The sequence below is a fragment of the Ranitomeya imitator genome, chromosome 1 (assembly GCF_032444005.1).
Source record: "Ranitomeya imitator isolate aRanImi1 chromosome 1, aRanImi1.pri, whole genome shotgun sequence".
Classification (NCBI taxonomy): domain Eukaryota; kingdom Metazoa; phylum Chordata; class Amphibia; order Anura; family Dendrobatidae; genus Ranitomeya; species Ranitomeya imitator.
The window spans coordinates 52,989,552-53,111,447 of record NC_091282.1 but is presented as its reverse complement, the minus strand read 5'-3'; the positions used below and the strand labels follow the sequence as shown (position 1 = coordinate 53,111,447).

Sequence of the window (121,896 nt, the reverse complement as noted above, 5' to 3'; positions counted from 1 at the left end):
TGTATTTTTTATACATTTTTCAATCTACCTGCATTAAAGTCAGAGAGTCGGCATGTGAGATAGCTCTATGTCATACCAAGAAGGGGTTAAATTGCTCCAATGGCAGAAAAATAAATACGCCACATAAGAAAAAATTGGAATTGTTTTTTTTTTCTACACCATTTCATTCCACTCCAACAAAAGGTAAAAATTAAGGTGCCAAAACTGGATAAACAGGAAAATGCAAAGAAACACAGCCTAAATAGAAAGGAAATACTTCCCTAACAGCAGCTAAACCCGTGTGGTTCATTGCACATGCGCAGAAAACTCAATCTCTGCCTCTCACTCAAAAGCGCATCAGGAAGGCACGCACGGCTCACGTCAACACGTCATAGGAAGTAGGCGGGGACTCGTCGTGATCGACATCCAAGTGGAACGTCACTTTTATTGTCTCCTATTTATTAGACCACGCCCCTCGATGGGCGGGTATTTTCTAAACCCTCCAGCATGAAAAAAAGCTCTGACGTAAGACATGGACACGACAGAAGGCGGGGAGAAAATGATTGACAGTCTAGGCAACTAATAAAATAGCTTGATGCCTGTCTCTCAGCCAATGAATGACTGCAGTTGAAATAAAGGGGCGGGGTAAGATAGATTGACAGTAGCGCTGGCCAATGGTGTATCCAGATTCTTTTCCGTGAACCAATGGCGTTTAGCGGTAGAGGCGGCGGGGCGGTGCTGCGGGCCGTGGCGAGGTTGAGGTTGGCCGGTTGCGTGCGCGGTTTTGAGGAGATTTTTTTTTTTTTTTTGCTGGGGAATAATAACAATATTACTGTTATCATAACGATATCGCGGAGGTCTGGGAGCGGGGGTCGGACGACGCCGGGGCGGCCGCGCGGGCTCTGCCCCACACTCCATTTTGAACAGGGGTCGTCGTTGCGCATTCCACCCCCTCCTCCTCCACCTTCCCCGGCCGCCTGGGCCTACTGCCGGGCTGAGGATCCCGCCGAGACCGCGGCCTGCGGGGGGTGAACGGAGTACCAGCCGCACCTCGCAGCGGAGCCCCGGCCTGAGAGACTGCGCGACCTCCGGCTCCAGGTAACTGCCGCCGTCCAGAGCAGCGAGGCTCCTCATGGTTACCCTCCACTGCCCGCCGCAACCCTGAGCGTGAGCCCGGGCCTCCTGCCGCACCACTACCGCACCGTCTGCTCAGCTGTTATACCATAGGGATGGATTGTAAGCTCTTCAGGCCAGCCCTGATCTCCCCCTGTAACTGCGTTACCTCCTGTATTATACCCCAGAGCTGCACTCACTATTCTGCTGGTGCAGTCACTGTGTACATACATTACTGATCCTGAGTTACATCCTGTATTATCCTCCAGAGCTGCACTCACTATTCTGCTGGTGCAGTCACTGTGTACATACATTACATTACTGATCCTGAGTTACATCCTGTATTATCCTCCAGAGCTGCACTTACTATTCTGCTGGTGCAGTCACTGTGTACATACATTACATTACTGATCCTGAGTTACATCCTGTATTATACCCCAGAGCTGCACTCACTATTCTGCTGGTGCAGTCACTGTGTACATACATTACATTACTGATCCTGAGTTACATCCTGTATTATCCTCCAGAGCTGCACTCACTATTCTGCTGGTGCAGTCACTGTGTACATACATTACATTACTGATCCTGAGTTACATCCTGTATTATACCCCAGAGCTGCACTCACTATTCTGCTGGTGCAGTCACTGTGTACATACATTACATTACTGATCCTGAGTTACATCCTGTATTATACTCCAGAGCTGCACTCACTATTCTGCTGGTGCAGTCACTGTGTACATACATTACATTACTGATCCTGTACTGATCCTGAGTTACATCCTGTATTATACCCCAGAGCTGCACTCACTATTCTGCTGGTGCAGTCACTGTGTACATACATTACATTACTGATCCTGAGTTACATCCTGTATTATACCCCAGAGCTGCACTCACTATTCTGCTGGTGCAGTCACTGTGTACATACATTACATTACTGATCCTGAGTTACATCCTGTATTATACTCCAGAGCTGCACTCACTATTCTGCTGCTGCAGTCACTGTGTACATACATTACATTACTGATCCTGAGTTATATCCTGTATTATACTCCAGAGCCGCACTCACTATTCTGCTGGTGCAGTCACTGTGTACATACATTACATTACTGATCCTGAGTTACATCCTGTATTATACCCCAGAGCCGCACTCACTATTCTGCTGGTGCAGTCACTGTGTACATACATTACATTACTGATCCTGAGTTACATCCTGTATTATACTCCAGAGCTGCACTCACTATTCTGCTGCTGCAGTCACTGTGTACATACATTACATTACTGATCCTGAGTTACATCCTGTATTATACTCCAGAGCTGCACTCACTATTCTGCTGGTGCAGTCACTGTGTACATACATTACATTACTTATCCTAAGTTACATCCTGTATTATACTCCAGAGCTGCACTCACTATTCTGCTGCTGCAGTCGCTGTGTACATACATTACATTACTGATCCTGAGTTACATCCTGTATTATACCCCAGAGCTGCACTCACTATTCTGCTGGTGCAGTCACTGTGTACATACATTACATTACTGATCCTGAGTTACATCCTGTATTATACACCAGAGCTGCACTCACTATTCTGCTGGTGCAGTCACTGTGTACATATATTACATTACTGATCCTGAGTTACATCCTGTATTATACTCCAGAGCTGCACTCACTATTCTGCTGGTGCAGTCACTGTGTACATACATTACATTACTGATCCTGCACTGATCCTGAGTTACATCCTGTATTATACCCCAGAGCTGCACTCACTATTCTGCTGGTGCAGTCACTGTGTACACACATTACATTACTGATCCTGAGTTACATCCTGTATTATACCCCAGAGCTGCACTCACTATTCTGCTGGTGCAGTCATTGTGTACATACATTACATTACTGATCCTGAGTTACATCCTGTATTATACCCCAGAGCTGCACTCACTATTCTGCTGGTGCAGTCACTGTGTACATACATTACATTACTGATCCTGCACTGAGCCTGAGTTACATCCTGTATTATACCCCAGAGCTGCACTCACTATTCTGCTGGTGCAGTCACTGTGTACATACATTACATTACTGATCCTGTACTGATCCTGAGTTACATCCTGTATTATTTTCCAGAGCTGCACTCACTATTCTGCTGGTGCAGTCACTGTGTACATACATTACTGATCCTGAGTTACATCCTGTATTATACTCCAGAGCTGCACTCACTATTCTGCTGGTGCAGTCACTGTGTACATACATTACTGATCCTGAGTTGCATCCTGTATTATACCCCAGAGCTGCACTCACTATTCTGCTGGTGCAGTCACTGTGTACATACATTACATTACTGATCCTGAGTTACATCCTGTATTATACCCCAGAGCTGCACTCACTATTCTGCTGGTGCAGTCACTGTGTACATACATTACATTACGGATCCTGAGTTACATCCTGTATTATACTCCAGAGCTGCACTCACTATTCTGCTGGTGCAGTCACTGTGTACATACATTACATTACTGATCCTGTACTGATCCTGAGTTACATCCTGTATTATACCCCAGAGCTGCACTCACTATTCTGCTGGTGCAGTCACTGTGTACATACATTACATTACTGATCCTGAGTTACATCCTGTATTATACCCCAGAGCTGCACTCACTATTCTGCTGGTGCAGTCACTGTGTACATACATTACATTACTGATCCTGAGTTACATCCTGTATTATACTCCAGAGCTGCACTCACTATTCTGCTGGTGCAGTCACTGTGTACATACATTACATTACTGATCCTGTACTGATCCTGAGTTACATCCTGTATTATACCCCAGAGCTGCACTCACTATTCTGCTGGTGCAGTCACTGTGTACATACATTACATTACTGATCCTGAGTTACATCCTGTATTATACCCCAGAGCTGCACTCACTATTCTGCTGGTGCAGTCACTGTGTACATACATTACATTACTGATCCTGAGTTACATCCTGTATCATACTCCAGAGCTGCACTCACTATTCTGCTGCTGCAGTCACTGTGCACATACATTACTGATCCTGAGTTACATCCTGTATTATACCCCAGAGCTGCACTCACTATTCTGCTGGTGCAGTCACTGTGTACATACATTACATTACTGATCCTGAGTTACATCCTGTATTATACTCCAGAGCTGCACTCACTATTCTGCTGCTGCAGTCACTGTGTACATACATTACTGATCCTGAGTTACATCCTGTATTATACCCCAGAGCTGCACTCACTATTCTGCTGGTGCAGTCACTGTGTACATACATTACATTACTGATCCTGAGTTACATCCTGTATTATACACCAGAGCTGCACTCACTATTCTGCTGGTGCAGTCACTGTGTACATACATTACATTACTGATCCTGCACTGAGCCTGAGTTACATCCTGTATTATACCCCAGAGCTGCACTCACTATTCTGCTGGTGCAGTCAGTGTACATACATTACATTACTGATCCTGAGTTACATCCTGTATTATACCCCAGAGCTGCACTCACTATTCTGCTGGTGCAGTCACTGTGTACATACATTACATTACTGATCCTGCACTGAGCCTGAGTTACATCCTGTATTATACCCCAGAGCTGCACTCACTATTCTGCTGGTGCAGTCACTGTGTACATACATTACATTACTGATCCTGTACTGATCCTGAGTTACATCCTGTATTATTTTCCAGAGCTGCACTCACTATTCTGCTGGTGCAGTCACTGTGTACATACATTACTGATCCTGAGTTACATCCTGTATTATACTCCAGAGCTGCACTCACTATTCTGCTGGTGCAGTCACTGTGTACATACATTACTGATCCTGAGTTACATCCTGTATTATACCCCAGAGCTGCACTCACTATTCTGCTGGTGCAGTCACTGTGTACATACATTACATTACTGATCCTGAGTTACATCCTGTATTATACCCCAGAGCTGCACTCACTATTCTGCTGGTGCAGTCACTGTGTACATACATTACATTACTGATCCTGAGTTACATCCTGTATTATACAACAGAGCTGCACTCACTATTCTGCTGGTGCAGTCACTGTGTACATACATTACATTACTGATCCTGCACTGAGCCTGAGTTACATCCTGTATTATACCCCAGAGCTGCACTCACTATTCTGCTGGTGCAGTCACTGTGTACATACATTACATTACTGATCCTGTACTGATCCTGAGTTACATCCTGTATTATACCCCAGAGCTGCACTCACTATTCTGCTGGTGCAGTCACTGTGTACATACATTACATTACTGATCCTGAGTTACATCCTGTATTATACCCCAGAGCTGCACTCACTATTCTGCTGGTGCAGTCACTGTGTACATACATTACATTACTGATCCTGAGTTACATCCTGTATTATACTCCAGAGCTGCACTCACTATTCTGCTGGTGCAGTCACTGTGTACATACATTACATTACTGATCCTGTACTGATCCTGAGTTACATCCTGTATTATACCCCAGAGCTGCACTCACTATTCTGCTGGTGCAGTCACTGTGTACATACATTACATTACTGATCCTGCACTGAGCCTGAGTTACATCCTGTATTATACCCCAGAGCTGCACTCACTATTCTGCTGGTGCAGTCACTGTGTACATACATTACATTGCTGATCCTGCACTGATCCTGAGTTACATCCTGTATTATACTCCAGAGCTGCACTCACTATTCTGCTGGTGCAGTCACTGTGTACACACATTACATTACTGATCCTGAGTTACATCCTGTATTATACCCCAGAGCTGCACTCACTATTCTGCTGGTGCAGTCATTGTGTACATACATTACATTACTGATCCTGAGTTACATCCTGTATTATACCCCAGAGCTGCACTCACTATTCTGCTGGTGCAGTCACTGTGTACATACATTACATTACTGATCCTGCACTGAGCCTGAGTTACATCCTGTATTATACCCCAGAGCTGCACTCACTATTCTGCTGGTGCAGTCACTGTGTACATACATTACATTACTGATCCTGTACTGATCCTGAGTTACATCCTGTATTATTTTCCAGAGCTGCACTCACTATTCTGCTGGTGCAGTCACTGTGTACATACATTACTGATCCTGAGTTACATCCTGTATTATACTCCAGAGCTGCACTCACTATTCTGCTGGTGCAGTCACTGTGTACATACATTACGGATCCTGAGTTACATCCTGTATTATACTCCAGAGCTGCACTCACTATTCTGCTGGTGTAGTCACTCTGTACATACATTACATTACTGATCCTGAGTTACATCCTGTATTATACCCCAGAGCTGTACTCACTATTCTGCTGGTGTAGTCACTGTGTACATACATTACATTACTGATCCTGCACTGAGCCTGAGTTACATCCTGTATTATACCCCAGAGCTGTACTCACTATTCTGCTGGTGCAGTCACTGTGTACATACATTACATTACTGATCCTGAGTTACATCCTGTATTACACCCCAGAGCTGCACTCACTATTCTGCTGGTACAGTCACTGTGTATATACATTTCGTTACTGATCCTGAGTTACATCCAGTATTATACCCCAGAGCTGCACTCACTATTCTGCTGGTGCAGTCACTGTGTACATACATTACATTACTGATCCTGAGTTACATCCTGTATTATACCCCAGAGCTGCACTCACTATTCTGCTGGTGCAGTCACTGTGTACATACATTACATTACTGATCCTGTACTGATCCTGAGTTACATCCTGTATTATACCCCAGAGCTGCACTCACTGTTCTGCTTTTGTAGGTGGGATCACTAACTCTGTGAACTTGACCTCTTTCTTTACCATATGATGCATTTCTGGCTGTGCAGTCAGCACTTTAGTTGACAGTACAATCCCTCATACACATTTTGATTATTGTTCATTTTTTATAGCTCCATTTATTCCATGGCGCTTTACATGTGAAAAGGGGTCAAATATAGTCAATTACAATAAACATGAGCAAAAAACAAGGCACTAACAGGTACATAAGGAGGGAGGACCCTGCCCGCGAGGGCTCACAGTCTGCTGGGGATGGGTGAGGATACAGTAGGAGAGGGTAGAGCTGGTTGTGTGGCAGTTCAGTAGGTTGAGGATCACTGCAGGTTGTAGGCTTGTCAGAAGATGTGATTCTTCAGGTTCTTTTTGAAGGTTTCTATTGTAGGCGAGAGTCTGATGTGTTGGGGTAGAGAGTTCCAGAGTACGGGGGAAGCTCGGGAGAAGTCTTGGATGTGGTTGTGGGAAGAAGAGATGAGAGGGGAGTAGAGAAGGAGATCTTGTGATGATCGGAGGTTGCGTGTAGGTAAGTATCGGGAGACGAGGTCACAGATGTATGGAGGAGACAGGTTGTGGATGGCTTTGTATGTCATAGAAAGGATTTTGAATTGGAGTCTCTGGACAATAGGAAGCCAGTGAATGGCTTGGCAGAGAGGGGAAAGGCTGGGGAATAGTAGCGAGATGGGTAGATTAGTCGGGCAGCAGAGTGTAGGATGGATTGGAATGGTGCCAGAGTGCTAGAGGGGAGGCCATGGAGTAGGAGGTTGCAGTAGTCAAGGTGGGAGATGAGGGCGTGCACTAGTGGTTTTGTGGTAAAGGAATGCGCAGATACAGGAAATATTTTTGAGTTTGAGATGGCAGGAAGAGGCAAGGGCTTGGATATGTGGCTTGAAAGAGAGGGCCGAGTCGAGGATCACCCCGAGGCACTGAGCGCGCGAGACTGGGGAAAATCAGCAGCCATTGACATTGATGGACTGGTTGGGTGGAGGGGTAGAGTGAGATGGGGCAAAGATGATGATTTCTGTTTTGTCCATGTTCTGTTTTAGACAGAGTGGGATTTTGGTAAGGAGGTGAGGTCAGGTCCGGATAGGTAGATCTGCGTGTCATCGGCGTAGAGATGATTCTGTAAACCGTGGGATTCTATGAGCTGTCCTAGGCCGAAGATGTAGATGGAGAAGAGTAGGGGTCTTAGAACTGAGCCTTGAGGGACACCTACAGACAAGGGGCTAGGTGAGGAGGTGGTCTGCGAGTGGGAGACACTGAATGTCCGTTCTGTTAAGTATGACGTTATCCAGGATAGGGCCAAATCTGTGATGCCAAGAGCTGAGAGAATCTGTAGAAGGAGGGAGTAGTCCACAGTGTCAAAGGCAGAAGACAGGTCCAGGAGGAGGAGGACAGAGTAGTGTTGCTTGCTCTTGGTAGGTCATTGGTGACTTTAGTTAGGGCAGTTTCAGTTGAGTGATGGGGTCTGAAGCCAGATTGTAACCGGTCAAAGAGGGAGTAGGAGGAGAGGTGGGAGAACAGTTCAAGATGGACATGCTGTTCCAGTAGTTTTGAGGCATAAGGGAGAAGGGATATCGGGTGATCGCTAGATACAGAGGATGGGTCCAGGGAGGGCTTTTTGAGGATGGGTGTGATGGAGGCATGTTTGAAGGATGAGGGGAAGACACCAGTTGTGAGTGAGAGGTTGAAGAGGTGTGTTAGGGTTGGGATGAAGACCGTGGAAAGGTTAGGGATGAGGTGGGACTGGATCGGGTCGAGTGCACAGATGGTGAGGTGTGATCTTGACAGGAGGGTGGAGAGATGACCTTCTGTCATGGTGGAGAAGCTGGTTTTGGAGGAGCGGGGTTAAGCAGGTAAGAGGGGTATTGGGCGCCATGGGCCAAAGCTTGCTCTGATCGTATCGATCTTCTGTTTAACCCCCTTAAGCCCCAAGGGTGGTTTACACGTTTATGACCGGGCCAATTTTTACAATTCTGACCACTGTCCCATTATGAGGTTATAACTCTGGAACGCTTCATCGGAACCTGATGATTCTGACATTGTTTTCTCGGGACATATTGTACTTCATGATAGTGCTAAAATTTCTTTTGATATTACCTGCGTTTATTTGTGAAAAAAACGGAAATTTGGCGACAATTTTGTAAGGTTTGCAATTTTTCAACTTTGAATTTTTATGCCCTTAAATCACAGAACATCTTAATAAGTAACATTTCCCACATGTCTACTTTACATCAGCACAATTTTGGAACAAATTTTTTTTTCTTGTTAGGGAGTTATAAGCGTTAAAAGTTGACCAGCAATTTCTCATTTTTACAACACCATTTTTTTTTAGGGACCACATCACATTTGAAGTCACTTTGAGGGGTCTATATGATAGAAAATAACCAAGTGTGACACCATTCTAAAAACTGCATCCCTCAAGGTGCTCAAAACCACATTCAAGAAGTTTATTAACCCTTCAGGTGTTTCACAGGAATTTTTGGAATGTTTAAATAAAAATGAACATTTAACTTTTTTTCACAAAATATTTACTTCAGCTCCAATTTGTTTTATTTTACCAAGGGTAACAGGAGAAAATGGACCCCAAAAGTTGTTGTACAATTTGTCCTGAGTACGCCGATACCCCATATGTGGGGATAAACCACTGTTTGGGCGCACGGGAGAGCTCGGAAGGGAAGGAGCGCCGTTTGACTTTTCAATGCAAAATTGACTGGAATTGAGATGGAACGCCATGTTGCGTTTGGAGAACCCCTGATGTGCCTAAACATTGAAACCCCCCCAAAAGTGACACAATTTTGGAAAGTAGACCCTCTAAGGAACTATTTAGATGTGTGGTGAGAGCTTTGAACCTCCAAGTGTTTCACTACAGTTTATAACGCAGAGCCTTGAAAATAAAAATCATTTTTTTTTCCCACAAAAATAATTTTTTAGCCCCCAGTTTTGTATTTTCCCAAGGGTAACAGGAGAAATAGGACAAATTGGGCAACAACTTTTGGGCTCTGCGTTATAAACTGTAGTGAAACACTTGGGGGTTCAAAGTTCTCACAACACATCTAGATAAGTTCCTTGGGGGGTCTAGTTTCTAATATGGGGTCACTAGTGGGGGGTTTCTACTGTTTAGGTACATTAGGGGCTCTGCAAACGCAATGTGACGCCTGCAGACCACTCCATCTAAGTCTGCATTCCAAATGGCGCTCCTTCCCTTCCAAGCCCTCCCATGCGCCCAAACAGTGGTTCCCCCCCACATACTGGGTATCAGCGTACTCAGGACAAATTGGACAACAACTTTTGAGGTCCAGAGTACGCTGATACCCAGTATGTGGGGGGAACCACTGTTTGGGCGCATGGGAGGGCTCGGAAGGGAAGGAGCGCCATTTGGAATGCAGACTTAGATGGAATGGTCTGCAGGCGTCATATTGCGTTTGCAGAGCCCCTAATGTACCTAAACAGTAGAAACCCCCACTAGTGACCCCATATTAGAAACTAGACCCCCCAAGGAACTTATCTAGATGTGTTGTGAGAACTTTGAACCCCCCAAGTGTTTCACTACAGTTTATAACGCAGAGCCCAAAAGTTGTTGTCCAATTTGTCCTGAGTACGCCGATACCCCATATGTGGGGGTAAACCCCTGTTTGGGCGCACGGGAGAGCTCGGAAGGGAAGGAGCACTCTTTTACTTTTTCCACGCAGAATTGGCTGGAATTGAGATCGGATGTCATGTCGCGTTTGGAGAGCCCCTGATGTGCCTAAACAGTTGAAACCCCCCCAATTCGAACTGAAACCCTAGCCTCAACCCTAGCCAAAACCATAGCCGTAATCCTAACCCTAATGGGAAAATGAAAATAAATACATTTTTTTAACTTTATTATTTTTCTCTAACTAAGGGGGTCATGAAGGGGGGTTTGATTTACTATTTATAGCGGGTTTTTTTTAGCGGATTTTTATGATTGACAGCCATTACAGACTAAAAGAAGCTTTTTATTGCAAAAAATAGATTTTGCGTCTCCACATTTTGAGAATAATTGCAAAAAATGAGAGCAGCACAGAAAAACAAATTCAGAGTGCAAAGCCCCTCAGGCATGTACCAAAGCTTATAATAAGAGTCCAAAAAGTCTTGAGGCTTGAGAAAGGTTCTCCATGAGCTGAAACGTCGCCATAATGGGCTATTAAAACCTGAACACTTTTTGAAACTTATTTGCAATGGTGTGCTGCCTCTGACTTTTTGGACTCCATTTTTTGAGAGCTATAATTTTTCCATATTTTGTTCCACAGAGTCATGTGAGGTCTTGTTTTTTGCAGGACGAGTTGACGTTTTTATTGGTAACATTGTCGGGCACGTGACATTTTTTGATCTTTTTTTTTTTATTCCAATTTTTGTGAGACAGAATGACCAAAAATCAGCTATTCATGAATTTCTTTTTTTTTTGGAGGGGGGGTGTTTATACCGTTCCACGTTTGGTAAAATAGGTAAAGCAGTTTCATTCTTCGGTTCAGTACGATTACAGCGATACTTCATTTATGTCATTTTTTTATGTTTTTGGCACTTTTATACGATAAAAACTATTTTATAGAAAAAATAATTTTTGTATCGCTTTATTCTGAGGACTATAAGTTTTTTAATTTTTTGCTGCTGATGCTGTATGGCGGCTCGTTTTTGCGGGACAAGATGATGTTTTCATTGGTACCATGGTTATTTATATCCGTCTCTTTGATCGCGTGTTATTCCACTTTTTGTTCGGCGGTATGATAATAAAGTGTTGTTTTTTGCTTCCCTTTTTTTTGGGGGGGGGGAGGGGGGACAGCACAGTATAGTGACATATCGCTGATCTGACTCTTTGCACAGCACTGTGTCAGATCAGCTATCAGCTGACGTGCACTGCTGGAGGCTTCCCAGCGCTTGTTCTGACCAGGCGCTGGTAAACCACCTCCCTGCAGGACCCGGATGCAGCCCCGCGGCCATTTTGGATCAGGAGCCTGCAGGGAGGAGACGCTCAGTACAAGGTGAGCACATCGCCTTGTACCGAGGGTCTCAGGGAAGCAGGCAGGGAGCCCCCTCCCTGCGCTATGTTTCCCTGTACCGCCGGAACGCTGCAATCATGTTTGATCGCAGTGTTCCGGGGCTTAATGTGCCGGGAGCGGTCCGCTCCTGGCACATAGTGCCGGATGTCAGCTGCGATAGTCAGCTGACACCCGGTCCCCTGTGAGCGCGGCCGATCGCATATGACGTACTATCCCGTCACTGGGAATTAAGTCCCAGGTCACCTCGACTGGATAGTACGTCATATGGGAATAAGGGGTTAAAGAAAGGCAGAAATGAGAGGGGAGGGACGAGGTGCTGGGGGACGGAGTAGTGAATTGAAAGTGTTGAAAAGCTGTTTAGGGTTGTGAGACAGAGGATATGAGAGACGAGAAGTTAGTTTGTTTTGCAGATCAGACTAATGTTGGCTGTTATTGACTTGTTGGGTTGATAGTGTGAAGTATTTGGGGTCCCTGACAGTTGATATTGGGGGGGAAATAAGGATCCATCATCTCTGATTTCAGCTTGGCCACACTTTTGCTCTCGGAGAGATAATTTACTGCTGCCAAATGAGTATGGCAGTGACTCTCATTGAGAACACAGGAGCACTTGGGTGAGCAGCGTTAGATTTGAGTACCTTTGTGTGCAGGACAGGACGACGCAGTTTCTGGAACGGACCTATCAATCAGCTTACACCCTTATCTACCAAGGTTTGCCTTAAGGTACCGTTACATTAAACGACTTACCAACGATCACGACCAGCGATACGACCTGGCCGTGATCGTTGGTAAGTCGTTGTGTGGTCGCTGGGGAGCTGTCACACAGACAGCTCTCTCCAGCGACCAACGATCAGGGGAATGACTTCGGCATCGTTGAAACTGTCTTCAACGATGCCGAAGTCCCCGGGTAACCAGGGTAAACATCGGGTTACTAAGCGCAGGGCCGTGCTTAGTAACCCGATATTTACCCTGGCTACCATTGTAAAAGTAAAAAAAAAAAAACAGTACATACTCACATTCCGATGTCTGTCACGTCCCCCGCCGTCAGCTTCCCTGCACTGACTGTGTCATCGCCGGCCGTAAAGCAGAGCACAACGGTGACGTCACCTCTGTGCTTTACGGCCGGCGCTCACAGTCAGTGCAGGGAAGCTGACGGCGGGGGACGTGACAGACATCGGAATGTGAGTATGTACTGTTTTTTTTTTTACTTTTACAATGGTAGGCAGGGTAAATATTGGGTTACTAAGTGCGGCCCTACGCTTAGTAACCCGATGTTTACCCTGGTTACAAGTGAACACATCGCTGGATCAGCGTCACACACACCGATCCAGCGATGACAGCGGGTGATCAGCGACCAAAAAAAGGTCCTGATCATTCACCCAGCGACCAACGATCTCCCAGCAGGGGCCTGATTGTTGGTCGCTGTCACACATAACGAGATCGTTAGCGGGATCGTTGCTATGTCACAAAAAGCGTGACGTTGCAACGATATCGTTAACGAAATCGTTGTGTGAAGGTACCTTTAGGCTGGACTCAGACCAGCGAACTTTACAGATGTCGTAGAATCATAGAATGTATGCTGTCCATGTTAGAATCTGGAATCTCAAAGGCCGCACATGGACCAATGTTATTGAATGGTGTTCAGATGAGTGTCCGTGTAATGAAATCACAAGATTCACAAGTCTCTTCCATTTATTTATTTATTTATTTATTTATTTATTTATTTATTTAAATTTGTGACTTGACCGTTCCGTTCTATGGGTGCACAAAACAAAAGTCTGATCCCATGTGGGGCAGCACGGTGGCCCAGTGGTTAGCAGTGTTGCCTTTCAGCGCTGGGGCTCCAATCCCACCAAGGACAACATCTGCAAGGAGATTGTGTGTTTTCCCCGTGTTTGCGTGGGTTTCCTCCGGGTTCTCCAGTTTCCTCCCACACTCCATAGACATACTGATAGGGAATGTAGATTGTGATCTATAATGGGGACAGTGATGATAATGTTTGTAAAGCGCTGCAGAATTAATGGTGTTATATAAATGAATAAATAAATGTTCTGAACTGCATCTGTTTTTACGGATACACTGAAATTATTAGCATAGGAAACTGTATTTTGTCATGATTTTTTAACTTTTGGCTTGCTTCAATAGTCTCCATTGGAGACTAGAAGCTGCCATAACCCGATCGTCTCTGCTACATACAGGCAATGATCAGATGTAGCAGAATTACTCACTTGCTATGAGTGCTGACCACTGGGCGGCGCTCATTGCAATCCGGCAGTGACAACCATAGAGGTCTGCAGAAGACCTCTAGTTGTCATGCCAACCCATTGGTGTCCCGCGATCACCTGACGGGGGTCACCGATGGGCGGATTTCAGGCACGCTTGCCGGGACCGCGTGTTAAATGCTGCTGTCAGTTTGACAGCGGCATTTAACATGTTAACAGCCACGGGTAGATCGCCATTCCACCCGCGGCTGTTAGGGGCTAATGACTGCTGATCAGATCAGCTGTCATGTGCCGGAAAAGGTGCAGGCTCATCGCCAATAATGCCCGTCATTGGACGTTAAGGGGTTAAACACAGGCTGCTTTTCGACCAACAGCCCATTCATCTGGATGTCCGGTGTCTTCACATCCATGGATTGCTATTTTGCAGAGACCTGGCTTGCAGGCTGATGTCTGATCTTCAGAGTCCTGTATGCATTGTGATCAGCACGGTAGGCCATGGCAATTATAGGTGAGGTCCTGTGAATAGACAACAATCTTTCTATGCAGCAATTGCCATGGGCAAACGTTTTTAGACAAATTATATTTTTTGCAAAGTTTGCTGTTTTATTGTTGTTAGATTTTTTAGTTGGATGTTTCTGTGGTTACTCAAGTACAGTTATCGCGTACGTTTTTACGCTTTCATCGACAAATACATTGTTTATATATGGACTCAATATTTCCTGTGTTGACTCTTGATTTTTCAAGACTTGTGCCCTTCACTCCTGGCACTTGGATGTCAGCTCCTAGGCCAAATCCTGACTGATGCCCAGTGCTTGGAGTTTATCGTAATCTGTGAGATTTTGCGTGTTCTTCTGCTTTTTGACGCTTCACCACAGTTTCCCAGTGGAAATGCAGGAGTCTTGAGAAATAAGGGTCAACTCTGTAAATATTGAGTTTTTGCATAAGCTTTATATATTTGTCAATAGCAAAGTGCGTGAAAATCTTTTTTATCAAAACCCTCCCTGACTCAGATTACACGAATGGATTGCTAGCTCTTGGATCTTGATTTTCATTTATTATTACATATTACTGCGGTTACATTACCTCTCGTCCCCTTATGTGCATCCTCAGTGTTTCTAAAGTTAGGGAGCCTGAATCCTGTGATTTCAAGCTCTGAGGTCCAGATTTCCTTTTTAGTCTGCTTTTGTTTTCAAGTAATAGGGGTCTTAATCCACTTAAGTCATCATCTGAGACTTCCTAAAACGTAATGACAGGTCCTATCCGTGCCCTCGCTTGCATACAACTGTGTTGAGCGTTTTTGAATCTTTATTCTGGTAGTTTTCGGGGGTTCCACAGCTGTCGCCCTCGTCTTATAAACTTATGGAACCTGTCAGAGGATTGTTCTCGCCTTCCTTGCACAACACACAGGACAGGACGTGCATTACAGGATCTATAGCTGAGATTGCTGCTCTCCCATCCCCCATTGTTTACATTCCTGGATCTGCCCTCCCCCCAGACTCTAGGCCAAGGGGGACTTATTGGCAGAAAATGATCTAGTCTCAATCAATGCGTCTGCACTCGATGTTCCCCGAGTAAACCCAGAGATGTTCGTCTGGAGAAAGCGTCCACACGAGCCATGCTGCGTCCGTCCTCGCAGGCTAGGTACGTAGCTTCTTTTCCAGGCTATTGCATTTATCACTGAATAAGGGTAATTAATGGAGGCAGGTTGGTACATTATGGCATTAGGGGGGAGCAGTCGCTGCTCAGTGCAGATTTTGCTTGTGGTTTTCTGCTCTGTAGGAGAAAGCAGCCGTATCTGAAGCATCTGTGGTGCACACCTGTGTGAGACCTCGTGTGACCCAGCACGTCCCTTATGTTTTTTTGCTGGCATGTGCCCTAGTCCCTCCAGGCATTAATAATGTAGTAATTAGTCATTTCTACTTTACGTATGGTTGTTCTACTGGTAATACTTGTCTTTACTTTCTAAGGTGCCCATATTCTCTATGGGGAGAGTGGTGTAAGCCTTTGTTAGACACTGAAGATCCCTGTTTTGAATGGAGCAGAGATGTGCATGCTCGGCCACCTCTCCATCCATCAGACATGGGACATCAATCATATTCTCCATTTTCCGGTTATTTTCTTATGACTCCACTAGCAGAATAGTGAGTGCAGCTCTGGAGTATAATACAGGATGCAACTCAGGATCAGTAATGTAATGTTATGTACACAGTGACTGCACCAGCAGAATAGTGAGTGCAGCTCTGGAGTATAATGTAGGATGTAACTCCGGATCAGTAATGTATGTACACAGTGACTGCACCAGCAGAATATTGAGTGCAGCTCTGGAGGTTTAACCCCTTTACCCCCAAGGGTGGTTTGCACGTTAATGACCGGGCCAATTTTTACAATTCTGACCACTGTCCCTTTATGAGGTTATAACTCTGGAACGCTTCAATGGATCCTGGTGATTCTGACATTGTTTTCTCGTGACATATTGTACTTCATGACAATGGTAAAAATTCTTTGATAATACCTGCGTTTTTGTGAAAAAAACGGAAATTTGGCGAAAATTATGAAAATTTTGCAATTTTCCAACTTTGAATTTTTATGCAATTAAATCACAGAGATATGTCACACAAAAAACTTAATAAGTAACATTTCCCACATGTCTACTTTACATCAGCACAATTTTGGAACCAAAATTTTTTTTTTGTTAGGGAGTTATAAGGGTTAAAAGTTGACCAGCAATTTCTCATTTCTACAACACCATTTTATTTTAGGGACCACATCTCATTTGAAGTCATTTTGAGGGGTCTATATGATAGAAAATACCCAAGTGTGACACCATTCTAAAAACTACACCCCTCAAGGTGCTCAAAACCATATTCAAGAAGTTTATTAACCCTTCTGGTGCTTCACAGGAATTTTTTGAATGTTTAAATAAAAATGAACATTTAACTTTTTTTCACAAAAAATTTAATTCAGCTCCAATTTGTTTTATTTTACCAAGGGTAACAGGAGAAAATGGACCCCAAACATTGTTGTACAATTTGTCCTGAGTATGCCAATACCCCACATGTGGGGGTAAACCACTGTTTGGGCGCATGGCAGAGCTCGGAAGCGAAGGAGTGCCATTTGATTTTTCAATGCAAAATTGACTGGAATTGAGATGGGACGCCATGTTTCGTTTGGAGAGCCCCTGATGTGGCTAAACATTGAAACCCCCCACAAGTGACACCATTTTGGAAAGTAGACCCCCTAAGGAACTTATCTAGAGGTGTGGTGAGCACTTTGACCCACCAAGTGCTTCACAGAAGTTTATAATGTAGAACCGTAAAAATAAAAAATCATATTTTTTCACAAAAATTATCTTTTCGCCCCCAATTTTTTATTTTCCCAAGGGTAAGAGAAGAAATTGGACCCCAAAAGTTGTTGTACAATTTGTCCTGAGTACGCTGATAGCCCATATGTGGGGGTAAACCACTGTTTGGGCGGATGGGAGAGCTCGGAAGGGAAGGAGCGCCGTTTGACTTTTCAAAGCAAAATTGACAGGAATTGAGATGGGACGCCATGTTGCGTTTGAAGAGCCACTGATGTGCCTAAACATTGAAACCCCCCACAAATGACACCATTTTGGAAAGTATACCCCCTAAGGAACTTATCTAGAGGTGTGGTGAGCACTTTGACCCACCAAGTGCTTCACAGAAGTTTATAATGCAGAGCCGTAAAAATAAAACAAAATTTTTTTCCCACAAAAATTATTTTTTTAGCCCCCAGTTTTGTATTTTCCTGAGGGTAACAGGAGAAATTGGACCCCAAAATTTGTTGCCCAATTTGTCCTGAGTGCGATGATACACCATATGTGGGGGGAACCACTGTTTGGGCACATGGGAGGGCTCAGAAGGGAAGGAGCGCCATTTGAATGCAGACTTAGATGGAATGGTCTGCAGGTGTCACATTGCGTTTGCAGAGCCCCTAATGTACCTAAACAGTAGGAACCCCCCACAAGTGACACCATTTTGGAAAGTAGACCCCCTTAGGAACTTATCTAGATGTGTGCTGAGCGCTTTGACCCACCAAGGGCTTCACAGAAGTTTATAATGGAGAGCCGTAAAAATAAAACAAAAATTTTTTCCCACAAAAATTATTTTTTAGCCCCCAGTTTTGTATTTTCCCAAGGGTAACAGGAGAAATTGGACCCCAAAAGTTGTTGTCCAATTTGTCCTGAGTACGCTGATACCCCGTATGTTGGGGGAAACCACCGTTTGAGCGCATGGCAGAGCTCGGAAGGGAAGGAGCGCCATTTGGAATGCAGACTTAGATGGAATGGTCTGCAGACGTCACATTGCGTTTGCAGAACCCCTAATGTACCTAAACAGTAGAAACCCCCCACAAGTGACCCCATATTGGAAGCTAGACCCCCCAGGGAACTAATCTAGATGTGTTGTGAGAACTTTGAACCCCCAAGTGTTTCACTACAGTTTATAACGCAGAGCCGTGAAAATAAAAAATCTTTTTTTTCCCACAAAAAATATGTTTTAGCCCCGAGTTTTGTATTTTCCCAAGGGTAACAGGAGAAATTGGACGCCAAAAGTTGTTGTCCTATTTGTCCTGAGTACGCTGATACCCCATATGTTGGGGTAAACCCCTGTTTGGGCACACGGGAGAGCTCGGAAGGGAAGAAGCACTGTTTTACTTTTTCAACGCAGAATTGGCTGGAATTGAGATCAGACGCCATGTCGCGTTTGGAGAGCCCCTGATGTGCCTAAACAGTGGAGACCCCACAATTATAACTGAAACCCTAATCCAAACACATCCCTAACCCTAATCCCAACAGTAACCCTAACCACACCTCTAACCCTGACACACCCCTAACCCTAATCCCAACCCTATTCCCAACCGTAAATGTAATATAAACTCTAACTGTAACTTTAGCCCCAACCCAAACTGTAGCCCTAGCCCTAACCCTAGCCCTAGCCCTAGCCCTAACCCTAGCCCTAACCCTAGCCCTAACTAACCCTAGCCCTAATGGGAAAATGGAAATAAATACATTTTTTTAATTTTTCCCTAACTAAGGGGGTGATGAAGGGGGGTTTGATTTACTTTTATAGCGGGTTTTTTAGCGGATTTTTATGATTGGCAGCCGTCACACACTGAAAGACGCTTTTTATTGCAAAAAATATTTTTTGCGTTACCACATTTTGAGAGCTATAATTTTTCCATATTTTGGTCCACAGAGTCATGTGAGGTCTTGTTTTTTGCGGGACGAGTTGACGTTTTTATTGGTAACATTTTCGGGCACTTGACATTTTTTTGATCGCTTTTTATTCCGATTTTTGTGAGGCAGAATGACCAAAAATCAGCTATTCATGAATTTCTTTTGGGGGAGGCGTTTATACCGTTCCGCGTTTGGTAAAATTGATAAAGCAGTTTTATTCTTCAGGTCAGTACGATTACAGCGACACCTCATTTATATCATTTTTTTATGTTTTGGCGCTTTTATACGATAAAAACTATTTTATAGAAAAAATAATTATTTTTGCATCGCTTTATTCTCAGGACTATAACTTTTAAAATTTTTTGCTGATGATGCTGTATGGCGGCTCGTTTTTTGCGGGACAAGATGACGTTTTCAGCGGTACCATGGTTATTTATATCCGTCTTTTTGATCGCGTGTTATTCCACTTTTTGTTCGGCGGTATGATAATAAAGCGTTGTTTTTTGCCTCGTTTTTTTTTTTTTCTTACGGTGTTTACTGAAGGGGTTAACTAGTGGGCCAGTTTTATAGGTCGGGCCGTTACGGACGCGGCGATACTAAATATGTGTACTTTTATTGTTTTTTTTTTTTATTTAGATAAAGAAATGTATTTATGGGAATAATATTTTTTTTTTTTTTCTTCATTATTTTGGAATATTTTTTTTTATTTTTTTTTACACATTTGAAATTTTTTTTTTTTTACTTTGTCCCAGGGGGGGACATCACAGATCAGTGATCTGACAGTTTGCACAGCACTCTGTCAGATCACTGATCTGACATGCAGCGCTGCAGGCTTCACAGTGCCTGCTCTAAGCAGGCTCTGTGAAGCCACCTCCCTCCCTGCAGGACCCGGATCCGCGGCCATCTTGGATCCGGGGCTGGAGGGAGCAGGGAGGGAGGTGAGACCCTCGCAGCAACGCGATCACATCGCGTTGCTGCGGGGGGCTCAGGGAAGCCCGCAGGGAGCCCCCTCCCTGCGGGAAGCTTCCCTGTACCGCCGGCACATCGCGATCATCTTTGATCGCGGTGTGCCGGGGGTTAATGTGCCGGGGGCGGTCCGTGACCGCTCCTGGCACATAGTGCCGGATGTCAGCTGCGATAGGCAGCTGACACCCGGCCGCGATCGGCGGCGCTCCCCCCGTGAGCGCCGCCGATCGCGCTGGACGTACTATCCCGTCCATGGTCATAGGGGCCCACCCCACATGGACGGGATAGTACGTCCGATGTCAGAAAGGGGTTAAGGCATGTGCACACGTTGCAATTTTCTCTTGTTTTTGTTGCATTTTTTTCTGCACATACTTGTCACAAAACCTGAACGGTTTCCTAGTACATAGTTCATACTGATGATTGGGAAGAATGAGTGCATTTTAACCCCTTTCTGCCATTAGACGTACTATTGCGTCCATGTGGGGTGGGCTTTACTTCCCAAGGACGCAATAGTACGTCATATGCGATCGGCAGCGCTCACGGGGGGAGCGCCGCCGATCGCGGCCGGGTGTCAGCTGTTTATCGCAGCTGACATCCGGCACTATGTGCCAGGAGCGGTCACGGACCGCCCCCGGCACATTAACCCCCGGCACACCGCGATCAAAGATGATCGCGATGTGCCGGCGGTGCAGGGAAGCACCGCGCAGGGAGGGGGCTCCCTGCGGGCTTCCCTGAGCCCCCCGCAGCAACGCGATGTGATCGCGTTGCTGCGAGGGTCTCACCTCCCTCCCTGCTCCCTCCAGCCCCGGATCCAAGATGGCCGCGGATCCGGGTCCTGCAGGGAGGGAGGTGGCTTCACAGAGCCTGCTCAGAGCAGGCACTGTGAAGCAGCCTGCACTCCTATCAGATCAGTGATCTGACAGAGTGCTGTGCAAACTGTCAGATCACTGATCTGTGATGTCCCCCCCTGGGACAAAGTAAAAAAGTAAAAAAAAAAAATTTCAAATGTGTAAAAAAAAATAAAAAAAAATATTCCAAAATAATGAAAAAAAAAAAAAAATATTATTCCCATAAATACATTTCTTTATCTAAATAAATAAAAAAAAACAATAAAAGTACACATATTTAGTATCGCCGCGTCCGTAACGGCCCGACCTATAAAACTGGCCCACTAGTTAACCCCTTCAGTAAACACCGTAAGAAAAAAAAAAAAAAAACGAGGCAAAAAACAACGCTTTATTATCATACCGCCGAACAAAAAGTGGAATAACACGCGATCAAAAAGACAAATATAAATAACCATGGTACCGCTGAAAACGTCATCTTGTCCCGCAAAAAACGAGCTGCCATACAGCATCATCAGCAAAAAATTAAAAAAGTTATAGTCCTGAGAATAAAGCGATGCAAAAATAATTATTTTTTCTATAAAATAGTTTTTATCGTATAAAAGCGCCAAAACATAAAAAAATTATATAAATGAGGTGTCGCTGTAATCGTACTGACCCGAAGAATAAAACTGCTTCATCAATTTTACCAAACGCGGAACGGTATAAACGCCTCCCCCAAAAGAAATTCATGAATAGCTGGTTTTTGGTCATTCTGCCTCACAAAAATCGGACTAAAAAGCGATCAAAAAATGTCACGTGCCCGAAAATGTTACCAATAAAAACATCAACTCGTCCCGCAAAAAACAAGACCTCACATGACTCTGTGGACCAAAATATAGAAAAATTATAGCTCTCAAAATGTGGTAACGCAAAAAATATTTTTTGCAATAAAAAGCGTCTTTCAGTGTGTGACGGCTGCCAATCATAAAAATCCGCTAAAAAACCCGCTATAAAAGTAAATCAAACCCCCCTTCATCACCCCCTTAGTTAGGGAAAAATTAAAAAAATGTATTTATTTCCATTTTCCCATTAGGGCTAGGGTTAGAGTTAGGGTTAGGGCTAGGGTTAGGGCTAGGGTTAGGGCTAGGGCTAGGGTTAGGGTTAGGGCTAGGGTTAGGGCTAGGGTTAGGGCTAGGGTTAGGGTTAGGGCTAGGGTTAGGGCTAGGGTTAGGGCTAGGGTTAGGGCTAGGGTTAGGGTTAGGGCTAGGGTTAGGGCTAGGGTTAGGGCTAGGGTTAGGGCTAGGGCTAGGGTTAGGGCTAGGGTTAGGGCTAGGGTTAGGATTAGGGTTAGGGCTAGGGCTACAGTTTGGGTTGGGGCTAAAGTTACAGTTAGGGTTTAGATTACATTTACGGTTGGGAATAGGGTTGGGATTAGGGTTAGGGGTGTGTCAGGGTTAGAGGTGTGGTTAGGGTTACTGTTGGGATTAGGGTTAGGGATGTGTTTGGATTAGGGTTTCAGTTATAATTGGGGGGTTTCCACTGTTTAGGCACATCAGGGGCTCTCCAAACGCGACATGGCGTCCGATCTCAATTCCAGCCAATTCTGCGTTGAAAAAGTAAAACAGTGCTTCTTCCCTTCCGAGCTCTCCCGTGTGCCCAAACAGGGGTTTACCCCAACATATGGGGTATCAGCGTACTCAGGACAAATAGGACAACAACTTTTGGGGTCCAATTTCTCCTGCTACCCTTGGGAAAATATAAAACTCGGGGCTAAAACATTTTTTGTGGGAAAAAAAAAGATTTTTTATTTTCACGGCTCTGCGTTATAAACTGTAGTGAAACACTTGGGGGTTCAAAGTTCTCACAACACATCTAGATTAGTTCCCTGGGGGGGTCTAGTTTCCAATATGGGGTCACTTGTGGGGGGTTTCTACTGTTTAGGTACATTAGGGGTTCTGCAAACGCAATGTGACGTCTGCAGACCATTCCATCTAAGTCTGCATTCCAAATGGCGCTCCTTCCCTTCCGAGCTCTGCCATGCGCTCAAACGTTGGTTTCCCCCAACATACGGGGTATCAGCGTACTCAGGACAAATTGGACAACAACTTTTGGGGTCGAATTTCTCCTCTTACCCTCGGGAAAATACAAAACTGGGGGCTAAAAAATAATTTTGGGGGGAAAGATTTTTTTTTTTAATTTTCACGGCTCTGCGTTACAAACTGTAGTGAAACACTTGGGGGTTCAAAGCTATCACAACACATCTAGATGAGTTCCTTAGGGGGTCTAGTTTTCAAAATGGTGTCACTTGTGGGAGGTTTCTACTGTTTAGGTACATTAGGGGCTCTGCAAATGCAATGTGACACCTGCAGACCATTCCATCTAAGTCCTCATTCCAAATGGATCTCCTTCCCTTCCGAGCCCTCCCATGCGCCCAAACAGTGGTTCCCCCCCACATATAGGGTATCAGCGCACTCAGGACAAATTGGACAACAAATTGTGGGGTCGAATTTCTCCTGTTACCCTCGGGAAAATACAAAACTGGAGGCTAAAAAATAATTTTTGTGGGAAAAAATTTTTGTTTTATTTTTACGGCTCTCCATTATAAACTTCTGTGAAGCCCTTGGTGGGTCAAAGCGCTCAGCACACATCTAGATAAGTTCCTAAGGGGGTCTACTTTCCAAAATGGTGTCACTTGTGGGGGGTTTCTACTGTTTAGGTACATTAGGGGCTCTGCAAACGCAATGTGACACCTGCAGACCATTCCATCTAAGTCTGCATTCAAATGGCACTCCTTCCCTTCTGAGCCCTCCCATGTGCCCAAACAGTGGTTCCCCCCACATATGGTGTATCATCGCACTCAGGACAAATTGGGCAACAAATTTTGGGGTCCAATTTCTCCTGTTACCCTCAGGAAAATACAAAACTGGGGGCTAAAAAAATAATTTTTGTGGGAAAAATATTTTGTTTTATTTTTACGGCTCTGCATTATAAACTTCTGTGAAGCACTTGGTGGGTCAAAGTGCTCACCACACCTCTAGATAAGTTCCTTAGGGGGTCTACTTTCCAAAATGGTGTCATTTGTGGGGGGTTTCAATGTTTAGGCACATCAGTGGCTCTTCAAACGCAACATGGCGTCCCATCTCAATTCCTGTCAATTTTGCTTTGAAAAGTCAAACGGCGCTCCTTCCCTTCCGAGCTCTCCCATCCACCCAAACAGTGGTTTACCCCCACATATGGGGTATCAGCGTACTCAGGACAAATTGTACAACAACTTTTGGGGTCCAATTTCTTCTCTTACCCTTGGGAAAATAAAAAATTGGGGGCGAAAAGATAATTTTTGTGAAAAAATATGATTTTTTATTTTTACGGTTCTACATTATAAACTTCTGTGAAGCACTTGTTGGGTCAAAGTGCTCACCACACCTCTAGATAAGTTCCTTAGGGGGTCTACTTTCCAAAATGGTGTCACTTGTGGGGGGTTTCAATGTTTAGGCACATCAGTGGCTCTCCAAACGCAACATGGCGTCCCATCTCAATTCCTGTCAATTTTGCTTTGAAAAGTCAAACGGCGCTCCTTCCCTTCCGAGCTCTCCCATCCGCCCAAACAGTGGTTTACCCCCACATATGGGCTATCAGCGTACTCAGGACAAATTGTACAACAACTTTTGGGGTCCAATTTCTTCTCTTACCCTTGGGAAAATAAAACAAATTGGAGCTGAATTAAATTTTTTGTGAAAAAAAGTTAAATGTTCATTTTTATTTAAACATTCAAAAAATTCCTGTGAAGCACCAGAAGGGTTAATAAACTTCTTGAATATGGTTTTGAGCACCTTGAGGGGTGTAGTTTTTAGAATGGTGTCACACTTGGGTATTTTCTATCATATAGACCCCTCAAAATGACTTCAAATGAGATGTGGTCCCTAAAATAAAATGGTGTTGTAGAAATGAGAAATTGCTGGTCAACTTTTAACCCTTATAAATCCCTAACAAAAAAAAATTTTGGTTCCAAAATTGTGCTGATGTAAAGTAGACATGTGGAAAATGTTACTTATTAAGTATTTTGTGTGACATATCTCTGTGATTTAATTGCATAAAAATTCAAAGTTGGAAAATTGCGAAATTTTCATAATTTTCGCCAAATTTCCGTTTTTTTCACAAATAAACGCAGGTACTATCAAATAATTTTTACCATTGTCATGAAGTACAATATGTCACGAGAAAACAATGTCAGAATCACCAGGATCCATTGAAGCGTTCCAGAGTTATAACCTCATAAAGGGACAGTGGTCAGAATTGTAAAAATTGGCCCGGTCATTAACGTGCAAACCACCCTTGGGGGTAAAGGGGTTAATCTGCGTTTTTCCTGCCAACACATCAGTATTTGCAGCATACTTTTTATGTAGTGTGGAAGTGAAGTCTGACCCCCATTATATCACCAAGCCCTTTTATCAAGAGTTTGTTCAATGCGTTGTCCGCAGGCTTGGATATGTGCTGGCATCTTGTAAAGTGGTGATATATTGCTTCCGTATGGGGTCTCTCGGACGCTCGGCTGTGCAGGGGGCCTGAATGGCTGGATGCATTTCCCTGCACAGCGGACGGCCAGTGCGCTGCACGGAAATACAGCGGTGGGGCGCAGCTCTGCAGCACAACGGTGGTTCTTTCTCAGCATTAGTGGGGTCACAGAGTCCAGAACACCACGTATCATAACGTCACGGCTTTTCCTAACAGTTCACATGATGGGAATGCCTCTTTAGTAAGGTAACTACAGAGAATGGTGGGTCTAGTGCAAATGTCATGGCCTGTAGGCTGCTGACAACATCTGTGTAGGTCTAGAAGTGAGGTTTGCTGCTGTCAGAGAATAGCACAAATCTTCCCTCAGATGGCCGAAGCCCTTTTTTGTTTTTCTCTGTGGTTCAGACACCTTAAGTGGAAATGTTACGGTCTTGCATTTCTCCGCAGCGTTGCTCTTCCCCCCACAAGAATGTGTTATGTTCAGTATTTTTATGTCATGGTGTAATAGAAATAACAGATTGACTTTCTTCCTGAGTGGAGGGGAAGTCATGTATGTGACACTTCACTACAATGGGGGAAATGTGGTTTTGTCACGATATTAACCCAGCTTTTTTTGTTTTTCAATTTCTCCTTTGAAGAAGTTCTCTTCTATTTGTGGGATATCTAGCTGCCGGATCTAGAATTCTGTTCATGAAGGTATTGAAGATTTAATTGGGTGAATTGAAGGACCATGAAAATGCAGAAAAAAAAAATATATAAATCCCGTGCAATTATCCCTTCATTTAATTCTATTTTGCCTCGTTTCACAAATAAAGTGACTTTCAGAATGAAGAAATGACGCGCATGTTATTTTTTTGTAAAGGATACTTCGTTATTATGTACGGCTTTGCCCGAGTTCACATGAATAGGATTGAGCTGCCTTTAGCGCAAGTCTATTTTGCCCGTTTTTATTTGGGAGATACTCGTGAAAGGGTTTGTCCACTACGGATCTATATCCATGACTCTTCTTTAGGTTGTAGGGGCCTATTAATGTGAATAGGAGCTGAGCCGCAGTGCTTGAGAATGGCCACTAGGCAGCGAGTGGTGCTGCGTCCGTCCGTACAGTGTTTACATACGGCTGCTGCCGGCTTATGGCTGATGGGGGGGGGGGGGGTGTTGGGTGTTGAAGTCCATTGATCTTGCATTGATAACCTTGTTCTGTGGATAAGTCATTAAAGAGTCGCAGTAATAAAGTCCATGGACTATATGAATAATCCTTAGTGAGACACATTGCAGCAGTCCCTGCAGGGAAGTGTAATGTGCCATGACGGCTATTGGCAGCTTTCCTACGTGGCTCATATTGTGGAGTCACCCCCCACTTCCCCTGCGCGGGTCCACCTCCGGCTGTGATGTCCTTATGCCCTGACAGCATGGGGACTATCCTCTTACGGATGCTCTGCTAAATCGATGACCGTCAGTATCAGGTATTCCTATTTTCTTCTCTTCTCCCTACTCAATAAATGTACAGAGCTATAACCAACGTTCACTAAAGCACCCTCTTCAATCAGTTGATGTCTTGGGAGCCTTTTCAGGGTGATCCCCAGCTGATCTCTCATTTTGCTAAGTATCTATTGGTTTTGTACAGCTGGAGAGCCTTGATGATGATTGCACAGAACAAGAGACTTGTTCACCAGCCAAATGTCAGCGTGCACCTATGCAGGAAAGTAAGAACGCACCATGGAGTGGAAAAGCTTCTAGTCTTAAAGGATCCACATAATCTCCATGTAGCCTAGAGGAGCTGGTGTTGTTGCCTAGAGGAGCTGGCGTGGTTGCCTAGAGGAGCTGGCGTGGTTGCCTGGAGGAGCTGGCGTGGTTGCCTGGAGGAGCTGGCGTGGTTGCCTGGAGGAGCTGGCGTGGTTGCCTGGAGGAGCTGGCGTGGTTGCCTGGAGGAGCTGGCGTGGTTGCCTGGAGGAGCTGGCGTGGTTGCCTGGAGGAGCTGGCGTGGTTGCCTGGAGGGGCTGGCGTGGTTGCCTGGAGGGGCTGGCGTGGTTGCCTGGAGGGGCTGGCGTGGTTGCCTGGAGGGGCTGGCGTGGTTGCCTGGAGGGGCTGGCGTGGTTGCCTGGAGGGGCTGGCGTGGTTGCCTGGAGGGGCTGGCGTGGTTGCCTGGAGGGGCTGGCGTGGTTGCCTGGAGGGGCTGGCGTGGTTGCCTGGAGGGGCTGGCGTGGTTGCCTGGAGGGGCTGGCGTGGTTGCCTGGAGGGGCTGGCGTGGTTGCCTGGAGGGGCTCTCCTGGTTGCCTGGAGGAGCTGGCGTGGTTGCCTGGAGGGGCTGGCGTGGTTGCCTGGAGGGGCTGGCGTGGTTGCCTGGAGGGGCTGGCCTGGTTGCCTGGAGGAGCTGGCGTGGTTGCCTGGAGGGGCTGGCGTGGTTGCCTGGAGGGGCTGGCGTGGTTGCCTGGAGGGGCTGGCGTGGTTGCCTGGAGGGGCTGGCGTGGTTGCCTGGAGGGGCTGGCGTGGTTGCCTGGAGGGGCTGGCGTGGTTGCCTGGAGGGGCTGGCGTGGTTGCCTGGAGGGGCTGGCGTGGTTGCCTGGAGGGGCTGGCGTGGTTGCCTGGAGGGGCTCGCCTGGTTGCCTGGAGGGGCTCGCCTGGTTGCCTGGAGGGGCTCGCCTGGTTGCCTAGAGGGGCTCGCCTGGTTGCCTAGAGGGGCTCATAGGATCTTTCCATCGCCCGTGCATTCATGTTGTCGGTCCTATGTTAATTAGACTGACTTTTTTTTTTTTTTTTTTTTCATAGCCACTTAGTGATTTTCACAATTTAGTTTCCACTACAATTAAGTATTTTGTGGCCCTGACGTCGTTGTCTGAGCAATTCTCACAATATTCGCTCTATCTCTTTTAGGTCAGACGTGAGCTGAACCTGCACCATTATGTCCTCCATATTGCCCTTTACGCCTCCCGTTGTAAAACGTCTCCTCGGATGGAAAAAGTCGGCAAGTGGCACCACAGGAGCCGGCGGCGGGGAGCAGAACGGCCAGGAAGAAAAATGGTGCGAGAAGGCGGTGAAGAGCTTGGTGAAAAAGCTGAAAAAGACCGGACAACTGGATGAACTCGAAAAGGCAATCACAATGCAGAACAGCAGTACCAAATGTATTACAATCCCCAGGTATACGCTCAGATCACCGCGCAGTGTCTTGCTCTCATTATTTGGATGAGCGGGGCGTATGTTGTACCTGTCTAACCCCCCTTTTGGCAGTACGTGTCACCAGTGTTCCTAACTTGTTTTATTTATTTATTTTTTAAAAAGACTAACATTTGAGGGGGCAGATGTGACGGGTCGTGGACTTCCCCCGCACATCTCCGTGAGCCGTGTGTCCTCCATAACTCCGCTCACCAAGGTTTTATGGTTCTCAGGATCTTGCTCTTTGTGTCTTATATAACCAGATGATAATACACGATGTGTTTCGGAGCTGGCTTGTCACTGAATTACTCACTCGGGTGATGTCACTGCTTCCTGGTGGGCTGCATAGCGGGTCTTCTAACATAATGGCTATATTTGTGAAGCTGTCGTGTATGTAGTTACTGTGTCCTCACGTTTCATTTACTTTACAGCACAAATTAAGGAAATGAGTGGTAAAAATGTCATTTTTATTATGCAAATTGCTTCATCGGATAGTGATTACAGATCAGCTTAATGGAAATCTGTCAGTAAGATCATCTGCCCCAAACTGCATATATTATCTTGCAGGTCTGTGAAATACAAATCCATCGTTCGTTAACCTTTGCATTGCTGAGAAAGTACTTTTAATAATTTTAATTTTCATCCATCTGCAAATCAGTCGAGGCGTTAAGTGCTTCGGGTGTGCCGGAGCACTTCCCAAGCCCCTGCCTCCCGAGGTTGCTTTGCCACCCAGCAGTGGCCTCTCTAGATTGATTGATGGCTTACTGTCTCAGGAGGCAGAAGCTCGCTGAAGTGCTCAGACAATCCCAGAGCACTTAGCGTCTCATTGTCATTTAGATTAAAAACTCTATTTTCTCAGGAATGCAACAACCCATAGAAGATATAAAGGTGTCGGTGGATTTCCATTTCAACGACCTGCATATTCATGTACCTTATGTGGTTGGGGGGGTTGATCTTACTGACAGGTTCCCTTTTTTAATATCACATCCTTTAAGCCATAGTCCCACAATTACAAGCTACTAAGTGTCTGATCATAGGGTGTTCCAATTCTAGGATTATAGGGGTCTTTTGTCCCCCTGTTTGAATGGGTGGGGGGTCACTTCCTATTCCTTGTCTAAGGGTCTGACAGGGCCTGTGACCGCCCAATGATCAGACACTTATTACTTACTCTGTACATGGGTGGTAATTTGTGGGACAAGCACCTTCAATGGCTGCCCTTTTAGGGTGCGTGTCCACGTTCATAAAATCCCCTCCGCTATGCTGTAACATCTGGACGCTGTACGCAGCGTTCAATCCGCATGTATTCCTGAACGTGGACACTTACCCTTATTGCTTTTTTTTTTTCTTCTTTTTATGTCTGGCTTATTTCTGTTTTATTTTTAATCTCCATATAATAGTCCACCACTTTTACATTTATCTGATTCTCCCCCCCCCTTCCATTCTATTAAGTCACTATGCACAATGGCTCCAATATCCACGTGACCGCTGTCTTTATAATTGGCTTTGGATGATTACTTGGCTTTGATGTGGAGCACATCCTATAACTTGGGCTGCGGCTGCTGAAATCCGCAGCAACGTGCGTGATCGCTGATTATGAAGCCATGATTTCTGCTGTTTTGTCACTTATATGGGTTTTGCTTTATAACAGGACTAGTCCCCAAATGATTTTATACGTGTAAGTTATCAAAAGACCATATTTGCCCTCCCCAGGTCCAGCGGCAGCGTTCCCCTTAAGTGCAGTGATTGTCACGGTACCTTTCTGGCACCCTTCACCCAAAGCACCCCACGCAATACTATTGTTGAGTGCCGATGGATTACCATGAAAGACACCTAGCCCATCAAAAAGATGTCATAAAGCGGGAAAAAAAAATATTGAAAGCCAGAATTACTGTTTTGTAGTCACTTCAAAAAAACAAGCCTTCCCAGGTGTCACAAGATGGCTCGAATAAGAATGTACACCTGATATTCTGCACAGTTATAGGGTAACAACGTTACTTGAGCCTTTCTTTAAAGGGATTGTCCAGCTCCTGCGACTTCAGACTTGCGAATCCTCACATCGTGCGCACAGTGTGGATTCTCTGGTGCCGGGAACGGCATAGCATATGCATAATTCTGGCCACATTCCAACTAGACTGTATCTTCCCTTGCTCAATACAAGCCCATCTAGTCGGCATGTGACCGCATGTATTCAAATCACATACCGTATATACTCGAGCATAAGCCGAGATTTTCAGCCCAAATTTTTGGGCTGAAAGTGCCCCTCTTGGCTTATACTCGAGTCAAGGTGGGTGGCAGGGTCGGCGGGTGAGGGGGTGAGGGCGCTGAGGCATACTTACCTGCTTCCAGCGATCCTGGCGCTCCCCCTGCCGTCCCACGGTCTTCGGTGCTGCAGCCCCCCTCCCCCCCCAAAAAAAAGAGAGAAACTATCGTTCATTGGATTGCTTAAAAATGATTGTTCTCAGCGGCACATTGTGTCGTAAACTGTATGTGCTGCCTAGAACCACGGTATTCCATGCACACAGATTGGGATCAGCCTGTCTTAAGCTGATCCTGAGATTGATGGGCCAGTAGTCACCGTGTGTCTTTGTACCAACGGGAAAGAAAAAAAAGCCCATAAAGAAGGACGCAGGGCTGAGAACCTGTTTTTCATCCTGTGGATTTACAAAAAAACACCTAAAGTAGGACGCAGGAATGACCAATCATGGTGATGGCGTATTTCCTCCACACGTGTACATTGTACCTGATTTTACACCTTTTTATATGCTACATTTATTGACCTTTTGCATGTATTTAAGAACCAGTGCCCCCCACCCCACAGAAGCTACAGCCATATTTCCATGATATTATGGCTTTGTTAATCAGAAATGACTGCGATTAGGGCTGCAGCCATGGAATCACCTTAGTCTTAGCCGCCCTGATGTGTGCAGTGTTGACCTTTTGCAGTGTGTTTGCATGCGGCGAGTGCCTGGCTGTGTTGCTAATGGCTGTATACTGTATGCGAGGGTACAACCTGTTGTCAGCGGAGTCGGTGTGCTGTCCGCTCTTTGCAATGGCAGGCCGACGGGATGGGACAAGCTCAGGGCAGTGTTCAGGAGCTCCTATAAAACTGCGCTCTGCGGATGGGGGATCGTTAATGTTTGGGAAGTGATTGGTTTCTCTGTGTTCACATGGCATCGGGGGGCTCATTTATGTCCTATAACATGGCGTATTCCAACCAGTGATGCAATGCATGTGCTAGATTATTATTTTTTTTCCCCTAGTAGTGTGAATCATGATCAGTTGAGGGTTCACCAAAAGAGCTGAAGTTTTTGCAAAAATGTATAAAACAAATTCCCGAAACGCGTCTTTCTTAATGTAGAATAATTGATGGACTCCAAATAATTAGTAAATTGGCTGATAACCGTAGCACCAGTTCCTTCTGTAAGCTCATCACCGATGTCTTTCCTCGTCCACATTGTGTCATCGCATGCCGGAGTGAAGACCAGGAAACTGCAAAAACTTCTGCTTTTATGAAAGCAGCTGCACTTGCTGGTAAACATGGCATCTGATCGGCAGCACCCGACTGCTGCCTTAATTCCTACAGAAGCAGGAAGGGTGCACTTACTTTTTTTCCCACATTGCTTCTGCATTTTGGCCCGTTTCTTGTTAAATACCGACACGTGTGGATGTATGTGTATAGTTTGGTAGTGCATGCCATAATCGTCATTGATCAGAATATCTAAGGGGTTAAAGAGCTGGGATTGGAGTTGTCTCTGATCTTGGCGGTGTTATTGTAAGTGTACGGCAGACGGCACGAGATGCTGATTTCAGTCAGTGATTAGCTGCAGCGCTGTCGATGTAACGTCACCACTGCAACCAAACAAAGACTACCATAGCAGTGGAGAAACAGTGCCGGACCCGAGGAGGTTGAGTAAAGCTGTTTTGTTTTTTTAACTATATAGTGTGCTTGTCTCCTAAGCAATGGGAACTTCCCAAGATTTCAGTAGGAAACTGTTGAGCTGATGGCGTGACGTGTGTGCGTGGGATTTGCTTGCGGTCAGCAGGGTCCTTTCTCCTTTAGTGTCGGATTGTCTGACCAGCTGATGAGTGAACGGTTGTGGGTCCAGAGCGAACGTCTGAACGGATCTCTGTGCTCCGGATAATCTGTAAAAATGTAATTACGCGACATTTGAGTCTAATTGCGCTTAGCCGGCCTCCTAAACCTTGCAGTGCGCGCTGACCGTCTCCTCATACGTCCTCCCTTGTGTAATCGCGTGCATTAAATTATCTGTGTTTGCTTTGCGGCCTCTCAAATATTTGATAAAAATACCAGAGGTCAGCTGCGCTCCAGCAAAGAGGAAAACTTGGAAGGTATTCTAAAGTTTCAGGGCTGAGTTACTGTCTCAGCGACTGTTTTGTCTTCGCCCGTTACCCGTCCTCTAAACACGGCCTTTTCATTCATATGGCCCCGGTGAATGAGATGACATTTATGTTCACATAAGCCGGCCACATAAGTGAGATGTAACTGTCCCGCAGATGATAATTAAATATACATTTCAACAGGCTTAAAAAAACAAAACATTTCATACATTTCCATTAAGGTAAAAAAAAAGATCAATCCAATAAATAAAAAAAATCACTTTTTTAGACAATTTATTGGCTCACAATCTAATCTTGTGTCTTCAGGAGCGCGCCGTTCCTCTGCACTTTTTGGAGGAGGTGTGCACCTGAAGATTAACATTTCAGCGGCTTGGCCGTGCCGCCGGGCTGAACTATGTACCCTTCCATGTTAGTTTGAGAGACGACTTTGCCTCCGCAGCATCTGAGGAGCATAAGGTTGGAGTAGCTGACCCACTCTTGATAGAATGCGGAGGTGGCCGGTAACCTAGGCAACAAGCCGTATACAATGTAACTAAAAAATGCTTTCAGGAACTAAAAAGATATTTAATAAGAGATACATTGCAAAGTTGCTTGTATTTAAAAACACATTGCAAGATGAGACCAACCCTATAACTATTATTATTATTATTTATTATAACTAGGTGAGGCTGACTTGTTAGCACATCCTATGCCCCATTTATGGAGACCGATGAAGAAGGCTTTGTTGCCACTCTGGATCCGGCACTTGGTATCTTGTGCTCTTCACATCGGCAGATGTACAGAGTCCGTGTGTCGCTTATATGTAGTCTCTGTAGAACGCCTCCTGCTTCATTCAGGCCACCGGATACTGTCTGCAGCTCGCACAGAGGTTACACGTATACGTCAGCTAGGTGGTAACGACGGAAGACGTGGCTGGTGCAGATAAGACCTCGGAGTTTGTGTCTCCGGATTAAAGGCGCGGACATTGGAAGCGGCAACGTTCGCGTCACAGGCGGACGCAGGACTTACTCATCGCCTCATCTGGTCACTTTCTGCAGGGGTTAACCTCTAGTGAAAGCTGGCATTGCCCATCTCCGGCCTTAGGGGAAGGGGGCGCACTTCCTTTTTTTTAAATGTGAATTTTAAAGCTAAACTTAGATGGTGAAGTTTGTTTTCCTGTAGATGCAGAACATAAGAAGGAGCGCAGTTGGAGGTGACCTTGTTTTCTTCATTTGTGAGTTAATGGAACATAATGTATCTCCCAGTGTATTTCTGATGCTTGTGTCCTAATAGCACATATCCATGAGAGATCCCGCCAGCCTGATGTCCCCAGTGATCACATAAATGATGGCTGACCCAGGCTGTGCGTTGGGATCATGCCCTTTGTGATGAGATTACCATCAGTGCTACCCTGAAGGGATCATTTACAGCTGCAACTTTCCTGCCACTGCAAGCGCCGAACGGCAGTCAATCAGCGGTTATTTACATGGGGGGACGACAATCAATCCTCACTACACATGGTTCGCCCCTTTCCTGTCTACATAAGATGTGTGATCACTGATTTCTTGATGCAAGCGGCACCTGACCGCTGCCATGATTACTGGGGCCCATGATCAGGAACAAGCGCTCAGCAGAAATGCAAACATGATTTTTAGCCAAATATACACGCAAAAAAGAAAAATCGATAATATATATTTTTTGCATGTATTTTGGGCTAAAAATCATTTTTGCATTCAGGTTTTAGTATGAATGTGAGAACCAGGAAAAGGCAAATGGCGCAGGCATTCGTGCTAAAATTAATGCAAAATTTTTTGTAAATTTTTTTTTTTTTTTTTTTTTTTTTTTTTAAGCATGCAAAAAAAAAAAAAAAGGCAAATATATATATTTATTTGCATGTTTTCTTGGCTAAGAATTGTATTTGCATCAGGTTTCGTTACGAAGGTCTGCACTATTTGCCATTTCCAGGTTCTTTCTTTCCCTGGATGATCCATTTTGATATGACCCGCTATCATAAATCAGGTGATAGGAAGTCAGAGAATCCGTCAGCGAGTCTGGTTCTGACCAGGGTCGTTTGTAGCTCGGTTCACTCATTGTGCGAGATGGAAGCCGTAGACGTCAAGCAGTGTAAAAGAAAAACATATAATGAAACTGAATTGCAAAAATGTTTACCACTTACATGAAATGAAAGAAGAAAAAAAAAAGTCCTTAAAGGGGGCCATCCTCTTTAAATCTAACCATTGACATGCAAAATATTGCTGATTGTAAGGCTGTGTTCATTTATGGGGGCCGGGTGTGAGCACTGCTTTGCCCGATTTGGGCGCTGATGACTTGTTTCTTTGAGAATGGAGCTCTCCTCTAAATGCAGGAATATGATATTCACACTTCTGCAGCACAGTTAGGAGACATGTCATATTGGTACTTGTACGGCCTCCCAGATTGGGGGTCTCTGTAACTGATGATTAGTATGGGACCACCCTCCGCTCTGTACTGTTACCATTGTCGTCAGCCATGTTTCACTCACTCTTGAGGGGGCCGACCTGTAAATCCTCCGAGCTGCATTGTGACCTCCATCCCGTCTCCTCTGTGTGTTCAGCTTTTCCACATTTTGTCATAGCTTTACTTCCGATCACTTCTTCCATTTAACCCCTTCCTTTACACTAACGATGCCATTCTTTTTGTATCTTCTATGTGAAGGAAGTGTTCTGTACCTTTTTTTTTTTTTTTCCCTCCATGTTTTGACCTCATGGTATATCAAATAACCATGCTTCCATTGTTCACATCAATTTTTGTTTTTTCGATTTATTGCACAGCACTTGCTCTGAAATTTGGGGACTGAGTACACCAAATACCATAGATCAGTGGGATACCACAGCCCTTTACAGCTTCTCTGAACAAACCAGGTGAATATTCTGCACTCTGTCGCATAGAGCTCTGGGTGGGGGGAGAGGGGCTAGACATGGACCTCAGGAGGGGGCTTCTTCTGAAATCAATTTACAATTACATTTCTGGATGTTTAATTTATTTATTTTTTACGTTTGTGTTTTTTTTAATTTTATTTACTAGCTGACATTTTGACCAATTAAATCTGATTTTAGAGTGTAAGTGTTGGTCAGGCCCAGCGGAAATATCCAATTATCAATGTTGGGGAGCGGCCGACCTGATGAAGGCATACTATACTTCTCCAGTGGCCATTCACCCCCTTCCACTGGGCCAGACAACATGTACATTTTAAAGCCATATACATTCGTTTACATCATGTATTGCACAAACAGATCCCAAGCCTAGTCTGAGAGTGATTCTCCGATCCATCCTTCCACGGTTCTTTTGTCAGCCATTGATTGAGGAGCCAGAGAATTTACATTCAAGTTCCACGCTTAGATATTTTTTGGTTCATGTTATTTCAGTTATTTGTTTTCTGTTTGTCTCATTATTTTGTCCATTTCACAACCATTTACATCTGCATTTGTGTATGTACATATGCAGTTAGTGTTCATGGGCTGTTGTGTGGAAAGGAAACTGGAGGGGGAGTTCATTTAAGGCTATGTTCACTATTGAGCACTATATTACCGTCTAGGATCTACTTAAAAGGTTGAATCATTTAATTATCCTGCACTGATCCTGAGTTACATCCTGTATTATACCCCAGAGCTGCACTCACTATTCTGCTGGTGCAGTCACTGTGTACATACATTACATTACTGATCCTGAGTTACATCCTGTATTATACCCCAGAGCTGCACTCACTATTCTGCTGGTGCAGTCACTGTGTACATACATTACATTACTGATCCTGAGTTACAACCTGTATTATACCCCAGAGCTGCACTCCCTATTCTGCTGGTGCAGTCACTGTGTACATACATTACATTACTGATCCTGTACTGATCCTGTATTATACTCCAGAGCTGCACTCACTATTCTGCTGGTGCAGTCACTGTGTACATACATTACATTACTGATCCTGAGTTACATCCTGTATTCTACCCCAGAGCTGCACTCACTATTCTGCTGGTGCAGTCACTGTGTACATACATTACATTACTGATCCTGAGTTACATCCTGTATTCTACCCCAGAGCTGCACTCACTATTCTGCTGGTGCAGTCACTGTGTACATACATTACATTACTGATCCTGAGTTACATCCTGTATTATACTGCAGAGCTGCACTCACTATTCTGCTGGTGCAGTCACTGTGTACATTCATTACATTACTGATCCTGAGTTATATCCTGTATTATACTCCAAAGCTGCACTCACTATTCTGCTGGTGCAGTCACTGTGTACATACATTACATTACTGATCCTGAGTTACATCCTGTATTATACCCCAGAGCTGCACTCACTATTCTGCTGGTGCAGTCACTGTGTACATACATTATATTACTAATCCTGAGTTACATCCTGTATTATACTCCAGAGCTGCACTCACTATTCTGCTGGTGGAGTCACTGTGTACATACATTACATTACTGATCCTGAGTTACATCCTGTATTATACTCCAGAGCTGCACTCACTATTCTGCTGGTGCAGTCCCTGTGTACATACATTACATTACTGATCCTGAGTTACATCATGTATTATCCTCCAGAGCTGCACTCACTATTCTGCTGGTGCAGTCACTGTGTACATACATTACATTACTGATCCTGAGTTACATCCTGTATTATACTCCAGAGCTGCACTCACTATTCTGCTGGTACAGTCACTGTGTACATACATTATATTACTGATCCTGAGTTACATCATGTATTATACTCCAGAGCTGCACTCACTATTCTGCTGGTACAGTCACTGTGTACATACATTACATTACTGATCCTGAGTTACATCATGTATTATACTCCAGAGCTGCACTCACTATTCTGCTGGTACAGTCACTGTGTACATACATTATATTACTGATCCTGAGTTACATCCTGTATTATACTCCAGAGCTGCGCTCACTATTCTGCTGGTGCATTCACTATGTACATACATTACATTACTGATCCTGAGTTACATCCTGTATTATACGCCAGAGCTGCACTCACTATTCTGAAGATCATGAGTTACATCCTGTATGTAAACAGTGACTCCACCAGCAGAATAGTGAGTGCAGCTCTGGGGCATAATACAGGATGTAACTCAGGATCAGTAATGTAATGTATGTACACAGTGACTCCACCAGCAGAATAGTGAGTGCAGCTCTGGAGTATAATACAGGTTAAGTAATGTAATTTGACTCGACTTTTTCCGTAGATTTCTTGTGTGTGTAAAATGGTGTTCAGCAGTGGGCATGCAGTAGATGGGGCATAATAAATGTATTTATTTTGGCTGCTCGTTATTTTGCTTCTCCCTAATGCATACTGCGGCTGATACTTTCTGCTCTTATACCAGCTGGACTTAGGAGTATAGGTGACGTTAGTGTAGTACAGATAGGGGGCGCTGTAGTCCTGACTTTCTCTTCGGGATGGTTCTGCTGTGCAATATGCCGCCTCCTGTAAACGTTAGGATACATGTCAGTGTCTCGCTTTTTTACGGCTTTGCTCATGTTTTTGCTCTGTTTTTTCCAGTGCTGCTGCCGTCTTTGTGTTTGCATGATGATCTAGCATCCGTTTTGCTGCAGCTTCTCTCTACGCTTGGTTATAACCTCAGCTGCTACAGTCTCGAGTGTATCTTCATTTTTATTTTTCTTCCTCTCAACTAATTGTCTTACTGCCAGGTGTATGTGCTGTGTGTCAGTGGTGGGTACATTCACCCGCACCCTGTGCCTCCTCGTCTCGGTGAATGCTGATCTAGCTCCTGCTTTCTCTGTGCACTCTCTCTGCTGTAATCTTCCATCTTCTCCTCTCGCTTCAGTGTTTGCACATTTTATTTAATGTAATGATATCCTTTAAAGCTTTAATTTTTTTTCTTTTTTTTTTCTCCCTAATATTCATTCTTCCTCTGCCCAGGTCTCTAGATGGCCGCCTTCAAGTGTCCCACCGCAAGGGTTTACCGCACGTTATTTACTGTCGTCTCTGGCGCTGGCCGGACCTCCATAGTCATCATGAACTGAAGGCTATTGAAAATTGTGAATATGCTTTTAATCTTAAGAAAGATGAAGTTTGTGTCAACCCTTATCACTATCAGAGGGTGGAAACTCCAGGTAAGTGCAGTGTTACACTTTTGTGCTTTCTTTTTGGTTCACTGCTACACTCCTTCACTGACAATGGAGCCTCTGGTCTCTTTGCTATACAAGGGGGTAGACAAAGTGGTCCCTGGGTCCAATAACATTCTTCAAAAAATGTAACTTAAATTACTTTCATTCCAACAAGTCTTGCGAAGTCCTAATATATAATACACGCACGCACGTGCGCGCTCGTATATGTGTGTACATATATGTATATATTTATTTGTATACAGTACAGACCAAAATTTTGGACACACCTTCTCATTTAAAGATTTTTCTGCATTTTCATGACTATGAAAATTGTACATTCACACTGAAGGCATCGAAACTATGAATTAACATATGTGGAATTATATACTTAACAAAAAAGTGTGAAACAACTGAAAATATGTCTTATATTCTACGTTCTTCAAAGTAGCCACCTTTTGCTTTGATGGCTGCTTTGCACACTCTTGGCATTTTCTTGATGAGCTTCAAGAGGTAATCACCGGGAATGGTCTTCCAACAATCTTGAAGGAGTTCCTAGAGATGCTTAGCACTTGTTGGCCCTTTTTCCTTCACTCTGCGGTCCAGCTCACCCCAAACCATCTCGAGGGTTCAGGTCTGGTGACTGTGGAGGCCAGGTCATCTGGCGTAGCACCCCATCACTCTCCTTGTTGCTCAAATAGCCCTTACAAAGCCTGGAGGTGTGTTTGGGGTCATTGTCCTGTTGAAAAATAAATGATGGTCCAACTAAACGCAAACCGGATGGAATAGCATGCCGCTGCAAGATGCTGTGGTAGCCATACTGGTTCAGTATGCCTTCAATCTTGAATAAATCCCCAATCTTGAATAAATCCCCAACAGTGTCACCAGCAAAGCCCCCCCACACCATCACACCTCCTCCTCCATGCTTCACGGTGGGAACCAGGCATGCAGAGTCCATCCGTTCACCTTTTCTGCGTTGCACAAAGACATGGTGTTTGGAACCAAAGATCTCAAATTTGGACTCATCAGACCAAAGCACAGATTTTCACTGGTCTAATGTCCATTCCTTGTGTTTTTTAGCACAAACAAGTCTCTTCTGCTTGTTGCCTGTCCTTAGCAGTGGTTTCCTAGCAGCTATTTTACCATGAAGGCCTGCTGCACAAAGTCTCCTCTTAACAGTTGTTGTAGAGATGTGTCTGCTGCTAGAACTCTGTGTGGCATTGACCTGGTCTCTAATCTGAGCTGCTGTTAACCTGCGATTTCTGAGGCTGGTGACTCGGATAAACTTATCCTCAGAAGCAGAGGTGACTCTTGGTCTTCCTTTCCTGGGGCGGTCCTCATGTGAGCCAGTTTCTTTGTAGTGCTTGATGGTTTTTGCCACTACACTTGGGGACACTATCAAGAGTTTTCCCAATTTTTCGGACTGACTGACCTTCATTTCTTAAAGTAATCATGGCCACTCGTTTTTCTTAGCTGCTTTTTTCTTGCCATAATACAAATTCTAACAGTCTATTCAGTAGGACTATCAGCTGTGTATCCACCAGACTTCTGCTCAACACAACTGATGGTCCCAACCCCATTTATAAGGCAAGAAATCCCACTTATTAAACCTGACAGGGCACACCTGTGAAGTGAAAACCATTCCCGGTGACTACCTCTTGAAGCTCATCAAGAGAATGCCACGAGTGTGCAAAGCAGTCATCAAAGCAAAAGGTGGCTACTTTGAAGAACCTAGAATATAAGACATAATTTCAGTTGTTTCACACTTTTTTGTTAAGCATATAATTCCACATGTGTTAATTCATAGTTTTGATGCCTTCAGTGTGAATGTACAATTATCATAGTCATGAAAATACAGAAAAATCTATAAATGAGAAGGTGTCCAAGTATGTATGTGTGTATACACACACACACACACGCACACACGATGGTGGCCCGATTCTAACGTATCATGTATTCTAGAATATGCATGTCCACGTAATATATTGCCCAGCCACATAGTATATTGCCCAGCCACATAGTATATAGCACAGCCCACGTAGTACGGTATATTGCCAAGCCACATAGTATATAGCAGAGCCACGTAGTATATTGCCCAGCCACGTAGTATATTGCCCAGGCACGTAGTATATTGGCCAGCACAGAGCCACGTAGTATAGAGACGTAAAAAAATAAACATATACTCACCTATAGCCCTTTGAAGTCCTGCTATACTTACCCTCCGCCGCCTTTCTCGCTCCTCGGGACGCTCCATTGCAAGCGGCAGCTTCCGGTCCCAGGGCTGGTGTGAGCAGGACCTATGATGACGTTGCGGTCACATAACCGTGACGTCACGGCAGGTCCTTGTCGCACACCAGCCCTGGGACCGGGAGCTGCCGCTTGCAATGGAGCGGTCCCGGGAGTGTGGCGAGGAGCGAGAAAGGCGGCGGATGGTGAGAATAGCAGGTTTTTTGTTTTTTTAAAATTATTTTTAACATGACATATTTTTACTATTGATGCTGCATAGGCAGCATCAATAGTAAATAGTTGGGGACACACAGGGTTAATAGCAGCGGTAACGGAGTGCGTTACACCGCGGGCCGTTACCGCTGCCATTAACCCTGTGTGAGCGGAGGGGATTACGAAGCGGGCGCCGGGCAGTGAGTGCAGGGGAGTAGGGGAGGGACTAATCGGACTGTGCCCGTCGCTGATTGGTCGCGGCAGCCATGACGGGCAGCTGCCGAGACCAATCAGCGAATGAATAACCGTGACAGAAGGACAGACAGACAGACGGAAGTGACCCTTAGACAATTATGTATATAGATAATATATATATTTTATAGAGAGACATATATATAGTTTTTATATAGTGGTGAGAATGAGTATTTGATACACTGCCAGTTTTCCCACCTACAAAGAATGGGGATTTGTCATTATTATCGTAGGTACACTTCAACTGTGAGACAGAATTTAAAAAAAAAAAAAAAAAAACAGAAAATCACATTGTATGATTTTTACATAATTAATTCATTTGCATTTTATTGCATGGAATAAGTATTTGATACAATAGAAAAACAGAACTTAATATTTTGCACAGAAACCTTTGTTTGCAATTACAGAGGTCAGACGTTTCCAGTAGTTCTTGACCTAGTTTGCACAAACTGCAGCAGGGATTTTGGCCCCCTCCTCCATACAGATCTTTCAGGTTTTGAGGCTGTCGCTGGGTAACATTGAGTTTTAGCTCCCTCCATAGATTTTCTATTGGATTCAGGTCTGGAGAACTGGCTACGCCACTCCAGAACCCTGAAATTCTTCTCAAGAAGCAACTGCTTAGATGCCCAGGCTGTGTGTTTCGGGTCATTGTCATGCTGGAAGACCCAGCCACGACCCTCTTCAATGCTTTTCCTGAGGGAAGGAGGTTGTTGGCCAAAGTCTTGCAATACATGACCCCATCCATCCTCCCATCAGTGCGTTGCAGTCGTCCTGTCCCCTTTGCAGAAATGCACCCCCAAAGTATTGTTATCCCCTAGTGCTTCACGGTTGGGATGGGTTTTCAGGGGTTGTTCTCATCATTCTTCTTCCAAACAAGGCAAGTGAAGTTGATACCAAAAGTTCTATTTTGGCCTCATCTGGCCGTATGACCTCCTCCCATGCCTCCTGCATCATCCAGATGGTCAGTGTTGAAAGTCAAACGGACATGTGCTGCGTAAGCAGGGGACCTTACGTGTCCTGCAGGATTTGAATGCATGACGGCATAGTGTGTTACAAACGGTAATATGTGAGACTGTGGTCCCAGGTCTCTTCAGGTCATTACCCATGTCCTCCTGTGTAATTGTGCTGATTCCTGACCTTTTTTAGAATCATCTTTACCCCACAAGGCGAGATTTTGCATGGAGCCCCAGACCCATGAAGATTGACAGTCATCTTGTGTTTCTTCCATTATCAAATAATTGTGCCAGCAGTTGTTGCCTTCTCACCAAGCTGCTTGCCTATTGTCCTGTAGCCATCCCAGCCTTGTGCAGGTCTACAGTTTTGTCCCTGGTGTCCTTAGACAGCTCTTTGGTCTTGGCCATGGTGGAGAGGTTGGAGTGTGATTGTGTGGACAGGTGTCTTTTATTCAAGTAACGAATTCAAACAGGTGCAATTAATACAGGTAATGAATGCAGAGTAGGAGAAAAACTAACAGGTCTGTGAGAGCCAGAATTCTTGCTGGTTGGTTGATCAAATACTTATTTCATGCAATAAAATTCAATTATTTAAAAATCATATGTGATTTTCTGATTTTTTTATTTTTAAATTCTGTCTCTCGCAGGTGTAGTGTACCTACGATAAAAATAACAGACCTCTTCATTCTTCATAGGTGGGAAAACTTACAAAATTAGCTGTATATCAAATTTTTATTTTCCCCACTGTATGTCTATATAATGTATGTGTAATTATAATGTGTGTGTGCGTGTATACATGTATGTAACCAGAAAATTATTGCAATTACACATGTTTATTTCCTTTGTATTGGAACAACACAAAAAACAAGCACAAAACAAAATTTTACACACGGCCCCTCTGGACAAAATCGTTGGCACCTTTCAAAAATTGAGGTTAAACAACTTTGTTTCATGCTTGTAATGCTTGTTCAAACTCACCTGTGGCAAGTAACAGGTGTGAGCAATATGAAAATCACACCCGAAACCAGATAAAAAGGGAAGAAGTTGACTCAATATTTGCATTGTGTGCCTGTGTGTGCCATACTAAACATGGAGAGCAGAAGTAGAAGAGAACTGTCTGAGGACTTGAGAGCCAATAATGTTGAACAATTTCAACAATCTCAAGGTTACAAGTCAGTCTCCAGAGATCTTGATGTTCCTTTGTCCATGGTGCGCAACATAATCAACAAGTTAACAACCCATTGCACTGTAGCTAATCTGCCTGCACATGGATGACACAGAAAAATTGATGAAAAGTTGCAACGCTGGATAGTCCGGCTGATGGATGAGTAGCCCCAATCAAGTTCCAAAGAAATTCAAGTTGTCTTGCAGGCTCAGGATGCTTCGGTGTCAGCGCAAACGATCTGTCGACATTTGAATGAAAAGAAACGCTATGGCAGGACACCCTGGAGGACCCCACTACTGACAGAGGCATAAAAAAGCTGAGTAAGCCAAAATCCTTCTGGGAAAGCGTCTTGTGGACAGATAAGTCTAAGATAGAGCTTATAGGTAAAACACATCATTCACTGTTTACCAAAAACGGAATGAAGCCTACAAAGAAAAGAACACACCACCTACAGTCAAATATGGTGGAGGTTCAAAGCTGTTTTGGGGTTGTTTTGCTGCCTCTGATGCTGAGTGCATTGAATGTGTATGGGGCATCATGAAATCTAAAGGTTATCAAGGGCTTTGGGTCCCCATGTACTGCTTAGTGTCGGAAAGCTGGGTTTGCGTCCTAGGTCATGGGTCTTACAGGAGAACGACGACCCCAAACATACTTGAAGAAGCACCGAGAAACAAAGCGCAGGAGTGTTCTGAAGTGACAACAGTGAGTCCGGATCTACATCCCAATGAACAACTGTGGAGAGATCTTAACACTGCTGTTGGGAGAAGACGCCTTCATATATGAGAGATCTGGAGCAGTTAGCAAAAGAAGAGTCATCCGAAATTCCATTTGAGTGGTTGTTGATGATTATATGAATACACACATAGGAAAAACATGTAATTGCATTAATTTTCTGTGAGAAATACTTCATTTTCTGGAACACTTGCAAGAGTCCCAACACTGCCATCACTGTGTATGTATATGTACGAAACAGGAGAGCTCAGGCACCAGCCAGCTACTTGCCACACATATGAAACGGTTTCCATTTGTTAGAGCTTTTGCAAGCAAGGAAGGAAGATTGTGGTGCTAGCTCACAAGTATAATGCGACTGTCATTTGAAGAAACAGAGCAGCACTCGCCAAACCATTGTAAAAGATGGAAAATCCTTTATTTTTCAATGCATCTGGACATCCATAGGGTACGCAGGAGAAAGCATGGTGCTGGAGAGATTGTGGGAGTCTATTCCTTTTGTTAGTAGTTTGACAAATCCACACCCCATCACAGCTTTAACAAACATTCAATGTTAATTACAAAAAAAATGTCAACAATACATTTAAAATGACAATCATTTTATTAAAAAAACTATTTACAAGAACATTTGTAGGTCAATCCTATTGTTTAACTCCTTGCTGCCCTCGGATGGAGTAGTACATCTGAGGATAGAACCCCCGCTTTGATGCGGGCTTCGGCGGTGAGCCCGCATCAAAGCCGGGACATATCAGCTGTTTTGAACAGCTGACATGTACCCGCAATAGGCGCGGGCAGAATCGCGGTCCACCCTCACCTATTAACTAGTTAAATGCCGCTGTCAAACTCTTGACAGCGGCATTTAACAGGCTCTTCCGGACGGACATGCGCTCACCGTTGACCCCCCGCCCCCCCCCCCCTCGTCAAGTGATCGGGGGTTCATCGGTATAACAACCAGAAGTCTCCCAGTGGTCGGCGCTCATAGCAATGCAGTAATTCTGCTACATAGGGGCGATCTGAGCATCAACTCTATGTAGCAGAGCCGATCAAGCTGTAGGAGCTTCTAGCCTCCCATGGAGGCTATTGAAGCATGCCGAAATGAAAAAAAAGTTTTTAAAAATGAAATAAAATTAAAAAAAGTTCAAATCAACCCCCTTTCACCCTATTCAAAATAAAACAATAAAAAAACAAACATACACATATTTGGTATCACCACGTTCAGAATCTCCCAATCTATATATATAATTGCCTAAGGGTCTTTCCGTCTGTCTTTCTGTCTGTCTGTCTGTCCTGGAAATCCCGGCAATCAGAGACCGGCACAGCATCGACGTAGAAATCCCGCGTCTCTGATTGGTCGAGGCCGCCAGGCCTCGACCAATCAGCAACTGGCACAGCGACGATGATGTCATAAATGACGTAGACATCCTGCGTCTCTGATTGGTCGAGGCCGCCAGGCCTCGACCAATCAGCAATGGGCACAGCGACGATGATGTCATAATGGTTGCCATGGCGACGATGATGTCATAAAGGTTGCCTCGATCAATCAGCGACGGACACAGTCTGCCGCGAATTCTGGAATCATCATTGTCCATATATTACAGGGACATGCATATTCTAGAATACCCGATGCGTTAGAATCGGGCCACAATCTAGTCTATCAATAAAAAGGTTTAGCCTGATCGCTAAACGGTGTAGCGAGAAAAGTCAAAATGCCAGAATTACGTTTTTTCGGTCGCCCCGACATTGAATTAAAATGCAACGACAGGCAATCAAAAGAACATATCTGCGCCAAAATGGTATCATTAAAACCGTCAGCTCGGCACGCAAAAAATAAGCTCTCAATCGACCCCTGATCACGAAAAATGGAGACGCTTCGGGTATCGGAAAATGTCGTTTTTGTTTTAAAACAAAGTTTGGAATTTTTTTTCCCGTTTTCGAGTACACGACATGGTTAAACCAATGGAGTCGTTGAAAAGTACAACTCGTCCCACAGAAAAATAAGCCCTCACATGACCATATTAATGGAAAAAATAAAAAAAGTTATGGCTCTGGGAAGAAGGGGAACGAAAATGCAAAAGTGAAAATAGCTGGAGGTCATGAAGGGGTTAAGCCTAACGGACCTTGTGCTGAAGTTTTCGTTATCCATTTAGCCTCCTTTCTTAGTAACATTTTATTGTGATCTCCCCATTGCAGAGGGTAGTTATCCCTTTCCAGACCAGCAAAGCGCAATACATTAGTGCTTGATCCATGGGATTCTTGAATATGCTAAATCAATTTTGGGAGCCTTTTCCAGTGCTAATAGATTTACAATGCTCACGAAAACTGATAAACAGGGGTCTAATAATTTTTTTTCCAATGTAAAAAAAAATAAATTTCAAGAACAAAGAATAATACAAACCACGTGTGTGTTTCCGCATATGAAATCCCCTAACTGATGTTGAAGTGAACCTATCGTAATTATTTTACTATGTTCATCGGACAGGAGGAGCAATTTCCATACTTGTAATTGCCTTTCGGACTACTTTTATAAATTCAGTTATTTATTTTGAGCTCCATTCTTTTGTGGACCAGAATGTCCCCCAAGTTGCGTCCTCTCTCTATGAAAAAATAGTTTTTTGGATTGCTATACTAAGCAAAACTTTGTCCCCTTAAATAAATATATATACCGTACATATATATATATATATATATATATATAATTTTTTTTTTTTTTTTTTTTGCAACAGCTATTTCAGTTTCATATATCTAATAACAGTTGGACACAGTAATGTTTCTGCCTTGACATGAGGTTTATTGTACTAATAGAAAATGTGCAATCTGCATTCAAACAAAATTTGACAGGTGCATAAGTATGGGCACCCTTATCATTTTCTTGTTTTAAATACTCCTACCTACTTTTTACTGACTTACTAAAGCACTTTTTTTGGTTTTCTAACCTCATTGAGCTTTGAACTTCATAGCCAGGTGTCTGCAATCATGAGAAAAGCTACGTAAAGTGGCCACTTGCAAGTTGTTCTCCTGTTTGAATCTCCTCTGAAGAGTGGCATCATGGGCTCCTCAAAACAACTGTCTAATGACCTGAAAACAAAGATTATTCAACATAGTTGTTCAGGGGAAGGATACAAAAAGCTGTCTCAGAGATTTAACCTGTCAATTTCCACTGTGAGGAACATAGTAAGGAAATGGAAGAACACAGGTACAGTTCTTGTTAAGGCCAGAAGTGGCAGGCCAAGAAAAACATCAGAAAGGCAGAGAAGAAGAATGGTGAGATCAGTCAAGGACAATCCTCAGACCACCTCCAGAGAGCTGCAGCATCAACTTGCTGCAGATGGTGTCACTGTGCATCGGTCAACTATACAACGCACTTTGCACAAGGAGAAGCTGTATGGGAGTCGGCTGAGGTATGCAAAAGCACATTTGGAGAAGCCAATTTCTTTTTGGAAGAAGGTCCTGTGGACTGATGAAACCAAGATTGAGAAGTTTTGTCATACAAAAAGGCGTTATGCATGGCGGCCAAAAAACACAGCATTCCAAGAAAAACACTTGGTGGAGGTTCCATCATGCTTTGGGGCTGTGTGGCCAATGCCGGCACTGGGAATCTTGTTAAAGTTGAGGGATGCATGGATTCTTCTCAGTATCAGCAGATTCTTGACAATAATGTTCATGAATCAGTGACAAAGTTGAAGTTGTGCAGGGGATGGATCTTTCAGCAAGACAATGATCCAAAACACCGCTCCAAATCTACTCAGGCATTCATGCAGAGGAACAATTACACTGTTCTGGAATGGCCATCCCAGTCCACAGACCTGAATATAATTGAACATCTGTGGGATCATTTGAAGAGGGCTGTCCATGCTAGGCGACCATCAACTTAACTGAACTGGAATTGTTTTGTAAAGAGGAATGCTCAAAAATACCTTCATCCAGGAACTCATTAAAAGCTACAGGAAGTGACTAGAGGCTGTTATTTTTTCAAAAGGAGGCTCTACTAAATATTAATGTCACTTTTCTGGTGGGGTGCCCATACTTATGTACCTATCAAATTTTGTTTGAATGCAGATTGCACATTTTCTGTTAGTACAGTAAACCTCATTTCAAGGCAGAAACATTACTGTGTCCAACAGTTATTAGATATATGAAACTGAAATAGCTGTTGCAAAAAAAACAACACAATTTTTATAAAACATTAAGCTTAAGATTTTCATATAAATTTGTGTATGTATGTATGTGTGTGTGTATATATATATATATATATGTATATATATATATATATATATATATATATATATATATATATATATATATATATATATATATATATATATATATATATGATGAGAGGCGTCTGTAATTTACATCATAGGTAGACCTCAACTATGGGAGACAAACTGAGAAAAAAAAATCCAGAAAATCACATTGTCTGTTTTTTTAACAATTTATTTGCATATTATGGTGGAAAATAAGTATTTGGTCAAACAAAATTTCATCTCAATACTTTGTAATATATCCTTTGTTGGCAATGACAGAGGTCAAACGTTTTCTGTAAGTCTTCACAAGGTTGCCACACACTGTTGTTGGTATGTTGGCCCATTCCTCCATGCAGATCTCCTCTAGAGCAGTGATGTTTTTGGCTTTTCACTTGGCAACACGGACTTTCAACTCCCTCCAAAGGTTTTCTATAGGGTTGAGATCTGGAGACTGGCTAGGCCACTCCAGGACCTTGAAATGCTTCTTACGAAGCCACTCCTTCGTTGCCCTGGCGGTGTGCTTTGGATCATTGTCATGTTGAAAGACAAAAACAGCAAAACGAGGCAGAGCTTCTTACCTGCCTAGGCCTCTAAACAAATGCACTATCAGGATGCAGTGGACCCATGTGGTTAAGATGGAGACTACACAGGTGCAGCATAACCGATGAGGCAGCCACTCTCAACCTACCAAACCTCTCAACCTACCAAACTAATGGAGGGGGTGGCTGCTTTGCACAATGCTGCACATAAAAGACTTGTATGTGGCGCTGTTCACACAATGGAGATGCACAGCATCCAGGCAAGCCTAGTAGTGACACCCTTCTATTAGATCAGGCGGGCCTGCCCAGCGCTATCCAAATGCACTCCATGTGAACAGACACCACAGTTTACAAGACAGAAATGGGCCCAACTGCACCCCGAAAAAAAGTGCAAAAAACACAAAAAAAATATAAAAAAATTTAACCTACCAAACTAATGGAGGGGGTGGCTTTGGATAACAAGCAAAAAGTTTATTCAAGTCACCACAATGTTAAGGCAATTAGGAGAGGGGCTCCGTGGTAGGTATAAAGTAGGTAAGTAGGTAACGTTTCGACAACGTGGTGGGTCTTGTCAAACCTCACTTGTAAGAGGCACAGCTCCAGCTCCTGCAGTATTCCCAGGGACACCCCTTCCGTGCCATTCCGGATCTCCACATGCATTAACTATAGTCCGTACTGGTAATTTCTCCAGATTCTTTTACAATGCATCTCCGTTTTACTATTCCTATCCTCTTTCAAGTGAGGTTTGACAAAGACACACCACGGGGTCGAAACGTTACCTACTTACCTACTTTATACCTACCACGGAGTCCCTCTCCTAATTGCCTTAACATTGTGGTGACTTGAATAAACTTTTTGCTCCCATTATGCATTCAAAAAATTCAAACCTGAGTGCGGCTGTTTTCTTCAATATATGGTCTGATGAAAGCAAAGTAAAACTGTTTGGTAGAAACAAAACTCGTGTTTGGAGGAGAAATAATGCGGAGTTGCATCCAAAGAACACCATACCTACTGTGAAGCATGGGGGTGGCAACATAATGCTTTGGGGTTGTTTCTCTGCAAAGGGACCAGGACAACTGATCCGTGTACATGAAAGAATGAATGAGGCCATGTATTGTGAGATTTTGAGTGCAAACCTCCTTCCATCAGCAAGGGCATTGAAGATGAAACGTGGATGGGTCTTTCAGCATGATAATGATCCCAAGCACACCGCCAGGGCAACGAAGGAGTGGCTTCATAAGAAGCATATGAAGGTCCTGTTGTGGCCTAGCCAGTCTCCAGATCTCAACCTCATAGAAAACCTTTGGAGGGAGTTGAAAGTCCGTGTTGCCCAGCGACAGGCCCAAAACATCACTGCTCTAGAGGAGATCTGCAGGGAGGAATGGGCCAACATACCAACAACAGTGTGTGGCAACCTTGTGAAGACTTACAGAAAACGTTTGACCTCTGTCATTGCCAGCAAAAGAGATATAACAAAATATTGAGATGAATTTTTGTTAATGACCAAATACTTATTTTCCACCATATTTTGCAATAATAAACCTTACCAAATGAGACAAGGTGATTTTCTGGATTTGTTTTCTCATTTTGACTCTGTTGTGGTCTACCTATGATGTCAATTACAGGCCTCTCTCATCTTTTTAAGTGGGAGAAGTTGCACAATTGGTGGCTGACTAAGGCTATGTTCACATGAACAAGGATAATGGTGTGCACTCAGGTCAAAGACACGGAGGTGCTGGTAAAACAGACCGTGTGGTCAAGTCCATAGTAGAAGAAAAAATACCGCACACTCGAAACTGGTATGATGCAAAAGGTATATGCGAGATTTATTCACGAAAACAAGTCAACAATTGCCACTGTGATAATTCGTAGAGAGAAACCTCTACAAATTATCACAGTGGCAATTGTTGACTTGTTTTCGTGAATAAATCTGGCATATACCTTTTGCATCATACCAGTTTCGAGTGTGCGGTATTTTTTCTTCTACTAAGGCTATGTTCACACGTTCCTGATTTCCCTGCTGTTTTTTCTGCACTAAAAACCGCAGCTCTTGGCAGAAAACGCAGGTCCTTTTTTTGGTGCTTTTTTGGTGCGTTTTTTGATGCGTTTTTTAGTGCGTTTTTTTATGCAGTTTTCTATGCAGAGTCTGTGTGTTTTCTAGGAAGTTTTTTAGGGTTAAAATGGCTGAAAATACCCTAACCCTACCCCTAACCCTAACCCTATTCTAACCTTAGTGGAAAAAAAAAAAAATTCTTTATTTTTTTATTGTCCCTACCTATGGGGGTGACAAAGGGGGGGGGGGGGGGGGAGGGGGTCATTTACTATTTTTTTTTATTTTGATCACTGAGATTGGTTATATCTCGGTGATCAAAATGCACTTTGGAACGAATCTGCCGGCCGGCAGATTCGGCGGGCGCACTGCGCATGCGCCCACCATTTTGCAAGATGGCGGCGCCCAGGGAGAAGACGGACGGACGGACACCGGGAGGCCGGGTAAGTATAAGGGGGGGAGATGAGGGCACGGGGGGGGGGTGGCATCGGAGCATGGGGGGTGGGATTGGGGCACGGGGGGCAGCCACACTGCAGCGGTTCTGCACCACAAAACGCAGTAAAACCCGCAGATATATTTTTCATCTGTGGGTTTTACTGCGGGTTTGACCTCACAATGGAGGTCAATGGGTGCAGAACCGCTGCAGTTTTGCAAAAAGAAGTGACATGGTACTTCTTTTTTACCGCGGCAATTCAGCGCGGCTTTTTTTCCCGATTCCCGCATCATGTGCACAGTGGTTCCTGTTTTCCATAGGGTACAGTGTACTGTACCCTGCATGGAAAACAGCTGCGGAGCCGCAGCGGCAAAATCGCGGCGGTTCTGCAGTAAAAAACGCACTGTGTGAACATGGCCTAAATACTTTTTTTCCACACTGTATGTTTGTATATACAATATCTGTACACAATACATATAGACAAACGTAAGCTAGCTGTAGGTCATGCTTGGGCACATAATGTGATTGCGGACGTTAAAGTGGTCACCATTGATATCCTTGAAGGGAGGCTATGCAAAATGAACAAAAAGGTGCACATGGGACGAGTATGTTTGGACAGAACATTAAGAGTAATGGAGGAGGTGGGAGCGTACGTTGCTGGGTTGTGCTGGACACCACTTCTGTGGACACATGTACTACAGTATGCAGAGATTGGGATGAAGCACCTTTTATTGGATTTTGAATACAATCTGCGTTCCTTATTGCGCCTATAATCTGTCTGTGATTTTTAGGGACGCCTCATCCTGGCACCCTGGCCCGGGTACCTTTTTAGCATCCAAACATTTCTGATTGTGGCAAACTACTGCATGAACAGCATTAGTTCTCGTGCACTGCCCTACATGAGATTTCATCTTCTCCCCGTAAGGAAGGCAGTATATTTGGTTTTATGCGGTATATGACATCCTTTAGGGTTCCCCGCTGGTTGAAGTTGAGTGGTGCCTTTAAAAAAAAAAAAAAAAAAGTGGTCCAATTAAACCCATGGATGACAATCCACACCAAACATTGAGCCCTGGTAAATTTGAGTACTATTTGGTGCCCAATAAAGTCAATTATGACCATATATGTCTCTCAATGCACAGCTCATCCCACAGAAAACAAGCCCTTATATGACTCTGTTAGCGGAAGAGAAAGTCGGGGGAAAATGTTTTTATTTATTTATTTAGAAGGGCTATTCCAGCCTGAAAAACTGATCGCTGATTGAACAGACAGGTGACATTTGTAAGATGAGTGTGTGTCCCACCACCGTGACCCCCACTGATTGATTACTAGAGCTGGGCCCCTAGGTTCCTTTCCTTCTCTGGTTACAATATTGCGGTACTGCCAGGAGGAGTAGAAAGGAGCCACCAAGGAGAACCTACTTTAGTATCCGCAGCTCCTCCTGGGCTCAATAGTTCAGCTAGAGAAGAAGCAGGAGTTGAATTAGGAGATGTAGATTCCTGTTCTGGCAAACGGCGAGGGTCCGGGCATTGACACATACACCAATTAAGTTCTGAAATGACTGTGATTATTGTGTAGGTTGAATGGCAGCTGTCAGAAGTAGGTGGCTTGTCTGCTTCTGTAGGTACGTACACGTATCTCGGACACTCCCAGTGTGTATATTGTAGGGTCTGGTGAAAACAGGTCTCATCCACAGGTTTATCTGCAGATCCCTCAGAGGACTGTGTTTATGTTTGTGAGATCATTCCTTTATTCCCCAAGTCGGTAGGATGTGCCCCTACACACTCCGATGTGCCCCTACTAGATTGGACACAGTCAGGGTGTAAGCTTCTGCCCCATTGATGAAGGGTTCCCCCAATAACATTCATTTCCAGTAAGGAAAGATGCTCCACTGTGTGTATTTTATAACTCTGATCTGCAGAGCCGACGCGTCCCCTTTAATGGTGTCCCACGTGGTGCGACATTGCTCAGTAAAGTCAGGGCAGCTTCCCTCACACACAGCTGCACCGATCGCCTGGCCATTCTTGTCTACTGCAAGAAAACTGATGCATGTGGCCAATTTAATTGGTGATTAGCCTTTTAGGCGTTCATGGCCCAGGACTAGAATATAATTTATCCCATTCTTCTCCTGCGCTGCCTCTCCGCTTCTGCCCATGGCGTTTGTTGAAATTGTCACAAATACAAAACCACTGCAGCCAGTCACTGGGGTCGATTTGTCTCGTGCCGTCAGTGCTCATGGCCACCGAACGCAGAGATTAGGTGCAGACAGTGAAGTTGTCCCTGTACACGGTGATGGAATAATGTTTTGTTTTTGTTGTTGTCAGTTTTACCGCCGGTACTGGTGCCGCGACACACGGAGATATTAACAGAACTTCCTCCGCTCGACGACTACACGCATTCCATTCCGGAGAACACTAACTTTCCAGCAGGAATCGAGCCCCAGAGCAACTACATACCGGGTGAGTCCGTCAGCTCCTGTGTAATGTATAGAGATGCGTGTGTCCTATGGAAACCTCTGCTATAAGAAATGAAGAGAGTCCAATCTCCTAGACAGACAGCCTGTGTAAGACGCTGGTGGTTACCACCACCCTGTTATTACAGCGCGCGGTTGGCACAGGCTTGTGCCCTTGGCATCCACAGCTGCTCTCCAGAGAGGAGTCTGAAGACTCCAAACCATTAACCCCCTTAGATCCATATTTAATAGCGTCCACAGCACCTAAGGGGTTTTGCAGGCAGCAATGCCAGATGGGTTGTCACTTCAGTCTGGTGCCAATCAAATGCCCTTAGGTCTGTAGTGAGCCCGTCATTTTTCTCTATAACCCACCTGCTTTACCACTTTCTACTCATCTGCCGGCTCATTCATAAGGGCGGGTTAAAACGTTCAGATCAAAAGGTCACATAAAGTTTTACCATTTTTTTGCAAAATGTGTTATAATCGCAGCGCTGCTATTGTGATATCTTTATTATGGGATTTCTGGTTCTTGGAAGTTTTTTCTTTTAGCCAGTAACTAATTATTTTGGTTTTTGCAGAGACGCCACCTCCGGGATACATTAGTGAAGATGGCGAGACAAGCGATCAGCAACTTAACCAAAGCATGGACACAGGTACCCAATCGTCACAGGGGGTTGGTATAGATTTATCATTGAATTAAGGTGAAATTTCAGCAGACGTCTTTCTGACAGCGCAGAAATCGGCCATTGATGAGCTACAGACTAATGTAGTCTTTTCTATAACATCTGTGTATGTGCGAAATGTGACCATCAAATAATATTGATGTATCCCCTAACAAATGACCAACGTATGCAAATGTTACCTCAGATTAACTTCTGTGTTTTGTTCATTTGCAGGCTCTCCGGCCGAGCTTTCTCCTAGTACACTTTCTCCAGTCAATCATAACCTGGGTAAGTCTGAAAAGTAGTAACTTGGACTTAAAGGAGATAATGAGAAAAAAAAAAGTTGCAGATAGAATCACATCTAGAATAATAAAATCCATACTCTCGCCATATTAATGTCGGCAAATCCGGCACGTCTTTCCCTCAATACTTTCTGCTTGTCGTCTGCTCCATGCAGAGGTCACGTTCCGTATACCCCACGTGAGAGCTTCAGCCAATCACTTTCCACGATGCTTTATTGCTTTATACCAACAAGGCTGGATCGGACACATGGGGTATATATGGGACGTGACAACCTGGGATGCGGCCCTAAAAGCAGAGTAAAAGGTTAGGCGTATTTTCATTATTTTTAAATGTGTTGCTGCCCGTCTTCAGCTTTTCAATCTGCATATTTGTGGTCTCAGAAAATGAAGAGTTCCCTTGAAGATTATTCTAGGCAGTAAATGATCACCTTTATAATTATTATTATTTTATTATTATTATACATTTTTATAGCGCCATTTATTCCATGGCGCTTTACATGTGAATACAAATTATAATGCATAGATCTGTGTAGATCCCACCACATGGGCCCCCTAAAGGTACCGTCACACTAGACGATATCGCTAGCGATCCGTGACGTTGCAGCGTCCTGGCTAGCGATATCGTCCAGTGTGACAGGCAGCAGCGATCAGGCCCCTGCTGTGACATCGTTGGTCGGGGCAGAAAGGCCAGAACTTTATTTCGTCGCTGGATCTCCCGCTGACATCACTGAATCGGCGTGTGTGACGCCGATTCAGCGATGTATTCGCTGGTAACCAGGGTAAACATCGGGTTAGTAAGCGCAGGGCCGCGCTTAGTAAGCCGATGTTTACCCTGGTTACCATCGTTAAAGTAAAAAAAACAACCACTACATACTTACCTACCGCTGTCTGTCCCCGGTGCTCTGCTTCTCTGGTCTGGCTGTGAGCGCCGGGCAGCCGGAAAGCAGAGCGGTGACGTCACCGCTCTGCTTTCCGGCCGCTGTGCTCGCAGCCAGAGCAGAGAAGCAGAGCGCCGGGGACAGACAGGGGAAGGTAAGTATGTAGTGGTTGTTTTTTTTACTTTAACGATGGTAACCAGGGTAAACATCGGGTTACTAAGCGCGGCCCTGCGCTTAGTAACCCGATGTTTACCCTGGTTACCGGCATCGTTGGTCGCTGGAGAGCGGTCTGTGTGACAGCTCTCCAGCGACCAAACAGCGACGCTGCAGCGATCCGGATCGTTGTCGGTATCGCTGCAGCGTCGCTTAGTGTGACGGTACCTTAAGGATTGCCAGAACAGGGGGTCTTGTGTCCACCATTCTCCACTGATTGGAGAGGTGATGGTAATCACAGCTTATGTTGATAGCATATCCTACAAATAATTCAAGTTTTAAAGGCTTTTTTTTGCTCAGTAGTTGCACTTTCTTTGCTCTGATCTGACTTGAATGTTATTGCTTTATTTTCGTACAGACTTGCAGCCCGTCACTTACTCTGAGCCGGCTTTCTGGTGCTCAATAGCTTATTATGAGCTGAACCAGCGAGTGGGGGAAACATTTCACGCATCACAGCCTTCACTCACAGTGGACGGTTTCACAGATCCATCAAATTCAGAGAGATTCTGTTTAGGTCTACTGTCAAATGTGAACCGGAACGCCACGGTGGAAATGACCCGACGCCATATAGGTAATGTCGTCCGCTACAAGTGGAGAAACCGTAGTAGTATTTTATTTATTTTTTATATAGTTTTTTTTTTTTAATTCCCCTTATAAACACAATGTTCTCTGTTCTCGCAGGAAGAGGAGTGCGGTTGTATTACATTGGGGGAGAAGTATTTGCAGAGTGCCTAAGTGATAGTGCTATATTTGTCCAGAGTCCTAATTGTAACCAGCGGTATGGTTGGCATCCTGCGACGGTGTGTAAGATTCCACCCGGTAAGTTCGGCGCCATTTACATGTGAAGCACAAAGGAAATTACGAAAAGATTACTTAATTGTTTTAATTAATGGCACATTTTCCACAAGGTGGAAGCTGCTAAACGATGACTAAGTATAAACCCAGTGGCTCTTATTACAATTTTTAGATTCTCCGCTTATTTTTCTTTTTGTTCTTTTGTCTTTTTTTTGTTTTCAATTTTTTCTTTTAGGCTGCAATTTGAAGATTTTCAATAACCAAGAATTTGCTGCCCTCCTCGCTCAGTCTGTGAACCAGGGCTTCGAAGCAGTTTACCAATTAACCAGAATGTGCACCATCAGAATGAGCTTTGTAAAAGGCTGGGGTGCCGAGTACAGGTAGGCAAACTGGCAGGAAGACCATTATAATCCAATACTGCTTGCACAAAATATAATACTAGGAAGCAAAGGAAAATGCAATAGGGTTTTATCCAATTAAAGTTTTAAATAGTGGAAAAAAAAAAAAAGTTTTGCTGGTCAGGTTGTGTTCACATAACAGTTTGAGGGTGTGTAATCCTAGCTGCTGCGGTACAGATTTGCAGAAGGAATAATTTTGGATATTCCGCGCTGCTGCTGAATGTCTGTTCCAGGTAAACACAAGATGGGTATCCTTTTTTTTTTTTTTAATTACTCTTTACATGTTTCGAGGTATCTTCTTTTTCAGTATACATTTATACTAATGGATTTTGAAATTCTGGCGCCAAGAGGGACACATGATGTGTCAAAGTTCATCATGCCATTTCAACTAACCACTTGTATTATGGTCATGATGAACTTAGATGCATCATGTGTCCCTCTTGACGCCATAATTCGAAAATTCATCAGTATAAATGTTTCTGTATCCTGTTAACTTGCACATGTTTTTTGTCCTGAGGAAGAAGTAAGTTACTTCGAAATACGTAGACATAAATAAAAAAAAAAAAAAAAAACGCATACCCTTCTTGTGTGTACCTGGAATTGCCCTTCATTCACCAGCAGCACAGAATTTTCACAATTCTTTCTTTAAAAAAAAAAAAAAAAAGATTGCACAAAATGGCATCTGTCATTCCTAAGCCGCCTATATTGACATGAAGAAATGAAAGAAGGCGTTAGAGTGCTTTACAGATCCTTGCAATCTGAGAGTGAAGACACGTTTATAATATTTCCACACAATGGAATCAATCCGCAGCAATAAAAATGAAATCCACGACATGAAATCCACGTGTTAAGCCCATGCGCGGGTCACACGGATACACTGAATATATTGGTGCACATTGGCACACGTCTCCAAACCCACCTGTGCCAATTTTAGGTAGATGTCAGGCGCGGAGGCACTAAACAGCTTCTCTAAGGTTGTTGGTCAGGAGTGCATTGCTCTCTGGCTCCTGTTTCTGGGGGGCAGTGGGCTCCTGACCAAGACTATATGCATATTATAGTGTCGACTGTGTATTGGAGCCCGCCTCAATATGGCCGATGATGTCAGACAGCATCTTGTTTTCCAGGGCTTCAGACGTAAGCTCCAACAAAAGCCACTGACTATAATGCAATATGAACATAGCCTAAAAGATCAGATTAGGGCGTGAACTGTGCGCTCTTTATTGCTGCATGCAGACACAACTTTGTCTCTGCAGCCTCGGAGGAGCGTTGGGGAACTTAAGCTGATCAGATCCAGCGATACCGTCAGCTTCACCCCAGCGCTTAATCGCTGCACTCTTAGGAGACCAGCTGCAGAGGTGGACAGTAACCTAGGCAACAATCAGGAAACAATATTAAAAATCCCTCCATAAAAGTGATCTATAGGCCCCTATTAACTAAATGAAGTCCTAAAGAGCACCCTTCCAGTCTCTGCTGTGTTGCTCTAAATCTATCGCCTTCTACCTGCTGTATAGAATAGCATAACTTGTGCTACTCCACGCAGGGATATCCAGAAGAGTAATATGTATATCATGGCTTACAGGCAAATGGATGCCACTGTCAGTTATACTATTTGTGTTTCTTTGATCCTTTCTACATTTTTTTTTTTCTCGTCGCAAATTATAACAATAACCGCTCCAAGTATAAAAATAAAGGAGGACATTGTCAATTCAATGTTCCTGCAGCACCTCATGAAGCATTACACCGTTTTCAATAAAGTCGTTTGATTGTCCATATAATGTTACTGAGTCCTGCAGAAAGAGGGACGTTTAACCCCTTAATGACCGCCAATACGTCTTTTAACTGACCTGAGATATAAGAGAATAGTATCCCCATACAGGTGACAATCCAGCATCTGTCAGTTGTACACTATAGCTGACAACTTGCTGTACCAGCCACGATCAGTATTTGCACCATCTAAATCTGTTTAACCCCTTAGATGCTGCTGTCAATAGTGACTACATCATTATAAATGGTTAACAGAGTGTGGGGGCTTCTTCTTTATCCCAATTGGTGCCCTCAGATCATGATTTTGTTGTCCTGATGTTTGCGATGGCAATTCATGGCCAAATAGTGGCTTTTGAGTCTGACGGCTGTAGTAATCTGTTTAGAAGTTAGAGACATTTAGGTGGTAAAAATACACATTTTCATTTCTGTCATACCACTTTGCATTAATTCCTGTAAAGCACCTGAAGGGTTAATAAACTACCTGACAGCAGTTTTCAATATGTTTAGGGGTGCTGTTTTTAAAATGGTATCACGTTTGTGGGTTTCCCAATATATGAGACCCCTAAAGTCACTTCAAACATGGATAAGTCCCTAAAAAAATAAATTTTGTAAATTTCTTTGAAAAAATGAAAAACTGATGCTACATTTTTAAACCTCCTAAACTGCTAACAAAATAAAATAATATTTTACAAATGGTCCTGATGTAAAGCAGACATGTGGGAAATGTTATTTATTAATGGTTTGCTGTGGTATGACCATCTGGATTAAAGGGATAATCATTCAAATTTAGAAAATTGCTAATTTTTTTACATTTTTCTCAAATTTTTGATATTTTTTATAAATAAACACAAAAAATGTTGAACAAAATTTACCATTATCATAAAGTATAATGTGTCACGAAAAAACAATCTCAAAATCACTGGGATTTGTTGAAGCGTTGCAGAGTTATTACCACATAAAGTGACACTGGTCAGATTTCAAAAATTTGGCTCGGTCACTAAGGGGTTAAAGAGCTATTACCAAAATAACAAGTTTACACCATATCCTTATAGGATCCGGGATGACTTGCCCGTCATTGGTGGTCTGACTTTTTTTGTAGTCCCCTCTTGAATGGAGGTGAGATGCACATGCTCAGCATACCTTTGTCTGTGGTACGGCTAAAGAAAGAAGAGGTCAGCGCTTTGCCTTTTGTAGCAGTATAGTCAATAAATGGAGCGGTGGCTGAGCACATCCACCTCGCCTCTATTTTTTGCCCCGTTATCGGTATTGTTGAAGGTTCCATTGGCCAAACCTCCAGGGATCAGCAGGTTCTTCCTAATCCTGGGAATCAGGGATAACTTATTTTTTAAATAGCCCTGTAAAATAGCGTACCTTTTTTATGGACCCTTTAAATTGCAGCATGGTAGAGGTCCCCCATCTCCCTCCTTGACAGTCGTCTTCTGGTACTTTGGCTGTGCCTGGTACTGTATCTTTTCCCTTTCAGGTGAATGAATACCAGATGTAGGCCATGATCATATTTCCACATCATGTTCTTGTCTAGTTTCAGTCCATGCTTTCTTGCTGCGTCCATGAGATCAATGCTTGGTCCTTACTTCTTTTTGTACCTTTTTTTGCAGGCGGCAGACAGTCACAAGCACTCCCTGTTGGATTGAGCTTCACCTGAATGGACCTTTGCAATGGTTGGACAAAGTGTTGACTCAGATGGGTTCTCCTTCAGTCCGTTGCTCCAGCATGTCCTAATGGGGGACCCCTCCAATTTTTATTTTTTCCCCCTTTTTATTTGTTCTTCTTTACCATACAACCTACGGGTTCTAACCCGGAAGTCCTGACAACAGACTTTACAGTACAGCTCGTCTGTTATAGTATTCGTGTATGGTCCCCCATGAACTGTTTACAATGTAAAAAAAAAAAGAGAAAAAAAAAAACAAGAATGCAGCACTTGAGGTCCCATCAGCGTCGAAAGCACCTTGTTTTATGAACATCCCTCTCCCCCCTAGAAGAAAGTGCCGTGTGAAGTCACTCCTTACCGGGAAGCTTTTTATTTTAAAAGGACTTTTAATGTATTATCGGGCATATAGCGCAAGTGTCCAGACGGTTTAATAATAACATGAGTAGCCCCTTCCGTATTTGTCATGTATAGTTAATCTTTTTTTTTTTTTTTTTTTTGCTGTTTTTAGATATCAGATAGGGTTTGTCTGCTTTCTTAATTTTAGCGTTTTTAATTTTTTTTCTTCCATAAATCCAAACATGGGTTAATAATTTTTTTTCCCATTATTAATATATCTTTTTTTTTTTTTTTATAAGTTGGCCTTTTCATTTTGCATCCGCTTGCTCAATTTCAATTTGTCCCTTTTTGCTTGTAAACCACGTAGACCCAGGACCGTAGTTCCCCGCGTTAAGCAGCTTTCGGACAACGATCAGCTACTACTTTGGAAAGATTTGCAACTTTTTTTTTTTCCCCCCGTATTATTATCATTATTATTTTTTAACGTTTTCGCAGTGCAGAAAGTTCAGACAGCAGAAATAGATTTTATTATAATTTTTTTTTTTAAGTGCATGTTATTTTGAACCCTTGGACACTACATTTTGCACCCTATAAAAACAAAAAACAAAAAATACATTTTTAGAATTATGCTACGGACATGCAAGTTTTAGGGATGGGCGGGGGACAAAGGTTGTGTAGTAAAGGGTACTCAGAATTAAGTGTACATCTTATTAACATACAGTACTTGTTCTGTAGCTGTCTGTCATCCTTTTATACACGTGACGGTGTCAGACTTGCCTTTCTTCTCTCTCTCTCTCTCTCTCTCTCTCTCTCTCATTATCACCATGGACTGTATCAGTGACGCTAGTGTACTTTGTGAGTACCTCTAGTGAAAAATCATGGGTTTCAGAACAAACTAGCGGCCGGGCAGGTTAGCGATGCCTCACGGTTGGCAATACCCTGGCCCACCCGCCATAGGTCCGATTGCAAGGTTTCCGACTGCAAGCTACAAATCGGACGCCCAGCCAAGAATGCCTTGTGTTTCGTTACGGGCGCCAAACCTGAAAAAGTCCCCCCCTTTCCTCTGCTGTTCTGCCTATAGCGCAGCTCCAAAACCAAAAAATAATAAAAAATAAAAAAAATCACACCGATGTTAAAAACACAACGCCAAACCATTGACTCGTAACTGGCAAAGCATTTAACATTTGTGGACTAGTTTTACCAGTAGATCAGTGTATTGGTAGAACTCGTGAACTTGACGTAAGCTTTGTGCGTGTTGCATTTGCAGAGTATGTGAATACACTAATAAAAAAAAAAAAAGAGAAAAAAAAAATCAATTCTCACGCGGTGTGCTTGTGGTGGTGGTGTTTCTTATGGTCACGTTTTTTATTCTTCTAAGCAATATTACTTTGTTTGCACGTATAAGGTTCATTAAAGGGTTATTTCCAACAGATGGGCAAAACTTCGTCACTACCAATAATCACAAGTCAGTGTCACAAGAGTGCATATTAGTAGTGTGATTTTTACATAGGGCTGCAGAATGGTTTAACTGCTTCCCCAATTTTTTTATTTTTTTCCCTCTTCAAGAGCCATAACTTTTGTAACTTATTTTTTTTTTAATTTTCTATCCTCAAAGCCGTATGAGGGCTTTTTTTTTTTTGGTGTTGAATGACTCCATACATTTTTTTTTCCCCCGTATATAATGTACTGAAATAAGTGGAAAAAAATTCCAAATGTGATGAAATGGTGAAGAAAAATAAAAAGCTATTCCGCAATTGTTTTATTGGGTTTATTTATTCATTTTTTTTATGGAGTTTAGTGTACGGTAAAAATCACCTGGTAACACTATTCTGAAAATCAATACAATTACTGTGATACGTTATTCACAGTTTTCTTTTTTTTTTTTTTTTTTTCATTCAGAGCTTGATAAAAAAAAAAAATTAAAAATACTGGTTTGTGATTTTTCTGAAACCCGTAACTATTTTTCTTTTTTCCCCTGTCAATGTAGGTCTGTTTTTTTTGTCTAATTGTAGTCTTTCTTTGTACCATTTTTGAGGTACATACTTTAGTGTTCTGATTGCTTTTTTTACTGCATTGTTTTTCAGAGAGGAGTGCTGACTGAAAGTGGGAATTTTGTCTTTTTTTTATTTGTTGGTTCAACAGTTTTTCATATTTTTGATAGTTCAGACTTTTGCGGATGCAACAATACCAAATATTCAGCTTTTTTAACCCCTATCTGACCTCGGACGGGATAGTACGTCCGAGGTCAGATCCCCTGCTTTGATTCATGGCTCCGCGGTGAGCCCGCATCAAACCCGGGACATTTCAGCTGTTTTGAACAGCTGACATGTGCCCGTAATAGGCGCGGGCAGAATCGTGATCTGCCCGCACCTATTAACTAGTTAAATGCCGCTGTCAATCGCAGACAGCGGCATTTAACTACCCCATCCGGCCGGGCGGCCGGAAATGACGTCATCGCCAACCCCCGTCACATGATCGGGGGTCGGCGATAATAATAATAATAATAATAATAATTTTATTTATATAGCGCCAACATATTCCGCAGCGCTTTACAAATTATAGAGGGGACTTGTACAGACAATAGACATTACAGCATAACAGAAATACAGTTCAAAACAGATACCAGGAGGAATGAGGGCCCTGCTCGCAAGCTTACAAACTATGAGGAAAAGGGGAGACACGAGAGGTGGATGGTAACAATTGCTTTAGTTATTCGGACCAGCTATAGTGTAAGGCTCAGGTGTTCATGTAAAGCTGCATGAACCAGTTACCTGCCTAAGTATGTAGCAGTACAGACACAGAGGGCTAATACTGCATAAAGTGTATGAGAACATGATGCGAGGAACCTTTTTTTTTTTTTTATTATAAATAGGCCACACAGGGATCGTTAGGTTAATGCATTGAGGCGGTAGGCCAGTCTGTGCGATGCGTCTCCATTGTAACCATAGAGGTCCTTGAGACCTCTATGGTTACTGATGACCGGTGGCTGTGAGTACCACCCTGTGGTCGGCGCTCACAGCACACCTCGATTTCTGCTACATAGCAGCGATCAGCAGATCGCTGCTATGTAGCAGAGGCGATCGTGCTGTGCCTGCTTCTAGCCTCCCATGGAGGCTATTGAAGCATGGCAAAAGTAAAAAAAAAAAGTAAAAAAAATGTGAAAAAATAAAAAAATATAAAAGTTTAAATCACCCCACTTTCGCCCCAATCAAAATAAATCAATAAAAAAAAAATCAAATCTACACATATTTGGTATCGCCGCGTTCAGAATCGCCCGATCTATCAATTAAAAAAAAGCATTAACCTGATCGCTAAACGGCGTAACGAGAAAAAAATTCGAAATGCCAGAATTACGTTTTTTAGGTCGCCGCGACATTGTATTAAAATGCAATAATGGGCGATCAAAAGAACGTATCTGCACCAAAATGCTATCATTAAAAACGTCATCTCGGCACGCAAAAAATAAGCCCTCAACCGACCCCAGATCAGGGAAAAATGGAGACGCTACGAGTATCGTAAAATGGCGCAAATTTTTTTTTTTTTTTTTTTTTTTTAGCAAAGTTTGGAATTTTTTTTCACCACTTAGATAAAAAATAACCTAGTGATGTTAGGTGTCTATGAACTCGTACTGACCTGGAGAATCATAATGGCAGGTTAGTTTTAGCATTTAGTGAACCTAGCAAAAAAGCCAAACAAAAAACAAGTGTGGGATTGCACTTTTTTTGCAATTTCACCGCACTTGGAATTTTTTTCCCGTTTTCTAGTACACGACATGCTAAAACCAATGATGTCGTTCAAAAGTACAACTCGTCCCGCAAAAAATAAGCCCTCACATGGCCAAATTGACGGAAAAATAAAAAAGTTATGGCTCTGGGAAGGAGGGGAGTGAAAAACGAACACGGAAAAATGAAAAATCCCAAGGTCATGAAGGGGTTAAGATTAGGAATGTGTGATCTACTATACATTTTTTTTTCTGTTTTTCCCCCCCCCCCTTTTTTCCCTATGGTAGTTGAACTTGCGTTTGATCTGGTTCAGTATATACCAATGCTGTAGTATTACAGTTTATGATAAGATTAACAATCTCATATGAAGTCTCCTGGGCTTCATAGGAGTACCAAGATGGCGGCTGAGGTGCTTTTAGTTACGTCTCAGACTGCTAAGGTAATCCATCGACAGAACTGTGGCGCAAGAATGGCAGATATTGGTGGCCTTAACAGACACTTACATACCCGCTGTTACCTGGCAGGCAGCCGTCGGCCAGTCAGCAGTTCCTAATGCCAATGCTGCAATGATTAGGCAAAGTCAATGGCGAGGCTAAGAAGCATTGCACAGTGCCCATTAAAAACCAAACATACAGGATACTCTCCTTGCAGATTTGGGTTGGGACCTCAGCAACAAAGGGAAGAAAAAAAACACAAAAGAATTTTACAAAACACAAGGTAAAGTCATGGGAATATTTGACCGCTAACTGAAGGGGTGATCCGGCGCGGCTTTCGTCATTGAAGAACAAGTGTGGATGGTGACGTCTGTAGTGATGAGCGAACGTGCTGAGATAAGGTGTTATCCATGCTATGGTGCTAACTGAGTGTCTTCGGCGTGCTCGAATAATATGTTTGAGTCCCCGTGGCTGCATGTCTCGTGGATAATCGACAGCAGCAACACATTAATAACAACCGCGGAAACCCTGCATGTGTTGCGGCTGTCGAACAGCACCGAGACATGCAGCTGCAGGGACTCGAACACATTATTTTTATCACGTTGAAGACACTTATCCGAGCACGCTTGCTCATCACTAGTCTACAGCTATAGGCCCCATAATGAATAGGAAGCGGATCGATACCTGCCACTCCCTGCTCACGACTCGGCAAAAATGTGTAGACGCGATGCCACAAGCCCCTCGCTCCTCCCGAATTTGAAGCGAAATTTCACCATTATTAAATATTACTTAAAATGTTTAAATAAGGTTTTATGCAAATTGTCTTTTCAGAGAGGAAGAGGACTTGAACTTAAGCTCCAGTTATTGGAAGTAGCAATCCTACAAGTCATTATGGACCCTTCAACGAGCCTTGCAATATGATTTCAGATAAAAGCCAAACCAGAATCTCAATTTGCAGATGTGGTCTTTTGGGTTATTGCCTCTCGTCCGTACAAACTATGAGATCTGATTTGGCTGGGTTAAAAGCTAAGGCTACTTTCATACTAGCGTCATACGACGCACGTCGCAATGCGTCGTTTTGCAGAAAAAATGCATCCTGCAAAGTTGTTTGCAGGATGCATTTTTTCTCCATAGGCTTGTATTAGCGACGCATTGCCACACGTCGCAGAAAAAAAAAAAAATTACCGCACACTCAAGACTGGTATGATGCAAAAGGTGTATGCCAATTTTATTCAAGAAGACAAAAAAAAGTGGTTGCCACATTCACATTGATTTGAGTAGACAGAAACCCGACGTTTCGACCCTCCCGGGTCTTATTCATGGTGTTACTAAAAAGCAAAGAAACTGTATAAAACACTGTTTTACATAAGACAACACTTCAAGAGAAACATTAAGAGAAAACAGGGAACAAAAAAACAGTACATGCAATAATAAATCACCAACAAGAAAAAAAGGAAAAAACATTATGTACAAAGAAACATAAAAAGTATGTACACAGCAACATAAAAAGGTGAAGGTCATATAATCAGGAACGACGAAAAGCTATAGTGATTTGGTGTAAAAATAGAGGAACATGATAATGAACTGTACAAGGTTTAACTCTAGTCCTTTGATATAAATGCATAAAGGTGGCAGTGGTAGGGGGTGAACGAACGGTCCCTTGTTAAAGCATAACCTGTCGTAGTGGCAAGATTACACAGTTACTAAATATGAACCAAAACAGAGTATGCAGATAGATCCTAACGGTGAAGGGTGGGATCCAGACACGTGTATCCCTCATGGAGTATATTGTATAGTAGTGCTGGTAGTTATGGGTTATAGTAATAGGAGAATAATATCCCTGCGGGGGGTCCCATAAGAACAGATGCAATGTAAAGTAATATAATGTGACCAAGGTATAGCTAGAGATCCTACAGGGGTAAGGTACTATGACAGAGTACCATCTGGGGTGCCCACATAAGCGCTGGTTACTAGCAAAACATAGGACATAGTAAAAAAGGGTAGCTGTACCTTACAATGAAGCCAGTACGGGCTGCTGTGTCCCGGGAGCATAGAACCTGTTTGGTGAGGGCCGTTACATACACAGTCGGCCTGTAAATTAGGTAAACGTACGGGGAGTCAGAGAGTGGTAACCATAGGTTACTGGGCAAACAGTGGCCGGAAATGACCGGCAGAAGATGGAGAGGTGGCGACGCATGTCTACCTGAAGGGAGTCCGTAGGGGAGTCAGCGGCGCATCCCGCGCCTTGCTGCGATGTCCTGGAGGGAGACCCGTAAAGTGAGGGTGGCTGGGAATGCCGCCCTCAAATACCGCCGGACCAGAAGTGATGTAATGACGGAGCCGCGCCTGCACACAGAGCTCCGTATGCAAGTGTGGGCAAGATATTGCCCAAGAGTGAGAGTGTCTCAGCGCTACTAAGAGCGTTGGGAGGGATGACATGCGAACATGTCATGGCAGTGAACGCTAACAGGGTAGTCTATATGTAATGTAGTATGGGCCCTGCTGGAAAAAAGGCTGAGAGTAGGATTGAGTATGGTAAATAAATCAAATAGAGCTAGCTATATGTTGGGGCAGAGATTGCTAGGGAGATGCGGAATGAAACTAAAAAAAAGGAGGAAAAAATAACCACTGAGATGGACGTGGAAATAAAGCTGAAAAATGAATATGGAAAAAATATAGAAAAATAAAATTATGAAAAAATTTAAAAAATAAGAATAAAGAAATAATGTTAATAAAAATAATGCAGTAAAAAAAGAATAGAAGCAAAAATAAATAAAAAATGAATGAAAATAAAAATGCCAGAAATACGAAAAAAGAAAAAAAAGGAAAAATTGAAAAAGAAAAAAAATACTCAAAAATAAAAAGAAAACAAGATTTATGAGAATCAAAAATTAAACAACTAGAACCGTGTGCTAGAAAACTCACCTACTGGATAAGTGGACTCAACGTGTCTGGAAGGTAAAGAATTGGAAAAATTAGAACAGCATTATAGTAACCAATCAATTTCCCTTTTGAGGCCTTTGGGGCTTAGGGTCTCAAGTTTGTGGATCCAATATGTTTCCCTCATTTTAAGTTGTCTAATGTGGTTCCCCCCTCTCCTGGGTCTAGGGACTTGCTCAATGACCTGGTATTTTAACTGCGCCACCGTGTGTCTGCATTTAATAAAATGCTCCGGGATTGGTAACCAAGTTTTGCTGCAACGAATGGTCGATTTGTGGCTAGCTATACGATCTTTTATGTGTTGGGTTGTCTCTCCCACGTACAGGAGTCCACACAGGCACTTTATAACAGACAACAAAATTAGAGTTGCACGTATAGTAGCCACGGATAGGAAAGGTCTTGCCCGTCCTGGGGTGTGTTATGCTGTCCGACTTGATGACATTTGAACAGGAGGCGCAGTTGAGACAAGGAAATGTCCCTAGGCAGTGTGGAGCCAGTACAGTCTGGTTTGTAGTAGGGCGTAGGCTGCCTATGTCTGCCCGAACCAATTTGTCCTTAATGTTGGGGGCTCTTCTATTGCACATGAGAGGTGGTGCGGAAAAACTTGTGATGTTGGGGTAGGCCTTCCCTAGGAGAGGCCAATGTTTATTAATTACTCTCCACTTTGGGCATGAAAGGGTGAAATGTGTGGACAAATGGAACCCTATTCTCGTTGGTGTTTACCGGAGATGGTGGTTGTGATTGTAAGATCCGGGCTTTTTCCTGGTCGAGTAGACGTTGTGGGTAATTTCTTTCCCTGAATTTTTGGTACATGTTCTCTAGGCGTGTGGGGAGTATACCTGGGTCAGAGACAATCCTAGCCACCCTGGTGAATTGCAAGCGGGGAAGGCTATTGCGTGTTGCTTTTGGATGGCTACTAGAGAAGTGTAGAAGACTATTGCAGTCCGTTGGTTTGCAGAAAAGATCAGTTGACAGAAGACCCTGATCATCCTTCCGGACGAGAGTGTCCAGAAAGGAGATTTGGTTAGAGTCATGGTGCATCATGAGCTGGAGCTCTGGGTAAATGGAATTAAGAGTCTGGTGAAATGCCTGTAGTGTATCGGTGGATCCTGTCCAGATGAAGAAGATGTCATCTATGTAGCGTAGGTAGCAGTTAGCGTGTTCCTTATACCTGGCATCTGTGTAGACAAAACTCTCAAATGAATTCATGTACGCATTAGCATACGCCGGTGCGACGTTAGAGCCCATCGCGGTCCTCTGGCATTGTACGTAATAGGTGTCCTCATAGAGGAAGTAGTTTTCGTAAAGGACTAATCTTAGTAAGTCTATGCAGAGGTTTACGTAAGTAGTGGATTTAGCAGAGTTCTCTAGTAGCAATTTGGATGCCGCAATGCCTTTCTCATGGCTGATGGATGTGTAAAGACTGTTTACGTCCATGGTCACCAGGAGACTATCGGGGGGTACGTTGCCATGTTGTCTTAACACTCTGAGGAAATGGCCAGTGTCCAATATGAAGGACTTGTTGCACTTAATGAGTGGGGTCAGGATTTTTTCCAGGAAGACTGATAGGGGTGACAATATAGAGTCGGTGGATGCCACTATGGTACGACCGGGAGGATTCGTTAAGGACTTGTGGATTTTAGGTAATCTATAGAAAACAGGGGTGGTTGGATGGGGGTTGGAGAGGAATTTGGCTGTCTGCTGGTCAATCGTACCACTATCAATATAGGTTTTGATGACATGTTCAATTTTTCTGCGTATTTCAAAGGTGGGGTCCCTTGGGATAATCCTATATGTGTTAGTATCTTATAGTTGGCGTAACACCTCGGTGGAGTATAGTGTGCGATCCAGAATAACTATTGCCCCACCCTTATCCGCCGGTTTAATGACAATGGTTTTATTGTTGTGTAGAGAAGTGAGTGCCTGTTTTTCGGATGGTGTCAAGTTTGCACGTGTGGGGAAGAAACCTAGACGATGCTGGTGAGAGAGATCCTTGATATCCTTATCGACAAAAGAAATAAACATTTCAACAGCATGAAATGTCTGGGGTGGGTTGAAGGAACTAGGGTTCCTTAATCCCAATGATGTCAGAGGGATCTCCGCAACAGAGACGTCCCCGCTAGGAGACACTCTGTTCTCGGAGTTTCCCGTCAATGTCCCAAAGTGAGTCTTCAGTCTCACCAGACGATATAGTCTTTGTAGGTCCCTCTCCAACTGGAATCTATCCCAGATAGGAGTGGGACAGAACGACAGTCCTTTTTGTAGTACGTCGAGTTCCGCAGGGGAGAGCGTATAACCTGAAATATTAATGACTAGGTTAGGTGTCTTACCTGTGACCTGGTTGTCATTTTTTCTCGATCTCCTTGTTGGTCTGTACGCTGGTATCCTCCCCTGCGGTCTTTCGATAAAAAATGGGATCTGCTTGAGCCTGTTGATTATTCGCTCTTTGTACTGAACGAGCCTGTTTTGTGTTGGTACGGCCGGCGCCAAGGATTGTTGCCTGTAGAATCGCTCCATCTATACACCCTATTGTGGGTATAATCATCACTGTCACGTTGAAACTTTTGACGTTTCTTCTCTTCCAAGAATTTTTGGTGGTCTGTAAGAATCTTGTCAGTCTTCTCTTTAAGGTTTGTCCAATCCGCAGATGCCAGAGTCGAAGATAGTTGAGTTTCTATGGCTCTAATGCTATCCTTTGTCTCAGTGATAGCTTTTTGTAAAAATTCAATGGACAGTATAATAATGTCCATAGAGCATTTATTCAGAATCTTCTTGTACTTGTCACAAAAATCATGATTCTCTGAAAAAAAGGGTAGGGCGTTGGTTGCACCTAAGGGCCCTCGGGATCCTACCTTGTTTGTGATACTCTGCCAAAGTGATGCAGTGTAGGTCAAAGGAGATTAATTTTCGTTGTTCCTTCTCATAGTCCCTCATCCTGAGTTCATGGAGGAGAGTTTTCAAAAACTCACTAGAGTTCGAGACTTGAGATAAAATATTAGAGCAGGTTGCAACGTCGTATGCGAAGGTATCAGACGTCATCTGGTGGACCGATGCTACACCAAGCAAAAGTCACGTAGATGGGGAAAATGGTGTGCACTCAGGTCAGGGACAAGGAGGTGCTGGTAAACTTTTTTTAATTTTTGCTTATTTTTCTTTTTTCGTTTTTCTGGCATTTTATTTTCATTCATTTTTTATTTATTTTTGCTTCTATTCTTTTTTACTGCATTATTTTTATTAACATTATTTCTTTATTCTTATTTTTTTAATGTTTTCATAATTTTATTTTTCTATATTTTTTCCATATTCATTTTTCAGCTTTATTTCCACATGTCCATCTCAGTGGTTGTTTTTTCCTCCTTTCTTTTAGTTTCATTCCGCATCTCCCTAGCAATCTCTGCCCCAACATATAGCTAGCTCTATTTGCTTTATTTACCATACTCAATCCTACTCAGCCTTTTTTCCAGCAGGGCCCATACTACATTACTTATAGACTACCCTGTTAGCGTTCACTGCCATGACATGTTCGCATGTCATCCCTCCCAACGCTCTTAGTAGCGCTGAGACACTCTCACTCTTGGGCAATATCTTGCCCACACTTGCATACGGAGCTCTGTGCGCAGGCGTGGCTCCGTCATTACATCACTTCCGGTCCGGCGGTATTTGAGGGCGGCATTCCCAGCCACCCTCACTTTCCGGGTCTCCCTCCAGGACATCGCAGCAAGGCGCGGGATGCGCCGCTGACTCCCCTACGGACTCCTTTCAGGTAGACATGCGTCGCCACCTCTCCATCTTCTGCCGGTCATTTCCGGCCACTGTTTGCCCAGTAACCTATGGTTACCACTCTCTGACTCCCCGTACGTTTACCTAATTTACAGGCCGACTGTGTATCTAACGGCCCTCACCAAACAGGTTCTATGCTCCCGGGACACAGCAGCCCGTACTGGCTTCATTGTAAGGTACAGCTACCCTATTTTACTATGTCCTATGTTTTGCTAGTAACCAGCGCTTATGTGGGCACCCCAGATGGTACTCTGTCATAGTACCTTACCCCTGTAGGATCTCTAGCTATACCTTGGTCACATTATATTACTTTACATTGCATCTGTTCTTATGGGACCCCCCGCAGGGATATTATTCTCCTATTACTATAACCCATAACTACCAGCACTACTATACAATATACTCCATGAGGGATACACGTGTCTGGATCCCACCCTTCACCGCTAGGATCTATCTGCATACTCTGTTTTGGTTCATATTTAGTAACTGTGTAATCTTGCCACTACGACAGGTTATGCTTTAACAAGGGACCGTTCGTTCACCCCCTACCACTGCCACCTTTATGCATTTATATCAAAGGACTAGAGGTAAACCTTGTACAGTTCATTATCATGTTCCTCTATTTTTACACCAAATCACTATAGCTTTTCGCCGTTCCTGATTATATGACCTTCACCTTTTTATGTTGCTGTGTACATACTTTTTATGTTTCTTTGTACATAATGTTTTTTCCTTTTTTTCTTGTTGGTGATTTATTATTGCATGTACTGTTTTTTTGTTCCCTGTTTTCTCTTAATGTTTCTCTTGAAGTGTTGTCTTATGTAAAACAGTGTTTTATACAGTTTCTTTGCTTTTTTGGTAACCCCATGAATAAGACCCGGGAGGGTCGAAACGTCGGGTTTCTGTCTACTCAAATCAATGTGAATGTGGCAACCACTTTTTTGTCTTCTTGAATAAAATTGGCATACACCTTTTGCATCATACCAGTCTTGAGTGTGCGGTAATTTTTTTTCTATGATTGACTTGACCACACGGTCAGTTTACCAGCACCTCCTTGTCCCTGACCTGAGTGCACACCATTTTCCCTATCTCCTTGCCACACATCGCAACCGTCGTGCGACGGTTGCGTCGTGTTGTTGCGGACCGTCGGCACCAAAAAACGCTTGTAACGTTTTTTGGTGCGTTGTCTGCCATTTCCGACCGTGCATGCACGGCTGGAACTCCGCCCCCTCCTCCCCGCAACTCACAATGGGGCAGCAGATGCGTTGTAATAATGCATCCACTGCCCCCGTTGTGCTGCGTTGTCACAGGATGCGTCGGTACGTCGGCCCGACGCACTGCGACGGGCCGACGCTAGTGTGAAAGTAGTCTTAGGCTGTGATCTAAGGGTTAAGTTTTCTCCTTGCGGAAAGAGACCTGCCAGGTTTGGCACTCCAGTATGAGGAGGCTTAAAGGCCTTGCATGCTTCCTCTCTCTTCTCATCATGGTGCTTTATTGAAAAAAGCTCAAATTGTAGCAGAATTTTTCATCGCATTTACATAAACTAATGAAATTTGATATTGCCGTAAGTAACTTGAATGGAAGGGTAAGTAACATATCAATTTATAATGCATTATGTTTGCCACAGTTTGTGCATTCTGCTTCTCCCCCCCCCCCCCCCAAAAAAAAAATGGAAAGTCTGTAAGTATTCCTAAACTGTTGCAATTAAAAATAGAAGTCATCAACCTAAAAAAACAGCTTGTATAATTTGATTTAAAAAAAAGCCAAGAGAAAATTAAATTACATTGAGCGAAATTAATAAAACAAAACAATTTTTCAAATTAATAATTTTTTGATAGGTACATTTTCTTACCGATAGTATTGTAGGACACAGCACCATAAGATGACTTGGAATAGAACAGTTGACTATGCGACTTGCTTAGCACAGCGTGGATAGCTGCACTTTTATGCACCAGTCTAGCATCGACAATAAGCTGTAGTAGGAGTTGTGGTAGAGCCAGGTGAAGGTGAACAGAAATTCAGAAGGCATCCTTGTAGACCTCGGAACTGGAAGTCAGAACCCGGACTGCCCTTTAAAATAATCGTCAGTGACTGTAAAAGACTGAGCTTTTATTCCTGGCCTTGTAGGCTTCACTAATTGCAGATCTGATCCATCTGGCAATGCTTGGTTTGGGGCCCTGCAGGTCCTTGCAAGGCTTTTCAGGGACCATAAAGATATAATCTAAAGGCTATTATGGATAGTTATGTCCTGTTGGTTCTGATGAAGTCTGGACTGTGGATAGATGGTCGTAATCTAGAGTAAGAAACTGCCATCTATGCAATTATCGAAGCTCTTCCCGGAGACGCATGCTTTGGGACTGTGTGAGGCATGACCTCTTTCGGTTAAGGATCCAACTGAAAAGTTGGAGAATCCAAGGTGATCTGAAGACTGGAATGAATCTCCTCTCAAGAAGGGACCTTCAACAGAAGATCGTCCTGGTAAGGAATGATCGCAACCCTCTGGCCTAAAGAAGCTTTACGAGCAGAGTGAGTACCTTGTTAGGACTAGCACCAGCTGACGAGGACCAAAGCAAAAGGGTGACGGCAATGCGATGGAATAGTTGGTCACTCTTGGTAATGTGGATGTGAAGATACACTTTGAATATATATATACTGAAGAGAGGAACTCTCCTACCTTCAGAGATGTGACTACAAATTGCAGCGTTTCCATGCACAATCTTTAAACAACAGAAATCTGTCCATCTATCCAGATCAAGGAAGTGTCTGACCTAACCATGAACAGGTTAAAGTAATGAGGACATTGATGAATTGGACAGTTGATACCCTATAAATAGTGTATCAACTCTTAGGGTGAAACAAAAAACTTTGCATAGGGGCAGGAAGAAGACCTTTGTCTACTACCTCCCTGACCAAGGCACATTATTCACTGTGGCAAGACAACTCTAAAAGGAGAGAAGACATTCCCCTCCCAAGGAGAGCATTTGAGTAGAGATAAACCTTTTACGCGGCAGAAGTTTTAGATCTTGCATGCTTGTAATTGTTTTGGCTTGTCAAAGGGTCAGAAGAACTGGAGGTCTTCTTGTCACATTGGCCCTAAGAGTTGTGAATGGAGTTTGTTTGGGACTGCCTAGATGGTTGAGAATATCCATGGTTCTTGCAAAGAAAAGCACACTTTCTTCTTGGCGTCAAAAGTGAGTTTATCCAGACATTTGCCAAAAAGTTTACCTCCACATAAAGGAAGACCAGTGAAGGCCTTTTTTAAGATGTTGGATCAGCAGCCCAAGCTTTTGAGCTAAATGGAGCAACACAAATGAAAAGAATTGGCCGAAGTGCAAGGGAAACCTGCAAAGGAATTTTGAAGTATGCAACAAATCCCGCTGGGATCCAGAGTACAAGCTCTGATGAAACTGCGTAGACCATCTGCACATGCCTTGCTGACTGAAGATGCAGTGAAAGTAGGAAGAAAGGCAGAACCTGCCTTGAAGAAGCTGCTTTAGAGAGGGTGTTGATCTTTTAATACAGCTGATCAATGAAGGATACTGCATCGGAAACAGGTGAGGTGTTGCTTCTAGATAGACGAGCAACTTCTGGATCCACAGAGGGAGGTGTGGACAAATTGCTTCCAACTACTCTGAAATGGGGATCTGGCACCTTTTAAAAGGATGGCATGAGCCTGTCAGGACGTGTCCATTCTTTGCCTAGGTGATCCTAAAAATGAAGTTGGGGTAGAACATCGGTTGGCACCATTCCTTGCGGAAAGAAATCTGGGAAGAATAAGTAAAGGCAATATTAATATGGAGCATGTGTTTTACTGCCCTAGAAGATCCCGCATTGTCTAGGCCAGATGAACATTTTGCTCAAGCTTAGAATCTGAGGCAGGTGTCCTTCTCCCAACATGCTCCTCCTGAGAATTCGGACTGGGCAGGAGGAGAGACAGTTTTGTCCATAGTGGCTCTTTCCTGGAAATAGAGCAAACATGTCCAAGGATGATCTGTTGGAGAGGATTCTAGTTCTTTCACAGGCACGTCTCCGGGAACCACAATAGACTTGCCACCAGAAGGGGCCAGAATCGTATCTGACTAAGCTGCAATCTGAGCCAATACGCGATTCTACCATTGTCTGGGAAATGCTGGTCAGGATACCTTGGGTCATAACCAAGAAGGACGACCAATCTGGAAGATTTGGTGCCTAAGGAGATTTGAGGGGGTCCTTGACAACCACAGGGTTAAGGCACAAAGCCGACCACATTGCTAGCGCTTTTTGCAGCATGAACAAACTAAATAATGACTGCATGGGGAGTCTTCCTTGGAAAAAGGTGATCTTCATCCGTCTGGTGTCTTTGGGCGACCAAAGTCACCCCTTTTGTGGCGTCACATAGTAATGATGACTCTTGATTGTGGACGTAGTCTGAGTGAGTGTCCAAAGTGGCTACTTTGGGAGGAAGTATCGGAGTAGAGTACATTAGGCTCCCTAGCAATTGAGCAAAGCTAGAGAATATCCATGCTACCTTTAAAAAAAAAAAAAAAAATGCTAACAATGGAAATGGCAAAAAAATTAAGCAACTAGACTGTATAGGTTGTCTCCCTCCTACGCACACGGCTAACACTGAGGTTCCTAGTGACTGTATTGCCAGAGACAACACTTTTGTTTTCTCCCTCCACCTAGTGTCAGCTTCCAAGTGGCATGACATATACCTATGCTACTGTGTCCTCCAATGTAATCATACTGATGTAGAATAAGGGGAACGCATTATCTTGCATTTTTAACAAATCTGAATCGTCAACAGCAGCAAAGAATAAAATAAAAATATCAGTTTCCTTTGATAAAGTATTTTGTTTTTGTTTTTTTTGTAATGGGATTTATTCTTATTTTATGCCAAAATTCCTGTACTGTGCATCAGATTGTTATTTTTAGCTACCATTTCTGCATTTTGTCAGTTCACCACGAGATGGAGCCACAGTCCAACATTTTAAAGATTGAGCGCTCCCAAGGATTTACTAATGGAATCCTGCAATTCCTCTTCTGCGTCTTACAGATATGCCTACATCTGTGAGGCATAATTTACAAGTTGTGTATTGTGTGTGTGTGTGTATGTATATGTGTATATATATATATATATATATATATATATATATATATATATATATATATATATATATATATATATAATTATATAATACATAATATATATATATATATATATATATATATATATATATATATATACCGTATATATATATATATTAGTACAGACAGACCAAAAGTTTGGACACACCTTCTCATTTAAATTCTTTTCTGTATTTTCATGACTATGAAAATTGTAAATTCACACTGAAGGCATCAAAACTCCACAACACATGTGGAATTATATACTTAACAAAAAAGTGTGAAACTGAAAATGTCTTATATTCTAGGTTCTTCAAAGTAGCCACCTTTTGCTTTGATGACTGCTTTGCACGCTCTTGGCATTCTCTTGATGAGCTTCAAGAGGTAGTCACCGGGATTGATTTTCACTTCACAGGTGTGCCATGTCAGGTTTAATAAGAGGGATTTGTTGCCTTATAAATGGGGTTGGGACCATCAGTTGTGTTGTGCAGAAGTCTGGTAGATACACAGCTGATAGTCCTACTGAATAGACGGTTAGAATTTGTATTATGGCAAGAAAAAAGCAGCTGAATAAAGAAAAACGAGTGGCCATCATTACTTTAAGAAGGTCAGTCAGTCCGTAAAATTGGGAAAACATTGAAAGTGTCTCCAAGTGCAGTTGCTAAAACCATCAAGCGCTACAAAGAAACTGGCTCACATGAGGACCACCCCAGGAAAGGAAGACCAAGAGTCACCTCTGCTTCTGAGGATAAGGTTATCCGAGTCACCAGCCTCAGAAATCGCAGGTTAACAGCAGCTCAGATTAGAGACCAGGTCAGTGCCACACAGAGTTCTAGCAGCAGACACATCTCTACAACAACTGTTAAGAGGATACTTTGTGCAGCAGGCCTTCATTGTAAAATAGCTGCTAGGAAACCACTGGTAAGGACAGGCAACAAGCAGAAGTGACTTGTTTGGGCTAAAGAACACAAGGAATGGACATTAGACCAGTGGAAATCTGTGCTTTGGTCTGATGAGTCCAAATTTGAGATCTTTGGTTCCAACCACCGTGTCTTTGTGTGATGCAGAAAAGGTGAACGGATGGACTCTACATGCCTGGTTCCCACCGTGAAGCATGGAGGAGAAGGTGTGATGGTGTGGGGGGGCTTTGCTGGTGACATTGTTGGGGATTTATTCAAAATTGAAGGCATACTGAACCAGCATGGCTACCACAGCATCTTGCAGCGGCATGCTGTTCCAGCCGGTTTGTGTTTAGTTGGACCATCATTTATTTTTCAACAGGACAATGACCCCAAACACCTCCAGGCTGTGTTAAGGCTATTTGACCAAGAAGGAGAGTGATGGGGTGCTACGCCAGATGATCTGGCCTCCACAGTCACCAGACCTGAACCCAATCGAGATGGTTTGGGGTGAGCTGGACCGCAGAGTGAAGGCAAAAGGGCCAACAAATGCTAAGCATCTCTGGGAACGCCTTCAAGATTGTTGGAAGACCATTCCCGGTAACTACCTCTTGAAGCTCATCAAGAGAATGCCAAGAGTGTGCAAAGCAGTCATCAAAGCAAAAGGTGGCTACTTTGAAGAACCTAGAATATAAGACATAATTTCAGTTGTTTCACACTTTTTTGTTAAGTATATAATTCCACATGTGTTAATTCATAGTTTTGATGCCTTCAGTGTGAATGTACAATTTTCATAGTCATGAAAATACAGAAAAATCTTTAAATGTGAAGGTGTGTCCAAACTTTTGGTCTGTACTGTATATTGTATGTTAGGTATTTGTATGTTTGACAACTCTGCTATCACGTGAGGCATGATGTCTCGTCCTGGCTTGTGGTACTCCTGATGAAGATCCCTCCATTGACCCCAATGACCTGTCAAAGTTACTATATTTTTCAAGTATTGTGAAATTTAACGTCACTTTGTATCTGTACATATTTATACCATGCTTAAATGGGAAACCTGATGTAAATAACTGAACTATTGTGGTCTGTGGTGCCAGGGAGGATCCACCTATTTGCAGATGATTTTTAAAACCACACGTAGTAATACTTTAATAGCTCATGTTTTTTTTTTTTTTGTTTTTTTTTATTTACATCAATCCCAGAAACACAATTGTGTGGGCCCCAAGCAGCAGACTATTGTCATTTTTTATTTATTATGCTTTGCGTCGTTAATTTTACATACCTTATCACTGTCCCCATTGGGGCTCACAATCTAGATTCCCTATCAGTATGTCTTTGGAATGTGGGAGGAAACAGGAGAACCCAGAGGAAACCCAGACAAAAACGGGGAGAATATACAGATGTGGAATATAAACCCATGCCCCAGCGCTGCACTCACTATTCTGCTGGTGCAGTCACTGTGTACATACATTACATTACTAATCCTGTACTGATCCTGAGTTACATCCTGTATTATACCCCAGAGCTGCACTCACTATTCTGCTGGTGCAGTCACTGTGTACATACATTACATAACTGATCCTGAGTTACATCCTGTATTATACATAGTTACATAGTTACATAGTTATTAAGGTTGAAGGAAGACTATATGTCCATCTAGTTCAACCCATAGCCTAACCTAACATGTTGATCCAGAGGAAGGCAAAAAAACCCCATGTGCAAAGAGTAAGCTCCACATTGGGGAAAAAAATTCCTTCCCGACTCCACATACGGCAATCAGACTAGTTCCCTGGATCAACGCCCTATCAAGGAATCTAGTGTATATACCCTGTAACATTATACTTTTCCAGAAAGATATCCAGTCCCCTCTTAAATTTAAGTAATGAATCACTCATTACAACATCATACGGCAGAGAGTTCCATAGTCTCACTGCTCTTACAGTAAAGAATCCGCGTCTGTTATTATGCTTAAACCTTTTTTCCTCCAACCGCAGAGGATGCCCCCTTGTCCCTGTTTCAGGTCTATGATTAAAAAGATCATCAGAAAGGTCTTTGTACTGTCCCCTCATATATTTATACATTAAAATAAGATCACCCCTTAGTCTTCGTTTTTCCAAACTAAATAGCCCCAAGTGTAATAACCTATCTTGGTATTGCAGACCCCCCAGTCCTCTAATAACCTTGGTCGCTCTTCTCTGCACCCGCTCCAGTTCAGCTATGTCTTTCTTAAACACCGGAGACCAGAACTGTGCACAGTATTCTAAGTGTGGTCGAACTAGTGACTTGTATAGAGGTAAAATTATGTTCTCCTCATGAGCATCTATGCCTCTTTTAATGCATCCCATTATTTTATTTGCCTTTGTAGCAGCTGCCTGACACTGGCCACTGAATTTAAGTTTGTCATCCACCCATACACCCAGGTCTTTTTCATTGACGGTTTTGCCCAGAGTTTTAGAATTAAGCACATAATTATACATCTTATTACTTCTACCCAAGTGCATGACCTTACATTTATCCCCATTAAAGCTCATTTGCCATTTATCAGCCCAAGCTTCTAGTTTACATAAATCATCCTGTAATATAAAATTGTCCTCCTCTGTATTGATTACCCTGCAGAGTTTAGTGTCATCTGCAAATATTGAAATTCTACTCTGAATGCCCCCTACAAGGTCATTAATAAATATGTTAAAAAGAAGAGGGCCCAATACTGACCCCTGTGGTACCCCACTGCTAACCGCTACCCAGTCCGAGTGTGCTCCATTAATAACCACCCTTTGTTTCCTATCCCTGAGCCAGCTCTCAACCCACTTGCACATATTTTCCCCTATCCCCATTATTCTCATTTTATGTATCAACCTTTTGTGTGGCACCGTATCAAAAGCTTTTGAAAAGTCCATATACACTACATCCACTGGGTTCCCTTGGTCCAATCTGGAACTTACCTCTTCATAGAAACTGATCAAATTAGTCTGACATGAACGGTCCCTAGTAAACCCGTGCTGATACTGGGTCATGAGGTTATTCCTCTTCAGATACTCCAGTATAGCATCCCTTAGAATGCCCTCCAGTATTTTACCCACAGTAGAGGTTAAGCTTACTGGCCTATAATTTCCGAGTTCAGTTTTTGTCCCCTTTTTGAATATTGGCACCACATTTGCTATACGCCAGTCCTGTGGCACAGACCCTGTTATTATGGAGTCTTTAAAGATTAAAAATAATGGTCTATCAATGACTGTACTTAATTCCTGCAGTACTCGAGGGTGTATCCCATCCGGGCCCGGAGATTTGTCAATTTTAGTGATTTTTAGACGCCGCCGCACTTCCTGCTGGGTTAAGCAGGTGACATTTAATTGGGAATTTTTATCACTAGACATTTTGTCTGCCATGGGATTTTCTTGTGTAAATACTGATGAAAAAAAGTCATTTAGCATATTGGCTTTTTCCTCATCCTCATCCACCATCTCACCCAGACTATTTTTAAGGGGGCCAACACTATCATTTTTTAGTTTCTTACTATTTATGTAGTTAAAGAATATTTTAGGATTATTTTTACTCTCTCTGGCAATGAGTCTCTCTGTCTCAATCTTTGCTGCCTTGATTTGCTTTTTACAGAATTTATTTAATTTTCTGTATTTATTTAATGCCTCCTCACTACCTACTTCCTTTAATTCCCTAAATGCTTTCTTTTTGTCACTTATTGCGCCCCTTACAGCTCTATTTAGCCATATTGGTTTCCTCCTATTTCTAGTATGTTTATTCCCATACGGTATATACTGTGCACAGGTCCTATCCAGGATGCTAATAAACGTCTCCCATTTTCTTTGTGTATTTTTGTGTCTCAGGATATCGTCCCAGTTAATTGCACCAAGATCCTCTCTCATCCGTTGGAAATTTGCCCTCCTGAAGTTTAGTGTCCTTGTAACCCCTCTACTACACATCTTTTTAAAGGATACTTGAAAACTTATTATTTTGTGATCGCTATTTCCCAAGTGACCCCCAACCCTTATATTTGATATGCGGTCTGGCCTGTTGGTTAATATTAGGTCTAGCAGTGCCCCCCTTCTTGTTGGGTCCTGAACCAGTTGTGAAAGGTAATTGTCTCTCATAATTGTCAAAAACTGATTACCTTTGCTGGAACTGCAGGTTTCTATTCCCCAATCTATTTCAGGGTAGTTGAAGTCCCCCATAATAATGACTTCTCCTTGAGTCGCAGCTTCATCTATTTGCTTTACGAGGATATTCTCCATTGCTTCCATTATTTTTGGAGATTTATAACAAACCCCTATCAGTAATTTATTATTTTTTCCCCCTCCCCTTATCTCCACCCACAGGGATTCTACATTTTCATTAAATTCACCTATATTATCGCGCAGGATGGGTTTTAAGGATGATTTTACATATAGACACACCCCTCCCCCTCGCTTATCTGTACGGTCATTTCTGAACAGGCTGTAGCCCTGCAAGTTAACAGCCCAGTCATGGCTCTCATCCAGCCACGTTTCAGATATCCCCACCATGTCATAATTTTGCTCCAACAACATTAGTTCTAATTCGTCCATTTTGTTGGCGAGGCTTCTGGCATTAGTATACATGCACTTTATGTTCCTCTCTGTTCTTCTATTTCTTAAATTATTAACTGTTCTGACCCCAACCCCCATGCCACCGCCACCCCCAACTTCCTTATTTGTGCCCAGGTCTCTGTCTGCACTATCTTCCCCTCCTATAAAATGAATACCCTCCCCCCCAATTCCTAGTTTAAACACTCCTCCAACCTTCTAGCCATTCTCTCCCCCAGCACAGCTGCACCCTCCCCATTGAGGTGCAGCCCGTCCCTAGCGTAGAGCCTGTAGCCAACTGAGAAGTCGGCCCAGTTCTGCAGGAACCCAAACCCCTCTTTCCTACACCAATTCTTGAGCCACTTATTAACCTCCCTAATCTCCCGTTGCCTCTCTGGCGTGGCACGTGGTACCGGCAGTATTTCGGAAAATACCACGTTGGAGGTCCTTGCTTTCAGCTTGCAGCCTAATTCCCTGAAATCATCTTTAAGGACCTTCCACCTACCTCTAACTTTGTCATTAGTGCCAATATGCACCATGACCGCTGGGTCCTCACCAGCCCAGAGCTGCACTCACTATTCTGCTGGTGCAGTCACTGTGTACATACATTACATTAATGATCCTGAGTTACATCCTGTAGATCTTTTACAGGTAGTCCTCGACTTACGACGTTGATTCGTTCTTACGCGGCATCGTAAACCGAATTTCGACGTAAGTCGGACCATACGTTCATACAGTACTGAACCATAATAACAGTACAGTACTGCCAACACTTAGCCTATCCTAACACAGTACCCTACATAATTAGGGTGTTATGGCATGCAGGAGACTCGTTTTCCTCGTGTAACCGGGTACAGTGTACTGTACTGGACTCTATTCTTCCGCCGCTGCACGTAGTTCAACTTACGACGCAAAACCGCGTAAGTCGGAATGAGGCGTATAAAGCGTCGTAACCACGAAACGACGTAACATGAGACCGTCGTAACCCGAGGACTAACTGTATTATAAAAATGAAAAACATAATAATCAGTATAATGAACACTGGTCCAGCCGTTCATTTTCTCCTCAAACATATATTATACATATATACAGAATAATAAATACTTAAAACATTCTGGTTTGGTCACCAAACAAAATAATAACCACAAACAAATAAAATGATAGCAAACAAAAACTATATACATAACTTATTTTTGTTAAATATATATATATATATATATATATACACACACACACACACACACACACACACACACACACACACACACACACACACACACACACACACACACACACACACACTAGATGGTGGCCTGATTCTAACGCATCAGGTATTCTAGAATATGCATGTCCACGTAGTATATTGCCCAGCCACGTAGAATATTGCCCAGCGACATAGTATATTGCCCAGCCACGTAGTATATTGCCCAGTGACGTAGTATACAGCACAGAACCATGTAGTATATTGCACAGTGACTTAGTATATTGCCCAGACACGTATGTCACAGGTTAAAAAATAAACATATACTCACCTTCCGAGGGAGCCCTTGTAGTCATGTCGCCTGTGTGCGGTGCACTCGGCAGCTTCCGGTCCCAGGGTTGGTAGCGCAGGACCCGTGATGACGTCGCGGTCACATGACCGTGACATCATGGCAGGTCCTTCTCGCGCAGGACCTGTGATGACGTCGCGGTCACTTGACCGAGATGTCATGGCAGGTCCTTGTCGCATACCATCCTTGCCACCGGAACCTGCCGCTGGCATGGAGCGGTTACCGGAGCGTCGCGAGGAGCGGGAAAGGCGGCGGAAGGTGAGTATATAATGATTTTTTATTTTTTTTTAATTATTTTTAACATCAGATCCTTTTTACTATTGACGCTGCATAGGCAGCATCAATAGTAAAAACTTGGTCACATAGGGTTAATAGCGGCGGTAACTGAGTGAGTTACCCGCGGCATAACGCGGTCCATTACCGCTGGCATTAACCCTGTGTGAGCGGTGACTGGAGGGGTGTATGGAGCGGGCGCCGGGCACTGACTGCAGAGAGTAGGGAGGGATTAATCGGACTGTGGCCATCGCTGATTGGTCGAGGCAGCCATGACAGGCAGCTGGCGAGACCAATCAGCAACTAGGATTCCATGACAGACAGAGGCCGCGACCAATGAATATCCGTGACAGAAGGACAAAGACGGAAGTGACCCTTAGACAAATATATTTATATACTAGATTGTGGCCCGATTCTAACGCATCGGGTATTCTAGAATATGCATGTCCCCGTAGTATATGGACAATGATGATTCCAGAATTTGCGGCAGACTGTGCCCGTCGCTGATTGGTCGAGGCAACCTTTATGACATCGTCGCCATGGCAACCATTATGACATCTACGTCGATACTGTGCCTGTCGCTGAATCAGAAACGTGGGATTTCTACGTCCTTTATGACATCATCGTCGCTGTGCCCGTTGCTGATTGGTCGAGGCCTGGCGGCCTCGACCAGTCAGAGACACGGGATTTCTACGTCGATACCGTGCCCGTCGCTGATTGGTCGAGGCCTGCCGGCCTCGACCAATCAGAGACGCGGGATTTCCTGGACAGACAGACAGAAAGACAGACAGACGGAAAAACCCTTAGACAATTATATATATAGATATATATATTAGTAAACAAAAAGGGAAACGGCACAAAAAGATGTAAAAAAAAGAGGACTTTAATGCCCTGGATGAAACAAATCTTTTCTCAAGCCTCAAGGATTTGATAGATATATACATACACACACAAACTGAACACCCCAGACTCAAGCCCACCATTCCCAACCTCCGCACTAACCTGAGAGTTGGTTCTGCATCTCATGCCTCAGTCCATGTCCACCGTCTATAGGCCAGATGAGGCAGTGCCAGTTTTTTCTCCTAAACGCCACCGTTGTCTCTTAGCTCCTCAAGATTAACCCACCTCCCCCATTTTCGCACCACTCCACCTAACACCTACACCCAAATATAGATCCCCATATACAATATATACAGAAACAAACATAACCACAAACAAAGCCCAAGTTCAGCACCTGCAGCCCTACATCACTGTACACTGATCAAACAAAACAAAAATCTACAGTGTCAGCAGCAGCCCACCACCAGGAAAGGAGATGACTAGACTAGGGCACTGTAGAAGGGAAATGCTCCAAAATGTACAGTATATCTTTACGTAGAGATGTATATATAATTCCCCCACATGTGCTCAGTAGCCCCCTCCTCAAGCTGGTATATCAGGTTTCATTTAGGACTTGGGGAATGTACCTTTGCCAGTGGACAATAGACTTGTGACCTCATCCCCACACACCTGGGGCTGGACACACCTTTTAGTTGGACATAAAAGGCACAAGACACATGTGCTCGGCCTCTTTTGCATTGCCTGGAATGATGATGGACCCACATGGCTTAAGTATACTCTGTATCCCCTTTTCTTATTAGGCACAGTACTATTCATTAGGGTTAGCTAGCCTTAGGTGGGAGGGCTGATATTGTATGTGTGATTTGGGTAATCGGGCAGTTAATTGTGGGTTTTTATATTGTATGACATTGTTGTGATATTACTGGTTATTGTGGGTTATTACTGTAGTGATATTACTGTATTAGAGTTGTGTGTTTTATTGTTACACTGCTTTGTCTCAGTTAGTATACAGCATAAGGAAAAGATAATGTTGAGGTGTATTAAGTGGATATTAATTATTAATAGCCAAGTTTGGCGATAAGTTAATATCGGACTTCAATAGAGGTGTAGGGAGGGTTCCTCTTTTGGTATCCATAAGTTGCAGTATTATTAGGGGGTAACCCTGTGCCTTTTCAGGCACACTAAAAGAAAAGCCCCTCCAGAGGAGAGTTGGCCCTACATGTGCCCAGTCTCTCATACTCCAGAGAGCACAACTTCAGCAGGTCACAGAGTATTCTCCTAAGCACATCATCCACTGGGAGGATTTTCTGTTGCGTCGAAACTAAGCACCGTGCGTTCCAAGTGTGATACCTAACCACTGCACTAACTAGAAATAAGGTGAAGCAGTCCCGACCACCAAGGTCTTCGAATGCTCAATAGGCCCATTCCGCATAGAGATTGGCCAGCCGAGACCAGCCAATGGAAGTGCCCACCCTGTTGTACACCTCTGTGTTGAAGGGACAACGAAGCAGGAAGTGGTCCATGCTTTCCAGCACTGTACCACAATGCTCCTGAGGACAGATCCTTTCCTCGGAGCTCCTACACTTCAGATTGTACCTCACACACTGTTTCCCATGGAAGCAGCGCCAAGTCCCAAAACTTCGAGGGGATCCTGATAGAATTCAATAGATGCAAACCCACCCCAAGATTCCGACTTGGGCAATCACTGAGTTCCAGAGGCCTCTGGAAATGGGTCAACAGAACACTATTGTTAAGGAGTTTCCTTGGCAGAATCCTGATCTCCCACATTCCCAGACCCAACCAGCGAATTACCTTCAGAACGAAGGTTAGAGTAAGCCGGAAGATGTCCATGCAGTGTGCGAAGATCCTTGATTTGGCCTCCTGTCTTCCATTGCTGGAAGAAAGGCTGAAACCATCCCTTACAGGAGAATACCCATGGAGGAGCCCTCACCAGAGGTTTGCAATATTGAACTTCATGAAGGTATCCACAAGAAATACCACAGTGTTGACCATAGCCAACCCTCCTAGTCTCCTCATATGGTAAGTAACCTCCCTCTTGACCAGATTCGGTCTATTCCCCCATACCAGTTGGGCCTTCAGTTTGTTCTTCTGAGTCCAGAGAGACTTCGACAAGATGCACACACTGCCCAGATAAATCAGTAAAGAGAGCAGGTAAGCTTTGACCAGGTTTACCCTTTCCCTTTAGGGTCAAAGACCAACCCTTCCATTGGTTCACCTTCTGAGTGGCTATCTCTAGCCTGCTGTCCCAATTTTGTTTGGGGTAATCCCCCTTCTCAAATTCGATGCCAAAGACTTTTGCGCAGACTTTGGGTCCTGGAAGGGTGTCCGGGAGATCAAGACAAGGATCTCCTCCCAGCCAGAGACTCTTGACACTTATCCCGGTTGATCTTGGACTCGAATGCCTCCGAGTAGTGATCTACCTATGACATCAGCCACCCTGCCTCCTTTTGAGAGTAAACAAAATCAGTGACATCATTGGCATATGCCACCACCCTCAGAGTAGCTTCAGGTGTTGCCCGGTCCCATCCTGATCCCGGCCAACGGTCCACGCTCCACCCTCCTTAGAAGTGGGTCAATCACAAACACGTACAGCAGCGGGCTCAAGGGACAACCCTGGCAAACACCAGATCCAACCTCAAAAGAGCTGCCAATCCAACCGTTCATAAGCAGGATACTCTGCCCCCCCATACAATGTCTTAAGGACTGTCTTATCTCTGCTTCTTCCAAGAGCGACAAATTGAGCCTCCAAAAGCCTCTGCCCCTCCAGAGGGGCTCTATAACATTCAGAGAAAATAAAACAGTGGTTATAGAAATTCACCTCAACAACAGACACTGCTGAAGAGACAGCTTCCTCCTTTAAATAAAGCCTATCTATTCTGGACCTACAGTTACCTCTATGATAGATGAACCCCTTGTGGCCTGGAGTGTGCTGAATGTGGACATCCACCAGGCGAGCCTCACTAGCTATACTTCTAAGGGCGACGCTATCATAAGTCAGCTTGTCTCTGGAACCTCCTCTATCTTGTGGCCTCGTGACAGTATTGAAGTCCACTCCAAGGACAACCTGCCGACTTGTAAAAAGGTAGGGCTTGATCCTCATAAAGAGACACTTCCCGTCTCGCTTAGATTGGGGACCATAGATGTTAATGAGTCGGAGCTCTTGTCCCTTCATGAGGAGATCTAAGATCAGGCACCTTCCCATTTCTAACTCAATAACCAGTCGGCATTCCACCACTGCGATAAAAAGGACCACCACTCCACATTACGGCTCGGCTGCAAGAGACCAGTAGGAGGGCCTGAGTCTCCACTACCTCTTAGCTTTAAACACGTCTGCCATGTTTGGCAGCCTGGTCTCTTGCAAAAAGAAAAGCCGCAAATCTGGCTGTATTTGACTTTATGCTCATGACATTAATGGAAGCCAGTGTCAATTGAGTGGGTCCCGCCATCATTGGGGTTTAAGCTAGATGGCTTTCTTCTTCCCACTCCCCTTATCCTTTGCCTCAGAGGAAGAATCCTTCCCCCTTTTTAACTACACCGAGGTGTCCATTCCCACGTGTTTTTTCTTTCGTCTTCCTCTCCGGACTCTGGGCCAGTCCCTCCCTCCAAGCAACTTACATCCCCAGAAGAAGGAGACTCTGCACCCCTGCCGAAGCCAGAACCTCACCCTCAGCTTCCTCCTCAGAGGAAGAGATGTTCTCAAGGACTTGGTACCGGTTAGAAAAACCAACCAGAGGGGAGTCGGTTTTTCCTTCCTCAGGTACCTTGGTCAGAACGGGAGATGTTGTTTTATCTCCCTTCTTTCTCTTCTTTTTGGTGCCGATATTCCGCTTGTCATCTAGCCACTGCCTAATATCCTCATCCATACTTTCATAATGGGAGGATTCGGAGGCAGTGGCGCTGTCCTCCCTGTGGATCCTCCTGACCTCCTAATCCAACTCATCCCTAGGGGCCTCAGCAGCAAGACTGGTATCCAGGACAGGGGCTGCCCCAGTAGCCCGGGACTTGCCCATGTCCCTTTCCTGTCTGCTCTTGTCTAGACGCCTCAGCTGGGCACGCATCTTTTTACTGCTTTTCCGCTTTGGCCCCTCAGCTCCCTCACCCCTGCTGATCCCTTCCACAACCATGGCTTTCTCCCATCGGGGTCATGACTGCATTAGCGAAGGAGCGAGAACGGCTGAATGGGTGACCTAACTCACCACACAGGTGGCACCTAGTCTCCACACAAGATGCAGCAAGATGGCCGATATCCCCACACAATAGATATTTCTGTACAGTGCAGTTGGCACTGAAGTGTGTGGGGTCGCTGAACCTGTGAGAGAGCTTCGGTTGCCCCTGGTAGAAGACCAGGATACGATCCCTACCCAGGAAGTCACATGATGGTATGGGGGCAACCGTATCACCTGGATGCTTAAGTTTCACCATAAACGTCCAGGCCCCTGACCAGATATCAAACTCATCACAGTTTTTCTTTGGCATCTTCACCACCTCTCCATACCGGCCAAGCCACGTCATGATGTCATAACAAGAAAGCGACTCGTTACAGGTCATCACGTTCACTTTCTTGACTTGGTGTTAGCGAGACACTGCCTGAACGGCAAAGTTGCCAGCTGGGCTCATTTTTTGCCAACTTATAGTTTGACCAGGAGAGCTCAACCCCCATCGGCCGAACATAGCTGACATCAAACTTGGGCGTGGAGTAGGAATGTATCAAGGTTCCACAACCTTAGACCTTGGAGGACACTCATCAATGCCCCTCCACTGACGTCCACTGACGATGGACCACATTCCTATGCACACTACCCAGCCCGGTTGTTGGGAGGGACCACAGTGTATTCCCCCCTCTTTGCTCGCAGAAGGCCCCGATACCATGCCTGTCTATCCAGATGGATAGATCATCCTCCTGGCCCTCTACCATTAGTGATCTCTCCCCCTTCTTTACAGCCTCCAGGAGACACAGCTGCAACATGCCATCCCCGGAGATGAGAAGTACACCCTTTTTTCCCCGGTGGTGACAGTGGCATAACTCCTGATGAGTTTTGCCACCACCGGGGGGGCAACCGGACCAGTGACCATACCCACACCAACAGTATCACTATTACCCACCTCCATAACCCCTCATCCTCCACGAAACCAGCAACCATACCACTAGACAAAGAATTTTCCGCATCCATACCCACCACCACATTCACTTCTGCTGGACTAGTGACCTCACCCCTGGTCTACTGTGTCCCCTCCACATCATCAGTTAGTAATTTCCATTGCTTGACTGATACCAGACTCCGCTGATTCTTTATATTAGGATCTTGCTGACCAGCAGCGCCAACATAGAACAGGACTTAAGGAGGACCAGAACTCCCAGCCCCGGCAACCCCCTCACACTGCCGTCGCTTCTCAACTAATTGATCAGTGGCAACAGCATTCAGAGGTGCCGAGGCTACCAGAGCTGCCCCCGACACTGGGCCCCTTCCACTGAGGAGCGCACCACAGTATCGTGGCCTGACAGTACACCCACAATTGGGCCGCTCTCACTGTCCAGCTGATGCACCTGCTGTTATGTCCCAGCTACTACAAGCAGAGACGAAGCTCTGCGCCTGACTATGTTGCTTTGTAATCTTCCCGTGCTTTTGCACTGGATCCACAGCAGAACCTGGGCTGGGCTGGGCAGGGCAACGGGGCTTATACAGCGAGCTGACCCTGTAGAAGACTCAGAGGGTACAAGGAAGGGGGCATACACATAGCTTACCGCTTCCTGCAGCTTTGCCTTTTTCTTCTGGCCCCCAGGTAACTCCTCCGGTAAATCGTCACCAAGATGGAAGTTTTGAAGGCACACTGGGGACTCCAGGAGCTTGATCTGTGCCATTAGCGCCCCTCCCTGGCGGCTGTTGTCACTGTCCTCCCCAAAGCCAGCAGAACTGCGTCCAGATGTCGCCAGTCCTGCAGGGAGCTCACAGCACGTGGCCTGCGGGTGAATTTGCAGGCTGCCAGGTGGGGATTTCTGCTGGTCATCATCTTCATCATCATCCATCTGGCTCTCAGGCTGCAGCCCTATCTGCCGTTGCTCTCTATTATCAGCCATTTCTCTAAATCTGTCCTCATTCATTAGTTATTCTTTGAGGGGACCACTCTTCTCTCTTATGAAGGCTTTTCTTACCTCCAGCTCATTAATTTCAAGCTTCAACCTCTTTACCTCCACCTGGAGTTGCGTCTTCCTCTGCTTGGAGGCACCTGCAGCTTTTGCACTTGTGCAGTGCAGCTTGTCCTGGAGCCTCCTGATGGTCTTGCTCGCGTCTTCATACTCACGGAGGTGGTTCATGACCCGGGAGCCATAGGTGGACACAGACTCCTGGGGTTTCTGCAGCCCCCAACCCTCCTCAGTGAGGTGGGCCTCACCTCTGTGACCGCCATAATGCACGGTAGCAGGCTTCTCCATATCGGAAGCCTTGCGACTTCTCTGGGTCTCTGCAGACTCGAGGGTGGGGGTGGGGGGTGGGGGTGGGGTGGAGTAGGAGCCACATTTCTGTGACTCCTGGTGGGGCATCTCACCCCCGAGTCCTCTGATGTGCAGGCCGGTTGCTGATTTCTTCTGCCCCCGCCAGCCTGGACCGGGAAACAGAAGCCTGGGACTTGGCTCCTTCACTCATCCCAGGAAACCCACTCCTTCCCTGGGTAAGAGAGAGAGCAGGTCCCCGGGTGGAGAGTTGGTGATTCTCTGGAGCTCAGGAGCAGACCGCAGAATCAGCAGCGAACACATCCAAAATCACCACAGCGAGCAACAGCTGATCAGAGCTGCACTTACTATTCTGCTGGTGCAGTCACTGTGTACATACATTACATTACTGATCCTGAGTTACATCCTCTATTATACTCCAGAGCTGCACTCACTATTCTGCTGGTGCAGTCACTGTGTACATACATTACATTACTTGTCCGGTACTGATCCTGATTTACTTCCTGTATTATACTCCAGAGCTGCACTCACTATTCTGCTGGTGCAGTCACTGAGTACATACATTACTGATCCTGTACTGATCCTGATTTACTTCCTGTATTATACTCCAGAGCTGCACTCACTATTCTGTTGGTGCAGTCACTGTGTACATACATTACATTACTGATCCTGTACTAATCCTGAATTATACTCCAGAGCTGCATTCAGTAATTCAGCATTCCATTGGTGGAGTCACTGATGTGAGCTGTCAAAATGCATTTGTTTTCCATACAGAAGATTATGATGAATCAGAAACTCCTGGAAAAAACATGGCTGCCTCCCCACCTCCCCCCTCCAGGTGTGGCACGGTTTTGGGAGGAAAGCAGTCATGTTTTCCTAAATCAGAATTGCCCCTAAAAAAGGTTGAGACAAATTGAGTATATTTATGTGTTATTTCCCTTAAGCCTTCCCATTACATGATGGATTCTCAGCGCTGAAATCTCATCTCTCGAGATCTTGGTGCCGAGATCTCCATCTGCGCATGCGCCGCCTCCTGGCAGCCATTTTCCCGAAGTCCCCTGCACAGGAAAGAATGGAAGAACTGCCGGGGGGCTCTGGCCTTTTACAAAATGTCGCCAGAGCCCCCCGCAGCACCGGAAACGCCAGCATAACCAGATACACCCCCGCAGCACAGGACACCTGCACACCCCCTCATCCGCCTGCGGCAACGCTCCACTCCTGCCTCCTCCAGCAGCGACCCTGGGACCTCGGTTCACCGTATCCACCACCCCCCATAAGCGATAAGATGCATTGATTATAAGAAGCACCACCATTTTATTAAAAAAAAGTTTTACTATTTTTCTCAAAATTTGAGGTGCGTCTTATAATCCGGAGCATCTTACAAAGCGAAAAATACGGCATAAAGAAGTGTAGGCAATGATCAGCTGTTCAGCTAAAATGATCTCCAATGCTTTAAAATGGAAAACCAAACCAGAGAGACGTGGAAGAAAATGGAAGACTGTCATTCAAATGGATGGAAGACTAGCCAGAATGGCAAAGGCTCAGTCAATGATCGGCTCCAGGATGATCAAAGAGAGCCTCTGGTTACCTGTGAGTACTGTGACCATTAGAATATGCCTGTGTGATGGTAATGAGTCGCCCGCCTGGGCAGTGGGGTACTCGGTACCGAGTCCGGTCTTAAAAGGGATGTCACAGTAGCTGTGACCCGGTCCGTGGCCCTTGGTGACCAATAAAAGGGGAAAGGTCTTTTAAGGGGAGTTGTGGATAAAGTCTATTGTTCGTGAGGCCACCTGTGGTGTTTGGTCAGTAGGGACCGACGCTGCTTAAAGGGGTCTTCTGGGGCGAAGGTATGCAGCAGGATGGTAACGCTTCCCACTGGTGAAGCGGGGTCCCCAGGGCTTTCCAGGTGTAGGGCACCGATGGTGTGGCAAAGAACGAGGACACAGGTTTGCAGTCTTTACCTGGTTTACTGTAGTTTCAGGCAGGGCACCGGACAATGGGTATAGGTAGGGTCCGGCCGGCTTGGAAGCGAATCCAGAGTTCCCTTTCCAGGTGGAGATCAAAGCCATCCTCCAAGTGCGGTGGTGATGTGGTTCCTTACTGCCTAAGGCTTCACATAAGGTCCTCACAGTTCCTCTCTGTCCCCCATGAAGGTACTTAGGACACGACCCATATGACAGGTGAACTGGACCTTTTTACAGGGTATCTAGGATTACCCGGGCCCTATAATTATCACTGTGTCTCCTGGATATCAACACGAACAGTTGATGTACAGTCCAGCTGTCCTGCCGGTTTCTGCTATGCCACTATAGAGTTCAGCACGGCCATGGTTTTCTGGCTACCGGAATCTGCACTAGCCTGGGAGGTAGCCTCTCTCAGCTCTGCTCCCTGGTGTTTCTCTCCTGTGCTTTCTCCCTCCTGCTCTTTCTACAAGCTGTTCTTCCTTTGTTTCCTTCTTTCTCCAGGAGCTGTAGTACCTTGGACTACACAGCCTCTTCAGACTTTCTGGCACTCTCTGCTGTCTGCTCTCTTCAGGTCCCCTGACAGCCTGCACGGTCTGCTTTCTAGGATGAACTGTCTGCTGCTCTGTCCTATGACAGAATGCTCCCTAACTTCCTCTCCAGCCAGAATTTATAAGGGAGTTCACCCTTAACCCCTTCATGACCTTGGGATTTTTCATTTTTCTGTGTTCGTTTTTCACTCCTCTCCTTCCCAGAGCCATAACTTTTTTATTTTTCCGTCAATTTGGCCATGTGAGGGCTTATTTTTTGCGGGACGAGTTGTACTTTTGAACGACATCATTGGTTTTAGCATGTTGTGTACTAGAAAACGGGAAAAAAAAATTCCAAGTGCGGTGAAATTGCAAAAAAAGTGCAATCCCACACTTGTTTTTTGTTTGGCTTTTTTGCTAGGTTCACTAAATGCTAAAACTGACCTGCCATTATGATTCTCCAGGTCAGTACGAGTTCATAGACACCTAACATGACTAGGTTATTTTTTACCTAAGTGGTGAAAAAAAAAATTCCAAACTTTGCTAAAAAAAAAAAAAAAATTGCGCCATTTTCCAATACCTGTAGCGTCTCCATTTTTCATGATCTGGGGTCGGTTGAGGGCTTATTTTTTGCGTGCTGAGATGACGTTTTTAATGATAGCATTTTGGTGCAGATACGTTCTTTTGATCGCCCGTTATTGCATTTTAATGCAATGTCGTGGCGACCAAAAAAACGTAATTCTGGCATTTCGAATTTTGTTCTCGCTACGCTGTTTAGCGATCAGGTTAATGCTTTTTTTTTAGTTGATAGATCGGGCGATTCTGAGCGCGGCGATACCAAATATATGTAGATTTGATATTTTTTTTAGTGATTTATTTTGATTGGGGCGAAAGGGGGGTGATTTAAACTTTTATATTTTTATTTTTTTCACCTTTTTTAAACTTTTTTTTTTTTACTTTTGTCATGCTTCAATAGCCTCCATGGGGGGCTAGAAGCAGGCACAGAATGATCGCCTCTGCTACATAGCAGCGATCTGCTGTTCGCTGCTATGTAGCTGAAAATCAGGTGTGCTGTGAGCGCCGACCACAGGGTGGCGCTCACAGCTGCCGGCGATCATTAACCATAGAGGTCTCAAGGACCTCTATGGTTACAATTCTGAAGCATCGCCGACCCCCGATCATGTGACGGGGGTCGGCGATGACGTCATTTCCGGCCGCCCGGCCGGAAGCGGTAGTTAAATGCCGCTGTCTGCGTTTGACAGCGGCATTTAACTAGTTAATAGGCGCGGGCAGATCGCGATTCTGCTCGCGCCTATTACGGGCACATGTCAGCTGTTCAAAACAGCTGACATGTCCCGGCTTTGATGCGGGCTCACCGCCGGAGCCCGCATCAAAGCAGGGGATCTGACCTCGGACGTACTATCCCGTCTGAGGTCAGAAAAGGGTTAATCCGGGTTCAGAGCTCCCCCCTCTGGCCTGGAGTATGAACGTGTTGTATGTGAGATTTACCTAGTAAAAGATATCTTTCATCGTTTCCAAGCGTGACACCACACTCATACATAGTAACATAGTTAGGCCGAAAAAAGACATTTGTCCATCCAGTTCAGCCTATATTCCATCATAATAAATCCCCAGATCTACGTCCTTCTACAGAACCTAATTGTATGATACAATATTGTTCTGCTCCAGGAAGACATGCAGGCCTCTCTTGAACCCCTCGACTGAGTTCGCCATCACCACCTCCTCAGGCAAGCAATTCCAGATTCTCACTGCCCTAACAGTAAAGAATCCTCTTCTATGTTGGTGGAAAAACCTTCTCTCCTCCAGACGCAAAGAATGCCCCCTTGTGCCCGTCACCTTCCTTGGTATAAACAGATCCTCAGCGAGATATTTGTATTGTCCCCTTATATACTTATACATGGTTATTAGATCGCCCCTCAGTCGTCTTTTTTCTAGACTAAATCCTAATTTCGCTAATCTATCTGGGTATTGTAGTTCTCCCATCCCCTTTATTAATTTTGTTGCCCTCCTTTGTACTCTCTCTAGTTCCATTATATCCTTCCTGAGCACCGGTGCCCAAAACTGGACACAGTACTCCATGTGCGGTCTAACTAGGGATTTGTACAGAGGCAGTATAATGCTCTCATCATGTGTATCCAGACCTCTTTTAATGCACCCCATGATCCTGTTTGCCTTGGCAGCTGCTGCCTGGCACTGGCTGCTCCAGGTAAGTTTATCATTAACTAGGATCCCCAAGTCCTTCTCCCTGTCAGATTTACCCAGTGGTTTCCCATTCAGTGTGTAATGGTGATATTGATTCCTTCTTTCCGTGGGGAAAGCAATGCCACTGTGATGACCAGGCAGGGCCGGACTGGCAATTCTGGCAAATGCCAGCAGGGCCTGTCTGGTCATGGGCCACCTTGTCTGCTACATTGTTAACAGAATCGATGTTCTCAACATACCCATACTGTTAAGAGTTGTGATGGAGCACAAAGTTGCTGACTCCGTCACTTACCCCAGCAGGCCACCGGAATCATTAGGAATATTGGTCTTGTAGAAAATCTTCCTTTCCTCCATCCAGGTTATATTAGTAATATATCCCATCTGGTTCATGGGGACGGGGACAACATGGGCCTGTGTGATTTCACATGCCAGGGCTGAATTTCAGCCCCAGTCCGTACCTGCGACCAGGACCCTGGGGCGTCACATTAATCTCTTAGAAAGAAGTCCTCAAAAAAAAAAAAGTTCTGAAGCGGATACAATTTGTCAAAGAACACTTCAACTGGCCTAAAGAGAAATTTAGAGACATTTTGTGGACTGAGGAAAGTAAAATTGTTCTTTTGGGGTCCAAGGGCCGCAGACAGTTCATCAGACGACCTACAATATCTGCATTCAAGCCACAGTACCCTCTGAAGACCGTGACGTATGGTGGTGCAAGCTTCATGATATGGACAGGTTTCTCTTACTATGGTGCGAGACCTATTTACCGCATACCAGGGATGATGGACCAGTTTTCATATAATAAAATACTTGAAGAGGTCATGTTGCCTTATGCTGAAGAGGATATGCCCTTGAAATGTTTCAAGAAGACAACGACCCTAAACAGACCAGGAAACGATCAAAATCTTGGTTCCAGTCCAACAAAATTGAGGTTATGGAAGGGCCAGTCCAATCCCTGGATGTTAATTTGATAGAACACTTGTGGGGTGACATCAAAAATTCTGTTTCTAAGGCAAAGCCAAAAAATTGTGGGATGTAGTCCAAGTATCCTGGGCTGGAATAACAGGTGACGGGGGCCAGAAGTTGGTTGACTCTACGCAACATTGAGGTGACGCAGTTCTAAATGCTGGGCATACAACGAAATATTAGGTTACTGACTCTCAGGAATGCTAAATCCACAAAAATAAAGTACATTTTGTCAGTTTGTAAAGACAAATGCAGACACTGCTATTTTTTTCTAAGAACGGCCCAATATTCGTTTTTCGTTATTTTCTGTAAAATAATTAAAAAATTTCTACATTTCTCCATGTTTTGAATGAGTAAACAGTGTGCAATGTCCCCAATGCTGGAAATAAAAACTAGTATGAAGATTGTGATTAACTCATCTTTTTGAACACTACTGTTTGTATACCTTTGGAGAGAAACCACAAACTCCTTGCAGATGTTGGTGGGATTTAAACCTAGGAACTCAGTGCTGCAAGGCTGCATTACTAACCATTGAGCCACCGTACTGCCACATGTTCCTGCACAGGTGTCCACAAAGAAGCTGACAAGCGAAACCCAGGGTTGGAATGTGACTGCCGTTCTGCTTGTTCGTTCGTGTGGCTATAATAAAACCCCGAATGGAAGCGAATTGTCCTGCAGTGCTGCTGTATGTCCGGTTGCTCTGTATGTCTTGATATTATTGGTCTTGATTGCTTGTGGAACTACTGGTCTCAGCAGGACTGATCACAAAATCTTTGAAGGAAATGGAGTGTGACCGAGAGGGAGTATTCCCAATTATGTGAAACTGCTCTAATTATCGTAGATGCAGTAAAGTTGCACACGATTAGTATTGTACTGACCTGGAGAATCTTATTTCCGGGTCATTTTTCTCCCGTTAATTAAAAAGATGTTAAAGTGAAACCCAAGCAACAATGATGGAGTTGTATTTTATTTTTTCACTATTTCTAATCTTTCAATAAATCTACAACCTGTCTTGCCAAAAACTACTCCTTCATACAGCTGAATTAAAAAAAAAGATATAACTCTTGCAACACGTAAAATAACAGTATAAAACCCATCAACAACAAAAATAGTCCGTGTCTGTAAAACTAAAATTTATTCTAATCCTAAATGTCTTTATTCTAATAATCTAATTTATTTTCTTATATACTTTATCCCTCTACTCTCGCTCGCTCTCTATCTATACATATCTATCTATCTATCTATCTATCTATCTATCTATCTATCTATCTATCTATCTATCTATCTATCTATACTTTTATATATATATATGTGTATATCTAGATATATATATACAGTTATATGAAAAAGTTTGGGCACCCCTATTAATCTTAAGCTTAATGTTTTATAAAAAGTTTTTTTTGCAACAGCTATTTCAGTTTCATGTATCTAATAACTGTTGGACACAGTAATGTTTCTGCCTTGAAATGAGGTTTATTGTACTAACAGAAAATGTGCAATCTGCATTCAAACAAAATTTGACAGGTGCATAAGTATGGGCACCCTTATCATTTTCTTGTTTTAAATACTCCTACCTACTTTTTACTGACTTACTAAAGCATTTTTTTGGTTTTCTAACCTCATTGAGCTTTGAACTTCATAGCCAGGTGTATGCAATCATGAGAAAAGCTACTTAAAGTGGCCACTTGCAAGTTGTCTCCTGTTTGAGTCTCCTCTGAAAAGTGGCATCATGGGCTCCTCAAAACAACTGTCTAATGATCTGAAAACAAAGATTATTCAACACAGTTGTTCAGGGGAAGGATACAAAAAGCTGTCTCAGAGATTTAACCTGTCAATTTCCACTGTGAGGAACGTAGTAAGGAAATGGAAGAACACAGGTACAGTTCTTGTTAAGGCCAGAAGTGGCAGGCCAAGAAAAACATCAGAAAGGCAGAGAAGAATGGTGAGATCAGTCAAGGACAATCCTCAGACCACCTCCAGAGAGCTGCAGCATCAACTTGCTGCAGATGGTGTCACTGTGCATCGGTCAACTATACAACACCCTTTGCACAAGGAGAAGCTGTATGGGAGAGTGATGCGAAAGAAGCCGTTTCTGCAAGCACGCCACAAACAGTCAGCTGAGGTATGCAAAAGCACATTTGGAGAAGCCAATTTCTTTTTGGAAGAAGGTCCTGTGGACTGATGAAACCAAGATTGAGTTGTTTGGTCATACAAAAAGGCGTTATGCATGGCGGCCAAAAAACAGCATTCCAAGAAAAACACTTGCTACCCACAGTAAAATTTGGTGGAGGTTCCATCATGCTTTGGGGCTATGTGGCCAATGCCGGCACCGGGAATCTTGTTAAAGTTGAGGGATGCATGGATTCTTCTCAGTATCAGCAGATTCTTGACAATAATGTTCATGAATCAGTGACAAAGTTGAAGTTACGCAGGGGATGGATCTTTCAGCAAGACAATGATCCAAAACACCACTCCAAATCTACTCAGGCATTCATGCAGAGGAACAATTACACTGTTCTGGAATGGCCATCCCAGTCCCCAGACCTGAATATCATTGAACATCTGTGGGATCATTTGAAGAGGGCTGTCCATGCTCGGCGACCATCAACTTAACTGAACTGGAATTGTTTTGTAAAGAGGAATGGTCAAAAATACCTTCATCCAGGATCCAGGAACTCATTAAAAGCTATAGGAAGCGACTAGAGGCTGTTATTTTTGCAAAAGGAGGATCTACTAAATATTAATGTCACTTTTCTGGTGGGGTGCCCATACTTATGCATCTGTCAAATTTTGTTTGAATGCAGATTGCACTTTTTCTGTTAGTACAATAAACCTCATTTCAAGGCAGAAGCATTACTGTGTCCAACAGTTATTAGATATATGAAACTGAAATAGCTGTTGCAAAAAAAGCAATTTTTATAAAACATTAAGCTTAAAGGGACACTGTCACCTGAATTTGGAGGGAACAATCTTCAGCCATGGAGGCGGGGTTTTTGGGTGTTTGATTCACCCTTTCCTTACCCGCTGGCTGCATGCTGGCTGCAATATTGGATTGAAGTTCATTCTCTGTCCTCCATAGTACACGCCTGCGCAAGGCAAGATTGGTGACTGCGCTGGCCGCTCCATTACAGATAGAATACCAGCTGCCTTCTTCTTCCATAAATAGTTGTTGCATAATTTGGAGGTGTGCTTTGGGTCATTGTCCTGTTGTGGGATGAAATTGGCTCCAATAAAGCGCTGTCCACAGGGTATGGCATGGCATTGCAAAATGGAGTGATAGCCTTCCTTATTCAATATCCCTTTTACCTTGTACCTAGCTCCCACTTTACCAGCACCAAAGCAACCCCAGACCATCACATTACCTCCACCATGCTTGACAGATGGCGTCAGACACTCTTCCAGCATCTTTTCAGTTGTTCTGCGTCTCACAAATGTTCTTCTGTGAGATCCAAACACCTCAAACTTGGATTCGTCTGTCCATAACACTTTTTTCCAATCTTTCTCTGTCCAATGTCTGTGTTCTTTTGCCCATATTAATCTTTTCCTTTTATTAGCCAGTCTCAGATATGGATTTTTCTTTGCCATTCTGCCCTGAAGGCCAGCATACCTGAGTCGCCTCTTCACTGTAGACGTTGACACTGGCGTTTTGCTTGTACAATTTAATGAAGCTGCCAGTTGAGGACCTGTGAGGCATCGATTTCACAAACTACAGACTCTAATGTATTTGTCTTGTTGCTCAGTTGTGCATCAGGGCCTCCAACTTTTCTTTCTATTCTGGTTAGAGCCTAATTGTGCTCTCTTCTGAAGGGAGTAGTACACACCGTTGTAGGAAATCTTCAGTTTCTTGGCAATTTCTCACATGGAACAGCCTTCATTTCTAAGCACAAGAATAGACAGCTGAGTTTCACATGAAAGTTCTTTTTTTCTGGCCATTGTGAGAGTTTAATGGAACCAACAAATGTAATGCTCCAGTTTCTCAACTAGCTCAATGGAAGGTCAGGTTTATAGGTTCTCTAATCAGCCAAACTGTTTTCAGCTGTGCTAACATACTTGCACAAGGGTTTTCAAGGGTATTCTAACCATCCATTAGCCTTCTTACACAGTTATCAAACACAAAGTACCATAAGAACACTGGAGTGTTGGTTGTTGGAAATGGGCCTCTATACACCTATGAAGATATTGCATTACAAACCAGACGTTTGCAGCTAGAATAGTCATTTACCACATTAACAATGTACAGAGTGTATTTCTGAATCATTTAATGTTAGCTTCATTTTCTTTCAAACCTAAGTACATTTCTAAGTGACCCTAAACTTTTGAACAGTAGTGTGTGTATATATATATTCTCAAAACAAAATGTCATCAAGACAGAAGGTACATTTTTTTTAGAATATTGATCCCTCTGTGCTCTAACTAAGTAATATACATATATAGTTAGTTAATTAGTTAGAGCAGAGAGGGATCAATATTCTAGAAAAAAAAGTACCTTCTGTCTTGATGACATTTTGTTTTGAGAATCCCCAGTGATGAGGTTCTTTTCAATGTAGAGTGACGGTACGCTCCCTCGCCGGTTCTAATGAGCAGTCACAAGAGCAGAAAAAAGCCCAGCTACTGGGGCTGGACTGTTCCATACTCACCCCGTTTTCTTCTTACAATGCGCAATAACAGTGCACTCACTCTCCTGCCAGTTCATCACTTCTCATTAGAGCCGATGAGGGAGCGCACTGTCAATATGCATTGACAAGAATATTGCACAGTGTCAAGGGAGCTTGTTCTTAGCATATGTTGAGATTTACTGATACATGCTAAGTAAAGAAGGGACCACTAACCCAGCCCCTGAAAAGAACGTCATTGATAATGCTTTGTTTCAGGTTGGGGACACCGGCTACCGAAGTGACTGCAGCCACTGCTGTTGTGAATTCTGTGGCAGTGCTCCCTCCTGTGGTCACAAGTGGTACTTCGGCTGGTTCTCTCTGTGAGCTTCCGTTGGTGGAGGAAAGTGGTACTGCGGCTTCTGAGTTTCCTTCCTCAGGTGATGTGGTGAAGTCGTTAGGTGCTGCTCTATTTAACTCCACCTAGTGCTTTGATCCTGGCCTCCAGTCAATGTTCTAGTATTGGATCTGTCTTCTCCCTTCATCGTTCCTGTGGCCTGCTGCTCTGCATAGCTAAGTTCCTCTTTGCTATTTGTTTGCTGTTTTTTTCTGTCCAGCTTGTCTATTTGTTTTTACTGCTTGCTGGAAGCTCTGGGACGCAGAGGGTGTACCTCCGTGCCGTTAGTTCGGTACGGAGGGTCTTTTTGCCCCCTTTGCGTGGTTTTTGTAGGGTTTTGTGTTGACCGCAAAGTTACCTTTCCTATCCTCGCTCTGTTCAGAAAGTTGGGCCTCACTTTGCTAAATCTATTTCATCTCTACGTTTGTCTTTTCATCTTAACTCACAGTCATTATATGTGGGGGCTGCCTTTTCCTTTGGGGTATTTCTCTGAGGCAAGGTAGGCTTATTTTCTATCTTCAGGCTAGCTAGTTTCTCAGGCCATGCCGAGTTGCATAGGGAGCGTTAGGCGCAATCCACGGCTGCCTTTAGTGTGGTTGGAGAGGATTAGGGATTGCGGTCAACAGAGTTCCCACATCTCAGAGCTCGTTCTTGTTTTTTGGGTTATTGCCAGGTCACTGTATGTGCGCTGACCTCTATGTCCATTGTGGTACTAAATTACCTTTCATAACAGTACTGGAGGCCCAAAGTACTAATGATTCCCAATAGAGGGAAAAAAGAAGTTCTGAGACCATTTTTTTTTCTTTGCACTGTGTTTTGCCTTTTTTTTCCCCTAGACATTTGGTTGGTTCAGGACACAGGTGTAGCAATGGACATTAAAGGTCTGTCTTCATGTGTGGATCAGCTCACGGCAAGAGTACAAAGTATTCAAGACTTTGTGGTTCAGAATTCTATGTTAGAACCGAGAATTCCTATTCCTGATTTGTTTTTTGGAGATAGAACTAAATTTCTGAGTTTCAAAAATAATTGTAAACTATTTCTGGCTTTGAAACCTCGCTCCTCTGGTGACCCAGTTCAACAAGTTAGGATCGTTATTTCTTTTTTGCGTGGCGACCCTCAGGACTGGGCATTTTCTCTTGCGTCAGGAGATCCTGCATTAAGTAATATCGATGCATTTTTCCGGGCGCTCGGATTGCTGTACGATGAGCCTAATTCTGTGGATCAGGCAGAGAAAAATTTGCTGGCTCTGTGTCAGGGTCAGGATGAAATAGAGGTATATTGTCAGAAATTTAGAAAGTGGTCCGTACTCACTCAGTGGAATGAAGGTGCGCTCGCAGCTATTTTCAGAAAAGGTCTCTCTGGAGCCCTTAAGGATGTCATGGTGGGATTTCCTATGCCTGCTGGTCTGAATGAGTCTATGTCTTTGGCCATTCTGATCGGTCGACGCTTGCGCGAGCGTAAATCTGTGCACCATTTGGCGGTATTATCTGAGCATAACCCTGAGCCTATGCAGTGCGATAGGACTTTGACCAGAGTTGGACGGCAAGAACACAGACGTCTGAATGGGCTGTGTTTCTACTGTGGTGATTCCACTCATGCTATCTCTGATTGTCCTAAGCGCACTAAGCTGTTCGCTAGGTCTGCCACCATTGGTACGGTACAGTCAAAATTTCTTCTGTCTGTTACCTTGATCTGCTCTTTGTCATCGTATTCTGTCATGGCATTTGTGGACTCAGGCGCTGCTCTGAATTTGATGGACTTGGAGTATGATAGGCGTTGTGGGTTTTTCTTGGAGCCCTTGCAGTGTCCTATTCCATTGAGAGGAATTGATGCTACGCCTTTGGCCAAGAATAAGCCTCAGTACTGGACCCAGCTGACCATGTGCATGGCTCCTGCACATCAGGAGGTTATTCGCTTTCTGGTGTTGCATAATCTGCATGATGTGGTCGTGTTGGGGTTGCCATGGCTACAAGTCCATAATCCAGTATTAGATTGGAAATCCATGTCTGTGTCCAGCTGGGGTTGTCAGGGGGTACATGGTGATGTCCCATTTCTGACTATTTCGTCATCCACCCCTTCTGAGGTTCCTGAGTTCTTGTCTGATTACCGGGATTTATTTGATGAACCCAAGTCCGATACCCTACCTCCGCATAGGGATTGTGATTGTGCTATCGATTTGATTCCTGGTAGTAAATTCCCAAAAGGTTGACTGTTTAATTTATCTGTGCCTGAGCACGCCGCTATGCGGAGTTATGTGAAGGAGTCTTTGGAGAAGGGGCATATTCGCCCGTCATCGTCGCCATTAGGAGCAGGGTTCTTTTTTGTAGCCAAGAAGGATGGTTCACTGAGACCTTGTATAGATTACCGCCTTCTAAATAAGATCACGGTTAAATTTCAGTACCCCTTGCCATTGTTATCTGATTTGTTTGCTCGGATTAAGGGGGCTAGTTGGTTCACCAAGATAGATCTTCGTGGTGCGTATAATCTTGTGCGTATTAAGCGAGGCGATGAGTGGAAAACTGCATTTAATACTCCCGAGGGCCATTTTGAGTATCTAGTAATGCCATTCGGACTTGCCCATGCTCCATCAGTGTTTCAGTCCTTTATGCATGACATCTTCCGAGAGTACCTGGATAAATTCCTGATTGTGTACTTAGACGACATTTTGATCTTCTCAGATGATTGGGAGTCTCATGTGAAGCACGTCAGAACGGTGTTTCAGGTCCTGCGTGCTAATTCTTTGTTTGTGAAGGGATCAAAGTGTCTCTTTGGTGTTCAGAAGGTTTCATTTTTGGGGTTCATCTTTTCCCCTTCTACTATCGAGATGGACCCTGTTAAGGTCCAAGCCATCCATAATTGGACTCAGCCGACCTCTCTGAAAAGTCTGCAAAAGTTCCTGGGCTTTGCTAATTTTTATCGTCGCTTCATCTGCAATTTTTCTAGTATTGCTAAACCATTGACCGATTTGACCAAGAAAGGTGCTGATTTGGCCTTCTGCTGCGGTGGAAGCTTTTCAAGAGTTGAAGCGTCGTTTTTCTTCTGCCCCTGTGTTGTGTCAACCAGATGTTTCGCTTCCGTTCCAGGTCGAGGTTGATGCTTCTGAGATTGGAGCAGGGGCTGTTTTGTCGCAGAGAAATTCTGATTGCTCGGTGATGAAACCATGCGCCTTCTTTTCCAGGAAGTTTTCGCCTGCTGAGCGAAATTATGATGTGGGCAATCGAGAGTTGCTGGCCATGAAGTGGGCATTCGAGGAGTGGCGTCATTGGCTTGAAGGAGCTAAGCATCGCGTGGTGGTCTTGACTGATCATAAGAACTTGACTTATCTCGAGTCCGCCAAGCGGTTGAATCCTAGACAAGCTCGTTGGTCGTTGTTTTTTGCCCGTTTTGACTTTGTGATTTCATACCTTCCGGGCTCTAAAAATGTGAAGGCGGATGCTCTGTCTAGGAGTTTTGTGCCCGACTTTCCGGGTGTATCTGAGCCGGCGGGTATCCTCAAAGAGGGAGTAATTGTGTCTGCCATCTCCCCTGATTTGCGGCGGGTGCTGCAAAAATTTCAGGCTAATAAACCTGATCGTTGTCCAGCGGAGAAACTGTTTGTCCCTGATAGGTGGACGAATAAAGTTATCTCTGAGGTTCATTGTTCGGTGTTGGCTGGTCATCCTGGAATCTTTGGTACCAGAGAGTTAGTGGCTAGATCCTTTTGGTGGCCATCTCTGTCGCGGGATGTGCGTACTTTTGTGCAGTCCTGTGGGATTTGTGCTCGGGCTAAGCCCTGCTGTTCTCGTGCCAGTGGGTTGCTTTTGCCCTTGCCGGTCCCGAAGAGGCCTTGGACACATCTCTATGGATTTTATTTCAGATCTTCCCGTCTCTCAAAAGATGTCAGTCATTTGGGTGGTCTGTGATCGCTTCTCTAAGATGGTCCATTTGGTACCCTTGTCTAAATTGCCTTCCTCCTCTGATTTGGTGCCATTGTTTTTCCAGCATGTGGTTCGTTTACATGGCATTCCAGAGAATATCGTTTCTGACAGAGGTTCCCAGTTTGTTTCGAGGTTTTGGCGAGCCTTTTGTGGTAGGATGGGCATTGACTTGTCTTTTTCCTCGGCTTTCCATCCTCAGACTAATGGCCAGACAGAACGAACCAATCAGACCCTTGTCTAAATTGCCTTCCTCCTCTGATTTGGTGCCATTGTTTTTCCAGCATGTGGTTCGTTTACATGGCATTCCAGAGAATATCGTTTCTGACAGAGGTTCCCAGTTTGTTTCGAGGTTTTGGCGAGCCTTTTGTGGTAGGATGGGCATTGACTTGTCTTTTTCCTCGGCTTTCCATACTCAGACTAATGGCCAGACCGAACGAACCAATCAGACCTTGGAAACATCTGAGATGCTTTGTTTCTGCTGATCAGGATGACTGGGTGTCCTTTTTGCCTTTGGCTGAGTTCGCCCTTAATAATCGGGCCAGCTCGGCTACCTTGGTTTCACCGTTTTTCTGCAACTCTGGGTTCCATCCTCGTTTCTCTTCAGGGCAGGTTGAGTCTTTGGACTGTCCTGGTGTGGATACTGTGGTGGACAGGTTGCAGCAGATTTGGACTCATGTAGTGGACAATTTGACTTTGTCCCAGGAGAAGGCTCAACGTTTCGCTAATCGCAGACGCTGTGTGGGTCCCCGACTTCGTGTTGGGGATCTGGTTTGGTTATCTTCTCGTCATATTCCTATGAAGGTTTCCTCTCCTAAGTTTAAACCTCGTTTTATTGGTCCGTATAGGATTTCTGAGGTTCTTAATCCTGTGTCTTTTCGTCTGACCCTTCCAGATTCTTTTTCCATACATAACGTATTCCATAGGTCATTGTTGCGGAGATACGTGGCACCTATGGTTCCATCTGTTGATCCTCCTGCCCCGGTTTTGGTGGAGGAGGAGTTGGAGTATATTGTGGAGAAGATTTTGGATTCTCGTGTTTCAAGGCGGAAACTCCAGTATCTGGTTAAGTGGAAGGGTTATGCTCAGGAACAGTGGTCCCCAACTCCAGGCCTCGAGGGCCGCCAACAGTGCAGGTTTTCAGGATTTCCTTAGTATTGCACAGGGGTTGGAATCATCACCTGTGCAGATGATCACATTACCACTAATGCAAAACTAAAGAAATCCTGAAAACCTGCACTGTTGGCGGCCCTCGAGGCCTGGAGTTGGGGACCCCTGCTCAGGAAGATAATTCCTGGGTCTTTGCCTCTGATGTCCATGCTCCCGATCTTGTTCGTGCCTTTCATATGGCTCATCCTGGTCGTCCTGGGAGCTCTGGTGAGGGTTCGGTGACCCCTCCTCAAGGGGGGGTACTGTTGTGAATTCTGTGGCAGTGCTCCCTCCTGTGGTCACAAGTGGTACTTCGGCTGGTTCTCTCTGTGAGCTTCCGTTGGTGGAGGAAAGTGGTACTGCGGCTTCTGAGTTTCCTTCCTCAGGTGATGTGGTGAAGTCGTTAGGTGCTGCTCTATTTAACTCCACCTAGTGCTTTGATCCTGGCCTCCAGTCAATGTTCTAGTATTGGACCTGTTTCCTCCTGGATCGTTCCTGTGGCCTGCTGCTCTGCATAGCTAAGTTCCTCTTTGCTATTTGTTTGCTGTTTTTTTCTGTCCAGCTTGTCTTTGTTTTTACTGCTTGCTGGAAGCTCTGGGACGCAGAGGGTGTACCTCCGTGCCGTTAGTTCGGTACGGAGGGTCTTTTTGCCCCCTTTGCGTGGTTTTTGTAGGGTTTTGTGTTGACCGCAAAGTTACCTTTCCTATCCTCGCTCTGTTCAGAAAGTTGGGCCTCACTTTGCTAAATCTATTTCATCTCTACGTTTGTCTTTTCATCTTAACTCACAGTCATTATATGTGGGGGCTGCCTTTTCCTTTGGGGTATTTCTCTGAGGCAAGGTAGGCTTATTTTCTATCTTCAGGCTAGCTAGTTTCTCAGGCCGTGCCGAGTTGCATAGGGAGCGTTAGGCGCAATCCACGGCTGCCTTTAGTGTGGTTGGAGAGGATTAGGGATTGCGGTCAACAGAGTTCCCACGTCTCAGAGCTCGTTCTTGTTTTTTGGGTTATTGCCAGGTCACTGTATGTGCGCTGACTTCTATGTCCATTGTGGTACTGAATTACCTTTCATAACACACTGCCCTCTGATGATGTCTCATTTGAGTATCCCAGCAGATTCTGAAACAAAATGTCATTAAAATTGAAGTGGGTAGAGAAAATCCACAAAACATAAAGCAGTTTGACTAGAGAGGGAAGGGTATTTTTTATTTAAAGTATATTGGAGAAACGATGTGATTACAAGAAACGGACATTTACCATAAAAATCCATATTGGTTTCGGACCACAATTCTACGGGGTTAAAGTAGAGTTGCCCTTTTCTTCTCGTACACCTTGAAGGTGAAATTTACCTTCTGTACATTCTCACATTTAGTTTAAAGAAGCAAATGATCTCGCCTTCTGTCCGCACAGAATGCCTCATTGTGTCGAAAAGAGTAGAAGGACATCTAGAAGAATAAGAACAATATGGTTTCATCCATTGAAGCGTAAATGCTACTAATAATTAAAGTCCAACAATAGGCAGTGTAGTCAATTATTAATTGTTAATTAGAACATTGTTAGAGCTACCCCTGACCTTTCACTCAACACAATAGTCAGCCCTGGCGTCTTTGTGTTAATTCTCTTAATTCGGGCCGTGTCAAGTGTTGGATGAACGCACCTTGGCTTAGCCATTGCCGTAATCCGAGAATAACCGCCAATGTTGGACTAATTAGTCCAAAATTAATTTTCCACTCTTCCTGATCAAGAATAACAAGGGCATCTTAAGATACCAGAATGCTCTTTGAAGAAGATAGAAGTCGGACTAATCACTGGGAAAACGGATATCCCCCCAGACCTACGTCTACCGTAATGAATGATGGGGCCTGTAATGAGGGGTCGGAAACCTATTCTGAAAGGGATCACTGCATTCTTATTGTTTGTTACAGGAAAACTTATTAATGTATGAATTCTAAACATAGAAAAAAGTAAAAAGGACTTGTTGCCGAACCTTAGAGCCTGGTCACAGTGGAGTGGCTGGGACGAGAAGTCTTAATAAGCGCAGATACAGATGAGCGTATTTTCGGATCGCACTCAGACCAATGTTAGCCTGTAGAGCAGTGCACATGTTACATATTTTCCTCAGAGGGAAAAAAAAAATCACTGCCTGCAAGAGATTGATACAACATTTAGATCACACTTGATCATGCAAGTCAGAATCCATGGAAAAGATCGGACCGCACTTGAATGGCATACGAGTAGTGTTGAGCATTCCGATACTGCAAATATCGGACTTCCGATACGGAGTTCTGATATTTTTAAGATATCAGATACCAGAATCGGAAGTTCCTATAGTGTAATGATGCACTATAATGGAGTGTGGGCGGTGCGTGGGCGGAGACTGCGTCTTTGTGCGCGGGTGGGGTCTGTGCGGGCCTCTCGGGGTCTGTGCGGCCTGCCTGGGATCTGTACGGGCCTCTCGGGGGGGGGGGGGGGGGGGTTGGGTCTGTGCGGCCTGCCGGGGGTCTGTACGGGCCTCTCTGGGGTCTGTCCGGCCTGCCGGGGCTCTGTACTGGCCTCTCTGGGGTCTGTGCGGACTGCTGGGGGTCTGTGCGGGTGTGCAGGCATCATCCGATGGGACTACATGTCTGCCTGCTACAGTGACAGTGATTGACACATTAGCCAATGATGGGACAGTAGTAGTCTCATCATCCAGCTAAAGAGTTGAATGTACAAAAAAACAAAAAAAAAAACATACATACTACATACATACATACATACATACATACTACATGCATACAACATAATACATACAACATACTACATACATGCTACATACATACTACATACCACATACATACAACATACATCATACACACAACATACTACATACATCCATACTACATCCATACATACTACATACATACAACATACTACATACATACATACTACATACCACATACATACAACATACACACAACATACTACAAACATACATACTACATATATACATACTACATACATACATACAACATACATACTACATGAATACATACTACATGAATACATACTACATGAATACTACATACATACATACATACATACTACATACATACTACATACATGCATACATACATGCATACTACACACATACAAAAAGAAAGAACCTGGCACTCAACTTAATGCTCGTGAGATTTTAATCGTAGTAGCCAAAAAACGTTTCGGTCCTATATCTGGACCTTCATCAGTTACGTACTATGATGAAAAAAGTGAATGACTGTAGTGTCATATAAGGCACAGCATGGTCTGCGTCATTCACTTTTTTCATCATAGTACGTAACTGATGAAGGTCCAGATATAGGACCGAAACGTTTTTTGGCTACTACGATTAAAATCTCACGAGCATTAAGTTGAGTGCCAGGTTCTTTCTTTTAGTATCACATGGTGTGGGAACCTACCTGGGTACCACTAGTAGTAGTGCACATGGCTTTATCTTTGATACTACATACATACATGCATACTACATACATACATGCATACTACATACATACATACATGCATACTACATACATGCATACTACATACATACATGCATACTACATACATACATGCATACTACATACATACATGCATACTACATACATACATGCATACTACATACATACATGCATACTACATACATACATGCATACTACATACATACATGCATACTACATACATACATGCATACTACATACATACATACATACATAATACATACATACAACATACTACATACATGCTACATACATACAACATACTACTGTAGCGTGGCTAAAGGTCATGTGATTAATGGACGGTATGTATCGCAGAGGTGGGTGGCCCTGTGATGGAAGCCTGGGTATGTTTTGCTCAAGCAGATCTACTGCTGAGAGATTTGTTTACATTGGGAAGGCTTCCAGGTGACTGGAGAGATGGGTGGGTTCAGTCACCTACAAACCCACCCTAAGAGGCGTGTTTGAATACCTAAGATGGTTTTGTGTTGAAGGACCTGTGGTGATGTCACACTCACCTGACTGGCCATGTGACAGGTATCTGGGTGTGGTTACACTTATGTAAAGAGGTGTGTGTAGCCCATGTGGTGAGAGTGTTTGGGAGTCTGCCCATGTGGACAGACTTCCATGTGTCCAGGCTGAACACTACAGAGTGGTCTGTGGCTTCAGATCGAGCCTGAGTGCAGGACGTTGTACAGCCTGTGTGCCCACAGGCCTGAGAAGAGCAGAGCTTTTCTATGGACTTTTATGCTATGTCGGCCTGATGTACGGACCATTTTCCTTTCTGTTCCTGTCTTGCTGGTTTATGGAGCAAATAAACCCACATGGACATTAAAGAGAATGTGCCTCCTGTTTCCTCCTATGCACCTGAGCGGGTACAACGTTACAATTGGTGTTTTAGAATGCGGGCAACGATCCAAGGAGCACGTGTTGCAGCGCTGGCTGGTCTGAGCCAGAGGAATGGACGGTCTTGAAAACCGTGAGTAAATACTGATCGGGATCAGTGAGAACTGCTGTTTTGGGATACCTCTGAGGAGAAGAGGGATCCAGGAAACTGTGTGGCCGGCACCAACAGGTAACGGACAGGTGTCCGTGTGTACTGACCGGGGTCAGAGTGGAAGAAAACAGAGACAGTGCGTCTGGGCATCTCTGAGGCTGAGGGGTGTCCAGAAACCCGTGAAGTTGCCAACAGGTGACGGTCTGAAAACCGTGTATTGTACTGACCGGGGTTAGTGAAAATTGTGTTTGGGCTGTAAAGCCGGGTGTGAAACAGACCAGTGTCTGTGTTGTTCTGACCAGGGTCAGTGAAAGACTGTGTTTTTTTTTTTCTCTGTGAAGCACGTGTGCAGGTGCTTGCTGTGGACTGGCGAGTCCATGTATTTTTTCTCTTTCTTCTGTGATCAACTGGCTGTGGCTCGGCGGGGCCACGAAGGCTGAAGGCATCTGGCGGTAACTCGGTGGGGTCACGAAGGTGACAAGCGGCTTGCTGTGGATCGGCGGGTCCACGAAGGTGACAAGCGGCTTGCTGTGGATCGGCGGGTCCACGAAGGTGACAAGCGGCTTGCTGTGGATCGGCGGGTCCACGAAGGTGACAAGCGGCTTGCTGTGGATCGGCGGGTCCACGAAGTCTGCGGCAGAGCATTGTGGAGTGCGGCTGCAGTTGCAGCAAGAGGTTCAGCAGCAGCAGCTTGTGATTACCAGCAGGAGCTGGAGAAAAAAAAAAAAAGAGATTGCTGGTTTAGAGTGTGCAGACTCTTAAAGGGCCAGAGTCACATTGGTGTGCTGTGCAAACTGGGGCTTGAGAGTACTGTGGGAAGTCCACAGGGTGTACCCCAGAGTGGGGTGGTGTCCCTAAAAAGTGGGTGGTGTCCCAAAAACGGAGCGGTGACCCCAAATAACTATGGTTGGCCAAAAAGGGGCTGCGTCTCAAAAGGGGGTGGAGTCCCTAAAAGGGGTGGTGGCCCTAAAGGAGAAAATGGTCCACAAGGGGGCGGTAACCCAAAAGGGGGTGGAGTCCCTAAAGGGGGTGGTGGCCCTAAAGGAGAAAATAGCCCACAAGGGAGTGGTGGCCCTAAAAGGGGCGGAGTCTAAAAAGGGGATGGTGACCCCAAAAGGGGTGGATCTTTCAAAAGGGGAACAGCAATGTTTGTGTTTTATGTATTCCGAGTGCGGCATAGACTTCCCGTTTGATGACAGGGCGCAGGTGTGTACTGTTATGTTACACCATGAAGGAGTATCTGGACTGCTGAACTCAAAGAGTCAGGTGACTCTGACAGGAACTCCTCTCGTCTTCTGTCTAACTGAGAAAAAGGTCAATGTTCGCTGCATTCATGGGGTCACTGTTGACTATACTGTGGACAGAGTGATCGTTGATATGTCCAAAAATGTAAAGTGCCAAGATGGCGGTATAATACCAGACTTGTTTTACCCCTTTGAGAGGGGCCGAGACTTTGTGATCTTTGAAAACATATGGGAAGTTGATGCAGTGTGGGGTTGTTCAGAGGAGAGACGGAATGGTCATATTGAAGCCCCACCACAACAAGCGGCTGTAGTGATTCCGGATTGTGTGATGTGTGAAAAGGAGATTATTATGATGGAATATAGGCTGAACTGGATGGACAAATGTCTTTTTTCGGCCTTACTAACTATGTTACTATGAGATAGCGACACCTAGTGTCAATAGTCCAGAATTATGGGTGACTGGAAGAAAGTGTGGGTCTGACACGTGTTTAAATGGGGAATTGCTGTTCCAGGATGACAGAGTGAAAGGGGGTGACTCCTATTCAGACTGTGACTCAAGCGCAAGGGGAAAAGAGTACAGTAAGGAGCAGCCGAGTAAAATTCACAAATCTTCATCTCGTCGCGGGGGCCGCAGAAAGGCGGGACAGGTTACACCCTCTGAGAAGAGGGATGATGAGGAGGTCACTTTATCTCTGACAAACCCTAGCACTGAGGTAGTTAGTGATGGGCTGGGGTTAGAACAGACCTGTAGTAGATCCACATCTGCAATGCCCAGAAAGGGTGAAGTGGCTCAGTGTGATGAAGGCTCCAGAATACCTGATGCTGAAGAGATGGAGAACTCTGAAGTTACCAAGAGTCAAGGGGTACCTAAGAGTAAACAGATAGAGAGCCCTGCAGAGACCATAGATGTGGATGCAGAGACAGGTGGAACCCTGAGGAGGCAGAGTGTGGGTGAGCAAGATACCCCATCTGAAAGTTTAATTAAAGAACTGCTGGTGCGACATGTGAAAGCCAAAAGAGAGCAGGACCATAACATAGAGCTGCTTAAAGAAGCAGTCAAACGAGAAAGGGTCCTGAGGCAAGCAATTGAACACAGAGTGGGTGACCTAGAGAAGGAAGTCTCTGAGCTCAGAGGTCACCTATCAGCGTGTCAAAACATGAACAAAGCCATGTTGAAAGATATGGAGGTGTTCAGAGAAGCCCAAGAGAAGAATCAGCAGGAACTTCTCCAAAGAGAAGTTGAGCGTCGCTGCTTGGTAGAGGAGCTAGATAAAGTTCTCCAAGAGCTCAAGACAAAGGAGACTAATCAACGGCCTCAGAAATCCACGGATGACCGGGAAATCAAACTGTTGTGCTCTCCCGATCTGATCGCTATGAAGGAGCATGAGCTGGAGAGGCTGACCAAAGAAGGGGCCTCCATAGAGGAAGAAAGCCAGCAAGGGAAGTGCCATGCAGATGGCCGAACAAAGGACATCGAGGTCTTGGAAAACTGCGCTGATGCTAAGGACGAGGAGGTCCAACGATATAACCAAGAAGGTGAGACTTCGATTTTCAAGTGCGTAATAGATGTACCCAAAGTCATGCAAGAAGCGTGTGCCAGTGAGGAGGTGCATGAAGTGTTTAAAAAGGTGGTCGACGCGTGTAGGGTGCACTGGGCACCTGAGACCCATCAACTGGTCATACTGTCCACTAAGGAAGTCACAGTGAAGCGGGTGGCTGTCCTGAGAGAGATGCATCTACAATGCCTCCGCACAAAACAAATGATCATGTTGAAGAATGAGGAAGCCGCTCGACGTCTGGAGCTAGCGAGAGAAGCTCAAAGTCGGTTGGGTATTGTAGAAGATGTTGTGCAAGTGCCCAGAGGTCTGGTGGGGAAAGTCATCGGAAGATTTGGCAAGGTGATGCAAGAGATGGTGAATAGGTCCGGTGTTATGAGAGTGAGCATTCCGGCTGAAGATGAAGCCCAGGCCGTGGGTGAAGATGGGATGGTTCCATTCCTTGTCGTCGGATCCATGGAGAGCCTTGGGAATATCCAAATGCTCCTGCGGTATCGTGTGGCATACCTGAAACAGATAGAGCAGCTAAGATGTGAGAGGGAGCAGATCAATATAGAGCTGCAAGAATTGGCAAACAGGTTGCCACCACCTTCAACTCGTGGTCTAGAGAGGCAAAGAGGTTCTCTAAAGACTGGAAGTCCTCAAGCTGAAGTTAACAGAGGATATAGAGGTAAAGTGAAGAGCTGCTCTCCGAAGAAAGACAATAGGAGAGATCAAGAACCGAGAGAGAACCGAAGGTGGTCAGATGGAAGAGCTAGAAGTAGTAACTCCTCAGTTAGTTCAGGGCTCAGTGACCTAAGTGGGAGATCCTATAGCAGACGAGATGACAAGGGGTCATCGTTGTCAAAGGATGTGATGGAAAGGGATGACGAATGCCGACGAAAGGGTTCAATAACAGGCCCTGACTTAGACAGACGGTTTGACTGTCAGGGACGACTGAGAGGGGTCTCTAGTCGGTTTAGGACAAGTGCCAAGCCCCACGGCTTTAGGCAGAGGGGGGAGGTATGTAGCGTGGCTAAAGGTCATGTGATTAATGGACGGTATGTATCGCAGAGGTGGGTGGCCCTGTGATGGAAGCCTGGGTATGTTTTGCTCAAGCAGATCTACTGCTGAGAGATTTGTTTACATTGGGAAGGCTTCCAGGTGACTGGAGAGATGGGTGGGTTCAGTCACCTACAAACCCACCCTAAGAGGCGTGTTTGAATACCTAAGATGGTTTTGTATTGAAGGACCTGTGGTGATGTCACACTCACCTGACTGGCCATGTGACAGGTATCTGGGTGTGGTTACACTTATGTAAAGAGGTGTGTGTAGCCCATGTGGTGAGAGTGTTTGGGAGTCTGCCCATGTGGACAGACTTCCATGTGTCCAGGCTGAACACTACAGAGTGGTCTGTGGCTTCAGATCGAGCCTGAGTGCAGGACGTTGTACAGCCTGTGTGCCCACAGGCCTGAGAAGAGCAGAGCTTTTCTATGGACTTTTATGCTATGTCGGCCTGATGTACGGACCATTTTCCTTTCTGTTCCTGTCTTGCTGGTTTATGGAGCAAATAAACCCACATGGACATTAAAGAGAATGTGCCTCCTGTTTCCTCCTATGCACCTGAGCGGGTACAACGTTACACTACATACATACTACATACCACATACATACAACATACATCATACACACAACATACTACATCCATACATACTACATACATACAACATACTACATACATACTACATACCACATACATACAACATACACACAACATACTACATACAGTGGGGCAAAAAAGTATTTAGTCAGTCTGCAATAGTGCAAGTTCCACCACTTAAAAAGATGAGAGGCGTCTGTAATTTACATCATAGGTAGACCTCAACTATGGGAGACAAACTAAGAAAAAAAAATCCAGAAAATTACATTGTCTGTTTTTTTAACATTTTATTTGCATATTACGGTGGAAAATAAGTATTTGGTCAGAAACAAACAATCAAGATTTCTGGCTCTCACAGACCTGTAACTTCTTCTTTAAGAGTCTCCTCTTTCCTCCACTCATTACCTGTAGTAATGGCACCTGTTTAAACTTGTTATCAGTATAAAAAGACACATGTGCACACCCTCAAACAGTCTGACTCCAAACTCCACTATGGTGAAGACCAAAGAGCTGTCAAAGGACACCAGAAACAAAATTGTAGCCCTGCACCAGGATGGGAAGACTGAATCTGCAATAGCCAACCAGCTTGGAGTGAAGAAATCAACAGTGGGAGCAATAATTAGAAAATGGAAGACATACAAGACCACTGATAATCTCCCTCGATCTGGGGCTCCACGCAAAATCCCACACCGTGGGGTCAGAATCATCACAAGAACGGTGAGCAAAAATCCCAGAACCACGCGGGGGGACCTAGTGAATGAACTGCAGAGAGCTGGGACCAATGTAACAAGGCCTACCATAAGTAACACACTACGCCACCATGGACTAAGATCCTGCAGTGCCAGACGTGTCCCACTGCTTAAGCCAGTACATGTCCGGGCCCGTCTGAAGTTTGCTAGAGAGCATTTGGATGATCCAGAGGAGTTTTGGGAGAATGTCCTATGGTCTGATGAAACCAAACTGGAACTGTTTGGTAGAAACACAACTTGTCGTGTTTGGAGGAAAAAGAATACTGAGTTGCATCCATCAAACACCATACCTACTGTAAAGCATGGTGGTGGAAACATCATGCTTTGGGGCTGTTTCTCTGCAAAGGGGCCAGGACGACTGATCCGGGTACATGAAAGAATGAATGGGGCCATGTATCGTGAGATTTTGAGTGCAAACCTCCTTCCATCAGCAAGGGCATTGAAAATGAAACGTGGCTGGGTCTTTCAACATGACAATGATCCAAAGCACACCGCCAGGGCAACGAAGGAGTGGCTTCGTAAGAAGCATTTCAAGGTCCTGGAGTGGCCTAGCCAGTCTCCAGATCTCAACCCTATAGAAAACCTTTGGAGGGAGTTGAGAGTCCGTGTTGCCAAGCGAAAAGCCAAAAAATCACTGCTCTAGAGGAGATCTGCATGGAGGAATGGGCCAACATACCAACAACAGTGTGTGGCAACCTTGTGAAGACTTACAGAAAACGTTTGACCTCTGTCATTGCCAACAAAGGATATATTACAAAGTATTGAGATGAAATTTTGTTTCTGACCAAATACTTATTTTCCACCATAATATGCAGATAAATTGTTAAAAAAACAGACAATGTGATTTTCTGGATTTTTTTTTCTCAGTTTGTCTCCCATAGTTGAGGTCTACCTATGATGTAAATTACAGACGCCTCTCATCTTTTTAAGTGGTGGAACTTGCACTATTGCTGACTGACTAAATACTTTTTTGCCCCACTGTACATACATACTACATACATACATACAACATGCATACTACATGAATGCATACTACATGAATACATACTACATGAATACATACTACATACATACTACATACATACTACATACATACATACTACATGCATGCATACATACATACATACATACATACATACATACATACATACATACTACATACATACATAAAGAAAGAACCTGGCACTCAACTTAATGCTCGTGAGATTTTAATCGTAATAGCCAAAAAACGTTTCGGTCCTATATCTGGACCTTCATCAGTTACGTACTATGATGAAAAAAGTGAATGACGCAGACCATGCTGTGCCTTATATGACACTACAGTCATTCACTTTTTTCATCATAGTACGTAACTGATGAAGGTCCAGATATAGGACCAAAACGTTTTTTGGCTACTACGATTAAAATCTCACGAGCATTAAGTTGAGTGCCAGGTTCTTTCTTTTAGTATCACATGGTGTGGGAACCTACCTGGGCACCACTAGTAGTAGTGCACATGGCTTTATCTTTGATACTACATACATACATACATGCATGCATGCATGCATGCATGCATGCATGCATACATACATACATACATGCATACTACATACATACATGCATACTACATACATACATGCATACTACATACATACATGCATACATACAATACAGACATACAGTACATATAACATACTCACCATCACTTGTCATTTTGATCCCCGAAGCCAGTGTCATCTGTAAAAAAGATTAAAATAGCAAACAACCAATATACTCCCTGATCCACAGAAATCCACGAGTGTCCCATGACGATCTCCCATGGAGAACGGCAGCATCAGCTGATGCGACCGCTCTCCAGGGGCTCCAGGAACACAATGAAGGGAGGAAGGTATCCTTCTGCACTGTATACCTCTGCCACTGTAAAAAAAAATAGTCCCTAGTCTCACTTTTGGCATTGCTGTGTGACGGATCTGGCAAATAACAGAAATGGGTGGCCATCAGGCGCAATCCGGCGCTAATACAACTCTATGAGAAAAAAACGGATCTGGCGGAGAAAAATGCTTCAACGGATCCCAGTGATTCTGACATTGTTTTCTCATGACATATTGTACTTCATGACAATGATAACATTTATTTGATATGACTTGCGTTTATTTGTGAAAAAAATGGAAATTTGGTGAAAATTTTCAAAAAACTTCGCAATTTTCCAACTTTGAATTTTCATGCCCTTAAATCACACTATGTCACACAAAATACATAATAAGTAACATTTCCCACATGTCTACTTTACATCAGCACAATTTTGGAACCAAATTTATTTTTTATTAGGAAGTTATAAGGGTTAAAAGTCGACCAGCGATTTCTCATTTTTACAACACCATTTTTTTGGGGGGACCAAATTACATTTGAAGTCACTTTGAGGGGTCTATATAATCGAAAATACCAAAAAGTAACACCATTCTGAAAACAGCACCCTATCGCTGTAATCTTACTGACCCAAAGAATAAAACTGCTTTATACATTTTTACCAAACATGGAACCGTATAAACGGCCCCCACAAAAGAAATTCATGAATAGCTGGTTTTTGGTAAATCTGCCTCACAAAAATCGGAATGAAAAGCGATCAAAAAATGTCACGTGCCTGAAAATGTTACCAATAAGAACGTCAACTCATCAGGCAAAAAACAAGACCTCACATGACTCTGGACCAAAATATGGAAAAATTATAGCTCTCAAAATGTGGAGACGCCAAAACTATTTTTTGCAATAAAAAGCGTCATTTAGTGTGTGACAGCTGCCTATCATAAAAATCCGCTAAAAAACCGCTATAAAAGTAAATCAAGCCCTCCTTCATCACCCCCTTAGTTAGGGAAAAATAATAGAATTAAAAAAATGTATTTATTTTCATTTTCCCATTAGGGTTAGGGCAAGGGTTAGGGTTCGGGCTAAAGTTAGGGTTGGGGGTGTGTTGGAGTTAGGGGTGTGGTTAGGGTTGGGATTAGGGGTGTGCTTAGGTTAGGGTTTCAGTTATAATTGGGGGGTTCCACTGTTTAGGCACATCAGGGCTCTCCAAACGCGACATGGCGTCCGATCTCTATTCCAGCAAATTCTGCGTTGATAAAGTAAAACAGTGCTCCTTCCCTTCCGAGCTCTCCTGTGCACCCAAACAGGGGTTTAACCCATCATATGGGGGGTATCAGCGTACTCAGGAGAAATTGGACGATAACTTTTGTGGTCCAATTTCTCTTGTTACCCTTTGGAAAAAAAATTTGTGGGGCTAAAAAAAACATTTTTGTGGGGAAAAAATGATTTTTTATTTTCACGGCTCTGCATTATAAACTGTAGGGAAACACTTGTTCTCACAACACATGTAGATAAGTTGCTTGGGGGTCTAGTTTCCAAAATGGTGTCACTTGTGGGGGGGTTTCCACTGTTTAGTCACATCAGGGGCTCTCCAAATGCAACATAGCGTCCGCTAATTATTCCAGCAAATTTTGCATTGAAAAAGTCAAATGATGCTCCTTTCCTTCCAAGTCATGCTGTGCTCCCATGCAGTAGTATTCCCCCACATATGGGGTATCGTATGTTTAGGAGAAATGCACAACAAATTGTAAGGTCTATTTTCTCCTGTTAGCCTTGCAAAAGTAAAAAAAAAGTCTAGGGGAAAATTGTGAAAGAAAAGTAAATGTTTAATTCAAAGAAAAAATTGACAACATCCGACAGGAAATTACCTCCCAATCCCTTCATACCATGCACTGTCCTCCCTTCCCCACTGCATCTAGTTCACTCTCTGATTTTGAACCAGTTACAGAAGAAGAAGTAATCCGGCTCCTTGCATCTTCTCGTCCGACCACTTGCACCAGTGACCCCATTCCGTCACATCTCCTCCAGTCCCTTTCCCCAGCTGTCACCTCTCACCTAACAAAAATATTCAACCTTTCTCTCTCTTCCGGTATCTTTCCCTCCTCATTTAAGCATGCCATCATACATCCATTACTTAAAAAACATCTCTCGATCAAAACTGTGCCGCTAGTTATAGACCTGTCTCTAATCTTCCCTTCGTCTCTAAACTCCTAAAACACCTGGTCCACTCCCGTCTTATCCGCTATCTCTCAGATAACTCTCTTCTCGACCCTCTTCAGTCAGGTTTCTGCTCTTTACACTCTACTGAAACTGCCCTCATTAAAGTCTCTAATGACCTACTAACAGCTAAATCTAATGGTCACTACTCCATGTTAATTCTCTTGTATCTCTCCGCAGCATTCGATACTGTGGATCATCAGCTCCTCCTCACTATGCTCCGCTCCATTGGCCTCTAGGACACTGTTCTCTCCTGGTTCTCCTCCTATCTCTCTTACCGCTCCTTCACTGTATCTTTTGCTAGTTCCTCCTCCTCTCACCTTCCCCTTACTGTTGGG

The 121,896-nt window shown here is 44.1% G+C and overlaps 1 protein-coding gene across 2 annotated transcripts; it reads left to right on the top strand.

The window, feature by feature from the left end:
* The first annotated feature begins 699 nt into the window (after positions 1-699).
* On the top strand, positions 700-62,830 carry SMAD2 (SMAD family member 2). Of its 2 annotated transcripts, XM_069746572.1 has the most exons (11): positions 700-1,077; positions 28,501-28,764; positions 35,928-36,017; positions 39,054-39,247; positions 54,364-54,498; positions 55,070-55,144; positions 55,388-55,441; positions 56,905-57,117; positions 57,228-57,365; positions 57,577-57,721; positions 61,120-62,830. In XM_069746572.1, the coding sequence occupies exons 2-11, from the start codon at positions 28,529-28,531 to the stop codon at positions 61,241-61,243; spliced, it is 1,404 nt and encodes a 467-aa protein (XP_069602673.1). In that variant the 5' UTR covers positions 700-1,077; positions 28,501-28,528; the 3' UTR covers positions 61,244-62,830. The 2 variants fall into 2 exon arrangements, with proteins under 2 accessions (XP_069602673.1, XP_069602682.1); XM_069746581.1 differs by lacking the exon at positions 35,928-36,017 and having other exon boundaries at positions 714-1,077.
* The last annotated feature ends 59,066 nt before the right edge of the window (positions 62,831-121,896 follow it).

Coding starts and splice junctions, on each gene's coding strand:
- SMAD2 (XM_069746572.1), top strand. CDS start 28,529: ATGTCCTCCATATTGCCCTTTACGCCTCCCGTTGTAAAACGTCTCCTC. Junction 54,499..55,069: donor CCAGAGCAACTACATACCGG/GTGAGTCCGTCA, acceptor TGGTTTTTGCAG/AGACGCCACCTCCGGGATAC. Junction 57,366..57,576: donor GGTGTGTAAGATTCCACCCG/GTAAGTTCGGCG, acceptor TTTTTCTTTTAG/GCTGCAATTTGAAGATTTTC.